This window comes from Nipponia nippon, unplaced genomic scaffold (genome assembly GCF_047370975.1).
Source record: "Nipponia nippon isolate SJK-2023a ecotype South Korea unplaced genomic scaffold, ASM4737097v1 scaffold_3, whole genome shotgun sequence".
Lineage (NCBI taxonomy): Eukaryota > Metazoa > Chordata > Aves > Pelecaniformes > Threskiornithidae > Nipponia > Nipponia nippon.
In genome coordinates, this window is record NW_028262347.1 from 66,172,708 (window position 1) to 66,316,886 (window position 144,179).

The window sequence follows — 144,179 nt, forward strand, 5'->3', positions numbered from 1 at the left end:
AGCTGCCTGTAAAAGTTAGTGAACCACATGTTTTAGAGACTCAGATGTACTAGCAAGAATGTTTGGCTCTGCTCCCACCCCTTCAACTTTGTGCCTCACCAGAATTTATTTATTTAAATACTGTTCATATATACACACAATGACTGAATGCCAAGTTAGAAATCCTGATATGAAATCTTGATAAGAATATTAATGATTCAGCCACATTTGAAACATGTCGGTTTACGTGCTTGAGTTGTTACTATGGGTATACTGTCTTATATCCTGATCCATTCCAACATCTGTGTATACATCACAGAACTCTGGTGGGCCTATGGTGGGCCAACATGACAGCATATTCAAGCAAGCTGAAAAAATCAATTTTTTCCATAAACACAAAAAAAAAATTATAGTGCACCTACAATAAAATAGCCCTGATATAGCCTTTACAATTATTAATAGCTGTGACCTCTACACAGGTTCTGCTGCTGTCAGTTTCCTCAATGCTCACACACTAGATCAAGAAATGTGTAAATATTGTACTTTATGATGTGATAATTAATTCAAGATTGGTAACCAGAGTTTGGGGTGGGATGGAGGAAATCAGCATTCCTGGCATTTACTTATGCCATTTGCAAACCCACAACTATTGTATAAGGAGTCCACCAGGCAACCTGACTCCCCTCAGGCCAAGTGAAAGGGAAAAGGCAACCCTTCAAAGAGGTGCAGCACACTTCTTCCAGTGCACCAGACTTGCTCATTTTGTCAGTCAGTGCTGGAAGAAAAACTGATGCCATGGCTCTATGTGCTCCTTTCCCATCACGTCTGAGAAGCCATGCATCCTGCCAGCCTCCATCCCTACCAAAGTTTTCAGCCAGTAGCAACTGCACTCTACTTGCTAATGAAAGACCCCATAAACAGGTCTCTGCATGGTGCTAACACACTGTCTTTGAGCATTGTTTCTGGCTTATTCCCATGACTGTAAACTAAAGGGAGAGCAGTGATTAAGGGCTAGGAAGAAATCCCTGAAATGACTGATTATGCAAAACTGAAGTTGTGTCAGTTAGAATTACCACAGATTAGTTCCTTTCTTTCTCTGAAAAAAATTAAATTACAAATTATCAGAGAATAGAAAACATCCTTCTAAGTCTAACAGAATTTATTTACCATGACCTAGGTGGGAAACAGTCTATTTCAGAATCAGCACATGATATATCACTTTATGATTGGGCACATTACTATGGTCCCATGGTCTAGCCAAAGTATTATGCAGCAGTTGCTAAAGTGCAAAAGACTTGAGCACAGCAGGGAGAACCTGATTAATTTTCAGTTGCCTAAGGGGAACGCTTTGGTTGAGGATGGCCACGGAGTACTGCATGCCTGCTGCCACCATCAGACCTTCAAAGAACATATCTCACTGTGCAAATAGCAAACCTGGCTTGTAGGACATGTCAGACACCCTGTTAGGACAGCTCTCCTTTTTCCCCAGCAGAATAAGGGCTGTTGGCAAGGAGAGGAGGAAAAGAGCAGGGTGAGACTGATCCACAGATGTGTATTGAATGGCATCTTCTCATTGTAAAAATTAGTTTTTGGAGTTCATTTTCCAGCATCTGCCGTGAACAAGGAAAGTGAATCATGCGCCACTGGTTAAGAGCTCAGAATTAAGCTCAGTCCTGACACAAATAGACATAATTTCTGTTGTGAGTAAATGGCATTGTACCCACTTAGGTCAAAGCTGAATTTGGCCAGTAACATATACCAAGCTCTAAACTAGTGATGATAGAGACAATTAAGAAATAATGACAGTGGAATAGAACAATGTCACAGGATAAAGGTCTCCTGCCGCTCAACAAATGCTGAAATGAGGCTCATTTATCATGAATGAATGTCGAGGCAGAGCTGGTGTCTTTTAAAAGCATGAAGCTCTACTCTTTTGACAATGCTGAGTAGTAATTATTTGTTTCTATTATGTGGAACTAAATGATTGATATAGATGTAATAATTTTGTTCAGTGGGTATTGATAGCATAGATGAACAGGTGTTCATTTCATAAATAGCTGATCTATTTTATTCTAATTAGCTTAGACAGGAGATGTCTTAATGTTTTGTAGCAAAAGAATGTAGTCCTTCAAAACAAATGTTTTTGCTGGATTTGAACTACCACAAATTATTTCAGTGAGTTTTGTACTGCTCCATTAGGACCTAATCATACATTCACCAAATAGTGTTGCTGTGAGAGGGAGATAAAACATAATGGGCTACAAAATCCTTAATTTATTAGGCTTTTTAATGAAATATTTGGAAGCAAAATTCAGAGCTGTTACAGGAGGCACTCTACCATGAAATGATCAAGTACAGAGGAACAAAACCAGAACAAAAATTATAATCACCAAACAAACTACTTGTGGCTGTGTTCAGGTTGATAATAGCTTTTGGAAATCAATAAGGAGCATGCTCATAGCCATCTCACTAGAAGGCACACAGAGACATAAATTCATTAGATGCAGATGAATAGGCCACATTCATCAGTAAAATCGGGCTGCACTGAACTATTCTAGTAGCAAAACATACCTTATTTCACCAAGGCTTATGGTTGGCTTGTATTACCAGAGACAGAGTATTTTGAGGAAGCTGACTTTGAGGAAAAACTTTGAAAAGTCTGCTGAGAAAGAAAAAAATCATTATTCTATTATTCTGAGTTTTTCAAACCCACCTACTTCGCAAATCATGAGATTATTTCAGCATGACTTCTTATCCACAGCTGAAGAAACCTCTCTAATGCTAGTCACAACCTCATTCTTCAATAAGTAAAACTAAGAGAAAGAAGGGAAGGCAATAGGAAGAAAAAAGGCAACAGAGATTGTTAACATGCTACCATTTGATAGAATATGTCCTTTTAAGGCACCACGTCACACACATATGCTCGAACATGTTGCTTCTCTGTGACCTTGCCTTTCTTCTGCTTCAAAAAGTAGGTGAAAAATGATAAAAATGAGAGGCTGTGTGACGCAGGTGATACAGCCAGCTGTCACAGAGAGGAGACAAGGAAGCCCTTCAACTGAGAAATGGCAGATATAAAAGGCTTATTAGCCTCAAAAATACTTTATCTGGTAAAAAAAAACTATCAGAGGAGGAAACTGTCTCCAAACCACCCTTCTCACCTCTTCCAGCATGTAATTAGCAATCACACAACAGGAGGCACTGCTACCTTGCTCCACTGTCTGTCACCAGCCTGAAGCCACCTCCTTACAGAACACATCTTCAACCACTGTCTCACCCCATTTAGGACTGAAGATTAGCCAGATGAGGTTTCTAAGCACCCTTTACTTCCATCTAATAATAATTATGACCTTTTATGTATCAACTGCCAGGGCCCTGAGGGCACTGCCAGGCCAGACCATCCCTGCCCATGCTCCGGAGCTCCCCTCACCCTGCCCATGGCCCAGGACTTGATTTCAGCCCCCTGGGGCCATCAGCCCCTGCCCCAGCGACACCGCAGCAGGGCCCATCTCTAGCTCCCCACAGCCCTGCCCTGCCTGGCTACAGGCCACATCAAGCTGCGCCCACCCGTGGGCCCAGGTCCTGGCCAGGCCTCAGCCCATCCCTGTCCGCAGGGAGGTGCCATACGCCTGGGGCTGGGGCTGCCCCCAGTGCCCCCCACCTGCCCTGCTCCTGGCTGGTGGGGGAGATGGGTCCTGGCTGCCCAGCCCTGCCCTGCTGCCACCCTCACAGGGAGCCACCATCACTGCCAGGTCCATGGCCCTCAGCAAGCTGCCAGCCCTTCCCACACCCTGGCAGCAGCACACTTGTTCATTTTGTGGTCATTAATCAATGAATGTTCACTGCTCCTTTGCACGTAACTGGTTAGGTAGGCCTTAAAATCTTCACAGGGGCCAAACAGTGTGCCAGGCCACACAGCCATTCCCCTGGACAGCCAGGATGAGCTCTTGGGATCTGTTGGCTTCCCGATCAATTCCTTCACTATTCCTTCGACTCAGATAGCCACAGAAAAGACCATACCACATGCTTATGACTTTGCAGTGAAAAAAAAAATGTATTTTATTTAATTGCCAGCTAGTCACTGAAAAACAAACAACAATTCACAGTGGATTCAGGACTCTCAGACACCAAAAACTTCCCCATCCTGTGTATCACTTACAAAGCATGATTTGAACTAAAATAGAACACTAATCACTTTGCCCTCTGTCCCTAACCAATTATTCTCAAGGAATTATAACATCTTAAATCTCCATAAATTATTCCATGCCACACATCTTTTAAAAAACATTTCCACAAAACTGCAAATGTTATTTATTGCTGACTCTCAGAAGTTACTTCAGCTGTCTATGCAGGTCCTATAGGACTCTCTTTGCTCAGATTTGTAGTCTTAAGTATCAACCACACCAAATTAGAGGGAAAAAAATAAAGTAATGGTTGCTCAGCATTTCTGAAAATGGAGGAAGCATCTGTTTGGACCAAAAGTGGGGGGCTCTATTTATGATCATGTTTTTTATTCATAGTGAATTAGAAGTTGGAAAAAGCAACCCAGATGAGGGCTCCATTGTACCAGGTACTACAAAACTATGGAAATGAGAAGAGCAAATTGAGAAGAATGGTAGCAAGAAGGAAATTTAAACTTTTTTGTATTACTTCTGAAACTAAGATAGGGTTCCTGTTCATAAGTATTCAGACCTTACGTAGGCAAGAAAAATAAAGGATACCAAAAAGAGTTACTGTCCTCATGTTATAGTTTGTAACTCAGAGAAACTAAGGGTCTCCCTCAAAGTCACAGGGACAGCCTGAAAGACTGTTGGAAAATGAGAACTCACACTGGGGCCCTTCACTGCTGTAGCCACAAGGCTTCAGTCCTCTTCTAAGGAGGCAATTCTGAATATTTAAAAAGCTGGAAGCTCTCTCCCAACCTATTCAGTATTTGCTCTGATGACAAAATGATGCCAAGCAGTTAGCTTTTCATGTCACAAGAAGGAAGGCTGTGATTTCATGTGTTGGATTCCTGTGCTAGCCTCATGAGCAGAGGCCCAATTCTGACCAAAACGATCTCATCTTCATTCAATTAGGATGCAAACAGCAGCATTCCCATATCCAGCTGACATAATGTTTCAGTCTGTTATTACAGGCACCTTTACATAGCTCATGGCACCCTTCCTCTCTAATTTGCAGGTTAGGAACGTTCCACTTTGACTGTCTCCTGGATTGCTGTATAACTGTAATAATGCCTGTCAGACAGCTCTCTTTTTTTTGTTGTTTTTTACATTAGGAGTGAAAGGCACTTCTTACTCAAAATTAGAGGGTTAAAAAACATGCCGCTAGCGTAAAGCAATCTTTAACGTTTCAGTGTTTATTTTGCTGTTTAAAAGAGATTTAGAAGTTAAGGAAATGCTATCAGGAAAAAATTGTATTTGTAACTACTAAAAAACCCCCCCTGTATTTGTAACCTGTGTTTTCACTTTCTTCTTCTTCTACTCATAGCTTCTTAAAAGTTGAATACTGAAATGTTTCTCTTCCCCCAACTCTGTTGCTTTTTTGGTATCCTTATTTAATTCTAAGTCAAGAGACCAAGGCCAAACTCCCAGCTGAGGTAAAAAGAAATACTTGAAGGTTCCAGCTAAGACCGGCGTGCCATCTTGTTAAAAATACAGAGTGAATCCTTATGCAAAAAAGTGAACAGGCATGATGTACAAGAAGCACAGAGGGGAGCTGTTGAAGACTGCACAAGTCAAGAGCAAATCATGGTTCTCCCTGGGTGTATCTACAAAGCCTCCATTTGGCCATGTCCAGCAGTACCCTCACAGCCAGCCTCTGCTTGCAAGCGTGGCTACAAATGCAGTCGGAGACTACTTTGTGTCGCAGATATCTTTGGCATTGTACACTGCCACTCTAGCTGAATTTCAAACAGAAATTCACTTCAGAAAGTGGTCAAAAGGTATGAACTGTGGAGTGTACCATTACTATGGCTATTCTTACACCTGCTTATTATCACCTGCAGCAGAGAGGGTACTTTTGACTCAATACTCACTAGACCAGCCCATTCTTCCTTTGCAAATTACTAGGCCTTCACTCATTTACACCAGATAATTTGTGGCCTTGCACTTAGTAGTGCAGCTTAACTCTGAAAGACATCTGAACCTTACCTGCCTTTAGGCTACCCATATTGACTAAAGTTTAAAAATCCTAACACAGTGTTTGTTAAAGGATACAGCTTACAAAACTGGGTATTTATCCCATGTTTTTCCAGTCCAAAGCATAGTACACTAACCACTGGCTGGATATTGCACAGACAATATGAGGATATGAATACATGTAATTAATATTAAAAAAGGAAATTTTATCCCTTAGTCAACATCAATCAACAGAAAGCAGTCAAGTCAGTATGAACTTGCTAACGACCAGCAGTCAGCGTAGCAAGAGTGGATATGTACTGGTGTGATCCCAGCAGCTGGAACCCACGCAGCATGAGTCCACTGTGTCCTAACAAATTACATGCGGTGAGACAGCCTGAGAGCACTTCCAAAGGGGAAGTGGTCTTTGTGGATACAAGGGCACACGATGCAACTGCATATTCATTTAAAAACTGCCAGGCTATTGAAAATCCAAGCAGTGGGAGTTGAAGCTAGAAAACAAGCTTTTATATCCTTTCATATGCAGAAAAAAAGTAGTTTTCCACTGAAAGAACACATTGGAGAAAAATGACGTGATTCCTAATCTAAATTCACATTTCGGACTAAACTTCTCAATACAAAAGTGAAGAATTTCCTTCATCAATAACTTGACCCCAACAACAAAAGATATGTCTGGAACTGGTTTAGGACCAGATTGTCAGCATATCTCACGAGCAGAATCATTCATCTCCTAGTGAAACTCATCTCATAGTACGTAGGCTGAGAGAAACTACTCTGTTGATGAATTAAAGTTTATATCCATGCTACTTACTGAAAAACAGGATTTAGATGGTGATGCATTTGGTAATGCAGGGCTTAGTATTGGGGCCAATTCTGTTTAACATCTTCATCAATGATTTGGACGAGGGGATCAAGTGTACCCTCAGTAAGTTTGCAGACGACACCAAGTTGGGTGGGAGTGTTGATCTGCTGGAGGGCTGGAAGACCCTACAGAGGGACCTGGACAGGCTGGATTGATGGGCCGGGGCCAACTGTGTGAGATTCAAGTGCTCAAGGTTCAGTGCTGGGTCCTGCACTTGGGTCACAACAACCCCATGCAATGCTACAAGCTTGGGGAAGAGTGGCTGGAGAGCTGCCTGGCGGAAAAGGACTCGGGGTGCTGGTCGACAGCCGGCTCAATATGAGCCAGCAGTGTGCCCAGGTGGCCAAGGCGGCCAATAGCATCCTGGCTCGTATCAGAAATAGTGTGGCCAGCAGGACTAGGGAAGGGATCGTCCCCCTGTAGTCAGCACTGCTGAGGCAGCACCTCCAAATACTGTGTTCAGTTTTGGGCACCTCACTACAAGAAGGACATTGAGGTGCTGGAGCATGTCTGAAGAAGGGCAACTGGTGAAGGGTCTAGAGCACAAGTCTTCTGAGGAGTGGCTGAGGGAACTGGGGTTGTTTAGTCTGGAGAAGAGAAGGCTGAGGGGAGACCTTCTTGCTCTCTACAACTACCTGAAAGGAGGTTGTAGTGAGGTGGGGGTCGGTCTCTCCTCCCCAATAAGAAGTGATAGGACAAGTGGAAATGGCCTCAAGTTGCACCAGGGGAGGTTTAGGATGGATATTAGGAAAAACTTCTTCACTGAAGGGGTAGTCAGGCACTGGAACAGGCTTCCCAGCGAAGTGGCTGAGTCCCCATCCCTGGAGGTATTTAAAAGATGTGTAGATGTGGTGCTTAGGTACATGGTTTAGTGGTGGACTTGGCAGTGCTAGGTTAATGGTTGGACTTGATCTTAAAGGTCTTTTCCAACCTAAACGATTCTATGATTCTATGATTCTATAAAGATACAGTGATACTACTTACTGTGGCTGGTATTTTCTGTATACCTAAAAACATTTTTTATAGTACTTAGGACAGCTAAGAGAGGTACCAGCTGGGTACCTGTCTCCAGACATCTACCTGAAAATCTCAATCTTCAAATTTGTTTTTTAAAATTTTTTAAGTTGCTAATGTAGAATATACCTGTTTGTGCTTTTCTGTATCTATGTACTTACCAATACCATCAACAGTAATAGTAATAAGGTGGTATGACCTTCACTGAAATGAAGTTCTTGTGTGAAAAGGCGACCAATATAAGAATGTACCAAAGTCTACATAAGTAAATGAGCAGGGTGGCAAACTGACCTATGTGTGAAACTTTGACTCATAATCAATGGCAAAACTGCCAGTAACTTCAGAGACAAAAAATTTCACTCATGGACTGTGTGAAATATCCACGGGCACAAAGATGGTCTGTAGAAAGGTTCAGAAGTAGAAAAGCTTAGGTCTCAGCCTTTAAATGCAGTCCTTACTCTCATTAAAACCCATTTCTGTAAGACCCTTCTTTCATCAGTCTGTATATGTATCTCCTCTTAGCTTCTGCTAGAGTTCTGAATATGTCTCAAAGATAAACAGACTGCTTAATTATTAGTTGGTGGTGCATGACAGAATTTTGGGAACAGGACTGTAAATGTCACGCTAACAGTAAATATGTTCATATTTTGAAGTTTGGAAGTAGGTGTCAGTTGCCTTCACTGTAATGAAAATATGTACACACCTTTTTATTGCTAGCAAGCCTATTTTTCATGAGATAAGTATACAGATTTAGGTCCCTATGAGGGTTAAACGAGTCTTCAAAAAGTACTACACAGTTCTGTGCCCTCACTAGTTACAGTCTAAACATTCTAGGACTTGTCAGAACATTTTGCAGAAATAACACAGTTTTGACAATGCTAATCTCAGGAAATGCATTGAACAGGGAATGATTTCTTTAGTAGCATCTGGTATTTCTGAAATACCTGCTATAGCTGTGAAAAAGTTTTATGGAACAGAATTTCTGTTGATGTTACAGTTTGTATACAACAGAAACTATTACTTTCCTAAGATTCTGAAAAATACATGTGTGTGAATTCATAAATGCATGAGCCTTCAAAATGCCAAGAGGCTGAATTTTAGAAGTATCATCTTGGGTTTCTTACAAGTATCTATACTATATCAAGTACAGAAATTCAGAATTAAAACTGGAATAAACATTTTTGTATTATTTCATAACTTATAGTTATTGATTGATGGTTATAGTTTTCAAAGGTTAAACTTGCAATTTGTTAGAGAGAGATTAATTTTTCAGGTAACAGATAAAAAATTCAAAATCTGGAGAAAAAAAGCACAGCAGTACACAAGTTAACTTCTGATGCTTATGAAACCAAGACACCCTAGCAGCAGACTACAGGCAGTGCTGTTAAGCAAACTGCTAGCAGACTTCCCTTCAACTATGCCTAATTAGAACTAAGTACTGCAAGACAGACATATGCCACCGAAGTAGAAGCATTTTTCTTCACAAATATAAAAACGTATCAGAATTTCAGGAAGTATATGAACAAATGAACAGCTTAAGTCTTGTTCGGGTATGCAGCCAGGAACTGAAACAACCACTGGCAGTATATGCTGTATCGATTTTAGGAGTATGTTCAAGCAGACGCAGTACGTGGAACTTCTACATCTATAAAAAAAACAACTTTACAGAACTTGTTGAGGAAAGAAACCGGGCAATGAGACGGTTATTCTAACTCCCTTACAAGTTAGAGAAACAGGCGAAGTCAACTATTCCATAACTCTGCTGCTGGAAAGGGTAGCGGAGATGGTGATTTGGTGAACGAAGTTATCTGACGTTGCTCGGTAGACCGTACTGAAGATGCACTGCCCAGCTCACCTAAGAAACAGCGTTCCTGGAAAAGCGGCCAGAGCGGGGGGGGACAAACCCCGCTTCCTCCTGCCGGCGCGACGAGCGACCGAGCCGCTCCGCTGCCGCCGGGGCTGGGGGGTCCCGCCGTGGGGAGGGGCCAGGGCTCGGCCCGCCGGCACCAGCGCAACCCCCGCGCCGCTCCGCGCCTCCCCGCGCAGCCCCTGCGCGAGGCCGCCGCCCGCCCGCCCGCCGCGCCCCCGCGGGGCCGTCGTCCCGGGCGCCGCCGCCCCTCGCCCGGCATCGCATCGGGGCGGGGGAAGGAAAAGTTTCCCCGGGGGAGGCGAGGAGCCCCCCCGCCGTCTGCGCCCCCCCGCGCTGGGCTGCCATTGGCCGAGCCGCCTACCGAAGCCCGCTAGGCACAAAAGGCGTTGCTAAGTGGATGCTTATTTTTTTCCCCTCTTTTTTTTTTTTCCTCCCCCCCCCCTTTTTTTTTGTCTCTCCCTCCCCCCCCTTCACTACTTCTTCGGATGAGAGCGCGGGTTCACTCGCGCCGCGCCCGCCGCTCCGCTCCGGCCGCCGCCGCCGCTCCGCCCCGCTCCGCTCCCGGCGGGAGGCTGCGCGGGTCGGCGCGGAGCCGTCCCGCACCGGCCATGGCCTAGCGGGCGGCCGGGGCAGAAGATGAGTTTCCCCGTGGAGGACGGCGTGGGCAGCCTCTGCCACAAGGCGCTGCAGATCATCTCGGAGCTCTGCCTGGGCGGGCAGGTGGAGCGGGAGAAGTGCGCCGGCATCTTCCCCCTGGAGACCGCCCGCCAGGGCATCGGCGGCACAGGTACCCACACCGGCCCCGCCGCCCCCGGCCGCCGCCCCGCCGCTCTGCCGCTCCGCGGGTCCCGTCCTGCCGCCGCCGCGGGGCGGGCAGCGCCGGCGTGGGCGGCCGGAGAGCGCAACTTTTTCCTTTGCCTTTCCCTGCGTGCGGAGGGGGCGGAGGGGGGGCAGGCACACAGCCCGCTTTAAAATCCTCTCCCTCTCGCAGCCCGCGGAGGCTGCCGCGCCCGGCGAGCAGCGAGGGAAGCGCCGGGACCGCCGAGCCGCCGCCGCGGGGTGCCCCCCGCGCCCGGGGTGGGGGCCAGCGCCTCGGGGGCGACGGGGCAAACCTGGGGCCGCGGGCGGGGGTGCAGGCGTGGGGACGGGGAGCGAGGAGAGGCGCCGAGGGGAGAGAAGTCGGCGCCGACGTGCGAGCCCCGCCGTCGGCTGGAGCCGCGCCGCCGGAGACGGCCCCTTTGCCCCGCAGCTCGCTCCTTTGCCCCCCGCAGCTCCGCTTCAGCAAGGTTTTCCCCGCGGCGGGAGTTTCTCTTCATGCAAAGCTCGGCCCCGGGCTGCTGCATGCGTTTGTGGGGCCGTGCGTGCGGGACCGGCGGAGAGGGCTGCGTGTGATGCTCCTGGCACGGGCGGGCAGCATTTCCGCGCGACGGGCGCGCCACGCGTGGGTTGCGCCCGGTCGCCCTCTCTCTTCCCCCCAGCCGTCCTGCTGTGCTCGGCGTGTGCCGCCGGCGGCCCCGAGCACAGGGCGGCAGCAGGCCGCCCGGGCGTGCGGCGGGGGGCGAGGCGGGCGGGCGGCGGGCGGGCAGGCGCCGGGGCGCACCGCGGGCTGGGGGCGCAGCTGGCCAGGCCGCGGGTCGGTATCCGTGCGAGGAAACTTGACAGAGGCCCCGGCGCTTTCTGAGCGCGGTGTGAGATACTTTACATCCCCTCCGTTAATCGCTGAGGACGGCAGGAGAGCTTTCGGACAAGCCGGGGGGAACCTGTGGAGTCAGGGCAGCCCGCCGGGCCGGGCCGGGCCGGGCCGGTCCAGGACTCGTCCAGGAAAATTGGGGAGGGGAGGGGGGGATTCGGGTTAATTTAAATATTCCAAAGCCAGAAAAATTGTCGGGGTCGAAACCAGGATTTTGACTCCTAACGGTGGTATCTTTGGTTACTGATTTCTGGATTGTCTGGATCTTTCGGGATCGGCTCTACGCTTTTGCGTTACTCTGTACAGTACACTCGGGACCCCTGGCTTTCCATGGTACTTGCTTTTAGGAAGGGGCTTGAAAATTAGTCCAAGTTCTGTGCTTAATTCCTGCCAGAAGGGATTGGTGACCTATTCTGTCTGTCGATAAATGCAAATAGACAGCTTGCATTATGGCCAACAAGCGTACAGTGCAAATTAAATAAATTAACACCAAGTCATGAAAAGCAGCAGGTCCTCAGCGTGTGCCCCAGCTGCGCTGTTGCTACCGCCTCAGCTGTTACTTTTTTTTTTTCTTCTAATGCCTACAGATTTTACTGCAAGTTCCGGAGTATTTGTAGTATCTCAGATGAAAAACTGTTGTCTGAGAGAGGAGCGATTCTTCTTTCAGACTCCGGTACCTGCGCGGTTCTCGCAGGGCTTTGTGCCGGAGGCGAGCGCCGAGTTTCCAGCCGGTGAAGGCGGGCGCGTCCCGCCGCGGCATTGCGGGCTGCGGGCGGGGGGGGCGATCCTGCCCGGCCCGACCCTGCCCCGCCCGACCCGGCCCGACCCGACCCGACCCGGCCCGGTGATGCTCGGTCCGCCGCGGGCGCCCCTTCCCCCGCCGGCCCCGCCGCCGGGGCAGGCAGGGCGCGGGGGTCGTAGCATGCTTCCACCAGCACGGATCGTGGCTTTGTTGTGCTTTGTAAATGCAAACTACCGAGTATATTCCAGTCACGCACTGTGTTCGTTGTCTTGGTCCGAATCGCAGAAGGTTGCATGAAAATAAAATTACCCTACAGAGCTTGAGAAATTGAGCTCTGATAAGATTAGTTTCTCTATATGATTTTTAGAGAGTACTGCCCAGGGAGTCAGTATTAGGTGTCATATAAAAACAAAGTGGATATATAAACCAGTGGGATATGAAGGATACAAAAATGTCCCACGAGGTAAACCAAGGTTTGCTGTTTAGAAAACTTGAGTCTTCAACACTTGCCTTGATATTGCATTGCATACAGTAACAGGATCTTCTTTTTAGACATTTCTTCAATGTCAATGATCTTGTTTTTTTCATTTGTAAACCCTAACTAACTTGCAATTGTTGGGTTAGAAAAAACCTGGTATTTAGCAGAGCAGGGGCTTCAGCCACTGAGTCCCACATCTCAGTTGAGTTCCTAAATCTCACTTTTTCCTCCTTAAAAGGAAACCATTATTAGATGATGGGTGTCAGCTTTATTGGTACACATATTACATTAAACATTAATAAGACTGCCAGTGAGCATATATTAATACTTTCTGGCTCCAGAGAAGGAACAGACGCACTGTCGTGGTTGATAATTGAGGCTATTTTAATATGTAAATACATGGATAGAGAAACGTAAATATCACTCACATGAATTTTATGAACGGAAAGGTTGTAAATACAGTGTCTAGGCTCAAAGAAATGTGATCATTGAAAGGTGAATCATGCCATGTCTTCTGCTCTTCAAATGCACATAGAGGTCCTTATCATCTCTATGGATAAAGTTAGTTTTGTCCACAGTGTTGAACATCCATAGTTCCTGTTCATTAAAGGTAGAAATGTTAAGTGTTCTCCATCATCATTCTGGGAATGAAGACATAAATGTCTGTGTTTTCCTGAAATATCTGTCTCATACATAGGCTGGTAGCATTTGGCGTGAGAGACTATATTATGTAGCCATATCCTTCTTTGGCTGAGTAAATTTCTGCACAATTCTGGTGTCATGCAGCTGTAGCTATGTGGCAGAGAGGAGGAATGGCTAATTTAGCCCTATCAGTTTTGCTGTATGTCCCAAATGATGATGCAAGAAGCACTTCCCCAAGTGTATGCCCACGCTGGGTGATACGCATCATGGAACCAGTTCAGTTATTTGCTGTCTGGGGCTCTAGCTATAGCAGTGTGTTGGGAATTAGCTCCTGCAACAACCACTGAAGTGTGTGGAGAAGAAACTACTGTAGTAAGAAGATACTTGAGTTGTAAGGAGGACTTCTGGAAGATGTGAAGAAGATAAAAGACTGTGAGAGGGTTATTATTGTATGTTGTTATGTTATAGAATCACAGATAAACTTTCAATGAAAATCCAAAAAGCAAATAGTTTGGGAGGTGGTATAAAGAGGAGAGAAAAGAAAATAATAGTTGGCTATATAGGGATAGCATATTGTCTCTTTAAATGGTGGGTTCATTCAATTTTCCTAATCTCAAAAAGAAGGCACCTAAAAGTGTCACACAGATAGCATAAGTAAAAATCACTAATGAGATTTCATTGAAGGAAAGAAGTCTAAAAGATGAGGAGACACATATTTGGAAAAGAAAGAATAGAGCAAGAAACATTTCAGAAAGTAGAAGAGTAGATGGCAAAAAGGAAAGCAGACCCTTTCTATTTAATATAAGAAAAAAAAAACATGCTCTGGAAGTCAAAAACATTAAAAAAGGCAAGCAGAACTGCTGTGATATGGTTATGTTGGTGGGTGTGATGATTGCTTTCTGTTCAGCTAGACCGTGAAAAGCAGCCAAGCTTCTCAGAGGAATCAGCTGCTTGAGTCAAAAGATGCACCACCCAGTCACAGGCTCAAAGCAAAACACGAGACAATATTAACCTTGTGACCCACGAAATTTCACTGGCAAGCAGAGAGGCTGGGTACTGATTTTTTTGATAGTGTAGGTGTCTAGGTATTATGAGAAAGAAGCGTAACAAGGATAACAGAATCAAACACAAAGAAGAGGGAGCAAGAGACACAGAAAAAAAATTTAGAGTATGGCTTTGGGAAGGCAGCATACAACAAAATGAAACAACAAAGCAGAAAGGAGAGCTGTTCAGGTTTGCTGCTAAACAAAAAAAATAACCTCCATGGCTTTGATTCCTCTTATTCTCAGAGAAACAGGAGTTTGGACGTTCTTTGTGGACAAACAGGATTACATCAAAGAAATGGCTGGTTCTTCAATAGTTTTTTCCTCTCAGTGACAACACCACCACCTTAGGACCCTCAATTACTGCTCACTGCTTGGGTCAAGAAGGGGTAATCATACTTAGTGTAGCGGATAATTAATCTATGGAACTCACAGCAAAGAATCTTAGTGAGATAAATCATTTTGTAAATTTCTAAGAGCTTTAGACAATTAGTGAAGACACGACATCTGCTGTTATATTTTCTGCCCGGGTAATTACAAGGACTATTAATTCTCTCATCTCAGGGGAATGCTCAAGAGAAAAGATTAGGAAGCTGTTTACATTTATGGTACCTTTATATAGTTAGATGGCTATGTGAGCTTTCTTCTGAAGGGTATAATATTTTTGAAAAAATGCTAAATTAGATGTGCAACAGCTTTGCTTTTTTTTCTTCTTACACCTTTATTTCCAGTAGATTTGGGCAAAATGATTAAGATGTTTGTCAAATAATAGGAAGAGTTCAGGTGGAAAATAAATGGGAGCTGGATGTGCAGGATTGCATCTAACAAAATCGATCTCTAATGCAAGTAAATAATTTTCTAGAAGTGTCCAAAATTCATATATGCAGCTTGGTTATACCTGTATTTTGACTCAGGTTATCTGATTAATAAAGGACTCTAATTCATTTTTTCAGTTAAGCATCCCTTCTCATTTTCAAAGGAACCAAGCACAGCAAAGTCCCAGTTGGGAGCATTTCTGAAGGTTAAGCCAATGGCACAGAGTGCAATAAGAGGAGCTTTGGCATCCTGCTCTAGGGACACATGTTTAAAAATCATTGCATGTCCTCTGCAAATGGTGGACACTTCTGCTGTCTTTGCTTTTTTTTAGGCCTGCTGGTCCTGCAGAACTTCACTATCTCATTACCAGTTCTCATGGGGAACCGATGTTTATAACAGAGCTGGGAACCTAGTTGCTTCCCTGCCAAGAGGGCATATTTTAGCCATCTAGAGTGGCTAGAGAGTTCTAGAGAGTGATGTTTGCTCTTGCTCTTTTGCTTGTCAGACAGTGATTTTTTTAAAGTTGACTGTGCAAAGAGCATCAGCTTCTACAGCATCATTTGTTACTCACCTAAATGTTCTACTCAATTATTTTATTACCATAAAAGTTTAATCTACCAGATTTCTAACCCCACCCCTGATCGACAGTTTATTATAGAAGTATAGAGGGAATAAGAAATCACTGGAGCATCCTGTGCATGCCCATTCTGTAACATAGTCTCAGTCTTCCCTGAAGAGCGATGTCATGGGTCCTCCTGCTGTAGTTGGCATGAGTCTCCCGTTGGCTGTCAGCTGCTTTCCTGACAACCTCTCAACCTGCTGATGGCAGCTGATGGTTTGCATTTAGTCTTGGTTCCTTTAAACATGCATGTGTGCGTGCATGCATTTGCATACGCGCACACACACAGAGTATAAGCTGTAGGTACACTTACACTGTCTGGATACATTTAGGGGCGAGAAAGAACAGATTTACTCAGTAGTGTGCTTGCAAGTTCTCAACTGTGCCAAAGCAAGCATGAAGGGGACCAGAAATGGCTTGAACTAATGTGAAGACTACTGTCATCAGTGTAGGGCTGTCAAACAAGAAAGGAACATTTTTCTTCATGAGCAAGTAACTGTTGTGTGAAACAATTGAGTATTCTGTTACAGAGAAATGTGATAAAATTAAATAATGAACATCTGAACAGCTAACAGACTGATCAAATTATTTATGATACAGCTCATCACCTGGTCAGAACGAAGTTATTACTGGAGAAAAATAAGGTTTTGGGGGAAAAAAGTACCAAGTTACTGAAAAATATGCTTTACAATATCAGTGTTAACAAGCTGTGAAAACCAGAAATGCATCTAATTCAACAGCGTAAAGGTAGAACAGAGGGTAAACATACCACAGAGACCAGATGTATTTACAGTAAATTTGAAGGCAGTCACAACAGTGCAGAAGTGCTCAACATGCAGACAGCAGCGATACACAGTAAAAGCAAGAGTTTTATGAAATCTTCCTCCATACAGGTTTTGCAAAGAAATACAGATGAAAAATACAGAAACAGTTATAACAGCTGGAGGACAAAGCTGTAATGATGAAGATAAAGAGATGCAGTGTTCTGCTGCGTCTCATCATATGTGTGAGATGTTTGTTAGATAATGCTGGGTAAGAATAAACATAACCATGACAATTCAAAAATTATACTTGAGCTGTGTGAACCTTGTTACAGCTATGGCATGCTTATGATTAATGACAGTCTAGTGGGTTTATGATGTGTTTTCATTTTGTTTTCTTGTCTGAAAGAGGATAATGAAGTTTTCTTGCAGATGCTTACAGAGACATCCTCGCAAGTATGAGAGCAGCATGGGACCAAGCCCAAAGCTGGGGTTTTGTTTAATGGAAGGCAAGGGGGCAGACGTGGATTGAGCAGAGATGGGAGTTACCTTCTATTGAGATTAAGTGAGAGTTAACAAGTAGGAAAGTAGGTAGGCCAGAAAAAGCCTTGGAAGTGGAGACAATATACGTTTGATGTGTTAGAGAGGAGAGGCCAATGTTCAGTGCAACATGTTTTGCTTCCTACCCTGTAGGCAAAACACGATGACCCAGACAGGCAAAAGTGAGAGCCATCTTCTCTAGTTACATACAGCACACAAATCATGTACTGAAGCTCATGAATACACAGCTGTTGTGGCAAATTCCTTCTGATTCCTGGAAAACAGAAGGTAATGTGGGCTAGGAGAAGACTAATAAGATTTTGGGAAATACCCTGTATCTGCTCTAGGTCACGTAATCTAAAGTCCCATACGTGGAGTTTGAAATGGCAAAAGAGGGCATTCCATTTGTGGTTGGACAGACAGATTATCAGATGCATTAACAAATAATATAACTTAGATAAAATTATTTTGACAAGAGATTAATAATATTATGTGCTGTAATCATGTAGTAAATCACAGCGATGCCTGACTTCATTTGATGCCCTTACTGTCGAGGAACATGCTACCATAGAGCTCTGTTAGCATTAAGAAGTGATATACCAGCCAGTAGATGGTGATGGCTGTTTTGAACAAATTCAGACATCAGACTGAATTAACAGCCTAGGAGGAAACACATTCACAATAGGGCTAGAGTCAAAAGATTTGAGGAAGATCTTCAAAGTATGTTTCTCCATGAGAACAGGAGAGGAGATCACACATAGACTTTTAAGTGAAAGGCTATTTTTGCCGTTTGAAATTTAAGTTGGGTGTTTTGACAGGTTCGGGTTATGAGAGAAAATACAAGACTCTGCACCTGTCACTTTCTGAGGCACGCTAAAGCATTATATCTCCATCTGCAGGGATTTGGATGGAACAGAGGTAATTGTGGAAGATCTGCTAATGCCAAGTAAAAATGAACACCAGCAACTTCTTATGTTCCTCAAATTTCCCCAAGGGAAACTGAACAGCAGAAATGATAGGTTGGACCAACTAGTTCATATACATGGGGATAAAGGAGATCTGTTGGACCCAGACCTTTTATAATTGACAAAGCTCCTGCTTCCCTCCAAATCTTAGAAAATCGGAAACATATTAATTTATCTGATTGAGCTGACTCCTGATATGCCAGACACAAGAGTTCCCCTTAGAGTGGTCACTATGGAAAGAGTCAAGTTCCTTATGGCTGGTGAACAAGAGAACAAATTAAAGAAAAATATGTTTGAAAAAAGTTATACAGACGTACTTTATATATTTCAGAGAACCAAGATCAGATACAGACCAAGAGGTGGGTCAAAAGAGAATGTAACCGCCTTTTTTTCCAGGTGTTCCTTTCCCCTTGTTCCTTTCCCGGCAAAAGTACATTCTCTTTAGCACGGTCCACATCAGACATGTGCCTGCCTCTTACACACATGGGCAGCTACATCACACCACTATCTGGTCTCTCTCTCTCCATTCAAGATCATGGGTTTGTGGAGTATGTTTTTCCAAAGTTAAGCATCAAGGGGCATGTGCTGTCAGGGCACTGACTAAAAAGTAAATGAACTTAATTTGGTTTGGAAATGGAAGTCTGCCAATGTGCATGTTTGTGAATGGATTCATGGGCAGAACTTTTCTGAGGCAAATTTCAAACAACAAATTGTTGGAAACCGTAGTACAGAAACTATTGCTCAAAACATTTCCTAGCATCCAGAAAAAAAGATGAGGATGTTTCTGAAGTACTTGCCTAGTATGAAAGACTGGCTATCAAGAAGCCTCTTATGGTGGAAATGTTTCTGAAGATATTTATCAAAAATGCAGAGAGTTTTTGGGGTAAATAGAATTCACACACTTCCCAAATAGACATGCCTTTCTCAAATGAGAAATGTAAAATTGTCCAAAATTCCATATTTTGAAAGAGCGGTTTTAAATAGAAAACCATGAGGAAACAGGGTATTTTCTTTCAGTTATGAAATTTTATCAAGACTATGAAAATGACATGAAGGACAGAGGTCAGTAAAGGAAGATCACCAGGACTGAAATGGTAACTCCATTGAAGTCGCTGGAAGATTTCCCGCTGATCAGAAGGGGGGGTGTGAGAGAGAGGATTTTTTTCACATTCCTGAGTTTACCCAGCATAAGAACAGAAAGGGCAAAAAGCACGATGCTGCATGTCCAGATGAATATTCAGAAAGATGTCCTGTTCTGTGCAAATGTGTAGCATTGAAGACAAGCTGCGATTACCAGTTCAGAAAAAGAGTTGTCAAACAACTACTTGTAGTTCAAGATGATTTTTCTCTTCCTACCAGAGACCAGTGAGAACATTGTTTACAATGTTGGCAATTAACGCTGTCCCAGCAGAGTATATCTCCTTCTGCCTCTAAAAACTTAGTCAGTCTTTGAATTTGTCACCAGTTCTACATCTTTAAATAATACTTACATATGTGAAGTGCAACCCTGGTCTGATGACACATCCATCCTTCAGTACCCATTTTCCTTCCCAACCAGGGTTCCTTGGCAGGGATGTGAAGACACTCCTAGTCTGCCGAACTGTCTCTTAATGTTTTGTATTAAACCAAACTTCCTATAAAAAGGTAATACAAGAGACATAGCCAGTCTAACATGCAAAGGGTCTGGGAAGCTCTGTTTGACTGCTTTTCTGCAGATTATTTCAGTCTTCACGTAACAGCAAATCTCTCATAATTGCTCAATTGAGTGACTGTCAGAAGTGAGGAAATGAAGCAATATGCTTTTTATGTCAATTTATATGGCATACTGATTGCTTTTTAGCAATTATGGCAGTAAATGTAATTAAATACTTTTTTTTGTAATGAACTATTTTTTGGTCAAGTTCCTGGCAATTAAAATATTTCATGTTTAAGTATTTGTTGTATTATGAAATACAATATGTGAGGTGGTTTAATTTATTAGTAAAATAGCAAAAATGGAGACTATAATTTGTACAACTGTTTGTAGAATTAGCTCCTTTGCTCTGCTCTTGAGACTTCAGATGTTTCATGTGATTATTTTAGGGCTGTAAAACATACATTTTCTGTAAAGATTTTGGGAGTGACTTCAAATTTGAAATAGTTTAATGGAAATACAGAAAAAAAAGCTTAGAGAATGTTGAAGTATGGGAGTAGGTGTTGAAAGGAGACACCAAGTTATTTGAAGGATTGAAAAGTGTCTTGCAGTGAAAAACCTAAAATGGAATTGGCTAGAAATGCTTTGATGGAATGTTTTTCAGCTGATAGTATCTATTCATCAAATTGAAACTCTGCTGGAAGGGATCAATTTTCATATTTCTGGTTTTGAAATGTTTCCAGCAGTTTCAAAGTTGTTAAAACATCCTGTTTCAACATTTTCTAAATGAAAAAAAGAATACAATTTTCAGTTCTAAAAGCCTTCCTCTCAAAATGTAACCTAATTATGCCAACCATCTCTAAACTGAGCTGGAAATATTGCAAATGACCCAAAACTGAATTGCTTTTTGATTCCTTTTTTTAAATTATTATTTCTGATAGATAATCAAAATTTTCAAGAGTTCTACTTTTTGTCGGGCTTTGAGAATGGAAAAATATTTTGTCCAGCTTGACTGAAAATTCAGCTGGTTCAATTTATCAAAAAAGTTCCTTCAGAGGGGTGTACCTCTGTATTAATATATTAAATTCACTTATGACCATTCTGTGACATTGAGGCCAACTCATATGTAAAAGCCTCTCTCCATGCTATTAAAGTCTTTCATCTGCTGAAACAGAAGGGCCACATCCAAACCACCTATTAAGAATGATCATTGGCCTACTCTAACTCCTGATCCATCCCCAGGAATTGGCTGGCAGGGTGTGAGCTGGCCCAGTTTAAAACCGTTCCAGGGACTGGTATAGGCAGTTGAGTTCCAGTCCTGGGTTTGTTTCCTGGCACAGTTCATTTTATTTGTATTTTGTATAGGTGTGTCTTATGAAGCATACCATATCTTTTAATGTCTCATACAAAGACATGAAAGAAGCAATGACTGTAAATTAGACCTACAAAAATACAAATCAGAAATACAAATTTGCAATGAGGTGATTAACCATTGAAACAAGCTGTAAACTCAGCATCTCTTAATGTCTTCTCTTGTCAAGATGGGACAGTCCACTGCCGGACACGCACAAGCCAAGTAAAAATTACTGGGCTCACGAAGCATATTGGGGTAAACAGTAGATTAAACCTAATAGCCTAATAATCCCTACTGGTGATAAATTATCTAGAAAAATCATATGCAAAAGTATCATTTGCTTCTTGTGTTACATTATTATTAGATATAATTATACATCCATTCATTTTATGGAAGCATCTTAAACCAGAATTTGCCATATGAATTTCTCATTAAGCTGACATGCATATTCCAAGGGCTGCATTTTGACATTTAACTACAGGCAGAAAAGGAGGACACCTTTCTCAGGACTGGCAGGAAATGTTCAAGGAGGCATACTTCTCTTCAAGGCAGGGCAGCAGCTTGTGCCAAACTCTTTAAATCAAGAAGCACATCCTCCGCCAGTTCCCCCATGACACTGGCCAGGACGTATATGAAGTAAGATTGAGCAGAACCGTATCTTTCAAATCTCCACATTACAAATATTTTGTATTTGCTTTTGCTAATTCTCACTCATTTTCATGCAGAATGGGCCTCAAGCTCAGTGTTCGTTACTGAGAGATGTATCTGGATATTATATATTAATAAAGAAAACGTTCCCAAATTTACTACTGGAATCTTCATCTCTCAAAGGGACCTGTGAGCTACCTACTGTTCCACAGAGCTAATACATACCTAGAGGACTATTTTTCTTCCTGTGATCCTCTAGAAAAAATATGCTCAAACTCTCGTTGCACTTTTCCACTGGTTCAGTTTAGTAGCCTGTAGCCTGGAGCTATGAATACGAAATATTAGCTGTTAAACTGTCAAAACTTGTTGTAACAAGCAGCAGCAGCCATTGCTTGAGGGACATTTAAGCAGGGTTTATTGAATACTTCTAAAGCATACAAAAGGCTCTTTTCAAAAGGAAAGGGATTTTTTTATTTCTATTTTATAATTTTAAATGATACTGGAAAAAACAAACTGAAACACATAAAATAGAACTCCTAATTAGGACTCAACTGGCATTTCTGGTGATCCACCATCTCCTAAACTACACGTCTGTTCATAGAATTTCATTGGTATGAAATCTGTTCTCATATCTTTGACTGTGCTATTGGATATGCTAACTAATTGTGGCAGAAGAAGTCAAATACAGGGCAGCAGAGGTAACTAACTGTACAGTATGGTGTCTGTACAACTTGGAGCATTGTATAGTGTACTTTGAAGCCAGCTGCATTTTCAGAAAAGAATTTTCGATACCGATGTAGATGTGCTGTCTTGGTCTAACACAGTCTTGGTCCAGAGCTTAAGATTTAACCCTAGAAATTTATTTATGACAGACTATATCCTATGCTTATTTATGCCACTTAAACATTAGGTTTTAACATGTTAGCACACAGAGTCAAAAGTTTGGCAAGTCCTGAAGTAATTGGTGCATCAGGCTGGCAGTTTAGTACTGATCTGTGTTCATGTGCACTTAGAGAAAATGTTGACTGTGGTTTAACTTTTTCAGCACGATGTGTTCCTGAGCAGACACCCTTTGACAGCAATGGCTAGGTGTATTTGGGACCATTTGGGTAGTCCTTTACTTCCTGAGAAGTCTGACTGAATGCATAGCTAGTGGTACAGATACTGGCCCCTGGCCTGAACAACAATTAATGGAGTATTTGTGAGATAGATACTAGAGAATGATAACATTTTAAAGGTACAGGCTTAGTTATCAAAAAGGAAAAAAATAAAAACCATTGAATAGGACTTTAAAGCTCTATGCAAGATAATGATCAAAATGTTTCTATCTCCTTACCTGTGTCAGTTTTAATTTTTTTTTCTCTCCATGTTTGTCTGTCATGATGATCTTTGTTTCTAATTCCTTGCAGACATCTCAGTCAGTCTGTTAGCAGTAGTCGTCAGCTTCTGCGGGCTCGCCTTGCTGGTAGTCTCACTTTTTGTCTTTTGGAAGTTGTGTTGGCCCTGTTGGAGAAGCAAACCTCTCACTCCCAATGCCAGTAATGTCCCTCAGAGCAACTCCAGTGCTCCTACAGAGGTTTTTGAGACCAGTGAGAAAAAGGAAGTTAAAGAAAATGGGAAACCTACAACAAAGGTACTTGAAGCTGCGTTGAAAATTAGCCACACTTCACCTGATATACCAGCAGAGGTCCAGAACGCACTGAAAGAGCATCTGATCAGACATGCACGCATGCAGAGGCAGATCACTGAGCCCACATCATCATCAAGGTAAGCCAGGGGCACTTGCGTTTGTGGCATGTTTCCTGGGAACAGGTAGAGCCAGAACACTCTGCTGAAAATTTCCAGGATCCTGGATTATTCACTGACTTCTTAGCAGTTATGGGTGAAACAGCAGTCACCTGAAGGTGAAGCCTCAGAGTCCTTTGAACAGAATATTCTGAAACATACAGTGTACCTTCAGTTACATCATTATTTTAACATATGGAGGTCTAATCTATGTCTTCTACTACTTTTTAAATACATGTGTTACTACTTTAAGCATTTCTATTTTAGGTTTTGTGTATAAGGAAATCTATTTCAGTGTTATTTTTTAAAGTACTGCAAGTCTGGCTTTTCACAGAAATATTTTTATAGATACAGCCGTTGCTTTTGCAGATGAAAGTTTCCCTCTCCACTAAATCAATGACAGATTTGTTGTTGATAGCACATTTCTTTAAGACATGGTTTGCCACTTGTAAAGGAATTAAAATCCGAGTCTAAGAATGTAGAACCTTATGGACTGATCTTAAAGCAGTACAGATTTTATATAGATCCTTAAATAAATGACAAGCATGCAGTATTGCTGAAGTGATTTCTTTTGTATTAAAGTGGAGGACACAAACTTTTATTTTGTCTCAGGTACTGCTTTATATTGAAGAGTAGTGAAGATGTGTGCAGTGACCTATAGTTTCAAACGAAGTTTTCTTCAAATACTGTCAGCAAATTTAATGCATCGAAAACAAACAGTGAACTGCAAAGATCACTTTCTACATCAGAAAAAAAAAAGGGGAGGGAATGTTTTATAAACAAAGAATAGGAAAGTGAAGGCTAAAGGAGGCACCTGAAGTGTTACATAATGCCATTAGTAAGAATACAAATACTGTATAGGAAGTAACTTTTCCCCAATAAAACATTTGCTAAATGAACACATGCTACCAAAGGGGGGGAAAAAAAAAAAAAAAAAGCTCACATTCGCAATAATCATTGGAGGCACAAGACTGGAGAAGACGTGCTTTACATGTAGTGGGCACATACTTTGCTGGCCTTCTGTGAGTCCCTAAAACAGCGTTGTGCCAGCTAAGTGCTCTCATTGTGGTGGTGAGTGCTGAAGTGCTTTTTCCCAGCTATTCCAACAGCATGAAACAGCCAACAGGCAACCACAGGAGGCTCCCAAAAATGAGAGTGCTCCAGTCAGGGGAGGTCTAACTGACTTTAGCAGCTGAACCATCTCCTGAATTACGAGACTGTACAGCTGGCTTTAATCCACATTGCCCAGGCTATGCCTGGCTACAGCTACTGTATCCATCTGCTGAGAGAAGGAGCACAGTATGCAAGCCACTCTGAGGCACATTTCCAAAATACTGGGAAGACAACTTTGAAATTGTAACTGTTATACTAAACACAGAGGGACCAAAACTGATACGGCTTGGATATTACACAACAAGGATATTAGACAACTCACTATTACCTAATAGGATATTAATTGGAAGAGTTTTATCCATCATGGTAAATCTATAGGTAGTCAGGCTGTCTGACTTCCTGAACAGACAAGAAATAGCTGGCTGGCAAATGGAATTGAATAGTCCCTGTGGTACTATAGGGGAAGAAAGGAGTTCCAGGGACATGATCCAGAGCTACTTCAGGCTGCGAAAATATTCCCACAGACCTCTAGAGTTATTTGGAGTGGAATCTAAATGCATACAAAACATCTGTGAAGCCAAGGACAGTTTTACAAAATTAAAACCTGCCATCGATCCTACTCTTTCTGCACATGTTGGTAACTTTTGTAAGGGAGATTTTTCATTTTATTCTCTCTAGATTATTGGGGTTAAATGTCTCCTGAGAGGGACAGTTCCTTTGCTTTGAGTAACCCTGGTTGTCCCACCTTAGCCAATTCATAGTAGGGTGTTTAGAGATATCACCTTCCTTTACAGTTTGCTGAAAAACTCTGCATCCTTGCTACAAAACATGTTTAGGATGAGATGTGTCTTAAAAATTACCCAGAAATGGTCCTTTTTGTGTTTGTAAACACACTTTTTCTATACCCCTGTCTGCCTTAAGTGAGTCTTAACCTTCCCACAGCCCATATTATTACTGCCAAGAATATCGTGTCTAAGATGAAGGCTGGACGTTTAGACCAGCTTTCTGGATTACTCCTTCTCCTTTGTGTCACAGAATATTGGATCACAAAATGACTAAAAACTGTTTCTGGTGTCCTTCATTGGGGACCTCTAAATAAAGGGGAGCCATTAGCAGACACGGAGGTAGCATAGCTTTCTCTTGCACCATCTTCGACGCGGCACTGCTTCATTGTACTCAGGAGTCCCAAATGACCCAAATGCACCATCTCCTAACGTATTGTCAACAGTCTTCAGTTGACAAAGGATCTAAGAGAAATGTTTGCTGTCTGGATTGTCTCTTCTACACTGATCTCACCCGAGCTGGGGCAAAGAAGAGTTGTGACCAGTTCTGTGATAGTTTCTTGTGGCCATCAGCTCTTAAGAAAAGAAAGAATCATATTAAGTAATGGGAATTGAAGCATAAGGATTTTAAGAAGCTATTCAGAGCAATAATAAAATGTGCCTGAGCACTTTATTTATAGACGGTACATTTAACATGAAGACATGTTAGTGTAGGGAAATGACGAATTTCTGCTTAATTAGAACTATATCATTTTCATAGTTTCCAATAATATGAAAAGACCTTCTTGTTGGGGGGGGGTGGGGGAAGGCTCTTTAATCCTTGATCCCAATTAACCAGAAAGCTACAATATAAGTCCTGCATCAATGGTGTTCATTTACAAACATTTTTGCTCTGCGTTATTGAGAACCGCTTTTCCCAATACTTTGTGAAAGTATTCTGTAATATAGCTTATTGCTTCTATGATATTCCTTCCTTCAGATGTTCAGCTGTATTTTCAAAGGACATGCTTTTTGTTCTTTAGCATTAGGTAGAAGAGGAGCTTGTCATTCAGCTCTGCAAAGAGTAAGTCGGTTCCCAAGAGGCACAAAGGCAAAAGTGAGGTGCTTGGGAATGTTAAGGTTAAAGAAAAACAAGCATATCTATTGACTTCAATGATTGCAAGGAGGAGACAGCAGCCTCTGTTCTGTCTAAATACCACAAGTGCTGGTGTCCATTCCTGGATTTGGTCCAAAAGATTGGTCTAATGTCATCTAAGAAAGCTAGACCGGAGCCACCCCTCATAAATCTCAAGTCATATCATAAATCATCATCCTATCCTTCTCGTTTATCTTACATATGGCAGTCTTACTGAGTTGCAGATCAGCTTCATAGTATCATTATTCCTATGCAAGCACAATTTTATATTAGACATTTACATACAGATTTACTGTCACTCAAAATGTATTTGTTCTACATTATGGAAGGCATGTCTATTATAGGGGTGCTACATCTAGGAGCCAGTAGGGGTTGAAGTACCTGGATTTGCACGTTAGTAGCTTCGCAGCATTTTTATAATGTGGTTGCCTGACATCCTTGTACTTCATTATCACAGTCATTAATTCCTTTGTTATTGCAGAACAAAGGAAGATAAATATGTTGCCATGACAACAATGAAGCATCTTAATAATTAACAGACCAATTAACTATCTTGGTGAAATTCTGTGACTCAGAACAGATACTAGGCACTATGTAATTAGGACTTTGGCTTACTAGAGCAAAAGCACTGCTGGTTCCCACAGGGAACAGCCACACAGCTGCACTGTTTTACTTAGTGACATCTTGCAGCAATGACTACATTCACTAGAGGATCTTATGTGCATAAAGTGTGAAAATTTGAAAGAAGATTGCTACCTTAGAAATCATAGATTTGGGGTTTTATATGTTACTTTTACAAGTATTAACTGGGATCTTCATAAATGCAAGAGAAGTCAAGGAAAAGAGAATTTGTCGTGTATCCATTTTCACAACTGGAAATGCCATACAGGCAGCTTCACTGTTTCCCCTGCATAGGCAGTTGTCTCACTGCTTGTCTATGGCAGCATTTGGACATGATTGTCTGGGCATCTCAGTACTACAGCTGCAGGTGTGAGGAGCACTCAGGAAGGCCTACCTGCACAGGTTTCATTAGCACAGACAGAAGTAGCAGTAGCTCAGGTCTTCCTGGACTTCATTATGAGTCAAAGATACTAGAGAGCTAGTGCCTTAAATTGGTGCATGCCCCAACATTTATTGCCACTACATTTCGGTTGGAGTTCAGTTCCTTCCCTGTGTTTAGCACACCTATGAGGCTGGACTTCTCGCAGGACAAAGGCACGAGGACAGCCCTGAAATTCCCTGAGGACAATATTGTCCTTTTCAGACTAGTTAGGGCCTTTCAACTCCTCACTCCATTCCCATGTAGACATCATATACTATGAATTTGGCGAGTTTAAACGTTTAAGAGAAAAGAAAATCTTCCAACTTGTCTGTCTGTAAAAACGGAAAGGTAGAATGTGTTATGAGAGGCGTGTATTATTCATATAAATTTGAGATGAAAACACCTGTATTTTTTGGAGCTACTTCAAATCTAGACTATGAAGTTCTCCCTCCCCTATTCTTGTGTTGCAATAGGACTGCTACCTGCACTTACCAGTACTGAGACAGCCAAAAGGGGAAACGTTCTTGTCTATTATTCAGTGGCTGCAGATTACCCTCTTGTATCTCTGCTCAGCTGAACTGCAGTAGTTTTGTGCTTCATGCCTTCTGCAACCACTTCACTTACAGCAAAAATACAAATAATATCTATGAAATGAGTCCTGGTTGCTTTCAAATGGACAATTTGCATTTCTGATTTAAAGAAAGAAACACACAGCTGTGACACCTCTTGTTTTCAGAACACAACACCACAGGGAAACCAAGCAATAAGGCAAGGCTGCATTTGGCATTAATAAGCAATTGATTGCAAAAAGCAGAGGAAATTCTAACAATTAAATTGTTTTTTAATGGCAACTAAGTATGCTCGCAGGAGGTGATAGTGAGCTTTTCCAGTACAGATTGTTGGGGTAGTGAAGTACCAAGGAAATGTGAAAATGTCCAAAAAATAAACTGGACAGTGTGGTCATAATGGCATCTGCTGCTGATTAATTCTATAAAGCATTTTGACCAGTGTTTTTATATGACTGTAAGGCTGTATGGCATACCAGGGCGTTGATTTCAGTCTTAGTAGGAAAGGCACCGATTTCCATTGATGTTCATGAGTCAAGATAAGCCCATAAATACATATGCTTATGCAATGCTGCAGTCAGAATTACAAGGATTTAAACATTGTTTCTTGCTAGGAGTACAGGAATCAGGTTTCTAATACACTGCACAGCAGAGTGTAAGAACAGAAGGAAAAAAACCTATCGCAGAAAAGTGTTGACCAAAACTTTGAAATGTGTTGCAGCCAGAACAAAATGTTCCCTGTATGATTGGAGAAGGCAGCCTGTACCTCAGTGTAGCAAATACCAAGCAGGTGCATATAAAATGTCGTAGGATGGCAAAGCACTATGTTGAAAACCTCCAGACATGGCTCTGCATGGCCTTTTCAGGCACCTTTCACAGTGATCAGTGTGAAGCTTGGTAAATATTTAATTGGGAAACCACCACAGAATGCCTCCAAAAACCAGGAAGTACTGATGACAATTCTGCAAGTGATTTTTTTTCTGCCTGACTACACTTTACTCAGGCCCTAGCACAGTGGAATCAAGCAATGTTGGAACTGTCAACTTGTTCTGTGAAAGAACCTGAATTCAGTTTCAGCTGCATAGCCTGAAAACAAGGTTATAAATATATGTATTGCCAGGACACTGGGTGTCTCTCAGGCCAAGAAATTCATTCTGAATGATCATTTCTTCTCAAGGATGTTTTAACACTTGCAAAACTTTTAGGGGAGATTATTTTAAAATTATTTTAAAGAATCCTTACTAATCCTTACTAATTTGGTCTTCTTGTATTTTCTATTTAGTAATAGCCGGGTCTTTTTCCAGAGATAACCATGGCTTGTTTTGTGTGTGTGTGTGTATGTGCAGGCACAATTCTTTCAGGAGGCACTTGCCAAGGCAGATGCAAGTGTCCAGTGTTGATTTTAACATGGGGACAGATCCGATTTTGCAAAGGGGAGAGACGACAACCAGCATTGGGAGAATAAAACCGGAACTCTACAAACAGAAGTCTGTGGATTCTGATGGGCAACAGGAAGATGTGAAAACATGTGGAAAACTTAACTTCACTCTCCGGTATGATTATGAGAATGAACTTCTGGCTGTCACAATTGTCAAAGCCTTAGATCTGCCTGCTAAAGACTTCACAGGAACATCTGACCCCTACGTTAAGATTTATCTGCTTCCAGATAGAAAAAAGAAGTTTCAGACACGAGTTCACAGAAAGACATTAAATCCTGTCTTTGATGAAACCTTTCAGTTTCCTGTAGCCTATGATCAACTCAGCAACAGGAAGTTGCATTTCAGTGTTTATGATTTTGACAGATTTTCTAGACATGACATGATGGGGGAAGTTATTCTTGATAACCTTTTTGAAGTCTCAGATCTCTCCAGGGAAGCCAATGTATGGAAAGACATCCACTGTGCCACCACAGTAAGTAATCTGTTCCAAAAGCATTAACGCGATATTTTCATTTCTCTTTTGTAGTTTGTGGCAGAGCATCCTGTTTATCAGCAGAGTCTGGAAGGAAAAAAAAAAAAGTTGTCAATATTTTCCTTTGAGCATGGAGAATAAGATACTTAGGAAGCTATAAAATTTGATTACTAAAAAAATCTTCTGAGAACATACCATCACCCTTATGGCTTACTGTGCAAATATAAATTAAGTTTATTAATTAAATAGTACATCATGAAAGTCACTGCTTAACAAGAACAATTCATGTTTTCCTGTTAGCAAAATACCCTGTCCTACAAAATGACCATCTGTTAAGGAACAGGGCCCATCCTGCTCTTGTTTTAGCAGATTTTCATGGGTTGGGAATCTTGTGAAGGAAGAGAGATTGGCTATAAATGCTTGAAGTCTAAAATGTTCTTTGCTGGCTGCCCTGTGCTTAGGATCCCCAGTAGATGTATCTGTGTTGCTGCTGGTTACTAGCAAAACTCAAGAGGCCCAAGCAGGTAGAGTTAGGAAATAGAAATTATTTGTTTATTGTTGAAAGCAAGAAAAGGAGGCCCGTGCATGGATGACAGCATGGATGACAGGCTACCAGTGGGAAAACCACCAGTCTCCAAACATTGTCTTTATTAACCTTGAAGTCCAAACTCATCTTCCCTGACTGGAATTTGAGGGGAAAAAAAAAAATGGTGGTGTGTGGGTTTTTGTTGTTGTTGTTTTGGTTTTGTTTTTTTTAACTACTATGCTATTTATATAGAAATTTTCCCATCCCTTGTTCTGTGGAGATATCTAAAAGAGTCTGAGTCATCCCCGGGTTTGAGCATGGGCTGGACTTCCACAGCAGGGATGAACAGAGGACAGAGCAGTACTAGACACTGCTTCAGTGACAGAAGCTTCATACCATCCCTTCAGTAGAGCCGGAGACTTCCCATGCCTCTTTTCCCAGTGTTTTCATGCTATTCATACCTGCTAGACAGGGAAGTCTAGGTCTGCATGACAGGACAAAGAGGACTGGTGCTTCCTCACCAGTTTGAGCATGAGCACTATGTTTCCTAAGAAAGGAGAAATATTAGGGAGCAGAGCACAGTGGAGACAGTTTTCGAATGAGAATTCACAAAAACAGCTATTTATTTAAACTGCTGGGTCTACCAAACTGGTCTGAACAGCCTCCGGCACACCTCCAGAAAACTGCATCTGTATATGCTTGGTTTGATTGAGCTCAGATTTCAGGTAAATTTAAGAACTGTGTTCTCAAGCTTAAAATTGAATCTGTGTTTAAGGTCTTGGAATAATAGCCCAGTAACAATTTTTAAAATTTCTTTTAGCTTTGATATTATCTTTAATACTTTAGTAATGATTTAAATGCTCACTGGTCCTTTGCAACAGGTGTGTGTCTGAGATTTTTAGCTGATAACTAGAATGGTTTCAGAAAATTAGAATCCCTGGACTGGTTTTGAGCAAATTGAAATGCCATACCAAATTATGCAGTTGGGAGAGATACTAAGATACATCTGGATGAAAATGGTTGCTAATCTTGCTGCTGAATTCTAATTCAAGTTTCTTCCTCACTAAGGGTTAGTACCTGCAGTTATAGTGCTTAATTCACTCTGCTGATGTTTTACTATGTACGAAGTTTAAGAGAAAGCGTGAAGTTTTTGGATTTCAGCCTTTCAGCCAGTATAGCTTACAGTATTCCGTGTGTATGAATAAGTTGTCTTCACTTACTTAAACCATTAACAATAAACACATAAAATTGAGATATGTTCTAGTATTGGGTGACCGCATCAGCTTTCACAAGCCTTGCACTATTCTCAAAAAATTATGTAAGAAACTGAATTGATTTTTCCTGGCAAAACGAAAACCTCCTATAAGATGTCCTGTTACTATATGTGCAGTGTGCTGCCTTGTGTTTTACTTCAGATATTTCATGTAAATTAAAATTGGTTAGTAATAAACGTTTCTAGTTCTGCCATTTCAGAGACTGTAAGATGAGGGAGCCAATCCTGCATGGGAATAAACAGTGCATAAGATGTTAATCAATGGGGAATTATAGTTTTAAGCATCAGATCTAAAGTTTACCAAAGTCACTAACTAGCAATTAAGCTAATGCTTGCCAGAGTCAATTGGACTTGGATTAAGCCTTGAAAAAAAAAGATCCAGCTGGTTCTACAATTAGTGAAAAAGAGCTGTACTCCAGGCAAGCATGCTTTGGTGTTCAGAAAGAATCTTTAAAAAACAAACTGGAAATCTCAGTGGGAAGGTCCTTACTTACACAGCAGAGCATAGGAACCAAGATGCTATTCTGCAAATATATTTCTCTCATGCTTTTTCCTTCTTCACCTCTGCCCTGTTTTGTTGTATGTTCTGTGAAATTTTTCAGCCTTTTCTTCAAACATGCTTCCTACACCCGGTGGTTTGCTCATGCTGGTGCTAAATGATAGATGGTAGAAAATGGTAGAAGTGATAGATCAAAGGATTGGTCCAAAACTTAAAAAACAGAACAGAAGTAGCTTGTCCTCAGCTTTGAGTCTTTAACATCTCTTCCATAGTCAAGAATTTTCTATTCAGAAGGTAGAGTGAGAGTAAAAATCATTGCTATTACCTGCTTGGGAAGAACCTATTTTTATGACACAAGGCTCTGCAGTCTTGGAGTTGAACACCTACTAGACAGATTTACCAAGGAAATGAACTGCAGCATTTTATCAGTGAAGGAAGTTACCACAGGAGATCAGGAGATTCTCTGCTATGCAAAGACTCCGTCAGTCATTAACACCATTTTTAAAAGATTTGCTTGCACGTACATAAAGAGTTTTTATTTGGTACAGGAAATACACAGTCTGGGGAAAATTAGACTGCATGGCTGCACTATGTCCCTTTGGCCATAAAACCAATGACTCTGTGGGAATGCACAGTTTTAACACTTTTTTTTTTGCTCATAATAGTAATTTGAAACTATTTTATAAAAGTGCAGGATTGGCCTCCCCACTTGCTCATTTTTATTCTTATGATTTTCAACTTGATATTTATTCATCTTTTGTAGTTTGTATTTTGTTCCTTTAATTTTTCATTCATATCATTGTTTCTCTGTTATATGTTATGTTGAAAACCTGCAGCTGTTGTACAATATGTAGCATGTACCTGTTGTAAATGCTAAAGCATTTTCATTTCTTAATGTTAAATTATCAAGGTAAATTTGGTGTAAAATCGGTTGTGGAAAAGAAGTATCCTAGATATCTGATGATATTAATATCCCCAAATTTTGCTGATACATGGGTGACTGAATTTTCAATAAATAATCCATCATTTACTTCTGTTTGTTTGATTAATTAAAGAAAAACTCAAGAGGCAGCTTTGGACCACCTGTGAAGGTTGTTCAGTATATTGGAATACTGTAATTCTTAATACACTTTAGGATATCAATTCATAACATCAGAGGCAAACAAGTAATATCAAAAGGATTGTTTACTCAACATATCTAGCTTCTGGTTTTGCGAAGTGCTTGTGAGTTTTGCATACATTTCTGAGGTTTTGTTACTATCTAAATATACCACATACTTTAAAGAAGAAAACTCATTTATTGGAATTGCTAACAAGTACTTAAGTCCAAATATTCAGCACTGTAAAATTGTTTAGGCAAAAAGACCACCTCTTGTGATCTGACACTTTCTGGATGTAAAGGTTTATTAACTTCCTATTATACTTTTCAAAATGATTGATTGCTTTGGAAATCTCTGCCTCTAACGTCATTACCTAAAAAAATTGGCAAGTGACTGTCAGAAACATTTTCTTTCCAAAGGTATTCTGTGAACTCTGTTAATGTAACCAATTATAGGAAACTATGCAACTGGAAAAAAAAAAAAAAAAAAAAAAAAAACAAACAGGGCTCAGAATTTAGATGAAAGCCATTTCCAGCACAGTGGTAATCTCTTGGGGATGTTAGTCATAGAGCTGTCATATATTTGTAGCCTCTTGAATTACCTCATGTAGACGGATGAAACTTTATTATTATTTAGTTTTCCAACACCAGGCATTTCAGTGCTGCAGTTTTCTCATTTGTGAAGTGGGATATAAAAGAAGGTTTTGTAAGGACACAGACTTCATGTGATGCACGTGATGTATGACTGCTGTTTCTCAAGCACTTGGAATAGCATTGCTGGAAAAGACAGAAGTGCTTACATACCTTTTTTTAATAAACAGGACAGTACCATTTGTCTCAGTAGATCTATCTCAAACACTTGCCAGAGTAGGATGTCACCCAGGTAATCCTGCTAGCTGTTGGCCTCTGTTGTGGAAAGAGATTCTTCTGACTTCCTGATCAAAAAAGAGTGAAGCCCACCTCTGCAGTTCACCCAGAGAAGTTGCAGGCATTGTCTTTACTTAGTTTTCTCCATAGTTCGCTATTTCGTAAGTGGACAAAAATTGGCACATTAGACCTTACTCTGAGTAAGGTAATAGTCGTAAAGAGCTGACAAAGATTTGTGTTATGGTTGTCAAACTTTGAGGCCACATTATAAGGAGTGTCCTATTTCTTAGTGTTCAAAGAACAGCACTATCAGGAAATGTTTTATCACCAGCAATGTAGGGGACTATGCTCTACAATTAGCCATCCTCATCAGAATGGACTTAGAATATTAGTGTTCCTGGAAATATACATAAAAGCTTTAACACAATGTTAAATGTGTGAAAGACTAAAGGCTTGTCAATATAGAAACATTTATCATCTCTATAACGGGAACAGCCCCTTTAAAGCCAAGGATAGTTGGCACTTGTAATTTCTAATCAGGGCCGGTGACATAAAGGATTCACGAGATCACCTGCTGCTGAGTACAGGAGCGAATACCCTGGCTCCGTCTTTACAGGAAACGTGTTGAGGTTTTTCATTTAGGTTTGGGATTGCTTTAGTTCTGTCCAGTTACTGAAAGCAGGGAAGGTTTCTATTATTGTTGAATGTATTGTTTCATTTGATTCATTTTCATTTGAAACAATACATTATTTGAATTGAATATTCTGTTTTTCTAGAGGCAAACCACTACTTTCAGTCTACCTTAAAAATAAGAAATATTAGATGAATGAAGAATATGGTTTCCTCAAGGGAAACTAATATCTCTGCATCCAGGTGGTACCATGGTAGCTATGCTAAGGTGCATGGCTTGACGGATCTGATGTGCCCTAAGTGCTCTCTGAGTTTCTCACTGCAAATAATCTCTTTGCAGTCAATGCATTGCTGCTTCGGAAGAGCATCTTTGTGTTGGAAGCCGCATACATTTTGTTTCATTCACTTGCCGGTAGATGCCACAGAAGTACCTCTGTTCTCAGCTGTTCTGAAGCAGGAATGGTCTTCCTTGCTGCCTGGCAAGATGAAACTACCCCCCTGGTGCACAAGACAGATGGTTATATACAGAGGGAGTGGCAAAAGAAGCACCCAGGAGGCTTCCTGGGGTGCTATTGAGAGCATTCAGCCTGCTGGACCCAGCGTGTTATCTCAGGGAGTCCTCTCTTTGCAATCAGGACTGCAATCAGCAGCTGCGCTTACCCAGAGCAATCAAGATGTCAGGCTAAAACAAGCATTAGGCCTCCACAAGCAGAAGACGCAGTCATTATAGAGCAACAGGCCTCGCTGCTTCCATACTGTCTTCCACAGAGGCAAGAACAAACACAAACCTCATTGATTCATTTCCCAGGACAACAGCTTGTTCAATAAGTGCTGCTGTGAGGAAGAAAAAGAGCTGCATTTGATATGCAAAGAATAACAGGAGAGGAAAATAAATATTAGCTGTGGGGACAAGATTTCCAAAGTAAAATCCCCTTGAGAGATGGCAGAATTAGCTCTCCAGTTCAAGCTTGATGTAACCTTTGACAATTTCTGTAATAGCATAAATGCCACCAAATTCTAAATGTATAGATGAGAAAACAGACAGACTGGTAGATTTCTGTACTGCTCTTTCCTATCATTCTTTTAATCTATACCTCAAAACCATAAATGTCTTCATACATTCTTAACTAACTGTCTGAGGGGCCAGGTTTCTCTCTTCTTTTCTTTCCATCCAACCCTCAACATTTATCATTATGTTTTATTTTATCCCTGATTCTTGAAGCTTGAGGTCAGTAGTTTTTATTGGAAAGCAGCAATATACATACATAATATGTTTCTAAACAGAACGAGAAAAAGAGAGAGAGAGAAATCTGTCCTTTGGGGGAATTACCTTCCCATATGTGCAAGTAAGCCAAAGGTCTTATTTTGCCAATGTTTTTTTTAATTTGCATACTATACAGAAAAGGAATTTTCAGTGTGACTAAAGGAAGCAGCTAAAAGTCTAGGAATGTAAATGCCTGAATGACTTCTTTGATATCTAGAAAAGGATTATTACTTGGTACAGATGCTTACTCAAAATACAGCAGGAAAATGAAGAGAAAAAAATTTGCAAATCACTTGTTTAGGAATCAAGCACAAAATAAATTCATGCCACCCTTCGTATTTTCACTGTGCTATTTCACATGCAATCTTCAAAACATCACTTAAATTACAATTAGTATGAAAGTACTTCTGGATATTAAAATTGAGATTAAGAATTAAAACAATTGCTGTGGATTATGATAATCTGAATGATAACGAAAGTAACAACAAAGATGTTTTTTTAGGGAATTCCATTTCTAATGAAGTATTAATTGTGCAAATACTTGTTGTTTTAACCATGGAAATTAATGGCACTCCAGTAACAATAGAAGTGTATAATTTTTTTAGCTCCAGTAACATTTACATAGCTTATTGTAAGAATCCATAGTGAGTTGTTCTTTTACAACTTCGTTTGAATTGCAAAGCTTCAAAAACCAAAAGAAAAGAAGAAGAAACAACCATCAGTAAAAAAATGGCCTAGAGTTCATTTGTGATCAAAACAATGACGCAAAAATGACCCCTTATTTCACATATCAACTCCCTATAAGCTTTTCACTCCTGCTGGCATATGAAACAGTGAAGACCTTGGAATATAGGAGAGAGATTACACAAGTTCTTACACTGTCAGTAAATAATTTTTCCCATTCAGTTTAGGATTATGAGTGATGATACGTGAGAAGAAACTACCCTGAACACGGAAAGATCTCTGCCTAACTTCCTCACTGAATTTGCAGAGGTTCCTAGCTAAAAGTTCAGTCTTCAAATTGAATTTAATGAAAACAGCTGGGAAAATTAAAAGGAGCAAGAAACAGCAAAGCTGTCTCCAGCAACATTGGTTCTATAAACTTGATCAGACTAATTGATGCTCCCCTACAAGAGCCTCAAACTTCTCCTCACATCCCTCCACTCTTTATCCATATTGTGAATAGGGAGCCTAGCCTCTGTAGAAATGCTGCTACTTCTTCTACAGGCCTCAGTGTGAAATGAGAGCACTGGTGTCCAGTGGGTCAGATAACAAAAATAATAGAATAAGGACCATTTTTTCGTCTGTCTTTGACAGCACCTGGACTGATTTCCCAGGAGCCCATAAAGCAGGGAAAGCAGACAGATCCTTGGTAACCTAATGGAAAAAATGATTAGCCCATCCATTCAGGTGTGGTTGCTTATGTGGGATGAGAATTACGCTATTTGAAGAACCTGTATTCTGTAGTGTAGCTAAAAAAACCCAAGTTCATCTGAATAGCTGACATACACATTTGTGGTTGGTGTTTTCTTTGTTTTATTTTGTTCTAGCATTGCCATACCAGAAAATGGATTGGATAGTGAGGTAAACTGGGAGCCATAAAAATAACTGAAGCTGGTATAGCGCTTACTACTGTTCCAGTTCCTTAGTTCTGTATGATAGCTTTTGTACACAAAAGGGAAATAAATGCAGAAGAGATATGCAGTGACAACAAATGCTTCCTTTTGTATTAGTGCAGCTGTGCTCAATGCTGGTTTTTCTGTACCTATTATTGAAAGTCAGTGGGGGGGAATCATCACAAGCATCTGTAAAGCTAGCTGTTAATTGAAATCTAAGTTTAATTTAAGAAAAAAAATGGTAGTTACCTAAGTAATGTGCAATTCCGGTTGAATATATGATACATGTAAGACAATCTGAAGCATAGTTAAAAATTTGCATGAATGGCAACCACTGGGTCCAGGGTTGTGTCTTCTGAGTCGTGTTTTGTTTGAAATGGACTATAATGCAGATGTGATTGTTGAGGACAGTGTGTCCTCAGATTTGCTTGTACTGAAGGGTTTCTGTCAGATAAGTTGTGTGAACTCAATTATCTAGTGTATTATAAAGTGAGAGAAATACAAATTTTCTAAAGCCTGGGATTCTGAAGTAATTTAAATCCTATTTTAAAATCTCAGTTAAAATCAATAATACTTAAGGATCCAGGGCATTTAAAAATATTACTCATTATCATCAATGTGGTAGACAAAGACTGCCACGAGAACTTTAAATGCTGAGCCTTACTTTGTTCATTATCTAGGTCTGAACCTGTGTTTTCAGCTCCAAATTCATGAACCTGTAGTGCTCAAGTTAACAAAAAAAAAAGGGGGGGGGGGGGGGAGGGATGGTGATATTCCAGACATTTTACCCAATACCCAGTCTCTGATGCTATCATATATATGCATAATTTTCATCTTAATCCTTCAAAAGAACATTTAAAATTTTGTAAGGCTTGGGCTTCACCCTGTGTGATTGAGTTCCAAAGAATTTTTATTTTAATGTTGCATTTTAATATCTTAATCCCCAGTTGCCCTATGACTTCTAGAGCACCTAATAAAATGTACTCAGTTCACCCGAGTATGAAGAAAGACCACCAATCTTGACAGATACTCAGAGTAGAAACTGAGCAAAAGTACTAGGACTTTCTATTCCTTACTAACCAGAAAGACACTGTCTACCAAACAGCAGATGCCACAACTAGTACTAAATTAAAAAGATAAAATCATCAGAGTTTCTTCAAAGGATTCTGAAAGGACTTGTATTTGAACTTAATCTGAGGACCATGGGAACTCCTAGTCTGTGGTGGCAATCTAGGACAGCTAGTTCTCTCCACCAGGAGGAGAGTTAAATGGTGTCTATGGACTAGCACAGGGTAACTGCTAATTTTATTTCTAGCCCTTTGATCTTACAATGTGTGACTCATAAATGTCTTTGATATAGACAAGAGTGTTTATTTGAAATAATATCTATTCTAGTCTACTGCAGAATTTATCTGTTGAAATAGTGCATAGAGCAACATGAGTGTTGTTCCACAAAATGAAAATCAGACATTTCAGGGCAGCACAAGCCAGATTTTTTCCAGTTATAGGCCATAGGTGTCAGAAAATGCCTGCATAAACAATGGAGTGGTAGAGAGCCTTTTTCTAATCCTAAAACCATCCCTTCCCACTTCAGACTGTGTAGTCAGCATACAGGTTACAAAGCTCCAGTAACTTCAGTACCTCTGCCCTTTGGACAGTCTGTGGTGCGGAGCGAAAAGATTCCCCTCATTTGCTGTCCAAGCATTTCTTTTTGCATTAAGGCATCTTGCTTATTCATTGCATGGTCAAATCACTGGGTTTGATTGCAGGGGATTTTCCAGGCTCTTTTTCAATATAACTTCAGTACGTGGTGTTCAGAAAGGAAAGAAAAAGGACTGAGTATAAGCCTGAAACTGTTGCCATTTTGTTAAGCATTAATGCTTTTCTCTGCTCTTCAGAAAAGTAGAGTAGAGTAACCACCATATGGAGTTATGCAAGCATTTTGAGCAATGTTTCTTTTAAAGTGTTTAAGTAAATAGTCCTGTCTGTCTGTATTCTTGTTTGTCATTTGAGCGCACCCAAACCTTTGAGTGTCTATCCAATTTATATTCAAAAAGAAATAATAGAGTACTCAAGTTCATACTCCCATCTTGCAAAATTGATTTTTTCTCTTCACCTACACAAGTCATCTCTCTGAAGAAGGAAGAATTAGTCCCTTTTATGAGCTGCCCACTGTGTTTTTTGATCCAACTCATCTTCATCACCTCCCTCAACATAGACCTTAAACTTAAAAGCACTGGATGTGGGGGAACTATATTTCCTTTTCAAACAAAAGAGTGAGATCTCTTTCACTTATGGATATGAGGAACAATGATCAGACTCTGAATTCAGAAAGTAATGCTAGCAACAGAAGCTGTGCTTAAAACAGATTTCAGTTATGACAAAACCTGTAAAACAGAGAGCACTTGCCACTTTAACAAATGAGTGAAAAGAATGACACTTCATTTATTCAAGTTTTATTTGTATTTTCTAAATAGAAAAGTGAGTTTCTTAATGTACTCTGTGGCACAAAATTCTGTGCTCTGTGTGGCAAAGTAAGGGGTTGGGCTAAGGAGATGTCAAATAGCTGTATTTGTCCTATGTGGACTGAATGAGCTAAATCATTTTGAAACCCTGAGAAATCTGAAATCCTGAAATCCTGGCAAGCATGAAGTTTGCCCACAGTGCATGTTCACATGCTTATCAATCTGTTCTTAGAACAGAATCCCAGCAAAATGACTGAACACATGAATTGACCAACCTACACAAAAGTCAATATTTTATTAACAGTGCAACAGAGAATTTAAAGCTATTCTAAAACTGCATTCTTCAATCTAGAGTCTTCAATGAAGGGGAAAAAAAAAAACAAAACAAAAACCTGAAACGTGATTAAATCCATCTTTACTCAAGAAAGATCTGAAGTTCCTATTTCAATTTAGACAGAGCATTAACCTGAAGGAAGTCAATAAAACTGTTCATATAACCAGATGAAAAATGTGAACAAGAAGCCCCAGTCTGTCTCATAACTATAAGCAATGTATTTGTCATCTACACAGCAATCATTATTTTAGTATGTATCATTTAAAAATATATCATGCTTGCCTTCTGATGCTAGAACAGCTGTACCATAAATCCAGCAGTTCTTGAACAAATTTGTACTCTTGGGGTAGCTGGAGGTTTGACAGATAAAATATTGAAGCTGGGATATTAAAAATAAGCTTTTTAGTAGTAATCAAAGAAAGTCCTTTGAGATCACATGAGCATGCTTGAGAATGGCTGCCTTACAGAAGTGACTTCCTGACATGCTCCTTACAAGCTCATATTTTAATATGCTGAGTTGTTCTTAATATGCAATTTTCTTTGTGCTTTTTTGGGGGCATTTTTAAAATCTCAGAAGAACAGGAATTAGCAATTTAGAACATAACTAACATCTCAACAACTAAACTTTTGTGGTATTAAGATAATTATATAACTGAGGAAAGAAAAACTAAGACTTGATGGAACCTCTCTTCCTTAGATTACATTTCTCAACTGTTGTAGGATCTGAACTGTATAGCAACATCATATTGCATGAATTCACAGCACATTGTCTCAACAGAGAAACTCTTTGTGAGGATTATTAAGATGGACCTTATCCATCTTTCCGAGTATAGTATCCTCCAAAAAGTTGCCCTTGAGCCAGGAAAGTTGTAGCTGCTTCTCCTTTACTTTGCTTTTCTCTAAAACAGAACAACCCCTCAAAGAACAGTAAGAGCAATAAAGGTAGCACCTTTTACAAGCACATTCATCTTTTCAAAGCACTTAGACAGTATAAACTTTTCATCTGCATACATGTGTGCAGAAATAAATCTCCTACATAAATTCCAGTGGCTAAAAGGCATGTAAATGCATGTGATCTAAATATTCCACTGTATTTCTTTCTATTGGGGAGTCTGAGTCTTTTCAACATCAGAACTTGACATTCAGCCCTTTTTCTTTTGTGTAAATTCAACAAAACATATCAGGAATCCAGAAAGTTTTGCCTCTGCTTTTGTTTTAATTTCTCAGTTTAGTAATTCTAGATCCTGTCACTAAAATATTATCCTGTTGGTACTCTTTTCATATTTTATAGAAATAATTTCTGAAAATTGTTTGTGACCTCTTCAAAAGCATCTGAAGCAGCAAAAGAACTCTCTCCATGTTAAAAAAAAACTCTAAATTTTTGCATGATCTGAACTGAATTGTTGGCAATATGGTCAGATTTCTAATCATTGCTTTTCTTTTTCAGGAAAGCATAGATTTGGGTGAGATCATGTTTTCCCTCTGTTATTTGCCTACTGCTGGGAGAATGACATTTACAGTCATCAAATGTAGGAATCTCAAAGCAATGGATATAACTGGCGCATCAGGTGAATCTACTTTTTTAAATAACAAGACAGAGGCTATTCAGGAAGGAGACAAATAGGAACTCCTTGGGTTTTGTGTGTTTAGCATGGTTGTGAAATGGAAGTAGCAGGAGAACAGGTATAGGCCCTGTTCAGATTTACTGGCTACCTTTGGTCTGGCAGTCAGTATGTCTGTTCAGAATGCCTATACCTTTCCTTTGTATTGACAGCATATTGAAAGCAGTGTCTGCCAGGGTCACTAAAATGTTTGTAATTTTTTTTCTTATGAATATGACATTCCTACAAAAAAATATTGGTCTTGTGCTACACATTGGAATGACATTGAGGCCAAATGCCCACAACTGATTATCTGTTACACAGATCCATATGTGAAAGTGTCACTGATGTGTGAGGGTCGAAGACTGAAAAAGCGGAAAACAACCACGAAGAAGAACACACTCAATCCTGTTTATAACGAGGCAATCATCTTCGATATCCCTCCAGAGAATGTGGACCAGGTCAGCCTCTCCATTGCAGTGATGGATTATGATCGGTAAGCACAGTTTGCTTTCTGAACATTAATCTTCAGTGAAAGATTACCTGGTTTGCCTCTGCTTTTGTTTTAATTTCTCAGTTTAGTAATTCTAGATCCTGTCACTAAAATATTATCCTGTTCTACCTCCTTGAACTTTCAAGTCAGTTCAGCGTCACAAAAGATAAAGCCTTGGGGTCTTTTCCTGAAGCAGTTTAAAGTTTCCATGCGTTTTAGAGCTCAGGCCATTTTATCTGCATCATAAATAACAGTGATGAGGAAGAAACATGGCTCAATCTTGTTATGGGCCACTAGCATTGGCATACATTTATGTCCCCATCTGGTGGCTGGACTATGTAAAAGCTTTATAAGTCATGTATGTCTCAGTTTAGAAAAGACCCTCAAACCTCTAATTTCTATTTAAATGCCAGATATTTGAAATCAAAGAAAATTTGGATAACTAAAAAGGAATTAGATGCTAATTACCTCATTGAATTAAGTCATACTTAATCCTTCAGTTGACTCAATGAAGAAACTTTGTAATCTTTGGGTTCAGCACTCACTGATAACACATCTGAGCCTCAATTATCTATGTCCTCACCAAGAACTGACAGGAAGATACTCCTGCTTAGAGTAGCTCAAGGACTGCAGGTTAAACTAGACAGTGACTCACAGAATCATGCCTGAGCCGAGTCTGCTTTGTTCAAGTGCAATTAGTAATGAGCTCTTGAGACTGCAGGGCAAATAAACAGTGAAAGTCCAGTTTCGTAACAAGAACCTTCAGATTATTTTTCCTCACCATCAGATTTCTGATCATCCTCCAACTTCTGGCAGAAAGACTTTCTCAGTCAGATGTGAAAGAGGCACTACGGTGCCATTAGGGGGAGGAGAGCACAGCAACTTGCACACTTTCAGTCCTCTTCAGCTGCTCCTTTCAAACCATTTGCTAACAGGAAGTTAGGAAACATTATTCTCAGTTACATATAGGCAAGGTACAGAAAATTACTTTCTGGAGTCCCTCAACAACTCTGTGGCACTGCCGGGAGTATGAAGTATTAAGGTATAGCCTGTTACAGCTATGCCCCTCTCTTTCACATTTTTGGCTGAAGTTCCAATAACCACAAGAGTTAGAGCTGGGAAATATAGTGTGAAATGACATCTGAAGCATTTGCAGCAGGAAATATACTCCCCACCATCTTCCTTCACCCTCTTCTCCCACAAAATTTAAGTATGTTTTCCTTCTAGATCATTTGGTGTATTATGGTCCTTTTCTGTCCTTGTGTCATTTGGGTTGCAACCTTTTAATGGCAAGGGTTATGTCTTCATTGCTATTTTTATAGCTGCTAGAAGCATTCTGGTAGTGGCTGGAGATTTTTGATGCTACCATTACAGAACTTAATATTACTTTACTACCACTAAAACTAATATCTGTAATAAATAATGTGAAAACTTTGGGCATGTATTCTGTGCTGCACTAAACCAGTAAACTGAATTATACATCAGATGTTATTAAAACTATTTTTATTAAAAAAAAATTCTGCCTCTCTGCAATTCTCAGAGTAGGGCACAATGAGGTCATTGGGGTATGTCGGACAGGAATTGATGCTGAAGGACTTGGAAGAGATCATTGGAATGAAATGTTGGCTTACCCACGTAAACCAATAACTCACTGGCATCCACTAGTAGAGGTAAGAAGTAGCGAAATTCTCTTCTTCTCAGTATATTGAATGTTTTTTTTCTCTCTCACACTTATGTGCTTCTGAGAGTCATGAAAATCAGTGCATCATCTATGGAGCAGCTATAAGATCCTTAGCACAACCTAAATCTAGTCACATGGGTTTATTGATTATTTAAATGCACCACTTCAAAAGTTTCCATGATATGCTGACAGCATTGTACCATTAAACAATTAAGACATTTGAAACTTCCAGAGATTATGATAAGGAGTTTACATCCACTCAGAAAAGATCATTTGCAAGTATTTCAAAAGCAATAATTTCCTATTAAAAAATCTTTAGCATGAATAGTTATGTTGCTAAAACATTAATCTGGAACTGGCCTGCTAATTAGGCTAAGTTGAGACAACATACCAGCAGCTACCTTCAAAGTTACTCAAACAGACACTTATTGGAGGTTTATTCAAATGCATGGGTGATTATATCTACACGTCCCTGAGCTTGGGCTCCCTCTTCAACCTTCTCTGGCCACATCTGACTAGTTTTCTGTATACAGAATGCTCACAGCTTTGGATTCGGAAAGATTCATATTGAAGCCTCAAGAAGCCTCAGGCCCTGCTTTGGGACACAGAAGACACACTGTTTAGCCCTCCCCAAACCCAATCTCTGTAGAAAAATAAGTTGCTGTTTGAGGCATCATGGGCCATTTGTTTTCCCCACTGTGTAGCACATGGCTGCGCAGCATCTCCAGTGACGGGTAGAAAAAGCCCAACAGCAAGGCTTCAGTAAAACACCTAAAGTGTGAGGGCAGTGCAGCAGAGAAGCCCCTCTTCAGAGGTTCGTGGCTTTCTCTGGATTATGTACCACCCCTGACTGGTGAAATAAACCCACTCACTCCTGTAGAACGAGTCAGAGGCATTTTTAGGAGCTCACTTTAGGAATTTTCTTTCCATTATTAGTTCTGCCAGAGACTTTGATCCAGAAAGGGTCTAGATGTGATTTGGGTTCTTCTTTGAGGGAGTCTCTCATCCTCTGAAATGAGTGTGATGTATGGCCAGATATGATGACATTTGTAAAACTAACACTTTTCTTGCAGTTACCTGGCCGAGCAACCAGTTTTGATAGCCAGGGATCTTGTTCATCACCAAAACCACCACTTACGCCCTAGGGAACAAGAGTGGATTCATCGTGTTCAGTGTCCAAAGCTCCCTTGTAGCTCACATCTACATAAATAGAAGGTTTGGCTTCTGCAGAGGAACTGTATCCATATTTTTTTATTAAAATACATTTTTCCTATTCTAAGTCTTATATTACAGTTTATAATAATTTCTTAATGTATGAATGAAGTTGACTTGAGCCAAATATAACCCTTCTTCATGTAAATTCATTCACCTGTTTTCTTGCTGGCATATATCCAGTGTTATATCCAAGCAGTGTTTTGATATGACCTATATCTTTGCATAGGCAAAGAAATCAGAAAAAAAAAAATCCCTTAAGCAATTCAAAACCACTGCATCTTGTAATACCTAATTCTTTTGAGGGAGAACAAATAGTCACATATAGCTCTTGTAGTAAATTTCTTCTAAATTGCACTAAATCATGTATCGTTTCTCAAGATAACACTTCAAACTGAATGTTGCATGCAAAAACAACTGTTGTCACATTTCGAGTGTTTGGAAAGTCAGCTCATTCCTTGGGCAGGGAGGAAGAGCTGATCAAAAGCCCACTGAAGCCAATGAGAAGGACCCTACTGGCTTCACTGGGTTTTAGTTCAGCCTTTATGGAACAGGATTCACAACTGGATCTATGCAGTTAGAATCTTCCGGCAATCAAGATGCCCGCTGCACCTACAGGAACTCCTTAGCCTGTCCAGAAAAACAACCAGGAACATGCACCCAGGTGACCATAATCAGCGGCTGTTTTGCTTCAGCTACCCACCGGCTGATGAAGAGCTAGCTCGGATGTCTCTGCATGGCACTGAAGAGCACACGTACGGGTATCATTGTGGAAAGCAAATAGGTCTGCAATGAGTTGTGTGGAAACTGATGTAGCTCCACAGAAATGTAGGTGTCTCCTGATGAGGTGCATCCAGGCCCTTCGAAATAGCCCATTTGCTGCTGGCATCATGCAGTCCTTATTTAGTCTTTATGCAGGTCAAACCATAAGCAAGAGAATGCTCTGAAGTAAAGGAATTTATTTAATGTATTTCAGCTGTTCAAAAAATTGACCAAAAACTGCAGTTACACAGCACGTTTCTCTGATTCTTGATTTAGTGTGACAGTATTAGATTTCTTTGAAGTTATTTTGACTGAGTGAACAGCTCACATGGAAGATTTTCTGGTCCCTGGCTGGATGCCTCTAGAATTATATGCCAAATATGAATTTGATATATGTTTTGTGTCAATATATGGAGAGAGACATTGAAATGTAACACTTTTATAAACTAGTAAACTCATTTATTAGAATACACAGTGACAGCAAATGCAAAAAAGTATTGGCTGAAGTGAGCTGTTTTAAAAGCTGGAAGAGGACTACATATTATTTTGTGGATTTAGCTCTTTTTAGCACTGCAGTTTACCTCAATCAGAGAGTTATTTTCTTTTTTCTGTTGTTTTTTTTTTTCTTTCTGCAAAGAGCATGACAAAGACTGCATGATTGGGCCTGAGATTTTGAAAGCTGAACTGTAACTAGAAAAAAGTTGGACTGTGGCTCTTTTTGTATCTTTGTAATATATAAAGAAAACTGAGAAGATAGTATTTTCCAAAACAGTGTTTTTACAGAAGAAAAGTGTCATACACAAGCAAAATGCCAATGGAAGATTGTTTTATGATAATGGAAGAATTTGTGAGATTTAATCTAGTTACGAAGGGAAAAGGCAGTTTAGACGGACTTCAGAGGAACTATTTTGGCTTGGTTAGTTTGGCCTGGTTGACACAGAATACATTTATGAACATCCAGTCCCTCCATTCCACTAACTAATCTCTAAGAAAGTCAAATATGCCTTGAAGTGTCTTAACTGCTCCGGGAAAGTTAGGAAGGCTGGTCTTAACATTAGAGGTGTTTCTAAGGGAAAAAATGAGGCAAGTTTTATATCTTGCCATCTGTGCCTACAAACACAGCAAGCAAACAAACAAACAAATAAAGCTTTCAGACATTCTTTACAAATTAAAGAAAAAGAGGAAAAAATATAGGCTCCAGCCCAAGTTTTTGAATGTCTGTTCCAGGTTGCTATTCATGAAATAGTTTTTTCCAGAGAGGGTTGGTAATGCTGAACACTGATCCTCCCTGCTCAAGATTGTATTTTCATTACCATAAATACAGAGCAGCCTTGTAGAATTTCATTCCTCTGTTTGCGCCGGCTGAGTAATTTTTTAAATAGGAGAACAAGTTCTCCTCTGTGGGTTGTTTTTTTTTTTTCTCCCATCATTGTTATCATCATGAGATTTTGTGGCCTATATCATTTCCATCATGTTTTTGCAAAGTTGATATAGAAACAGATATAGATATAGATATATATATGTGGAGATTGAAAAACTATTTTGTGTATGCATTTATCTTAATATAAATTATATCAGCAGAGGCCTTTGTGGCCTAGAAAATACTTTTTGTAATGTGGTACTGTAACAGTTAACTAAATATTCTTTGCACTTTTTTGCACCTAATATCCAAAAAGCGAACAATTTCACAATCAAATGTAGCATAAGCGTTCAGCAATGAGCAACATCTTTTTAACTATTTCATTGTTCTCTATGAGTATCCTGTATGTTTCATGATAAGTAATAAGGTATTTCAATATTCATTTTCTTAAATTTAAATTGTTGTCACACACCAAAGGAATAATAGCTCAGTTTGTGCCCTCTTGTTGTGTTATTTTTGGTATTGTTAATAACAATAGTGAGTTACTTCTGTGTCTAAACTTGATTTATGGGTGCTCTGCATCTAGGAAAAATCAGGCTGCAAAATTATCAGGACATCTAACTTCAGAAATGATCCCCTAATTAATTATTTTTAGTCCCTTATCAGTGATTAATGGAATTAATGGAAAAGATTATATTTTTTTATTTTTTTTTCCACTGCTTTCTTAGCTATCTCACAAGACAGGTTATATAATTAGTATAACCAACCCATTGTCTTTAGAGCCTGGTTCACAAGTTACTCTCTGAGAGTACTCACAGAAGCCCCGAGTAAAAACATAGCACAGTCTTAGTCAATTAATATGTTGCTTTACATATCTCTTTATTAAGAAATTTAGAAGATTTTAATTGGAGAAGTTGTAAATTCCCTGCTCCCATCCTGAATGTTTTTTTGTTATTTATCCACATTTCTGCCATATCAAAAACGTTAGCCTAATTTGAGCAACATCAAAACTGGAAAACAGTTGGTGTAAAATATATTGTTCAAACTCACATTCCTAAAAGCCTGAGTTATTTTTATTGAAATAATTTACTGGAAACAGTAACAGTACTTAATAAGAATTGTATTTTGCGCTGTAGAGTTTTTTTATACTTTCACAACAGTAAACCACAGAACTGTACAGAGAAAGTACATGATGGATTAAGTGGTTCCAGGGGAGCTGTTCCATTTTTATATTTATTTTCAATAATGCACTATAAAGTGAAAAAGCCCACATACAAATGTATCTAATGAGCCATTCTAGTCTTTTGGGTAAATATTGTTTTCAAGCAATTGTTTGCCTTCCCCACATTAAATAAGTTTTCAGGGACCATTAGATTTGCTCTAAGCAACCATAAAATTCTTATTAGGTCTATGCAAAATGTTAAGTAGGACCCTAAACCACAGGTAGACTTAGGATTCTAGTGGTACTGCAGACAGTAGCATAGGTGAGCAGATGCTCAATAAGATGTAAGTCACATATTGCACTCCACGATCTCAACTTTAGATCACTGTATTGTATACTTCTGCCGATAAGGCCCTTCCCCTCAGTCTCCCAGCAAGCACCCATTTCTTTCCCCACCATCTTTTGTCTATATTAGGCTTCTGTTCAAGCAGTAGAGACCTGGCCCTTACTTTTGTCTGCACTGCTGAAAGATGACTCCTGGCCTTAAAAAGTAGTAATATGAAACCTGTGGGGTCTTGACCAAAAGGTGTAGGATAGCTACATCTCTCATTTTGATTCTACAAAGAGCTGTCAAGGAAGTAACTTCCCTTCTCCGCAGTCCCTTATGGTCATCAGACATTCAGAAATCAGTAATACTGTCTGGTTTTTTGCTTCTAGCAAGCAGTAAAAGAGGATATGTATATTGGTCAGGGACAGGGAAAGTGGCCAGAACCAATAAGATAAAACAAAACTTAGTATCAGGACAAAAGTTCCCCTGCAAAATTTTTTCTTCAATATACAGAATTGTTTTGACTTCTTATGTTTAAATAACAAAACTATACATTTTTCTTAAAGAATCACAACAACATTCAATATTTTTGAAGAAGATTTTGAGCAAACATGAAATATTTTCATTTGGTTGATTTTTTTGCAAGGGAAAAAAGCAATTACTTCCTAATTTCTTTCTATGGATGCATTTTTGGAGCAATATTAAGAAAACTTTATGTTTCAAAAAAAGACTCATTTGATACATCCATTTCTCAGTTTTTTTAAAATTAATTAATTAATTTCTCAGTTTTTTTAATACAAATTTTTTAATTTGTAATCCTTTTGAAAGCTTTTAACATGATGATGCACAACAAATACATGATAGTCTAGTTCCAAGGTTATTTTGCTGTATCTTTTTAATCAATTAACTGCTTGTATCTTATAAACTTTTATATGTACTTTTTATTACACTCTATTAATTTAACAAGCCTTATACATCTGAAATCATTTGACTATATTTTTAAAGTATGTAAGCATTTGAAAGAAGGGTGAATAACTATTTTAGAACTCACTATTAGAGTTCTTCTCTTGCTGAAAATGTCAGCTTTTTCAGAGATCCATAAATGTGCCTGCAAAATTTGAAAACCACCTTATTAGAGCATGCAAAAACCTTGATTTGCACATGCAAGTATTTGCACTTGCAAAATGTATAACCATTATTATTTAGCACTTCTATTACAACAGAACACCCATGCCTAATCAGAAATATGTTTGTTTGTGATAAATACTGGACAAATCTGTACTGAGTGACAGTTCCTTGACCTGAAAAGTTCATATGACTTTATTTCTACAAATGAATATGCTTGAAAATTCTGTAGGTGTTAAAATACGACTTTTATGTTAATCAGACAGTGAGGTGACTTTTGGACAAAGCTCATATAATATCTGTTAAACCATCCAAAATATGGATAAAATATAGTATACGTGACAGGAATATTAATGCATGTTTTGACGGAAAATTTTCTCTTTCGTTCACACCACAGCTGAGTCTCAGTTTAACCCTTTGCTCAAGATTCACTTTCACTTAGCTTCTGAGGCTTGCCAGTCTAAACTGAGCTCTCTGGTGTCAGAAAATAGCTAAATCATGTCATAGACCAGACCACAGAGCTAAGAAAGACAAAGCAAAATGTGGCAGTAGACACACTGCTATTCAATGCAACTGCAAATACTCTGAAATGAAAAGCCTCCTTTCAAAACTGATAAGCATTACAATATTCATATCAGTTGTCCTTTCTTTCTGTACTGTAAAGCAGGAAGAAAAAGGGGCATTCCTGAAGAAGAGTCAGCATTAGGCATAGGAGTTAATTGAGGTGCTGATCACAGCCATTTGCCATTTTCAAGGCAAATAATACCTTAACTTCAAAAAGTGTCTTTTTTTTTTTGCTCATCCAAATGAATAAATATCTCCTACACAATTCCCCTTTTCCTTAGCCCCAACTAGAAACTGGCAGTTTTTTAACAGCACGCAGGAAACCAAGAGCTGGAACTCTAAGAGAAAGTGAAGCTGCAGGTGGGATTTAAATATCACAGGGAAATTTCTCCAGGAAAATGGAACTAACACCTTCAATCTTGTGCTGAGTGCTAGGGGATGCTTGATGATAGCAAGTGCTCAGGGCTGTGATTTTATGTTTTGTCTGATAGTACCTCTACAATGTTGCTGTTGCTGTTGCTGGGAAACCTCTTTTTACTGGCTCAGACAGGAGAATGCCTCTGGTATTGCTATGTAAAATTTTGTTACATGGGACTCAGTCCTCTGGAATGGCAAAAAGCATGCTAAATTTGCAGAACAGGAAAAATCAACTAAAGCTTTGCACTGTACCATCATGAGGACTATTCACTTTGTTGATACTAAGGACAAGCGTTGGTGCCTTACTGATCCAAGGGAGGGCATTTCATACAGTACTCTGCATTGCTAAGCTCATGTTGGTGAACCATGTTAGTACTATTGAAGACCCTCAGTATCAACATTGTCAAAATATAACTAATATAAATACAGGTTATATAGGTTATCAGAGTACCAAAGCTCTCTCCGGTGGGAAAGGCATAACGACTCCCTGATACATAATTCAAGACAGTGTGCTCTGAAAGTTGGATCTGCAGGAGGTCACATAGCTGCTGTGATGAAAGTGGAGCTTCTCTGTAATAATTTATGAATACAGTATGTTGACTTGGCTGTTGGTCTCAAATTAGGTGAGTTCAGTAATTAGGCTTTAGGAAAAAAAAAGAACAGGCAGAAAATGTTTGACAGGTGAGTGCCTCAGAAGAAAGTGAGATTTACAAAATGTTAATGTCCACACTGGTGGCCTCGGAGAGTCTACTGATGCTACAACCAGTCTGAAAAATGCATCCCATCTAAAATGGTGAAAACCCAAGCAGGCATAGGAAAAAAAGCATAGGAAAGATCAAAAGGTCTGTTTCAGGACAGACAAGATTTATGTCTGAGCAGGCTGGGATGCAAGCTGTTGCTATAGTTTACAGAGAAATTAGGTTGGATTAGTGTCCCATTAATGGATGGGAAAGCTTGAGGCAGGACAGATATGCATATAGGCTGTTATTTTCAAATCCATTTATTTGAAATATTTACGCTTACATATTTAAATAGCATTCTCTTTTTAATGGAGTATTCATAGAGTCCCTGAAAGAAAAGTTGCAAATCCATTCAGACTGTCTGGGCTAGCACAGTTATTACAGACATAGTGTCCCAGAGCCCTGCGTAATTATAGGAGAATTGTGAAATTCTGCCTGTTCCCTGGAGAGGTGAAGTCAGGAAGCCTGACAGGAAGGGAGAGCTGAAGACAGACCAAGGAAAGGATGGGTGTACTGCTATTTCATGACAACTTCAGAGCTCACAGAGAGATTTGCTGCTCATTTATTAAGCAGGGCATAGTAAAAGAGTGCCAGCAATATGTTTTCATGACAACAACCTACCCTCTATACACAGTTTTACTCTCCCTTAAAATACAAGCATAGAAATGTTTTGGAGAGATTGCTTTTTTAAATAGTTTGGGATCTTTTCATACCTTAGAAATTCGAACCCCTGAAGTAAAGCAAATCTACCCATGCATCTACCCATGAGCAAAAATAAAGGGGGGGGAATCAAAACCTTCAGTAAAAAAAAATAAAGCTCTAAAACATGCCCAAAGTTGCTTTCCTGTGTAGAACAATGGTATAGATTTAAGACCTGATATCTTGACATCTCTTAGAGTTAAAAGGAAAAGCTGTGTCTCCTGTTATAAAACAATATTTTTCTGCAGGTACAGAATTCCTACTTGCCTAGTCCCTGTATGATTCCTAATATCAGAGATGTTCTAACAAATGCTTGTCAACATAGCAGACAGGCATTTTAAGCACTTAAGATTAACATCACCAGAAAGGAACCTGTTTTGGGGACAATTTGTAGGTTAATTTCAGGGGAGGAGAGGTTGTGGGCTGTTGGCTGTTTTTGTGAAGCAGATATATTTCTATAAATACAGTCTGCAAGAGGAGAGAGATAAAGGGTGGGGTTGTTTGGGTTTTTTTTCAATATACTATGAGTTGAAGCTGATAATTGCGTCGGAAGTGAAGAGGACTGAACAAGAAGATATTTTAAATCTTTTGTGGCATCTCAGTTATGGACATGAGAGAGGAGGGAGAAAGCCTATTAAGCATGTAAAGAGCTTGCTAGAAAAAAAACTGTTAAAAAGGAAAATGGAAAATTGAAAAAGGGCATGAATTGAGAACACTTTCAATAGTCAAAAATGTATGTGTAGCAAACACTTCCAAAAGAAAGAGATTTTTGATGTAATTCCCCTACCTACTTGTACAGCCAGTTGCAAGCTTACAAGGGTAGTGGGAGCCATGTTGCAGAACTTCGGTCTGTTCTTAAAATAAAACCTGCCCTCCACCTCACAGATCCTGACTCCAGAGGATTCACAGTGCAAAGAGCACTGGTTGCTCATGGCATGTCCTCCCCCTCCAGTCTTTCTCTTGAAGCATAATTTAGGCAAAAAAAGCACATTGCTGGCATGTGCTCAGACACATTCCTCTGTAGATGCTGTAATGACCTCCTATTTATTTGCACCTGGCATAGATTGGAAAGTCTCCAGTAGGTGAAAAATCATTTTTTATAACGTCACCTCTTCACATTTTCAAAGCTTCTGACAATCAGTACATGAATTGCCAAGAGGAAACACCTCTGAAAATGCTGCTGTAATACACAAGGTACTGGTTTTGTTTTCAAGTCAAGCCTAAACTAATGTCACACAATGGTGGAAATGTCATTGGGCTGTTGCAGGTGCTAATTCTCCAATGACTCACAAAACTGAAGTCATAATTATGGTATATTTCTCACTTAATATCCCACAGGTCTTTATGTATGAATAGGGTCATGGAACTGATGTTCCAGTCAAATCCCATCTCCTCCTGTTCTTCCTATTCGTGGAGGTTCAGCTGAATAATAAATTCTTATTCCTTTGTCCTAAATTGTCACATAGTACTGGGTGTACTGTGATTGTTTCACCCTGGGAGTGGCTGCCTCTTACTGAAAATCAGAGTGATCAATAGAGGACCATTACTTCCCTCACCATGGTTTTCTGAGGCTTAATTGCATAATAATAGTTATGAGAGAAATGACTGCATAGCTGAACAATACATAAAATTGCCAGTTGTAATTCTTTTTGGCAAATGGGTATGTGTGGATGGGTGTGTCTTTCTTTTTTATGTAAATGGAGATTTGGCTACCACAGAAAATGAAAAAGGAGATTTTGGTAGACTCTCCAAAGAGCACTTTACACTCTTACTTTTATTCCTTTCAAGCTTTATGTAGTATAAGTATTTAATAATCTTAGTTATCCTTATAGCACAAGAACTTGATTCATTTATTTAAACCTACAACTTTTTCAGTTCTTAGTCCACCAATGTAACTTTGGGACAGAGAATCAAAATTACTAACGCAAAAGTATAGCTTTATCTTAGCCAGCAACTGAATCTGCACAGCTAGACCTTTTCTGTATTATTCTGAAAGGGAGCCTGGCACTATTGCACTTTAGCTACTTGCCAGTAGCAGACAAACAATTGTAGGTCATAGCCAGGTTTCAGAGAAGCTCTGAGGATTAACCTCTAAAATCTTGGGACTAATTCTGCATGCCCTCCAGAAACAAGGCAGCCTATGAAGTCAAAGAGCAGTCCTACCTAAAGAGGGCTTGATAATGAGAAATCCGTGCTGAGAAAAGAGATTTCATTCAAATTATTCCAAGGCATCTTTTAGAATTTTTTGCCTTGTTTTCTGTACTGTTGTTAAAAATTAACTTTTCTTAAGAAAAAAACTTTATAATTTAATCTCTAGCAGGGCAAAAAGTGGTACTAAAGTACCAATCTACTCATGCACTGAAAATAATATTGATGCAAAAAAAATTAAAAAGCCTTTTAGCAAAAATACCTGTGGCAGCAAAGTATAAAGATGCTGACAAAAAGACATTTTGCTTTTTCTGTGATTTTTTTTTCTTTTTTTCTTAAATAGAAGTAGAATACTTCACCTCCCTTTTTTGGGCTATCAAGAAAAACACAAAATGGTAAATGTGTCTACTGTAGCTTTAATATTTATTGAAATAATATAGCACAAAAAAGTCATTCAATTCAGCCTTTTAAGGTGTAGTTTTAACAATACATATTTATATATTTTGCATTACTACAAAAGCTTACCGAAATCTATTCGTTACCTTATTTCCGATATACAAGAATTATAACATGCTTTCAAAAGAAGCTTTCCTTTAGGTCTGTCACTTGCTACTTTATATGGCAATTGTTCTTGTGTTAATTAAAATGAAAATATTTTTTTAATATCATGGGAATAGACCATTAAATATATCCAGCAAAATTACTCTGTAGGTCTTTTTAATATGTAATTTCATTTCAAAGCACAGCATTACGTACTTGACCCGCCCACCACTGAAATCAAGCAGAAGCACTGCTCTTGATTTCCATTGGCTTTGCATCAGGTTGCATGTGATGATGTATCGTAGCATCTTATGAAATGAACCCAGTAAGGAGTCTCAAGGCAAGCAGAATGAATTCTCTTATATCCACCACGGATGTTTGTGGCTTGCTGACAATTTGGACTATATTAAAAGTCTTCAGTGCATCTCTAGGGTATGAACTATTATTGCAAATGCTTATTTTACTAATACCTTTAAGAAGTATGACCCTCAGCTGCCTGATTTGGTAAACAAAAATGTCTGGTCTCTGTAGTCAGGCATGGAGGTCAGATGTATTTTTACTGGATTTTTCCTTTGTAATAGTGGCCTACAGTTTTCCACATGATGCCATCTTGCTATTAAAGCTCAGAGGGTATCTGTATAGACTAAATCTTTAATATGTAACATTTAGATAGTCCTATTGCACATCAGATATAAAGCACTTCTTTTCACTCTATATTTCTATGGAAAAATATTGAACAAAATTTACTTTTGTTAAATAAATAGAAAACTATTTCTCAAGAAAAGGAAAGTTATATATTTCGTATTGTTTCTTGTTTCTTTTTCTTCCAAGTGTGAGTCTAAATTCTTTCTATTCTTCTCTATTTACATGAGTAGTCTCAGTAGGATACATTGGGCCTAAATGCACATGTCTAAGGACGGGATATGGCTAGTTCTCTACCCTACAAGTAGGCACTGTTGGTGTCCTGATTTGGAGACGCACTTCTGATTTGTGCTTTCTCCCCTTTCTGGTGGAGATCACGAGGGCCTTTGTTCAGCAAACCATGTGAAATACTTTTTAAATATGACCTGCTGATCGAGTCCCCGTGAAGTCACGATGGCTTGGGCACACAGCCTGAGCAGAGCAGCTGCTCAGGTGCTTTGCTGGCTAGGAATGGAGTAGTGTGGGGAGTCTCACAGCTAGCCTATGCTAAAAGCACATCTCGGCACCCTCCATGCCAGCGTAGCCGTACTAGCCGGGATAAGAGTGGGCAAAGCCAAATTGCATTTCTTCATTGACCTGCTCTGCCCGGTCCTCTCCACCTTAGGCAGCAGGACTGCAGTGCTGGCTCCTCTGCGCGCCAGCCAGACACTCCTCTAGCCGCTGCAAGGGGAGTCCCAGACAGCTGCTCATTTCTTCTCATGAGCTTGTCGTCTGCACTGCATTGAAGCCGACTGGCTGTAGTGCGCTCCTCACGAGAACTGAAGCAAGGGGGGTAGAATATAGAAATCAGCCACATCTTTTCTTCAGCACAGAACACTGTGTTTTTCTAGTATATGCTTGTTTGTGGGGAAAGCATTCTCCAGAGTGTATGCTTCAAAAGGTGGGAAGTTAAATTGGAGTTCCTGGCCATAGGAAACATTGACAGCTAAAAAAACCTCACTCAATATTTAAACGTTTAGTATTTTGAAATTTTAAAAGAAAGCACCCAATACAACGCCTGTCAGAATAAGCATCTTTGCTGTGACAATGTGGGGTTCTGGATTAGACCCTAACTGGCCCAAACTCTAACAGAACTCCCTACCTTTAAAATAATCTTTATGATTAGATCAGAAATGTTGCCAAGTCTGTGTAGCTTACAAAGAACTGCAGAGTTCTTCTTAGATTTTGTCTCTTCTTGCTATGTGGTGTTGGCTGACCAAGATCTAATATTAAATACCTGACTGTTTTAGTACCCTTTATTCAGTGTTCATGATGTGACTTTTTAAAAGTCTGTGATTTGATACCTAGCCATTGTTCAAGTCAATATCCTTGGCTTCTGCGTTATAGAGACAAAAAAACAAAACTTTTTGAACTTGTGTTACTGGCTTTTTGTATGCGCTACATGGCCATTTGTGAAACTTGACAGCATAAAATTGTACTACTGATAGTAAATGGTTTCTTTTGCACTAGCCTTTGAGAGCTGTAACACATTTCAGTATTTTTACAATGTATTCTCTAGAAAGTGTGAATCTATTTGTCAGTTCTGAAAAAAGTATGTAACAATGAAACCTCAAAAGATGTTATGAAGTGTACAGTTTGTGATAATTTTATATTAAAAAAGACAAGAGAAAGAAAAGAACACATTTGAAATAATTTTATTCTAATTGTTTCATATGTATTTTGAACAAGAAATAAAGTGATTAAAATTATTCATTTTTTTGTCCTTCTTACAAAAGCAAACTGTTCAAAAGTAAATAGAGGTCAGTGAGTTATAATTGCCATTTGCATTCTGTTTTACCAGAAAACAATACTGGAAAAAATTGCTATTGATCAGCTCCACTTTCAGAGCTACAACTAAGTAGATGCAGAGATCATCTTTTCCCATTTATTCACTCTCTTTTCCATGCCAGAATTCCTTGTGCACCTACAGCATACTCCCATTGACTTGATGCCTTAAGATCAACTCTAAAATGGAAAAGTCAGTTCACTTTCATTTCCATGGGTGGGAAGAGCAGCCTTCTTAACCTTTTGGCCCACGGTTGAGCACCCCCACCTATATCCAAGTATCATTACAAAATGTTTTCTTCTCATAAATCTGGTACTTTAAAATTCTACACCATGAAGAGGTGTAGGACATTTTTGCCACCAGCTGTGCAGGGTTGAAGACAGAATATCTTCGAACGAAAACAATTAAATCAAGCAGCTCCATTATTAACTAGTACTTTGTGTAATGCTTTTCACATTATCTTCCATTTCCTGCTATGATATTGTTTACTGTAATCTTCAAAGTCATTAGACCGTATTTTAAATAATGGGTTAATTATTCAATTTAAGATTATTAAAGTATTTAAGATTATTGAAGTATTTCACTTGAGAGACATAAGCCTAATTGCCAACTTCCTTGTTATCTAGTTGCCTAATCATTTAGATCAAACAGACAAGAACTTTAGCACCATGCAAATGAAAAGCCAGATTTGGACAGGGCTTAATTTATGTTTAAGTTGAATTGGTGCTAATGACAACATGTTATGAAGCAATGATGATCCAGAGTAGACAGGCTCAAGCATGTCACATACTTTGCTGGCACTTAGCAGGACAGTACTGTTTAAAGGGGAAGCCTAAGCTGCAAGTGTTCCATTTCAGCTGGATGTGATCTTCTTTCATTCTACCAGCTGCTTAATTCCATCTGATAAAAACTGGGAAAAAACACCACAGGAGTATATCTGCAGCACTGGAGAATATTGTCTGGGGAAAAATAGTATCAAAGTTCAACATACAAGCAATTGCCCCTTGGCAGGCTTTTGTAATTCTCCTGAAGTGAGATTAGATATATAGTATTGAGGTTCCAATCCTGTTTCTGATCTCTGCTGGCTGAACATTAATCTATCCTAAGTCAAATTTCTGCTAAGATATTAAATGCAATTCTGTTCCCCGCTTCAGTTCAGGGACTTGGTTTACATCTGTGACTGAAAGATTCAGTTTTCTTTGAAAAACTGCTTGTCTTTATCTAGCAAGCGTAATGTCATTCCTGTTTGCCATTGCCTTTAAACTTAGTATTTCCTCTTTAATATATAAAATACTCATTTTCATTAGAGGAATGGGTTCTGATGGTTATGAGTAGTGTAGTTTATTTTGGAAAAATCAGCTGTAATTCACATACATGCAATACCACCTTCTCTAAGAGTTCATTGCAGTCTGTGCAATATAATTTCCTCTTCAAGTCCTAATTCTTCTAGTTAAATCATTCCTGAATGTTTCTGCATTCCTTACAACAATCAAATTTACTGTCCCATGGGGGAGCTGGAGAATGTGCAGCTTAAAATGGTGCAAGAACCAGAAGGGAAGCCGGGAGAAGATTTGTCAGGAAAAGAGAAGGAAGGAGGGCAAACAAAGCTCTGGGAGATTTAGCCTTTCTATTAGTTCTGCTCCAATCATGAAGCAAGAAATGGGCACTCTCCAGGGCAGCGTGGTGGCTTCTCAGATCCCAACGCAGGCTGAATGGGGAAGGGTGTCAGGGTGGAGGTGCAGGTGTCTCCCTGGCTCTGCAGTGCCACATCCCCAGCCTGGCCCCAGCACAGGGCACAGGTCATGCTGCATGGTGGGAGGCTTTGCCTATCCCCCTCTCCTGCACCTGCTCCTGCAAGTGAAAGGGCTCATGATGCACCATGATATGATGTTTCCAGACTTACATGTGTTTTCAGACAGCCTCCTGATTTGGGGAAACTTTTGGTGGCTGTCGACTCCCTTTCCAGTTTGCCTCAAAAATATGCTAAAACAGTTACATCCTATTGACTTCAGGAGAGGAGAATGTCTCTTTTAAAAAGCCACACTGTTCTAGCCCTTTCACCCAGTGAAAAATAAATGGATAGAATTTCACAAATTATTAAATATTCTTACACGCAGAGAAGAGCACTCTGTCTCAGCCAATACACACTATTACCACAGCATTAAAAATGATGCAGAGAAAAATGGCGATCAGAACTGAATCCAGATCTCCCGTCTTCTAGGCCACAAAACTACCATTCCTCTAGATGGATTTGTACTTTGCATGGAATATATGAGTCTCTCCCAAAGGAAAAGTTGTTATGCATATGGAGGCAGAAAAATAATTTTTTTATATATATATATAGAGTACCTTCTTATCCTGCTAAAACACATTGGTTCAGATAAGAAAACAGAAATGTTATTTTCTCACAATATTGCCTACTATGTCATTCTGAAAGTTGAATAAAAGCCCTCCTGCTGCTACTGTTGTAGATAACAGACTCTGTTGTTTAACTCAAATGACAGATGCATGTATTTTTAGAACAAAAGGTCCTGCATGAACTCCATTCTCTGTGCTGCTTATATGCAGCTCAGTTGATCACAACACTGGTTATAGTCATACAAAACAGATTATTTTAAAAGCTTTAAGTCTATGGCAGTATAAAGACAGAAATCTTTATCACTTGTCACATTCTGAAGGTGGTATTCTGGGAGCAGTGCAAGTGCTCTGATTTGCACATGCACTGATTTTGCTTAACATGCCCACCATGCTTAAATTGCTCAATTACTCTCCCCTTTGGAATTTTAAAATGCAGCAATCACAGCTTTAGCTCTTGTATTGAAGTGGTGAGCATACTCACTCCCACTCAGGTGCTTTTTTGCCTTCTCCAGCATATATCTTTTATGTCCTCAGGCTTCACACTACACCTCTTCAAAAAACAGCAGTTCTCTTTGTGTCAGTGTCATACATCCCATGGAGTAGTGCATTTCCAGTTAAGATGACCAGCCACATTTTCCCATTTTGATTTCTTTCATAGCTTTTCAAAATAAATTCTTTTTGCTCTAATGCTGCTTCTCAAGGAAAATGGTGAAGAAAATTGTTTTGCTCCAAAGAGTGAGTGAGATTGACAAGTTTGTTGTCTGTCCCAAATCTAACAGAATTGCAAACATGGAGCCTTTAAGGATCAAAACTGGATCAAAATCAGAGTGACTGAAGAAGACTTTCTGTAAGGTTGGCTCTTATGAAGTACTCACTGAGATTCAAGAATCAAGTCAAGATCTGAGACTTTACATATTAAATACCTTATGTGATGTTATATAAAAACAAATTATTTGTAAAGTCTTTGCAATAGTGGGATTGGGTAGACATGTTTTATCCAAAGCTGACTGTGTTTTACTCATTGAATATCAATTTTGTCAATAGCACAAAACAATCCTAAAAATATTGAAATATAATAATTCTTTTGTACTTAAATATAGGTGAAACTAGCAAAGCAGAAGTATGGCACAGTTATACTCAGATTTTTTTTAACTTAGAATTTACATTTGGGAATTCTTGATGTTTGAGCTCTTCATATCTGAGCTCTGTGTCCATTAAGTCCACAAAGAAACCTGCCTAACAAGCTTCTCTGCCCTTTAGCCTTGTTCTTTAGGATAGGTTTGTTAAAGCCACCTTGTTAAAACCAAGTCATAACTATCAGTTTCGACATCCGTGAATTAAAAATCTTGAAATCATTTTTGTTAAGGAAACATCCTGCTAAAATCCCTCTTATACCAAGTCAATCTGAAATGAACTAGCTCACCATCTTAGATAGTCATCCACCACCTTCTACATCATTAACAAATTACAGCCAAACAGAAAAGTATCCATGCTCAGGTCCTTAAGGCCAGAGCCCTGACCAGCACAGCAGCCAAACTCCCAAACCTGGACGGTATCCGGAGAGACAGTATCAAACAATTCCTCACTGATTTTCCTTTGTGGATTGTGCTTCCGGCTTAAATGTGCTGGGATTTATGCAAATAATGTCAGGTCTTCTAACTGGTGAGGCGGGCATGGGAAACACCTGGCTGAAGAGCATCACCTCCACGCAGCTCTGTTGCAGCAAGGAATTGGCAGCTTAGATAGTTTTGCCCATGCGTACAATCAGGAGAGGTGTTTCACGGGAGGAAGTTGTAGCAAAACTTTGGTTTGGAGTTGTGGCTGCTGGCTAAAAAGTGGATGTAGATGTTCTGGGAAATATTTGTCTGTTCTGTAGTCCTAAAACTTTATTCCTAAACTGTTGATCAGTTCTTTATTCCTAAAACCTAATAAAATCAATCCACTAAGGTTAAAGGTTGGGAAGTGAACCTGTCACACAAGCATACCACAGAGGCAAGCATCAGAAAAAATATTCCCTCCTCTTCTTCCCAAGCTCCACGAAATTACTTATGTATTCACAAGGACCACCCACTGCAATAACACGGGATCATTCTCGTTGTCTCACAAATGTTTTCGTTGGCAGCAGAAACCGATTCACATGCTCTAACTGTGGCACAAATCCTCTTTAATGAGATCAGTATAGCCATAAATTCAACTGCCATTCAGGATGTTTCAGAGAAGCAGCCTTTGAGGTGAGGCAGAAAGAAGAAATCCAGGGTAGATAAGAAAAAGAAAACAAAATGTATTATCAAACTATGCAATGTTTGGTTGCTCTCAGCTGACTCTCATTAGTCGTCTTGGCCTGATTTTAAAGTGACTTTACATAAATATCTCTAGCAGAAAAACAAATGTCAGGCAAGCAGATAGAACCATTTATCTGAATAGCAGTAGAGCCTGGTTTCTAATTCTTTCAAATGAGAGAAGGAAAGCTGTCTGACGCTACCCATCCATGGTGCCACATGTGGTCTTAGCTAGCTGATTGTGATAACCAGCCTACAGTGTGGAAATACAAGCTAATTTTGGTATCCATTTTATTGCATAAAGAACTCACAAGCTCATATAAACTCTGATTGTCTTCCAAGTGCAGTGAATTACATGTAATTTTGACTGACATTGTTGTCTGGTAATATTTATATGTGTGCTTGCCTGCTAGTAGTAACTGGATTTAAATATTTACATTGAGTTCCAATTGAATTTGGATATTTAAGTTATATTATGCAGACAAATACAGGCTGCATACTCAAGTGAAATGATATCAAGCATAGCTTTCACAAATCTAATTGAAAACCTGCAAGTAATGTTTTAAAAGTGTATGCTGGATGAATGACTGTGTAAGCATATTATGAAATTAAATTCTTTTAAAGTGTTTATTTTTTTCTCCTAACTCAGGAATAGTACATATGGCTAGGAAGCTCACATCTAGATTCTTTCCTGTTTACCAATGAACATAAGTTTCTATTTTGTTTCAGCTAGAGATCCACCACAGCAAGCTGTGGGATTGTACCAAAAGGAACTATGTATTGTTCCCTTTCAGGCATGTCACTTATTCACTCAAAAACCTTCTGCACCATTCAGTCAGCTCCTTTCCTTCACCCTTTATGGTTGATATTTAGGTGACTGGACTGAGCCTCACTTCTCTCCCCAGGGGCAGAACTTCTACAAAATCCAGGATCAGCCTGGGGAAGTAAGTATAATCTGTGACATTTCACTGTCTTCATGGCTTCTCTTTTTGCTTCAGGAAGAAAGCACGTGTGACAGCTCTTCTCATAACAAGTTATTCTCTCCTCAATCCAGGTCATTTCCATTTGAAATGATACTTCAAGAAAAGCCAAAGCTTAGCCCTTTTCCTATCTTCTCTACATCCCTATCTGCATGAAGAGGAAGAATATGACATGAAACCCCCACTTTCCTCCAAATGACTGCTGCCCTGACATGCAGAAGTTGTAGAAGATAGTGTGAGATGCTGGTCTATCTTCCACCACTGTGTAAGCGAGACCATGTCCTGTCCTAAAAGCAACGGGCTACACCCAGCTCCTCTATTCCACACAAAAGTGGAGTCCCACCAGCACAGCTTGGAAACACGTTTCCCACCAACATAATTTTCAGCTGCAAGGGTGACTGCCTGCTTTGCCCATCAGTATCTGCTCCTGTTAAACACTTCCAAGCTAACTAAAATGATGAGGAGTTGGCAAACAAGGGGAAGGGAAAGGGAAGAAAATGGAACATACTCAATTCTAGTGAAAGTCACGCAGTTTTGATCCTGTAAGTGTACCACAGCTGGTGTTGCTTGGCTGTGTAATACAACTTCATGTATTCAATACTACAGGCTGGCAGATATTTCTAAAGAATTGGTTTGTCCAAAGAAGTTGAATTAAGAAATGGAGCTATCTTTAAAACCAATTGTGCAAGGTGAGATGCTAAAGGGTAAGAATATATTGTTTCATATCTTCAAAAGCTTTCAGCGTTACAGCTGATTGTCTGGTGAGTGATGACTCTTGCCAAGTGCTGGCTTCAGTCCTAGGCTCAGGAGAAATCCACTAAAAATATTTTTCTATGTTGAATTCAGGCTGCCTGCTGCTGTCAGTATTGGATTAGTCACCATAATATGTTATTCTTCTTTTGGTCCACTGGCACAGGGCTTGATGATGGCAATATTAATCAAAATGCCCTAGGGCAAGAATACAGGAACATAGGCACATTTCCTTCAGCTGTTTACCTAGGAAACAGAAAAACTCAATGAGTTTTATCATCCATCTTCAATAGCAATGCTTGGTGACAGCAGCTAGGCAAACTACTTTGAGTGTTTAGTGTCACTTTGTACTATTTAGATTTAATAAACCAATGAAGTTTCTTTCCCCTTCTTATTTTGGAACATGTGTTCAAATTGCAAGCATTTTGATTCAAATATAACTATGCTTTCCAGAGAAACAAATGAGATGATATACAAAAAGATGTAACATCTTTTTACATAGAAAGGTGAATTTTCCCCTGGAAGAGGGGTGTTCTTGTTCCCTGCATCCAAAACAGAGTTTCTGAATATGCAGGTGGATTCATTACAGTCCACAGTCCTGAATGTTTCCAAAACAGTCTGTTGCCCTCTGCGATGAGTAAGGCCAAGAGAATATTGTTCAGTTCTTTTTTCTGAGGAGCACTGGTACACTGGCATACACCACTGGCTGCTGTATACAATCTGTAAAGAGTTTTCAAACAGAGATAGATTTAATTATTGTCTATCAAGATTACTACAGCCTTTGTTTTAGCCATGGTATAGGACTTTTGTCTGTACAAGGTACAAATGAAAACACAGACCTGGTCCTTTTGAACTGGCAGTTGCCAGATATGTTCGGCTTCTTAGGAATCCTACAGTATTTGTTCTAAAGTTTTTTTTTGGTTTTGTTTCCCAAAATCCTAGACTTTGGACCCACAAGAATGTGCTAGGTTTTAAGCTTTTATTAAAGCAAATGTTATCATTATTATTGTGCCATAAATTTGAAAGTGCAACTGAAGTGTACCTGGAAGACTACAAATTCAGATACATGTAAATGTTGACATTCACCACCCACAAGTACCTACCACATACCTTTTGAAATAACCCTGTGAATTTGTGACTCTTTGGATTGGGAGTATTGCATTTACACTCCTAAGAAGTCTGGAGTTTCTCTCACTTTTGAAGTAATACGGCAACTAAAGCCAAGGATTTGTTGGGTGGATTACTAGTGAGATAATGTGAAAAAGTTTGCAGGATAGCTCCTTCTTTATGAAAGGCAGAATTAAGCTTCCTGAGCTGTAGAGGGTGTGAGTAGAGCCAAAGTTATCTTATTCGTTCTCTCTCCTACCCATCTGCATGGAGAAATAGTTTCTGTTCTCTTCATTGCTGAAAGTCTGAAACTATTTCTCATAGTGGTAGCCTCTGAAGCCCCTCAGTCCCCCTCTGCCTCCTTCAGCTGCATCAATTTCATATTCCTCAACCTGCTGAGCATTCATCTCACAAATATAAAAGTAGCATCTTCCCATTTTGTCACACAAAAGGGAAAATTTTCCCTTTTCCTTTGCTCTATCTTGCCTCGTATCCAAACCTCAGAACACTACAAGGACAAGGCTGGCTGTCCTGTACGTTTCCTCATGCATTACAGTCACCTGACCAGGCATGTGGAGATGAAGGTAACTCATGTCATGCTGTAATAAGGATGAAGAAATCATTGCTTCATTTTCTGAGAATATTTGTGCAAAATCAAACCATCACCATAACTAGTGACTGGGTTTTCCTCTATTTGTCCCAACGCTCTGATAACTTGAGCAATACATGTTGATTTATAAATGTGCAATACTTAACATCCCATATTCTTTGTGACCTCTCGCAGTTTAAAAGACTGTTTACTTTTTCAAATCTGAACAAATACCACAGCTGAACAAGCTCTGTCTCCTTTAACATAATGACAAACTGCTTATTACTAATAAATAACCATTTTTTCTTCATTTCACACATACATGCTTAGAACAATCTGTATGTTTCCATTAAAATGATTCTGAAGCTTCCTATACAGTAAATCTCGGAAGACTGGGCATGAAAATTGTAGACCTGACTAATAAAGACATGGCCTTTCGTCCACCTTTCTACTGGTTTCTTCCCCAGTGACTCCAGGCACTGAGTGTTACAGGACCGGATAGGGAATATCTCATTCTTAGTTGACTCATTCTTACACTTGGTACCTGACAACTAGCTACCACCATCAATGATGCTCATGATCTGCTTGTCTCAAAAGGTCTCGACACCTTTGCAGCATTCACAGTGAATAATGGATTGTTACTCCTCTATTTTATGACTAAGCTACTCCCTGATTCTAAGCAGCTAACTAAACCTTGTCTACTTATGCTGACACTGTTGTCAACTAGGCTTAACTTATGCTAACTCCTATACTCACGTACATACTTCAGTCATTCAGTACATTTTGAATACTTTTTCTTACTGCTTTTCTTACACTTTTTTACTTTTCACTAAATTTTTCACTGTAAATTATCCTGCAAAAAGGTTGAATTCAAGTTTAGCTTAAAAATAAGCTCCTGTGAACAACAGATAGTATGGAACTAGTTGCCAGCTAGTATACCTGGTGATGCCTCCACCAACTCAAACAGCAGTGACCAATTTCACCTGCTAAGTTGCACCAAAACAACTATATGTGGAAGCAGTGTAGATTACAAATTATAAGATGATCATTTTAGGCAGCTCAACCAGAAAAAACCCAAACGAGCAAACAAACAAAAAATCTCCACAACAAACCCAAAAACCTTAAAGAAGCACGATTTAATACTAGCCATGGGAAACATACAATTTGGTAATGTGGCGTCATAACAACAAATGATTGTTTGAGATTTGCCCATGTGTTACTTGAAAAAGTTCAAAAGTTATTGCGTAAGATCAAAAAAAATAGAGAAAGCAAAAAACCTCCTTTGGCTTGCTTCTCTCTTGTATTGCAGTTTGTACAGACATTTATGTATGTACAAAATGCTCACCCATCTCTGACTATAGTAGAAAGGATTTTGTGTCATCCCAGGGAGGATGTCCTAGACAAGACCTGGGACACAGCAGTGGGGCACATCAGCACATGAACAGACCCCAGTGACGGCACCCAAATCAATTATTTCAGGAGAGCACCCCTCATCTTTCAATCATGTCATTCTCTTCCAGGAGATACCCCAGACACGAGGACTATGTACAATTGAACACGTCCTAATATTCGGAGCAAAATCTTACTTTTGTACATGTCAGTAGTGAAAAGCTGAATAGTTCAGTTCACAGTGGCTACCTGGGCTAGGAATAGGAGTATAATTGTATTCCAGATGCAGGATTAATTCTTGAATGAACAATGAGAACATTTGCAGTAGTGAGAATTTGGAAGCATATGCTACTCATATTGCCAATTTATAAAGCATAGACTGTAGCAGAGAGCCAATCAAAATAAATGAATCAAAATAAAAACAGCAGGAGGAGAGAAGTTCTTGAGAAATAAAAAAGAATGCAATCCTTTCTGAAGAGAATTTTTCCCCTGAAGAGGATTAAATTTCCCCTGTGGTTCCTACTTACACAGAAGCTGTAATTCCACCTGCAAGTATCCAGTTCTGTGTCCATGTTTCTCCACAGAAGATACTACCATTTGTGCCAGCAAGTACTAGCTAATGATACAGAGAGATTCCCAATAGATGACTAGTCCAAGAACACTATATCTAAAACTACCAAAGTTCAATTTGATCTAGTCTGATTTGGTCAATAATATGAAAACGAGCGCTCTGACAAACAGCTAAACTGATTTGATTCCTTTTGAGAGACTCAGAAAAAGTAAACATGTCCCCCTTGGATGCTTTCTTCAGACCCCCATATATACCCAGAGTTTCTCCATTTAATCAATAACAGATGCAGGTAATATGCTGCTTTAGCCATTCTCTACAATTAGCCTTTGGATACCTGCCTAAGGTAGTAATCTTGATAATCACAGTTGACATTTTAGTGTGTGCCTAAAATCATATAGGCTGGTTTTTGTAGCTGAAAAAAATAATCTCTGCACCCCTGGATGTAGAAGTGTTTGATAGGTCTTTTCCATCACGTAGTCTATGGCAAGTTTTATCTAAGATTAGCATCTTGTAAAAGGTGACACGCATGTTTTACAGCCATGGACAAACATCAAGGCCTCTATATCAATAGTGCTCTTCTAGCAATGAGCTTTTGTTAGTATTCCCAATGCACAAGGGTCTGCTATCTAGTAGTGACCTTACTTTTAAGGAGACTCATCTAGTGAGTGTTCATGGATAATTTAATTCTGAACTTGCTGTCACATCTAAGCTGACACCTAATTAGTGCTCTGTATCAGATCTGCCATTCATATTGTGTTACTTGAGCATGTGCTATCCTTGAGTACACAAGGACACATAGTCTTTTTGAAGACTCAAATAATTACCCTCAGTGGAAATTTTATGGAAGGCAATACTTGGAAAGAAGAATGGACCCCAGGCAAGAATTTCTTTTTGACAGTTTGACTTTTATTGTGTTGTGTTGTGTTTTGTTTGTTTTGTTTTGTTTTGTTTTGTTTTGTTTTGTTTTGTTTTGTTTTGTTTTGTTTTGTTTTGTTTTGTTTTGTTTTGTTTTGTTTTGTTTTGTTTTGTTTTGTTTTGTTTTGTTTTGTTTTGTTTTGTTTCTACCAGACAAAAATAATATGGTTGTCCTTGATCTCAGGCTGTCCAGTGTGAGTACAGAGGCTGACTTGCCTCCTGGCTGACACTGAGATTTGGGACCTAAGTGTAGTTCCTTGCAACAATTTCTTCACCTTGGCATTACTCCGCACTGGGTCTCATATTACACCCGTATTTTCATGATTAACTGATTCAGATGAATTGTTTCTTAAGTCATCTGAGGAACATGGGGTCCTACACAAACAAAATGTTATCAGATATTACTGGATTTGTCTATATCATCACCGCAAAGCATGGACTCAGACACAGTAGTCTCCATCTCTGCTGCTCCTAGAGAGGATGGGTTAATGCACAAGCTAGGAGATCTGTGATTGCCCACAGTCCTTGGCCCTTTTGTTCTAAAAAACCCCACAAGACAATGTGAGGCAAGCATGTAAAAATTATTTCAATAAATTTAGTCCTGTTTTCAAAAGGAAGGGAGAAACGTAATTTTGCATTCTAATTTATTTAGATGTGTTTGTATGTTCTTTCCTCTCAGATAAATGGTGTTAAACAACCATCCGTGTAATGTACTTTAGTTCCATACTGCAGCTATTTGCAGTGACTAATATCTTGTTGCCCATCACCTAAGCTATTACAATGCCAGATATGCTAATTACTTCCTTGAATGTGCAGTACAAAATGTGCTTGGCTTGAAACCGTTCTTTAGACAAGTAAAGCATGTATTTTTTTCCCTGGCAGTTTAATTGCATGACTGTCAGCTGGATCACAGCAAACATCTTTTCCTTCCTCATCTTTCATGCCCTCGTCTGTCTTCTTGCAGTGTGCTTGCAATTGCTAAGCAGGGGGGAAAAAAAAAAAAGGAATAACATTTACAGCTTATGTGGTCTTCTAAATACATGTATAAATATATGTGAGTAACATAGTCTTCAGGAAAAGGAAAGAAATAAGAAGTCATTGAAAATAAGCCCAACTACCATGAGCATTGTTAGTATGTCCGTCCTATGGAGTTGTACAAAGGCCATTAACATAAAAGGGAATATTTACACTGACAGTGGTAGTGTTTGATCTGCCTACATAAAACCAAGATACATCCCATCCACCTGTATTAAGGCCTACCACAGCGTTTAAGAACTACTTTGCAAGTGGGTAGGGATGAAGGTCAACTGAATGGCTGGCTGTTCAAGTGCCATCAAGAAACATCACAGATGCTAGACCAGGAAGGTGGATCATGGAAGGGCAAGGGAAAATGTCAAATAGTGGCAGGGTGGAGTCATCCAAAAAGTTCCTATTTTTTATAAATATTATAAAATATAGACTCACTAGTTTGAAATATCTAGCTTTTGCAATTTTACATGCTCAGGATAACAGTTTTAGCTCCAAACAAAGGACTTCTGCTGTTTTAAAATTAGTTTTGGTTTAAGAGAAAGCCTACTTTACCTCTGAAAAACAGCCTTTCCTCTCTTCCCTACCTCCCTTACTCCTCCAGATAAAAATAGGAAGTCCTCAGAGTTCAACCTCAGCTTAAGGTAAGAGTCATTGCCTACTTCTACATCTCTGTGTTAGAAAACTACCAAGATCAAGGCCAAGTTCTTCATCCACTTTATCTACCTCCTCGAGAACCCTTGGTCCACATGAAAACATTCTCCATGTGCAAAATACCCAAACTGTTTTTTACAACAGCCTCCATCTAAACTCTCTGTCTGTGTGCTGCTGCCCTGTGACCAGCTCCAGGTGGACAAAACAGCCTGGCATGCCTTCCAGCTAGAAAAGACTGATGGTGAGGGCCGAAAAGATAGATGGGATCTGTAATCTTCCAAAATTCAAACCGAGCATCCGCTGCCAATAAGGTCAATATGGACGTGAGATGCCAGCTATCCAGAGTGTGGTAGGTGTTCAAATTGCTTTGGAGACCAGCTATTTCAGTTGTAATGTGAACATAGGCTTGACACCTTCTCTATCTTGTTCATGCACACAGAAGCTGAGAAAGCTCTTAATATTTATCCATAAGAAAAGTATTATTTTAAACCACATCATTTTCTTCATTTCACTCTGATTCTACGTTGAGATAGGAAGGATCTTCGGATCTTGTTTCTTAAGAGTATTAGCATCTCTGCAGCCAGACTCAATCCCTTCAGTTGTCACTCATATCCTCTGTAAGGTACAATGTGACCTTGTGTGGAATTTAAATATTCAATGTAAAACTCAAAGTAAGCTTTGATTGAATCACAGAATAGCTCAGATTTGAAGGGACCTCGAAAGATCATCTGGTCCAGCCTTTCATGGAAAAGGAAAAAAGATGAGATTAGCAGCCTATCCAAATGCATCTTGAAAACGCCCAGCAATGGGGACTCTACCACATCCCTGAGGAGATTGTTCCAGTGAATGAGTGTTCTTACTGTAAAAAAAATTCTCTCTTATGTTGAGATGAAACCTCTTCGACTGCAACTTGTACCCGTTGCCCCTTGTCTTCTCCATGTGGCTCCGTGTAAAAAAGAGCCTCCATCCTCTTTGTAGCCACTCTTTAGGTATTGGAATACTGTGATTGGTGTTTAGTTGTTATTAACACTGTTCTTTTTGAGAATTTGTTATATGTACCATATCTTTATGACATTTGAAAAAGTATCAGCCTTTCAATCTCACCAAAGATTTCCTGAGCATCTAGATAAAGTTTAAGAAAGATTACAAAATAGTTTATTATAACTCAATAGCAAGACAAAAATCACTCAAACCTTGAAACTGTGTATAGTGAGAAGTGTTACTATTTGGTGTGCATGGAAAACTTAAAAAACATTGTGTTGCTGAAATGCTTTACCCCCTGAGACAATTGATACCTGCAATTTCTTAAACTTTCTTCTCAAAACAGGTCAAGATCACTCTGTAGCTTTTGTTTAGTGATATTGCTATAACGATAAAATTCTAGTCTGCTCATAATACCAAAATGGAGACCTCAGCCTTGGATATTTAACATAGGAAAAAACAGACTGAAGTTAGGTCTTAATTGTAGCTAAATGAAAGGTCTTGGTAAAAGATTATAAAAATCATATATTATTATAGATACAGCCCCTTCGTGCCTGCAAAAGCGTCTTGGAATAACAGTAATGTAAAAAAAGCAACAAGAAATGGAGAGGATAAAAGACTATGACTTGCCACTGAGTCTGTAAACCCGTCAGTTGGCAGACATAACCATAAAGAGTGCATGGAGTTGTGTTCCAGCTGACTGCAGGAGATGAGCAACACTAATTTTTCTGCAATAACCTCTGAAAAACAATCTTTTGCCTTCAGCCAGGCCCAGCATAACCAAACCAGCTATTTAAAAATCGTGACAGCACCTTAAATATCTTGTTTTTTAAAGGAGATGGAGGGATTGCTAGAAGAGATAATATATTTTATTAGGCCAACACATGTAGATGAGGTTGTTGTCATTTGTTTTTGTGTTTTTTTTATTTGTCTATGATTTTGAAACATCAAAGCTTATATTCTATATTTTTTCTGCATTCAGGAATATTTGGGTTTTTTAAATTAAACAGAGATTCTTGTGTATTTTTCTTATGTATTTTACATAAAATTAGAATAACACTATCCTTCATATAGTTCACTGAAAGAGAATATAGGAAGACAATTAGCATGGCTGAAAACACACACAAAATAGAAACCCCAGTGTTTCCTATTAAAAACACATCTGTACCTGTAAACTGGTGCGCAGTGTGCAAGGACCTAGACAGATTTTTCACAGCAATCTGAAATAAAATATGACAATCTGAAGGTTTCCAGTTGTTGGGTTTTTTTAATATAATTCCAATGGTATTCTACAGCTCAAGGGTTACTTTTCAGTGCACCTTTTTACATATAGTGTCTAAATTCGTTAAACTGAAATATGAAAGCAGTGGTTTTCAATCCAATATTTTTTGTCTGAGGTCTATCTTGCCAGTCCAAGGATCTCTATGTCCTTCGTTTATCTATATGGAAAGGAAAAAGTGACTGCAGCCTTGCTGTACAAAAGCCTACCTATCCCCAGCTCATGTGCCGCCCCACACACACACACACACACAAGGTCATCACCAGGCTGACAGCCTCTGTACTCTGGATCATTGCAAATTCCATCTATAATTTTACTGAAGGGCTTGTGGATATCTTCTGAAGTATGTGTTTCTTTGAAGTCCATGTGTCTTTCTCATACGCTTCATGCTGATAGATGGATAGTGCACATCTTGTCTCAGGCACTTCTTGCGTTGCCTTCAGCTAGCCAACAGCTTAACAGTACGTTAGCAGTTCTCTCAACTGGCAACCTGGCAAAATCCACAAAAGCAAAGGAACTACATAGTGCCATGTAGAAGGGGGTGGAGGGAAGCAGGGTGAGAAATGGTTCTTGTTACCTCTTTCCCTTTCATTAGCCATCCCCTGCAAAACACATGAGCAGTGGCCAGTGAGGCTGGCACACTCATGTCATTCAAAACAGCTATGACTGCACAGCTGCACAGCAAAGCTAGATAGATTAAGCCTGCACCCAGCCCAGAAGCCTCAGATTTTAAACACTTCAGATTTCACCCAGAATCTTTCTTTTAATGTAAAATGGCAAAAGATCTAAAAATTTTAAAAAGCCTCAAAAAGGAGGTTATAGGATATGTTTCTTATTCACTTGTAATCAATTAGACTTTAGATTTCTGTTGAGTGTCTCTCGTGCTCCTGAATTCCAGAGATAAAATGCTAGGTTAATAGAGACCAAAAAAATGCCAAAGGCTAAAATCAAGGAATAACGAGAGAAAAGGTATCGCTATGTGGTTGCCCTGATGCATTTTGTGTTGTAAATTAGCACGTGTCAATCAGAATAAGAGAAGATTGTTATTTCTGCTTCTGCCATTGTTACATTGTGCTAAGAAAACGCAAAGCATGAGCCCCATGCGTTCAACATTGAAGGTATGACTCATTAGAGGAACTTCACATATGGCACTTTTGTTTGCAACATTGTCATCCTGGGAAGTTTCCCATTGTGTACTTTCAAAAAGATGATTGTCAGATGAAGAAGAACAAGGAATAAGCTTCAGCTAATGACTGTTCACACAGCCAAACAATAGGCTTGACTATAATCGAAGGGAAGAGGTAAGAAGAAATGAACTTGCATTAATATAATTTCTTTTAAGGTTCTGCAGAAGGCTGATCTATGTAGAACTGAAGTTTTCCGTTTACATGAAGACCCATGTCCCAGAAAAAGCCAGGCACTGCATCAGTGAGTTAGCGGTCAACTAAGCCAACCCTGTGCAGGTTTTGGAGCACTGTGTTGCCAGATGTGTCAAAGAAAATCCTTCATTGCATCCAAGTCCTGCTCACGTGTAAAGTTCTGGGAGTCAATTCTCTTCATCTTTCTTTGCTCCACAGTGATATTAAAGCAGCCAGAAGCACTGGAACAGATGAGACGTGTTTTTCTCACAACCTTTGGCCACTTCTTGAGCACCTTCCTCCCTGAAAAGTATTCATTGTGGAGGATGGAGAGTGACTGGCAAGCAGTTAAAACATCATATCTCAGTTAAGCTCCTCTCTTATTGAGGCACTTCTCTGCTAAACAAAGATGGGCATTTTGCAATATCTGAATGGTACAAAGGACATGTGTTAGTAATGAAATCCTGCCTATCTTCCCCATTTTCACTGGAAGCACTTACCTTAACATGCAGAAACTGTGCTAGATGTTGCCTGACCCTTCTCCAAGTGGAAAAGGTGTTTGATTTTTGCCCAGGTTTGTTTCTGTCATTATAATTAATAGGTCTACATCTAACTGCATCTCTTTTGTGTATCATGAAAAGATGGTATAGACTTGACTGAGTAAGAGTAACAACTATGATAATAAATGAAGAACGAAGAGATCAAGAAAACAGCAAGGAAAAAATTGTATGAATCAACACTGGGAATAGGTGGAAAGAAAGAGCCTAAAAGAATGGGTACACAAAATGCAACTACATTGTATAAGAAGGCTTTCATCATGTGAAAGTGCTTGAGTCAAATGAACCTAATTCTCTCATCAGAAGAGGTCCTTCATACCTCTCCTTAGTAGCTGTCTCCCTGTAGGACCTCAGGGAGCCGTGATACAGGAGAGTCCTCTCCACTCAAGACTCTACAACACAGGCCAAAGTTCACCAGTAATCTGGGCAGTTTAACAAACAAAATGGATAACTTCCCAAAACAAATTGTTAACAGCAGTGAGGAGAGGTGCTTATGAGCAACACAGGCTTAACATTGACAGTGGATCACCTTCAAGATGACCCTTTCTAAAATTATTATTTGACGTCAGTGTTATTCTACATGTAGCATGCCTAAGTTACTTCTATGTCTCCTCTTGTCTAGAGAAAAATTCCAGCACTAAAGTCTTCAGTAAAATTTTGAGTTTTAACAGTTCCAGTCTAGTCTTGCCCCTCTGGCAGATTGATGAGGAATATTTTAACATCCTTCCCTGCTGGTTTGCTCTAGATTGCTTTTGTGCAGTTTATTACCATTTTGCCTTAAAACCAAGTGGTAATGGTAATGCAAAAATAAAAACTCAGAATCAGTTTTATGATGTCAGTTTCTACTAGTTTCTGTGTTGTCAGTTTTACTGTTTGATTGTTGTGAGCCTAAAAGTAGTCCTGGGGTTTGGGGCTGGGCGTTTAATTTTCATTTTCTTTTTCAAATAGTATAATGAAACCAAGCTCTCTTCCATAGCCCACTCAAATCCACTGACTAGAGTGAACAATGGTCCACAAGTCATGGTAGAATTTAACGTGCAAAGATGAAGACCACATGCTATGCACCTTAACTAAAATGTTGTTATTTCACAGCTCCTGCAGAAACTTTCTTTGCTAGAGGTCAAACAATACAGTTGGTAAACAACAGATCTGAAAATTAACTGCATAATTAGCAGTTTGAGTGCATTATAAATAATGGTTAATTTCCAACAAAAATAGCTTTAATTGACATGAATTTCTATAATCCTTTGTAAGAAAATAGAGAACTGACAGGACTAGAAACTGATAAGTGACTGAGAAGGATGGGCAAAAAAGTCTAAGGAAAAGGTACTTACCCATCAACAGCCTTGGAGTGCTAATCATTACAATAGAATCATAGAATCATAGAATCGTTTAGGTTGGAAAGGACCTTTAAGATCATCAAGTCCAATCGTTAACCTAACACTGCCAAGTCCACCACTAAACCATGTCCCTAAGCACCACACCTACATGTCTTCTAAATACCTCCAGGGATAGAGACTCAACCGCTTCCCTGGGCAGCCTGTTCCAATGCTTGACAACACTTTTGGTGAAGAAATTTTTCCTAATATCCAATCTAAACCTCCTGTGGTGCGACTCGAGGCCGTTTCCTCTTGTCCAATCACTTGTTACTTAGGAGAAGAGACTGGAACCCACCTCACTACAACCTCCTTTCAGGTAGTTATACGGAGCAATATAGTCTTCCCTGAGCCTCCATCACACAGACCTTCACTTTGTCAATCTGGGAACTACCAGACATGGAGTTCACTAACTTTTTTTCCTTTTTCCCATTAGTCACCCCTAACTAAACGTCCTCTTAGTTACTAGTTCCAGGATGCAGACCCTAAAAGGCTTCCATTGGAGGTGCAAATCCCTGCATGGTAAGTTTAAGTCAGCAGGCTTTCCTTTCTTACGTCCTTTTTATGCTCCAGATGACCTTGAGGATCACCTGCCTTAACAACTAAAACCACAGCTCTAACCATATTGGGGAATTCTAGAATAATTAGTCCAGAAGGAAATCTTGGAGGTCTTCTGGTCCAAAACCCTTCACACAGGAGGGCCAACTTTGAAGTCAGATCAACTTTCAAGTTACATCCCAGTGCTCAGGGTCATATCCTGCTGGAGATCCTTCTCCCTGTTGACTTAAGGGTATAAGGATGAGATTTAGGGTCAGGTCAGCCTAAGAAAGTGGCTGCTCAAGGCTAAGTCACAGCCTTTCTTCTGCAGACCATCAGAAACACTGTTTTGCATTGCTGTAGCAAGTCAGGTTCAGCAGAAACACATAAAAGAGAATACTCCATCTCAAGTGTGCAACTTCCTGTGCAGCCTGCAAATTCAAAGAAGTTATAGTCATTATAATGGTAGGAAATAAAAAAGATTGGAAGGGACTTTTGGATGACTCTTGCTCAAAGCATGATTTCACCATGCCTGTGCTAGATGGCTTCAGCTCAGTAGCTGGGGCAAGGGGAAGGGAGATGGGGCAGAGCTAAGGTGTCACCCACTCTTTCCCTCCTGGGCACTTTACTCCCTTGTTTCTGTCTCTAAAGTCAATTTCTGGACTCGCTTAAATGTCAAAAATGAAAATTTATCCAATCTTTGTGTGAAGACAAATGAAGGCCCCAGCTTCATCCCAGAATGCCTACTGCTTTCCCTGCAAAGCCTAAGGAGAATCTGAACCTTAAAGGAATATATGTAAAAATCATAGTTCCATGATGTTTTACAGGATTTTACTAGGATGTCAATCACTAAACCAAAAAGCTTGCCTAGAGACTAGACACTTTTTGAAAAACATAGTGACATACGGTGGAGTTTACCTCGACAACCCGAAGCTGTAACCTTCAAAACATGGAGACATGGGTGTTGAAATTTAAATTGCCAAATGTTAATTTTCTTCCACTGCTTTGATTTCAGTTCTACCTTCTTTTCAAATGTTTATTTTAATGTGGCAGAAAATTCATGGAAAACAGCTGTTTTCTTAAAATGTTTTATATAGTTTATAACAAACACATCTTGCACTTTCCTAGCATTAGGGATAGAAATTTTGAAAAACAGTGGCCTTAACACCAAAGTCAGAATTTCATTATACAGTGATTTTAGATCTGGATTGTTGTTTTAGCTCTAATGCAATTGTGGATTCTAATATTGTTTTCTTGGCCCAACATTTGGGAACTATTTGACCAGATTCCCTGGCAGAACAAATAGGCAAACCTAGCTGAAGACAGCGATACTATGCAGGGTGACACCAAGTAAAAGTTGCCAGCAGCAATGAAGCTATTCTTGATTGCTTGTTTTTCAAAGAACTGAAAATCAAGGGAAAGTGGGTATTTGATTTCACAAGGCATCTATATTTTCCCTTGGAAAAAGCAGCAGCTTTTTAAAGAAAAGACAGAAGCAAAAAATTATGAAATATGAAAATGAAATCACACAAGCAAACACAATTAAAAATAAAAAATCTATGTGTTTGGAGGTTTACAAAGTATTTCCTTAAAAATAATACAGATATAAATATGTATTTTTTTTTATACATTTGTTTGTTTGTTTATTTATTATATATGGGGTTTTGGTGTTCCTTCAAGACTTGTCAGCACTATTTTCTGTTGTTTTCCATTTAAAGTTGCAGGCTTTCCCCAAGAGATCCGTAACTTTTTATTTTCAAAGTCAGACAGCAATATTACAGTAGGTTCCTTGGCTATTTGTATAATAAATTAAATAAATATTATATACATCTTATATAAAATAAAATAAACCTTTAAAACACAGGACCCAGAGGTATAAGCATAAGAGCAAGTCAGCTTTTAAAACAAAGAACTCTATCCTTAAGTCAACCACTTTCAAGTACAGCGGTTTAATTTACACACAGAAGGACCCTTTAGGGAAGAAAAACCTTGTAGAAGCTGACTGGATAGATACTTCCTTCTTTCTCTTTTACTTCCCCATGGTATTACAGTTTTATTTTCTGCAGAGTGAATATACTTTAATGAAGTTTACTTGTGTTAAATTGATTTCTTTAGCACTAATCAGCAGTTTTTAAAGAACAGACTTTGAAATACAACTTTCCCCCTCTCAGCTGGACATTTTATATTCATGTGGCCTGAAAAAAGAACGTTGATAAGGATTGATTCTTCACTTCAGTAAGCCAGTTAAGAGAAGTCTCAAGTCTATAAAGGTGGTCTGTAAGATGCAGTCAAAGAGAAACAACATGTGAGAACCCCACCCAGGGGTATCTGCCATCTTGGCACTGGAGGGAAATATATTTGCATTTATATGATAACCTACTCAGTGGGAACAATGCAAGCTGCACACCTCTGACATTGCATCTTGTTCTTTCTTAAACTGGGCCCTGCATATGATTGATGAAACCTCTCAACAGCTACATGGATTATACATGCCAATAAGTGTAGATCTGTAGATATGCAAATACATATGTATTTATATATAAACATACATGTATGTGCAGCAGAAAAGATAGAGCGTTTTCTGATGGTTATTGATTTATCATGCCAAAAGTCTCCTGATGATTGTAAGAAAGCTAATTAGTAGCACACCAGAGCTCTGACATAAGTATTTTTCTCCCACCTGCCTGGTCCCATCTGATAACCTTACTTGCTCTTCTGAAACAATTGTGCTTACATTTACCTGGAGATCAATGCTCTATTATGAATTTAGCACCACGTGTGACCTTTCCAAGAGACCATTGAAGTGATCAGTAGGAGCCTGGCATGGGTGGCAGAGATGGTAACCATTCACACTTTGTGTCATCTAGAAAGGCAGATATTAACACCTAGAGATGAGTGATGCCAGATGGCCCACCCTGTGCCTGCCAGACAACATGGCCACAGGCAGTAGCTCCTACTCATGTGCACTGGATGTTTGTGTTGCCCATTTTCTTACAGGATTCAGGGCTCTGAGTCCTGAGTCCATCGCTGCCCAGTGCATCAGTGGTCTGCACCGGTGCCTCAGGACAAATTCCTGAGTAACTATAAACATATCTTTGCAAGTCGCCACCTAACATTACACAGGCAGAACTAGCATATTCCACTGCTTTATTTTAAAGATTATTCTCATACCTGCTGAAAAAATGTTTTATTTTCCTGTCGTCTTGCTTAACAATAAAAATTTTTAAAGGCTTTTCATCATCTTTGTGTTCGCAATCCATATACACATACAGATGAGCAATTTTACTGCAGACACTAACTTTTCCTATAATGGGGCTACATATTCTTCCATTGTCTCTTGCTAAGTGCTAACAGTTTTAACAGTTTTAATACAACCCTGTAATAGCTACAGTTTCTATAATATTTGTAATTTACCTGTGTTTTCTTAATGGCACATATTTTTGCGTTTATTATCTAATTATTTCTGGAATAAATATATATAATTTTTGTTTTACTTGATCTGCATGTGAGCACTTTCTTATGTGTGTTTGTACAAGCAACTAAAATGTATGCTATCTTCTCTAATAGCGAACACCCCAAAGTGCACTGAGATCTATAGGAAACCAGGGAAAACTGCTATTCAGAAAAGAATCACTATAAAAAGAGGACAGCTGATCTGGTGCATAATTTTTCTAGTCAAACTGTTTTGTATTAATACTTACAAATCTTTTGGGATACAATTAAGATTATACATTTGCTGGATATCAAAGGACCATAAGTAAAGCTACATCACAAGCTCAAACCTGATCCAGTAGCCAGTAATCACAGTATCTAACTGCGAAACAAGCTCCTCCAGACATGCCAGACTAATTTTCTGCTGGCAGTCCCTCATAATTTCCCCACTGAGCTGTTCCATTGCTAGAAACTGGGGTCTTTGATGCCATTCTTCTGTCTTTACGGTTTGTCAGTTTGGATATCCAAACTGCCAGTTACCATTGGGAAAAAAATAGAAAAAAAAAAGTCTACATGGAAGTAATTGTGGTAATGAGTCTCAGCCACAGAAAGAGGAGAAACATATCACTGCACAGACAGAACACAACCACTGAGTACAGTTCACAGGACACATACAGAGAAAATATAGTTACTGAAAACACAGTGTACAACTCTTCTGCTACAATGCTCAGTACTCCTGTGATGACTGGCTATCTGGGATATTTTCAAAGATTCTCCAGACTGTTTTCCTTTCCTCTAGTTCCTTTTTAGGTCTTGCTGTATACATACTGTGAGAAAACTCCACAACATGTTAGCTCACTTCCTATTGCTGTGATTATCTTGGAGTGAACAGTATCTTCCTCAGTCTTTAGGTAAGCTAAAGCTGTGTGCGATGTCTTCTACAGAAAATAGTATAATGGTCTTCTGTAAGGACTGGAAGTAATCTGACTTTGGGCATATAACCTTGCTTCTCCAAGCTATAAAATAAATAAGCAACCAATAAATAATAGAATATATAAAGTTAAAGACCAGATAGACTAAAGAATGAAATAAGTAGATGACTAGGCATTTTGAGCAATGAGAAATATTGTGCAATTATGTGTTAGATATGATGGTTTGAAACACTATACAGTATGATAAGAAAAACAGATAAATTCATTTTCAGTATGTGTAATTCATAGAACTGTAATAATTCTTTTAAAAATATTTAATTTCAGGGGAAAAAAATTATTAGTCAGGCACATCATCTGTTTCTGATTTAAACTTAGACCAGAAATTATTGTTTCCTGAAAAATAATTGGTGGAGTTCTGAAAAACCATTTCATTCTGACATTATCACAATTAAACTTATTCCTTCATTTTAAGACAGCATACTACAATTAACCAATATTGTATTTAAAAAAAAAAAAAAAAGAAAAGAAAAATAATAGAACAGCTACAATAAAAAAAAATCTGTTTCAGGTTCAAAAAAAAAAAAGTTATTCACATTTTTGCAAAATGAAATTTTAGGCAAGGTTTCATCCTTCTAATAATAGTATAGGTTCCTTCTGTTTTTCTTGTTGAGTCACTGAGAGATCCATCATTTGCTCGGTTCCAGTTACACATCAGTTATGCAGTTATGCATTCTGCCTCTGATCCATGGAAATTACTTTTCCTTAGCCATTGATTTCAGGCTTTGTCTTCTTCTTAAGTTGCAGAAGTTCATGTTTTCAGCTGTGAAGATTCAGACTGTAGTCACAGCCAAGATGGCAACTATTACAGAGAGTTGTGAATAACACGATGAACTCAGGTTACATATTGAAGTAAATAATTTAGAATGCTTAATTCATTCATAAATGCAACCTGTTTTCCTGCTTCCACACACCTCCCCCTTGGCATATCCTCTCTTGTATGCACTAGGGTAGTTCCTGCCACTACAGGGGACTACCAACACCATAAATAAATAAATAGCCAGAGATGTTCATGTAGAGATTGTTTAAGAGTTATTAACTGCAGGTCTTGGATGCATAAAGTGCAGTTATATAATAGGAAGGCATCAGAAAAAATATAAACTGTGAAGTGGAAATGTGGCATAATCTGGCAGAATGAACACACCAAAAAAAAGCAGCCCATGTTCTTCCCATGTATTCCTTTGGGTCGTCAGGCACTTTGTCTTTAGCATCTCAGTTTCCCAGAATGCAATGTTGGCACTAATACTTGTACTTCTGCCTCTTCAATCACTTCTTTTAGGACTCACCAGCTTCAGCAGTTTTTGAGTATTCGCACATATAAACTCTTATTGAATTAAAGAGCCCTTCTTGCCCTCATTAACAGGTAAGTCTCCTATTGACTTCACCATAAGAAAAGGCTGTTCCTAAAGATTAAAAATAATGGCAGCACTTTATCCATTCAATATCCCTTTTCTAATTTTACATGACCTTAGAAATCTCAGTGGGTGTCAAGTTACTCACACTTATAAAAACGAAGCTCTTCTGAACTTGGACTTAAGTCAGATAGGATGACAGCAACTTCAAAGGTTGTCTTGTCCATCACCTTTCCCCACAACATGACTAACCATACCTGTCAGATATTTGTCTAGCCTGTTTTTAAAAGACTCCGAGGTAGGATTTCATGACATCGTCAAGCAATTTTCTCCAAAACTTCACTTTTTTTACAATTATAAAGTCATTCTAATGTTTATCCTAAATCTCCCTTTCCCGAAATTGGCACATTCTTTCTGTCTAATTCAAATGGACACAGAGAACAGGTTATTGCATTCTTCTCAGCAGTCTCCTTTTCAGGTATTTAAGACTTCCAGAATTTCCCTGATTATCTTTTCTTTGCTCTAGGCTCAGCGACACACTTCTTCAGAGGTCATATTATAGTCTGACCTTTCCTCACTGTCACTGTCTTCTCCGGATTGCCTCCGATTAGTTCAGTTTGCCAAGAAAGAAAGGTGGTGCCGAAACTGGTCTCCTACACTGGACCCCATACCAGCACTAATGAGCAGACATAGAGCTTTCGGGTGTCCAAGGAGGGATCATGGTGTGATTACGGACTTCTGCGGAAGCAAGGTGGCAACTGAGCAAGAGTCCCCCAGTGGCCAAGTGTGTGTTAATAACTAGCATGGTGCAACAGGAGAGAATCTGAAGCTGAGGACTCAGTGTCTACAATCTATGTTTTCAGGGGCATTACTTCACGTTAGCTCTAGTCTGCTCTCAGTTACTGAATGCCCATTATTGATGCATTATTGCAAAAAATGCAATCTTGGAGCACATGTCCTCATTCAGTGTCATCCCAAAGTGATCCAGTTCTCCCGCTCTATAACTGCTCCACGATGCGAGCAGAGACACAGTAACTGGAGGCATCTGGGATAGGTACTTTAAAACATCTGAACAAAAATTTAATGTGAAATGCATCCAGTGATCTTTTTTGGATGTGTATTAGGGTTCTTATTATAAGTGTGCACTATGGCTTTCAAAAGCCTCATTCCAGTCCTCAATGTATAGGCTGATTGCCCCAGCCTGAGAAGCTTGAAGCAGGTGAATCAAACCAGAAATGCAGCATACTCAGAAAGATACATGCAGAAGGTTCGTTTTCCACTACTTTTCCTCAGTGAAGGGGAAATGCTGGAAGGGGAAATTGGGCTCATTTGTAGCTTTGTTACACTTTATAGTGGTTTCTGCATTTTTTGCTAGATTTCTTTTAAGCATCAGACTGCCAAATATTAACTACAATGAAATTAAAATGTGTTGTAGATATTTTTCATAAGATTTGTTTTGATATTCTAGTGTAGCTTTAGAAGAAAGACTTTTCAGGCTTTTAAAGGCAAAGTCTCATACCTGTACAAGACTAATCTCTTGTGTTGGAGGTGCAAAGTCAGTAATTTAATTTGAAGTGAGATTAAATCAACAAATTCTGGAAATATGAAGGAGGCCTTTCTTTGAGATATCACTTGCAGCTCCAAGAAGGAGCACAACACATTTGATTTTATTGCTTGGCAATGGGGAGTAATACTTTCTCAGCTTTCTCTTGAGATTCTTCTCAGGACTTTATTGTCTTAATTCCTAAAGAATAGCTCTCTCTCAAATCCAGGCTACTTCTCAGGCTGAATGTTAATTAGTCACCTAGGAAACAAACTCAGCGTGCTACTAGTTTTCTGCTCTGATTTCTCCAAAACCTTAAAGACAACTGAGTTTGAGAGGTAGTTGTTTAGTTTGTTTACACAAAAACCAAACTGCCTTATTTTCCGGTCTTTCAGTTATGTTCTTCAAAATGTGAATATCCTATAGCTGTAAATTTGGCTGCTGAGATTTCTATAAATTGGCCTTTATAGAAATGTCAGTTTCAAGGATTAAAAACTATCAAAACATTTTTCCTTAACTTACAGGAGAAGGTAAATAGAATGAATTCCCTGCATGTGTCTCATTCTCCCAACCTCCCAGAGGTATAATCACCTAGAAAAGAGGGTAGAAGATGAGACTTTAAAAAACAAGCACTGGACCCAAGACTATTCATCCTGATAGTCCAAATTAATGGATTTGATAAAGGACACTTTACATTACTACATTTCTCTATTTCATTGATAGGGTTTATTAAATAGAAATGAAATAGCATGAATTTGGTTGCAGAGGGAGAATGAACTTGGACTAAACCACTGCAAAACCTGCAATTGTAATAGCAATAAATACTAAGAAAAAGCAGAGGTAACAAATAAAATGCTCTTTCCTTTCCCTCCCCCTTACTCCTGCTCTGTAGCTGTAATGTGTATATCCCACTCTTTATTTGTAGCTGTTACATATCATACTGCAATGTGTTACACCTGTTTGTTTGCAGGTTTATTTTTTAAGTATATGGGACTTCCCCATCACAGAAGGAGTTATGCAGAAATAGCCATATTTTAGAAATCTGAGCTTGTGAATATTCAGGCTTTGAAATAACATAGTTATAGTTTTCAACACACTTCCCATAGAAACCTTAATTTTTCAGACTCCACTTAGCAACACTTTAACTTCTTAGACCATCCAAGGGGAGAGGAGAGGAGTAAAAGGAAGAGGAGGAAATGTCACTTTTTACACAGTATTATTAGAACAGTTTGGCGTTTTGAAGACACATTAGATAGGTCTCTACCACGAGTCAATGCTCTGCATGACCATGCACAGACAGCAAAATAGGTTGCGAGATGTGCTACAATAATTTTGGTTTTGTTTCTTCTCAATCTGTTTTAATCTGCCAGGAGTTCTGACATAACCATGTCGCTGTTCATGTTTTCCTTTCTCCATCATTTCAGACGTTCATCCCACAATACTTTTGCTTATCATGGAAAGGCTTGGTATGGTACTGTTGCTCCTATTTATTGGGGTTTCCAGAACATAGTTTCAGATATACAGCTGATTAAATCTTGGGTAAAGTTATCATGAAAGATCAGAACTAAATCTGAATTAAATGCAGAATCACTTATGTGATAGAAGGGGCCAAGCTGAATCATAGCTGATGGATCAATGGCAAAACCCCTAAGCATTACTAACTTTTAGTGTTATCATTCAATATTCATCTATACAGATTTGGTAACATTCCTCTAAAGTCAGACTTAATGGGGGATGTGAATCAGGTCAAAAGGTGAATGCTCTACAACGTTCATTATCCTGTACAAGCATTTCTATTTTGCCAACTTGCTAACTTCATTAACCTTCTTAATCTTAACCTTCATTTTTCTAAATTTGGATAGTGAACTGGTGCTTTCATTTTAGCTAAACTGAGTGCAGTTTATGACAGTTTGTAATACAAAATAAGCCAAGTTTCTATTCAAGCATGTACAAATATTCATACATTAGCCAGAGTTATTTTCAGGGACCATTCACTGTGGTTACTACTGAGTTAATAATAGAGAATGTATCTGTGGAAGCCATTTGAAGTTGCATTTATGGAATCAGCCAACACAAGTGTTAACAGAACTTGTGGGTATTGGAAATGGGTGCTTTCATTTCTCTTATGTTCTTTCTATTTTAAAAATAGGTTTACATTGTGCATGTCACTGTCATCTGAGAAGTGGCATTTAGATGAATCCTACCTCTAATAACAAAAAGTTAGAGCACATCTCCGAATCATAGTCATGTAGCTTGTAAGAGACTTCCAGAGGTCATTATTGTCCCGCCACTTCCTTGCCATATTTGGATAATTATTCCTTTAATAAGACAGGAGTCGTTTCACCCACCACTGGAGTGCAGCAGCCCTTACAGAACAGTTATATTTCCAAGACTGACCTAAAGACTGTCAGGTATTTGATTTCTTCCACACACAATAATCAATCACAGAAACAGTCTCACTGGAAATGGTATTTCTCAAAATGACACTAATACAAACCAGGAGATATGAGAAGAAGCAGGATGACTGGAATAAAAATGTAGTTTCTCATAGAGAAGTGCTCCCTAATCACATAGGCAGTATCTCTTATTGCTAGTTTCTGACCATGTATTACTAATCTCAGGCAATGAAAAAGCTATTTATTGAGCTAAGCTGCCTTTGGTTTGTGAGCCTTTAGGACATTTTTGTTCCACAATTTTGAGCTTTACTCCACAAACATGATGCCTAGAGACCTTCCACTGAAAACCAAGATTCCCACTCAATGTCCTCATTTGAGAGGTTGGTAAGATGTGACTTGCAAAAAGGTTAGTCCACTTTAAAACTGAGGTAAATCTAGTCTGTTTCATGCCCAAGTGGCACCTTATATTTCTTAATTAAACTCCAGTAATTAGAGATTTCTTAGCCTGACTTCCTCTATATTTGACTATTATTCACTCGCAGCTGGCTTAGTAATAAAATTCCATGTATGCATATGCAAATTGTCTGAACTCGCACTTCCTCCTCTTCGTCTGTGTTGGTCATGGGTCATTTTTTGTTCTTGCTGTACACCTATTGCTGAAGCCTTTTGCCAGATTTCAGGTTTTGAGGTTTTAACTTGATTAAACTATGATTTTTAGTGCATACTAGTAAGAAGCAACCAACACTGTGAGTTCACTGTGAATTTTGAAGAAGGCTTGAAGACAGGCCTATCGGCAACACAGTTCTGGATAAATACTCTTGTACTGGCACATACTAGGGCCAAAAATGTCACAGAAGGGAGCTTACCTATTTCTGCAATTAGCTGCCCTCCATTGACTGCAGTGCCAATACTGACTTTTAGATATTTTGTGTGCCTAAGACCTCTCTGAGCTCATTTGGTCAGCATGGAGGAAAGGTAATACTAGCACTACCTGTTCCTGTTTCCTGACTGACACGCACCCTAGCCCTTTCTGCTCCTGGAGTTCAAGGCCATCATTGTCTGTCTGGTATTTAGGCAGGAGTTGCAAGAGCGGAAGTTCTTAATTGCGTTCCCTCCTCTCCCCTTCCTCAAATTGGAGGAGCTGGACACAGCTGGTACCTCATCTCCCACTGACCTCTCATGCAGGTGGGAAGTTGCTGCCTCTAAGTTAAAGAGCTCCAAAAGCATATAATGACTTGCAAATGTAAGCAGCACTTAGATGATTCTTTATTTATGAGATACATTTGGAACATTGTGTTTCATAGACACTGATGGAAGAGGTGAGTGCCTTTTGAAGAGCTCAGTACAAGTGTCAAAATAATACATCAGAATATGCAGGAGCTGTTAATGCATCAGTCTTGAAAATCCGAATTGCAAGTCAAATATTCATACTTGCATCCAAAATCTTCCTCAAATACTGACAGGTGTGTATTTCTCAAAATTACTATTCCATGACTCATTCACCTTCATCTTCTGTCAGGAATGTTACTTCTAATGGAAAGCATCTAATGTGAAGTGATCAGGTGATATTAAAGCTGATACATGTTAACTGCAAGATATTCCATACATAACAGCAGACATATTCCTAGTACGAATGCCTGCAACTAGTATTTGAGGATAATTATGAGGATGGTTAGCATCATTGAGTTAACTGCCTGGGGACAACATATGTAAGGATATGTTCTAAGGAATGAAGACCAATTTGTTACACTGGTGTTTCGCTTCATTTGTCCATGGAAGTGTGTCCACATATATATGGATATGATGCATCCACACTTGAATGTGCAGCTGCATTGAACATCTTCCAAAGGCAAAGCAAAATCTTTGCAGAATTCAAATCCTGGACATGCAAATAATTCAAGACAGAAGTCCCACCAGTTCCCAATGTACTGGAAATTCCAAATCCGCATTAGCTAGTGACCAGGACTTTGATTCAGTCTCCGTCCAGTGGCTAACACTGCAGCATAATAATTTCTAAAACAAGCTGAAATAAATTATGTAAATTAACCATATGGTTGGGAATTCAGGAATAGGCACAAATACATCCATATCTTAATTGTGTTTGTTTGACACCTTTGTTTAATGAGGTAGTAAAAATGCAGTAGCAATCTTTCTGAGGCAAGAATTAATCTCACAATTTAATACCAAAATGACTGTGTTCCTCCAACTAATAATCAGTCCAAACTATACAAACCAATTCACAGAGAGCAGAAGTCTAGAACCACAGTGACACTGGCATAAAGGAACTCATGTCAGAGATTTTAATATTTACTTTTCCACCTAGACATGCAGTGTTGACAAGCTTTCTGTCTGAGTTTGTATGGAAAAATATGCCTTTGGGGATAAACACAAACCCAGTATGAAATATGAATAGAAGAACAGAAAGAAAAGCTAAAACACCACCCTATTATGTTCCAAACAATCGGCTAGATCACATCATGCTGGGCTGGACCTTGTGAAATGATCAAAACAGACTAAACATTTGGGACAATCATTTTTTTCCCTCTGACTGGAAAATTCTATTCCTGTTGAATAAATATACAAGGTACCTAATGGCTTTTCCTTATTTAAGACACTTTCTATTATATTTTGTTAAAGACCATGTCAAAAGATGGTTCATCAGATCAGATACAGTGCCAATCTTCTGTGCATGCAGATTCTTTACAAACTTTCAGTCTCTTGAGAACAACTCCCAGAAAGGTCCTTTTACACTCAAGAGGGGAGTTCTTCTGAACTGACTACAGCCATCTCAATCTCTCTCTGTGTTTGTTTTTCGTGTTATGAAATCAGTATCCTTTTAGTATTGAGATACACTCATGTCTTATGCCACCTTCTCCTTTTGACAGACAAAAAATATACTGTGCAAATACCTACTTTCAGTACATCAGTTGATTCTCAACCTTTTCAGCCTTTATATCCATCATCTCTGTTGAGAGAGAAATAGTTGCCATCTTGAACTACACTGAAGGTCTTTTTTTTTTTCTTTTTTTAATCAAGGTCTGCAGTGGCCTAGGCCTTGGGAGTGACAGCTAGCTCCATCTCAAAAACTGGTCTCAGAGAAGTAGAATTCATAACAAGTGTGTTTTGTGTAGCGTTGTGTATGCTATCTTCTCACAGAGATCTAGGTGATAATGTTGAGTGTGTTAACTTTGACATTTGTTGCAATGTGCATTTGGCTCATCTGAAAATGTCACTTGTCTTAGAAGAATAATTTGCTGCAGACTCCAGAGAGAATATGTGCATTGTTCAAGCTAAGAGTACAGTACATCACCACAAACAAAACAACCTTTTCTTGTACATAGACAGATAATGAATTTGAGGATGTTTCATACTACATCAAGGTTCAAGGTAGGTCTGAAAGATAACACAAGCATTCTGACATTTGTAGTATATCAAAGACAACTTTGTTGTCATCATTAGCTCATGAAAAAGCTTTGTTTGGTATGATGGGATTTCATTAATGAAAGCTTTATTTGACAGTACACAAGCATGTGGCATGGAGCCATGCAGTATGGAATTGCAACCATAAAGAACATCCCAAAGGTATCTTCTGTTGGGCCATGAAATCTAGGAGATGTCAGAGTCCAGATCAGACATGTATCTCTGTGAGTCTTTCAGGAAGTGGCTGCCCTGAAATCAGGCACTGGCATTTCTCAGTTTTTAATGACTGTGGTGCTCCTCTGGGGACTGTACACTTAGGAATTTAGCAAGACTGCCTCAGATGTGCTGTGCTGTGAAATATTACCTCCAGCCATTTAAACCTGAATGCTAGCAAGTATTTGATTCCAAAGCTACCCTATCTTATTTTCCTTATGCCAAAATATGCTTGTCTCACTGCTATTAAACATATGGCTTAGGTAGCATACACTTCAATAAAAAATACGTGGGTTTTGTTTGTTGGGGGGGAGGGGTAGGGCTGGGCTTTGTTTTTTTTTAAACACTCCTCTGATTCTACCCTACTTTTGAAATATATATTTTCAAATCAAATAAATCATCATTTATGAACTGAGAGTATTGGAATTCTGGAATTCCTTTTACAAAAATCTTTGATCCTGATATCAGGAGGAAATAGTGTCAGATTGTGGATGTGAGGAGATGATACCTTCCGATATTAACATCATTCAAACAGTGGAGAGATCCTTTCTTAGAAAACAGTGAAGCTTTTGTGTTGAGCAGACATTATCCCTTTATACCAACACCAAGTTTTTCTACTTGGGAACTGGAGATCCTAAACAAATAATCTGTTTTAAAAGTTTGGGGTCATAATTACAAATTATAAAGCAAATGGTCACATGTCAAAAGTTTACAAAGAGATGACACCACATTTATACACTGCTAAGCTGTGTAGAATGCCATAATAAGGGATAATGCTGCTCATTTCAGAGCACTTATTCTCTGTTTACTCCAAAAGACCTTTTAGGTATCTCTTATGGGATCAGGGGAAGAAGGAGAGGCAACAGAAGGCTGTTTAGAAATCAGTATTTTCAGCATTCTTGTTCTGAATGTTCTGAATTTACTTTAACAGGTGACAGAGGGTTCTTGTAAATTGTTTAAAATGCAGGTTTTTATTCCCGTTATCCAGGATTTGCTGTTGGTTTCAGGTGTTGTAGGTTTTATGTTTTACAGAATAAATCTTAAGCTTAACTACAGTGATTACACTTTTAATTATGATATAGATTTTGAGTACCCTTGAAATAATTGGCTCAAGGAGACTGTAGTATTTCATTTTGCTTAGAAAAATATTCACCACAGCTTGGAAGATGAATGTTATTGTAAAACTTTTCCTTCAACCGTAATTTTTAGTGGTTCAAGTGTGCCAGTAATCTTGATTTACATTATATGCCAGCCTAGCTGACATTGTGGTTGATAGAGCTTGAGAAGACACATATATTGTCCATAAGGGAGGAAGATTCCTATGCTGAGCACATTTAAGAAAGTTAAGTTTGGTAGCATAAAATCATGATAACTTATCTTTCTCTTTGTGCAATTACATTATGCAATTTTCCTTTTTTCCCTAGGAGAATAATTGCCTTAAAATTGTGATGGTGTGACAGGTTTAGAGTTATACATGTTCTCTATAGTGCACTTTTCCTGATGAATTTATCAGAAAATTACTTTGTTACTGCAGCAACTGTGTAGAGATGCTGAAGCAATGAAAGAGAAAAATAGTTTGGCCAAGATACAAGAGAGTAGGAATATTACTGTAATCAGTTAAATTCCTATTAGTGTTCAATATTTTGTGTGTATATATATAAAAAGGGGATGCCCTCTGTTTTAATAAATATAATAACAAGGATATTAAAGGGGACTGTAAAATACCATTTATCTTGGAATTAAGCTTTTCTTCGTTCCACAAAAATTGTGTATTTTTAACACTGTAAAATTCAATTTCTAAAGAAATTCTAAGGAATATATCTTTCTTTTTTTAAATTTACTTAAACTTAACCTCAACCTCATGATTTATCCTTTTCTTCTTCTGCCTTTCTCTCTGCATTTTATACTTCTGCCTGGTAGCTGGAATTTGTGTAGCTGGTGACTTAAAAGATTGAATTTCATAGCCCCATGGCCAGCTCAAAGGGAGCATATGAAATGCATATGGAGTGCACAATCTACCACACACAGAACTGAAACCAAGAGTGCCTTTGGGGAAGGGTGGTGTGTGCGGTCATGGTATGATGTCACTATTAGGCATGTACAGCTTTTAGCAGGGAGACGCCTTAAGAGCCTTGTTGAATCTCATACAACTGGCCTCAGCCCATTGATCATGTGATTTCTTGCTAAGAATCTGAATACTTCTGGTCCCACAGAGTTAATTTCTACAGGGAGCTCAACAGGTAATTAATATATATTCTCTGTAGAAGAGAACATACTCAAGGTGTAAATTTTAAAATATTAATGCAAAATTTACTTTCTCTTAAAATATGCCATCTCCTAAGCCTCTCTGTTATTACTGTGAAAAGCAGGAAGCCGCATAAGTTAATGACTTTTTCTTTCTTATCTTCAATTAAAAAAAAAAAGAAAAAAGAAAACCAGAATGTCACTTCTCAGCAGTTGTTTTCTTCACTATTTCAGACATGCTTCCAAATATTGTTTATCTACTATCCTCTGTCAGTATTGCATACAAATATTATAGATAAGATGTGCAGGTAAGACATGTTGGAAGGAGGAGGTAGCTGTTTTGTTTTGTTTTTTTATCAAGCCAAGCAAATCATCCGTATAGATTGATATAGCTCAGAGGCTGTTAATGGCAGTGCAGCCCAAGGAGTGCTGCAGAGAGAGGAAATGAAGCTCAGAAATAACTTTGTGCAACTCAAATTAAAGCTGAACACTTTCTGAGATCTCAGCCCTAATGCTTCCTTCCTCCAAGTAAGACTTTCACATTTTTTTAACTTTGAAAAGACTTTTTAAGCAGGTGGCATCTGTGACCACAGCAATTACAGAGTACTTCCTAGAAGGACTTTATACTTTACAAGACAAACTGTTAGAAAACATGGAGCAAATTCCACTGGCAAGATAACTTGTCTCCTGACTCAGTAACTGGGTGCCCATTTCAGCCCTTTTTTCCTGTTAGTCTGTGACGCTGAATGTTGGAGATTTTCTTCTCACCAGGTTTTCAGTTCGTGAACAGGAGGCATCTTTAAATTCTTTCTTCACACCGATCTCTGAATTTCCAGCAACAGTATTAAAATTTTCCAAGAAAGAACTGTTTTCACTCTCCTGACTATAATGACTATTTTAAGAGTAATCATCAAGAAGCCAAAAAACCACAGCATTTGTTTAGTTTCAACTTCCGTTCATGTGTAAAAGAAAGCAAACATGGGTCTCATTTATTCCTGCTCAGTCTACCCAACTTATTAAACACTCTGCGACTGTTCTAACAGGAGGTCTGCCTACATTAATATCAGACCTAAGCACCATTTCAGTGAATACCCAGAGCCATCAATTCTGAATAATTATAAACTAAAATTGTAATTCAGAAGAATTGTATTCTGGAATGTAGAAACTGGTTCCCAAACATTACCAATGACTGAGGCTTCTGGCTCTCGTGACCTCATATCTAAATACCTTTTGGGCTTGTTGAGATTAGTTTAGTAAAGCAGAAAGGACATTTTCTGCAACAAAAGCTGGAGATGAAATTTGAAGTGCCCCTGAGGTATAAGATATGCACAATTTTTATCATTCCTTTGCACAGAAGTTTCAGAGTGTTTCCTTGACTTAAACAAGATTTGTTTTCAATGAACTTTCATGCAGGACAATGTACGTAGTCTGAATCTTGGACATTTTAGAAAATAAGTATATGGCCCTGTAAGAAGGAGTCATGCCATTCAGCATGGTTTTTTATTCTGTGTTATTTTATTTGGAGAGCAGTTCCATGGTAATATTAATCCTTTTTTTTCCACCATATGTTTTGTAGCATCTTCTGATTTAGCTTGTGCTGTTGCATAGCAGGTATTGCCTGAGTTTACCATGATGGAAAATTTCTTGATTGTTGAGGCGCCTACTTCATCCTTTGGAAACCCTGGAATGAAAAGGATAAATGGAGAAACTAAATAATTTCACTTTGGACATCATTAGTTTATACAAAATCAAAACAACATGCAACTATATAAATTTAGCAGCACCAGCCCACTACTACCATGAAGGGTCAGGCTATTATGCTGACAGGGCTCCATAGTTATACTAGCAATAACTCTGAATGAAACACAAGCAAGAGCAGGAGTGCTTGTTGTACAGCCTGTAACTACTCTGGCATGCTTGAGGATTGCTCAAAAGTTAGACCAATTTGGTTTGGTGTATGCACATTTCTTCTAATAGAGGTGAAGCAGAATTAATGGCCAAACACCTACCTTGCTCCACTTTGTTCACTTTCTTATACACTTCATCAGTGAAAGATCCTAATTTATATAGCTTGCTTTTTCCAACACATAATTTATGTGTCCACCAGCAGCTGTGGCTTCCAGAAACTTGAAAAAACATGTGAATACAGTGTCCCTTTTACCCATACTCTGGAAAGCATCTGTGCTGAAGACAGGAGTATATGAGGCATAGAAATGCCTTTTCTACAACCACGTAACATCACCATTCTGGTGCCTTAGTTATAAACATTTTATGTTGCTCCCTTTTTAAAATGCAATCACTGGAACCACTGCAGAAAAGAGCAGAAACAGGATTATAAAGTTATTTCTATGTTCCTCAAGAGCTAGTGAGGTGCACATTTACTGTTCTAACAATTCTAAAGAAATACCTAAGAAGATGTACTCTGTCTTCCATCAATGTGATAGCAAACTTAATTTGTCAGCTTATTTACTTCTTTGCCCAATCAGTCTGGTTTGGTCTGGCAAATCAACACTAAGACCTTCTTGACAATTTCTCTTGTCAGGACTAGATAATCTCACCAGACCATTTTTTTAGGCTAATTGTCAGGTGGCCCCCTATTTCTTCTCCTATCTGCTGCTCACATAAAAGAGAAGCAGTCAAACCCTAAAGTAGATGATATCCCAGACAAGCCCCCAGATGGAGGGTAGCCTCACTTTTCTCAAGCCTTTCTATTTTGTTCCATTTATACCTAAAATATCTATGGTCCAGATATCTGTAAATTAAAACTGAGTACCTGAATCTGGGAACCCAGAGGCCATTGTGCTGGGACAAAAAACAAGTTATTTGTTCGGCAATTGGTGCAACTTTCCAGCAGAAACCAAAGCCAGCTGAGGTCAGGCCCTACAGAGGGTGGACTCCAGCCTCAGGGAACAGTCCTTGGTAAACCCTCGTCTGAAAACTGCGAAGAAATACCTTTCTGTGCTTCTGGAAAAGTGGAGTTATTCCACCAGCTTGAGTACAGTTGGGACCCAAAACCCCGAGGCAACACTGTGGACTGGGGAAGGTTGTACCTTACAGTCTGTGGTAATTTGGGATGTGTCCAACATGCAGCTAACTTTAGATGTTATAGATGAGTGCAGGCCAGCTCTAGGTTTAGGGGGTGAATGGCAGCTTGTCTTAGTACTTCAGGAAGGGAAGGAAAATACAATTTATCTTTGTAGGTACTGCATGGTGCTAACAGGAAAACTGATGCCAAACAAAAGAGATTTGGAAAAATCAGCTACAATGTATATTTCTGCTGGTAGCTTCATGTGAGTGCACATGTATGAATGTGAAACAGCTCCTAAAACTTGTATGAAAGAAAAGGATATTTTTCCAGGATAAATTAGAGTTTTTTTCATTATCTAAAGCAGAAAATCATAACTTATGAAAGATCCATCCTCATATACTTGATTCATTTCACATTTTAAATTCATTGGAACAGCTGAGATGTCTTGGAAAACAGCCAAGGACAAGTGTACTTGCTAATTCTCCCTTATTTCATTTAAAATACTAGGGTTTCTGTACATGGACTGCAACACTTGAAATTCACAGTCTTTCCATTAAAAAAAGGATTGTTTAGTTCTCTTTTTAAAGCTGATCATTTGATCCTTCAATCTCTACAAGTTACCTCTTCCCTTTGAAAGTACAGAACCATTGCTGATAGTTCAGGCTGTGCAGTCATAGAGGTAGGAGGTGCTGTCCTAGTTTCTGTTTTCTTTCTCCTATTCTTGTACCTTGGGCTTGTCCCACTTTGTGGCAACAGAAGCTGACAGATGGCACTTGAATTCCTATGGGAGGGGGAGTATGGTCATACCACAGAAATGCAGTTTTAGTGTTAGTTCCTTATATGGCCAAGATGACAGCACTTACAGGGAGTTTTACGTGAGGTGGGATTTTGGCCAAACAAGAAATAGAATAACTTCATTTACCTGCACCTACCTTTTGCTCTGTGTCGTGGTTTAACCGCAGCTAGCAACTAAGCACCACACAGCCACTCGCTCACTCCCCCCTCACTCCAGTGGAATGGGGGAGAGAATCAGAAGAGCAAAAGTGAGAAAACTCATGGGCTGAGGTAAAGACAGTTTAATAGGTAAAGCAAAAGCCACACACACAAGCAAAGCAAAACAAGGAATTCATTCACTGCTTCCCATTGGCAGGCAGGTGTTCAGCCATCTCCAGGAAAGCAGGGCTCCATCACGCCTAACAGTTACTTGGGAAGACAAATGCCAAAACTCTGAATGTCCCCCTATTCCTTCTTCTTCCCCCAGCTTTATAGGCTGACCATGACGTCATATGGTATGGAATAGCCCTTTGGTCAGTTGGGGTCAGTTGTCCTAGCTGTGTCCCCTCCCAACTCCTTGTGCACCTCCACCCTACTGGCTAGTGGGGTGGGGTGAGAAGAAGAAAAGATCTTGACTCTGTGTAAGCACTGCTCAGCAATAATGAAAACATCTTTGTTTTATCAACACTGTTTTCAGCACAAATCCAAAACATAGCCCCGTACTAGCTATTATGAATAAAATTAACTTTATCCCAGACAAAACCAGCACACTTCAGATAAGATGGAAAGTATCTGTGTGTCTTTTCCCCTCAACTTTGCAGTTATGTGCCAAGGCTACTAAATTACACTCCTTGTCCCACATCCTGCTAAGCTGAGTAGATGTGCTGCCTCAGAAGGAGTAGCCACTGGGTCACAGGGCCCTGCAGGATTCCTTGTCAGGACCTTCACTGACAAGGAGCAGCATCCTGGGTGACGTTCCCAGTGAGGGAAGAAGCCACTTTCCCTCTCCTTATCACCACAGATAGCTGCTATACAGTCTGACTGGGATTTTTTTTAAAGATTATTCTTCAGCAGATATTAATTTTCCCCAGCGATTTTGTGCCATCATTCATTCTGGGGTTTTTGGCAATGTAACACTTCACTTACTTTTGAAAGGAAGAGTACACACAGGGAGTGTTCTTAACCAGACCAGATCTTTGAAATTAAAGTTGAAGACAGTATAACTTCTCTTACTTCATTTTTGAGTAAGTCCCTGTAAATATTTATCAGCTTGAAGCGTCTTTCCCTGGCTTACTGTAGATTTTCTAGATTTAATATCAGCACCTGGTGCACCATGCTAGTAAGATTCTGCTGAAAATATAGTAGCATAAAATGAAATTAATCCCCCTGGTATAAGGTCTGAAACTAAAAATATTCTCCGTTGATACTGAAAGGCTTTTAAAATTTGTCTTCTTTCCAAACCTCTCCTAAAACCCAGAGCCAGGGTTTGCCCTAACCTATGAAAGGTTAATTCAGTGAATTCTTCTTCATCCAGGTATTCATGAGAGACAAAGAGGGAGGAGGAGGAATGCAAACTAGAATGCAAACACATTTAAAGCTGGACAGGATGGTCTGTCATTCTGAATATTTGAAATCACAGCGAAAAATAAAGCTTATGCTTTTATTTGAGTGTACTATGTAAAAGATCTTCTTGTTTTCAAATCTGCCAGGGCAAAATTAAATGGAAAACTGCAATTTACTAACAAAGCTGCAGAAATATAATTAAACTCAACTCCTCTGTTTTTACAGTTATAACTTGGGACAGGGTGAAAGGCAGGTTCTTGAAATTACTAATCGACAGTAGAGGCTTTGGCATCATGAGAAACCATTTGCCACTTGACAGTTGAGTTTCATCTAAGCCTTTCTTCATCGTGACCTCTGGGTGTGATGCTAGCACAAAGTGTCAGGGGAAAGAGTAGAGGTACCACAAAAGCACCCGAGAGGAGAAACATGACTGCTCTTTGCTGTGCTTCCTACAGCAGTATGTTCAAGTTCAAAGTAATTTCTAGGCACTCTGCAGGGGGAAAAGAGGCGCATAAGAGCTTTCATAATTAGTAAGTTTAAGTAAAAGGATGAGGTACTTCACAACCAATTGGGATCTGAAGTCAACGGGGAAGCTGCCTTTAGATCACAGGACCAAGAACTTCCTGATGGTGATTAAACACAAAAAGGCAATTTAGTTTACTCTGTCTTCATTAATCAAGCCTGTGTTTGTCGAGGTTTAAGGTTTGCTATAATTGTTAGATCATATGTTTCAGCAAATGAGATTCAATTAACATGTAATGAGGCAAACCCTGCAATGGAGATGCAAAGCTGTTCTAAGCTGATTGCATTAAAAGGTGTAACTCCAAACTGGGCTGTTGCTGCGTTGAACTGATAAGATCAGACAGGTGTAAGTTCCAGGCATGGTGGGTATCCGAGCAAGAACAATGCAAGTGACAGACAGGCAGCACCGCCAAGCTCAGCTTTTCAAGGCCAATAGAAATTCTCATTAACACAGTAGATAACACTCATAGCAATGCTGTAGCTGAAACCCAGAGGGAATGAACCAAAAAGTAAAAATAATTAAAAAAAAAAAATCTTTTCTGTTTGGACAACAGAAGTCTATATGAAAATCTTTGACTGCCTCAAGTGTCCATGGAAAATATGTAATTTTTTATGTGTGCACATAAACAGCAGATCACATTCTCCATTTGCATGGCTATCGCTCTGCATAGCTGTCCTTGGGCCAATGTAATTTATGCCCTTTCTTGTTTAACTTGTGGTCTGTATTTACATCCTCTTACTGTGATGGGAGTGACAGCAAGTGATTCAGTGTTTGGTAAGTGGCACTAGTGCAGATTTGAAATAGGTGATTAAACTAAAATGTGCTAGAATATTAGTTAGGTAGATCAAAATTTCTGCTGGCAGATGCAATAGCATCATTGACTACAGCAGGTTGGTTTTTTAAAAAAAAAAACAAAACAGCTATCTCTAGGCCGCAGGAATAACTGTCTGCACCCTCTTTTTAATTTAATTATCATCTTGTTGCATGAAATCAACACTACAGGCTTTCATCCTTACTTTGCTGAGCTATATGCTGAGTCAGTCCATAAAAATTCAGAATGAACTATCCCATGAGCTTCAGAAGAAAAATATTCTGAAATTCAATTGATCTGTGTTCAGGGTAATACATTACAGGAATGGAAATAGAAATATGAGTGGAGGATGGTTGCTTTACTAAGCACAATAATCTTATTTTATGGTTAGCTGGTCACCTTACCTACTTTTGCCACGACTTCTTATACTCAAGACTAATAATTCCTTCCTTCCTTCCTAAACACAAGGAGGGGAAAAAAAAGAGGGATAGGAAGGCAAGGATAGATCTGTATAAGACAGGGAAAAGTGGTATAAGACCGACAGGGAGGAGATAAACATTTCAATGAACAGAATTGGAAGATATGGAAAACTGAACAGAGCAAGCAAAAGCATCTTGTAACTCTTTCATTTTAGAAAAGCAATAAATGAAGTCAGGACTGGGATTTCAGCAAAATATTATATGAATATAATACTGCTTTTGAACACAGCCTGGTCTTTGACTGTCATCCTTTGGTCACTCAGTAGCACTCTTTTCCTTGTTGCCATTTCTCTCTGAAGTAAAAAAAAAAAAAAAAAATTAACATGTCTTGGTGCCTCGGTGTACTAATGTATTTCAAAGTCAGAAGTCCTAGGACTTGGTGGATCAGGGTTCAATGCAGGGGCAGTGCAGCAGGCCAGTATTTCCTGAGCCAGCATAGCTATTAGGTACACATCATGTCACACATTTGTAACTCATTTTTATGAGTCAGATTTTTATTATTTTTCTTATTCAGCATGTAGAGGGAACAAATGCATGTAGAGTAGCAGCCGCTCATGACAGTGATGCCTTTTCCAGGGTTTCTTGCTTTTCCTTTTATGGTATGGTAGCTGAGGGTCTATAGCTGTTTCCAGCCAGCAGGCTGCAATAACCAGTAGCAAATGGAAATTTTGGACAAGCCTGTTCCTGGAGAAGCTTGAGGGCATTAGCTGAAATACGTATTTTAAAACATTAAGACAATTCATACCAAATTCTCTCAGAGTCTGGAGTTTCCCCTGAGTGCCTTCTGGTTACTGCTGACTGCTGTCCATCCTGTGGTATCTAAGCCAGTCGTCTCAGGCTCTGACTTGGTGCCATAGGTGACAATTATGACACAAAACATTTTGTAATAATATTGGAAAATATCAAGATTAGTAGCTGCATCTAAGTGTGCCGAGGGCATGCCTGGGTTGCAGTAGTTGTTAACCAAGTTGTTGCGATGGTTCCACAGAGGAAGCTGTGCTCCTCTCAAGAAGCCCACAAAGGTTTCAGTAATGTGTCCATCCATGCTGAGCTTTCAGTTCTTGTGGCTCATCTAGTAACATGAAAGGCTTTAACTAATGGGTCTCCTCACACGCTAGGTTACCTGTGCCCTGTCGTGAGTGGGATCACCTGGCCAGGGAGCTGTGCTCTGCCAGATATGAGCTGTCTGCTTCTGATGCAGCACATGGGCACTTCAGTTTGTTGACTGTGTACCAGCAACTTTTACTCTTCCCATGTCCCTCCATATGTACAGCACACTTGAGATGGCAACTTCTGAGAAAAGGGTCATGAGCTGTTGAGAGACATCTGGTGCTGAAATGGATCAATCAGATTCTGCCCAGCTGAGAATGATGCTTGAGTCATGATGCAAGATAACCCTTGGGTTAGGTGGTACCCTGGAGGCCATGGGGATTTATCCAAAGGATATGGTGAGGTTTTATGACCCAAAGAAGACTGCACAAAAAAAGCTCAAGGAAAGGCTTGTTCCCTTTCATGTTCTTAAACTATACCAGTACTTATTACCACTCAGATGTCACTGGAATAATGTAGGTTATGGCAAAAGTCCTCATCCAGTGGCTCAACTCAGTACAGTATGAGAGCAAGTCTACAGTACAGTCATTTCTATTTTCTTACTGTAGACAATTGCTTTCCAAACATTTGTATAAATTGAAATCAGTCCACTTTATTAGCCAGATCCTTATTCAAACATTATTTGGTCATTTTATTTGTCAAGCTGTTCCAGCAGATTGAGTCCTCATTCCAGTATTATGTAATTATTTTAGAAGCCAAGTTACATTACATGCAGTGTATTTCTTCCACAGCTCAAAGTTATTTATAGGGAAATTAATAAAACACTTCAAGCCAGCTGTCATTGTGATAAGAATGAAAAAATACTAGCCTTCATTTGCTGGTGCAATATTTAAGTATTTTCCAAATTAATTATTCCTCTGATGATCTAGATAATCCAGCTTTAAATTAAACGACTGAAAGATTTGATTTTTTTTAGTAATATACGCAATTGTTAGAAGAAGCCCATGAGTATGTTTAAGGATCCATTTTTGTGTTGCACTGCCCAACCAGATATATATTAGGTATATACCTTGTATATACCTGGTATATACCTTGTATACACCTTGTATATACCTGGTATATACCTTGTATACCAACATATCAAATACCTCTGAAATTAGAAAATATATTCTGTTGTCCTTTTAAATTTTTAAGACAGATTAACTGTATGCAGTATTTCCAGAAAAAAGAAGACTTTATTTTTAGCTTTCCAATACATTCTTTTGCCAATGAACCTCATATCTGCTTTGTAATGCATGGAGTAAGTAACAAAACTGAGATCCTGCCCTGCCTCAGCAAGGACTTGAATCCCGCATTAGCAGTCTGACTGTTTTCCAAATGAATTATACCTGTCATGTTTCTGGAGCTGAGGTCCTCTCAGCAGTTAATGAATTTTTCACAGGGTTCTGCTTGCAGACATACTGCTGGTGGTGAAGGTCCACAGAATTAGGTGGGCAGGCAGGAGCAGAGACCTCCTGGGAGATCCCTGAGTGCTATGGGAACAGAGACCTGCTCCAAGTTACTCCTAATACAGTGTCACAATGTGGTTTTGAATTACATCAAGTACACAGGTTTTGCCTCCTTTATTCAGTGTATATTCCAATTGTGGTTTTTTCTTTCTCACCACAACCAATGTAAATTTAACTGATTGCCTTCTTGATTCCATTTGCTTTCTTATGAGTGCATTATTCCTATTTCTTCTCTGTTGCACACATTCAGTCTGCTTTGAATGCTTCCAAAGAGGGAAAGAAGCACATGTAAATGTTGTGTGGTAGGAAAAAATCAGAGTCTTCATTGTGGTGTTTTTTTCTTTTTTTTCAAATGTAGAAATTTCTTGGATCACAAATGAGGGTGAAAGGAGTGAGGAACCAACAACACCTGGAGGATTTTAGTGAAGGATAACAAATGTGATGCAAGACTCTCAGATGTACTAGAAGCAGTGAAAAAAAAAATTTAATATATGTGGGAAAAAGTCAGATGAGAAACAGTTGAAATAGTTTGAGAAGAAAAAGAGATGGAATTATGTTCTCAAGGAAACTATAAAAACCTCCCTGCTTATGTCTTTTTGAACTAAAGAGGAAAAAAAAAAAGCCACATTAAAAACCATAGATTCTATAGAAAATGATCCTACAGTGTCAGGGAGCTGAAATAAATGAGACATTGTAAATCAACAATTTTTCCTGACTTTTATGACTCTAACTTTTTTAATGGCTGATAGGCTTTTATTTCCTTATTTTTGTTTTCTGTATGATGCTTCTACATACTCAGTTGAGCCTGCTTTTATGGTATGCTTAATTTCCTCATCTCGTACTGAATAATTTAAAGAGAAATGCAAACTAAAACATTTGCTACAACTTCATCCCATTCTGCTGTAAACACTAGAAAGAGAGAACTCCAGGAAAGAAGTGCTGGACTGATATCAAATATTATGACTGACTTGACTTCTCAAAACTGTTTCTCTGAAAATATGATAATGTATGACAGAGAAGATTACTGTAAGTGCCTTATCTGTGCCTGAAGAAAAATATCAAAACAAAAGTATTAAAAATTTAGACAAAACTATTTTTTTTTGCCAGGCAAATTCATCACAACTCAAAGATAATGTCTGAAGATGGGCAAGGAATTGAAAAAAGGTAACTAAAAGCCTGCTGAGAGTTCTAGCTGTAAATAACAAGTAGTTCTATAAAAGAGTTCTACTTGATCACTCGAGTTTATCAGACTTCAAGGGTAAAGTGTAAAAACAGGGAGTATGACCTTCAGAGAAAGCCAGGTTGGGAATTATTCATATGATAAGACCTTCAGAATGTGATTAGTCAAATAGCAAAAGAAATACATAGGTACGTAAAGTACAACCTTCTCCAGAGCAGCTCGGTAGTGATAAAGGAGGACGTATTTTATTGGGCTCCTTTGGCCTGCTCCCTCATGACTCTTCATCTCCTTTGCCTCACTTGACTTCCCCCCATTATGCTGATCCATAGCCTGGCCTTTCTGGTGGTAGCAGCTCTTCTGCTTCGGTGTCCATCAGTCAATCATTATGTAAACTGACTGATCTCATTCAGTATCTCCAGAGAAAAATCATCCTTGTCATTCCAGGGACACTTGTCCCATCCAGTGCTGGCTGGATGCTTTCCTGCCCCAAGTCTGGTAACATTTTTATTCAGCCAGGCACAGGAGCATGATATTGCAGATCTATAATTTGGGACAAGAAGACTCTGTTGGTCTCCGGTCCTGTGGACTTTACTGCCCACTATCTGGAATGATTAGCGTTTGCCATGTCCCGTGGAGCTCCAGTATTTCCTCACAGGGAACATGCTTTCCTCCATGTCTCTGGCCTTCCTTCCTCCTCCTTTCCCCAGCAAATCTGTCACCCACCAATAAAAGCTTTTGTGGCCATGTGACTTCTGAAAGTTTCTGCCTTGTGAGAGTTTAGAGTGCTCTGCGTTTATGACATAAGCGATGTTTATTTCATTGATCCTATATAGTCTAGGGAGTTTTCAAGCATGCTGGATTTTGCACAGTGGTGCTGTTGATCTGCTTGTCAGATCAGACTGAAGCCACAGGCTATGGACATAACCTTCACATGCAAGAGCAGTAGGTTGTCAAGATGTACAAGCCATTGCCATAAACATCCTGGGTCAAAGATCTGGGCGTTAACTGCAGGTTGTTAAGCTGTCAGTTGTTTCTTTATTATTGTTAATATAAAAACCATCCAAATAATATCTGTGGATTTTTCTTCCTTTTCTAAAAACTTACCTCTGAAATCTCTCAAAAACAGTGAAATAAATATGTGCAGCGCAGTCCCTCAAAAACAATTTTCAGAAAATATTACTGTGAAAATAAGTTGGATCCTTTTGGAGAACTGAGAGTTTAGGGCAATAAATCTCACTGTTAAAAGCAACAAGAGAAGCCACCATCACTCACTGATTCCCAATGCTCTAGTCAAGCCTCCTGATTTTAGCTACTTTCTACATTACTCCTGATTAAATGCTTAAATCTTTGTAGCTGAGAACAGAAAGATAATCCGCATGATATCTCTGTAGCTAAGGCCTCTCTCTTGGGGATCTCACTGGGTCAGTGTCTTGAAGGAGGGTTCACATGAACTTTGTGAAGAGAGAGATCAATTTTCAGCTGAAGAGCAGAAGGCAAATACAGATTTATCTTCCTTGGTAAATAAAAAAATCTATTCCTTTCATAGCTAGAAGACTTGACTATAAATCAACTACATAAATCACTAGCTTTAAACCTCAGTTGTACTCTAAATCAAAGGAACACTTGACATGTTTATTTTCTTAATAGATACTGAGAGCCTTTAGTTTTAAAACGGTTATATTCATTTTTTCCAGACTACATCTAGAGTGGCAAATCCAATGGAAACCAAGCTCCAGTTCTGTTGGAAGTGGAAGAGGCAACTTCTCTATCCATGCTCAAAATACTTTCAGTTAATGTATTGGTTTTGCACTTTCCTTTGGCAGCTGCCATAAAATAGTTATTACATTTTGATCTCTGAGGAGCTTTCACTACCTGGAAATTTTCAAACATAGAAAGGGGGTAAAAAAGACTTCATAAAGCTGATTATATACTGTCTTGGCTTTATTGTTTGTATTTTATTATCACAGAAGAGTGCCTTCTCCTATAGAATAGGTTACAGGCTTCCAGATGTATGAATAAAAAAAGTTTGCTGTATTTTGGGGGTTGTTTGCTGTTTTAGAGGTTAATAATCTTATAGATCTCACCTAGTGCATGTTTTTTATTAAAAGCAATGTTTTTTTCCCCATATTTTACTGCATATTAAACCTACATCCTTATTTGTACTTTTTCTAAAAAAACTCCTTATTGCTTTGGCTTTTTCCATTTGTTTTGCTAAGAAATACCAGAGCTTGTAGGTTGCTTGCAGCTTCTGCTGAGATGTCATGTACCCTGCTGCACTGAGGCAAAAATTTCTGGAGTGTTTTGTTTTCTTCTGATGTAAATGGAAAGAAGGAAAGCTTGGAAAGCAGTGCTGCACTCAAGATGGGTCAGTTCAGTTTGGTAGGACCAGCCGCTAAAGTAACAACCAATTACTCTTGAACTGCTTCTTTTAAAAAGAAGTTCTGCTTCTTCATTTCCTCAGAGCTCTTGTTAGGGACTGCATTGGCTATGCTTATTGTAGCGCATGGCTCTTCCTCCTCTTTCTTGCAAACTTAGGCTGCTATGCAGAAATACCTGCCTTTCATGAGGGATGGGAATGGACCATCGCTGCTGTTCCCTGCCAGCCCAAACCTCCTTTGGTCACTGGCCCTGGGAGCAGGATAAACACCCTTTTGGCATCACACTCCTGGTTACTAGAAAGGCCATACAAATATTTGGCTGTTGGGTGGATATAGAGCTACATGGAGTCTGGAGAGAGGAAGAGGAGGAGGAGGAATAACAGTGCCCTGAAGCACAGCATCTGTGGGAGAGTGAAGAGAGGGGAGCAGCCCCAAAGCAGAACACAGCATAGAATGAAAGTGCAGCTGCAGGACAGCTGTGTATGACAATGAATCATCAGTCACACACATCAAGCAACGGTGCTCCTGGCTGGGCTTTTTGAAAGGTCCTCAGTGATTTAAGAGCACAACTGCCATTTACCTCCAGTGGGGCTTTAAGCACTTTCCAAAATTTACCCCTTAGCACATCAAGCTGTGTTGATGTTCTTTGTACTTCATTCTTTTTTAGCCTTGTTCTTTTTTTTTATTTGGCTGCCTTGGAAACCTACTGTCAGTTTCCATGGAGCAGTGTGCTACAGTGTATAGATATATATTATTATGGCTTTACCTTTATATTTACTGCTCATACAGCATGGAAATGGTCATTCTCAAATCTCTGAGCACCTGAAAGGCAGCCCTATCCTGGGAAAGGGATGTGAACTATGGAAACATTTGTGTGTCAATGAAAGTACTCTGCTCTCACTATTGTCTTGTGTCATTCAGCTCCACACTGATGTTATAGCTGAGTCCCTGAGTTTCTGAGCAGTGCTAGGAACCACACTGATGCCAGCAAATGACCATGGTTCATGCCAGTCATGGCACTTGCACTAATACAGTGTCAGGGCTCAGCCTGGCTGAGGCTCAGAGACATCAGCAGTCACAAAGCTGAGCATTGTGTGCCTGGAATTAGGAACTGAAAGCATGCGCATGGCAATAAAAAGACAGTCTCGGCTCAGGGTAGATCACACCTACTAATTGTACCAGCTCTAAAACTGACTCCCCTTTGACTAATCACAGAAATAAAATGAAAAATTTTGCATAGGTTGGCATCAGTATTACTGACAAAATTACAGGGCCTCAGCGCTGCTCACTGGTCCAAAACGAAAGCTGTTTCCACTTTAAGTAATATCAGGGAACTGGATTTGGTCTGGGTGAACACAGAGACAAAGGCAGCTGCAGGGTCCAAGCATATTGGATGGGGGAAGAGAGTGCCACTGTTGCCTGGTGGAAGTAGGGCCAGGATTAGCTTTTTCTAGCACATAGAGGCATAAAACATTACTTAAATTTCTTCTGTTTGCAGGCTGAAAATTACCAGGCTGATGATTTTAGTGGATGAATTTAACTGTTAGTTCTAATCGGCCACTCTCCAGAAGAGCTGTCACCACAGTTCAAAAGTAATCACCATGAACTATGAAAGGTAAAAGATCATTCAGTATTTTAATCCAGTTAGTAGAGCAGTGTTGTACTTGAGACAATGTCACCCCTCAAACACCTATGGTTACAGTGCTTTGGAGGGAACTAATTGCCTTCAACAGTCTCCTGCCATTTTGAGACATATGGCCATGATGGACCATAGCATAATAGGATTTTATTTGCATGCTGGTGACTTTGAGTATGACAGGGAAGCTTGAGAGCAGCCTCTGAGTGGTCAGAGTGGAGAGCTCTTTATAGCTATAAAAACAAACTGCTGATGCTTCCAGGAAATATTAGCAAGTTTTGGCAACTGAGGGTTATATTCAGCACTACCACACTACTGCACAGTAGACTGGTGTCAAACCAGCTGGAGGAAGCATGACCCTGGGCAACGCATCTCTTCCTGTTTCCCCTTGAGGAGGTGAAGGCAATACTCTTAGCTTTTTACTTCGTCACATCTAGGAGTTTCACAAATAAAAGGAAAATTCAGTTGAAACACTCCTTCCCATAGGGCAGGGGAACACATCTGGAGTAATTTCAGAATTTGGGGTGTCTTGGGTTTTGTTTGGGGGTTTGGAGTTTTTTTCATAACTTTCTGTTCTTCTCATCTCCTCCCTTCTCACTGTGATTCACAGAAATTTCACTATATTTTAAACAAACAAAAAATCCTAGAATCTGTGGTCTGAGATAAATCCATTTATTTGTATGTAATTCCCTTTTGGAATTCCCTGTTTATAATGGGTTCTATATGCATCTAGCCCCTGTTTATATAGGGAGGAAACACAGCCTGTCCAGTAACCCATACAACTGTAATTCAGAATCTGAACATCTTCTGATCTACAGTTTTGATGGGTAGTGCAGTTCCCGCCCCTCATCAATATATTTTTGATTTTCCTGAATTCAGCATAACAGTGAATGCTTACCCTTTGAAAGGGAGATATCCTACTTTTAGTGAACTGAGGCTCAAGTCATGTCTGAGTTGCTTGTATTGCTGCAGAATTGCTGGGGTTGCCAGGGATCTCTTGGGATTGTCTAGTCCAACCCCCTTGCTCAAAGCAAGGTCAGCTACACCACATTGTTCAAGGCCATGTACAGTCAGGTTTTGAACAGCTTCAAGGATGGACACTCCACAATCTTTTTGGAAAACCTGCTCCAGTGTTTGGCCAATCTCATAGTAAAAATATTTTTTCTTATGTTTAAAGGGAGTTTTCTGTATTTCAGATTTTGCCCATCTCCCTGGGCACCACTGAGAAGAGTCTGGCTCTGTCTTCCTTACTCCCCCATGATCAGGTATTTATGGACACGGATAAGATTCCCCTGAGACTTCTCCGAGCTGAACAGTCGCAGGTCTCTCAGCCTCTCCTTGTATGAGAGATACTCCAATCCCTAAACCACCTTCATGACCTTTGGCAGGACTTGCTCTGGAGGTAGTCACGGCACCAAGCCTGACAATATTCAAGAAGCATTTGGACAACGCCCTCAGACATATGGTGTGAATTTTGGGCTTGTCCTATGCAGGGACAGGAGTTGGACTCGATGATCCTTGTGAGTCCCTTCCAACTCAGGACATTCTATGATTCTATGATTCTATGCTCTAATATGCCCACATCCCTCTTGTACTGAGGAACACAGCACTGGACCCAAGTCTCCAGATGTGGTCACACCAACACTAAGCAGAGAGGAAGGACCACCTCCCTTGATCTGCCAGCAATGTTCTTGTTATTGCTGTCGCTCATCAGAAGCCTGTATGAGGAGAATGAGGTTTTTTTCCTATCAAAATATTTTATGGCCCTTGAGCAGCTATTGTAATCAGATAAAATAGGGCTGTGAACTCCAATACAAAATTGGCCTCAGTGAGTTTCCGTCTTGTCTGACAGCAAGAGAAAAATGCATATACAATATTCATGCTTCATTTGCAGTAGTTATACACTATTGCTTCTATTTAGTGTTCTTAAATTCTCATTTATTCCCACATAAATTTGACAGTGTATTTAGCATCAGCTCCATAAAGAAAGAAGTTTATATATGCATTTGAAGAACATTTGAAGTGCTTTTTATTTAGCCTATAAAGTTCATGTGTTATTTCTTTGAGAAATGAGAAAATGTTTTTGCACAAGAAAAAATCCACACGGTGAAAATTTTTAAGCACTGAAAATGCAAAATTACACAATTTAAACTGTGTAGTGACTTTAAATGTTCTAATGACATTGATTAAAAGGAAACGGTTGGAGTTTTTTCTTTAAAAGAAGCGACTACAGGTTTGAGAACTCTAGTAACTGGAAGATTTGTACACTGAGAGTCATAAGACCAAAAGATTGTGATGCCATGAATTATCTTAATTTTTCAATATGTTTTTTAAAATGTGAGAGAGGTAGATTTAGGTATTGTAGTTGGGTGTTGCAAGGAATGAACACAAAGTTGCTATTAGTGTTCAATAAGGAATAATCAGGCTGGAAACAGGTATAACACTTCAAAGCCAAGTTCTATCACATTTTTCAATGTGTTCCCATCCTGATAAATTTCTTGCAGGGAGAGGTGCAGTGTCCAATAGGACTTGCATGGTTTCCACATTTGTTAGCTCTGATGAGCAACTCATAGTGGTGTTGGTGATGTCTGATATGCCAGAACTGATTCATGGGAAGCAGTCTAGGGTAGAAGGGCAACTCTAATGAGAATTTACTGAAAGGCCAGGTCTGAATAGAGTCAATGTCTCTCCCAGTAGGCATGTTTTATTTTCACAGAAAAAGTTTTCTTTGGAAAATTTTGATAGCACAGTGATTTGCTAGCAACAAAAGCTTTGGCAAAGCAGCAATTAAGGACAGAAAGGTGAGGACTGAGTTCAAATATGTAAAAAGTATTATATCTTTATTATTAAAAATGCTTGGAAAATATATTTCACATAAACTTAAAAGACCCACGTGACATCTGAAAGGTATCTATATTTTCTTTGCCCAAAATTGAAGAACAGAACTCAAAAAGCTTGTTATTTTATTACCATCTGCTGGATCTCCCCCAAAACCACACATCTCTTGCCCTTCAAGGGAATGTTTTAGAATCATAGACTCATAGACTCATAGAATCACAGAACGGGTTGTGTTGGAAGGGACCCTTGAAGATCATCTAGTCCAACCCACCTGCCATGGGCAGGGACATCTTTCACTAGATCAAGTTGCTCAGAGCCCCATCCAACCTGGCCTTGAACACTTCCAGGAATAGGGCATCCACAACTTCTCTGGCAACCTGTTCCAGTGTCTTACCACCCTCATAGTAAAGAATTTCCTCCTTATAGCTAATCTAAATCTACTCTCTTTTTGTTTAAACCATTATCCCTTTTCCGATCACTACAGGCCCTGGTAAAAACTCTCTCTTCATCTTTCTTATAAGCCCCCTTCAAGTACTGAAAGGCTACAATAAGGTCTCCCCAAAGCCTTCCCCAGGCTGAACGACCCCAACTCTCTCAGTCTTTCTTCACAGGAGAGGTGTTCCAGCCCTCTGATCATTTTTGTGGCCCTCCTATGGACCTGCTATAAAAGGTCCATGTCTTTCTTGTGCTGGGGGCCCTAGAGCTGGATGCAGCAGCCATAAGTTTTTCCCTAGCCATAATTCATAACCTTCAGCAGACTGTGTTATTCAAATAGTGGTTTTCAAATACCTGCAACTTAAACAACAGAATACGATTCTGTCTCTTCTGATTCCTCTGCAAATTCTGACAATAAAAATTAAAGTGTGGCAAAAACTATTGTAAAATACTGCTGTTAGGATGCAGCAGTCTTACAGTCTGACAACAGAACTTTGTGATTCACAATCAGAAGAAACCTTTGGCATGTAATAGCCCGCAGCTTGAACACGTGTTTCGATAGACCTAAATGCTCTGACTGCGGTATGGTTGCTGCATGTGTTGCTTGGCTTTGATATGGTCAGGCTGTCACAGGCTATCAATAGTTTGTATGTATGCTTTCTCTTCTGCCCAAGGGTAAAGGCAAGACATCACATTTCTATTAAACTTCGGAGTGGATAGCCTGGTTTAGCTTCTAGCTTATTCCGAGTGGTATTTGGACTGATGCTTTTTGGCTTGCCTGTTTACTGCTGATTTATGGTAAGCAAAACTTAATAAATGATGATGCATTTAATAATTTAGGTACCTATCTGTGTCTGTAGCTACTTGTGCCTATAAGTGCTTGAGGCCAACATTCAGCTGCCTCTGCCTTTTTCAGAAATATTGGTCAACTCCAGCAAAAGACAGTTTTTCAACATTTCTTAATATCCCTTGCCCATCTAGCTAATGGACAGCTTCAAAACCTGGCTCAGGTGAAGGCTGCAATATGGGATCCACCTGGCGGAGGCAAGGGAAGCAGGCAGCAAGGCAGTGCTGCCTGTGGGGTTTTGTGGCTAGTCACAAGAAAGGCAATGGAGAAGTTGCATAGAAAGCTCACTGGCTGCATGAATGAATCCTACTCAGATGTTATTTTGGTGTCTATCTCCAGTTGATTCCCTGAATGCTGAGAATAGTTCAGTATCTCCCCAAAAAATGTAGTAGAGGAGTACCTGCTTTTTTTTTCACTGCTGCAGGCTCCTTTGCCAAAATGATACCTGCACTAGAATGTAACCAAGCAGTCAGATCACCCTCTAACCCATCCTGCTATAGATTGGCCTTACTGGATGTATATGCAGCTCTGCCCCCAGTAAAGCCATGGTATGTACCACCTGTTATCAAGAGCTTACTGATCTGTTGGCCAGATGTGCTGGGAGTCTTGGGAACATGGAGATGGCACTTGCCATCTCCAGCTCTTTCAATTCAAAGTTTTCACAGATTCATGGGCTCTTTGTTCTGATCACATTTCATGGTTTGAGGCTGGTACGACTCAACTTATTTCAGCTTTTCCTCCTTTTACTGTTACCTTCCTTTCGGCATCTTTGCAAAGATATTTTCTTAAGCTTTCCCTAACTACCTCTGTTTTTCTTAGAGTTTTAAATCACACATGTCTTCTAATTTCCTTTTTTTGGAGGAGGAAAGGAGTTTCAGTTAGGTTACTTGTTGCTCACTTGTTTGCGACAACTGCAAGCTGTCTGCAGTCTCAGCTGAACGGGAGTAACTCCTGTGTTGCCGAATCAACAGCTCACTTTCAAGTGGCAAATGACAACCAGGGAGCCCCAGATTTAGCCTTAGACTGTTTTGCTCAGTCAGGGAGACAGTATGTGTGCTAATGAGAAACTGAGAATATTGCTCTGATGGTCTTGATTCAATCACAGTGAGGCAGACAGCCTTAGAAATGTGGCCAGACTCCCAGAGAAGTGCCCAAGCACTAATACACCCTTGCACATGACATATGGGTCACACTTTCTGTGTGATTTCTTGGGCTTTCCCCAGTCCCCTCCCCACTCTGCCTGAGCATCCTGTGAACATGGTTTGCTCAGTTTTTCTGCTTGAATGAAAGTTCCCATAATGCTGCTGCTATTCCATGTCTCTACATCTACCCAATACTGTAGCTGAGTTCATGTTCTACAGTCTTTCTCAACCGTAATAACAATAATACCTACATTGCCTACACTGTGAAAAATAAATCACACTGAGTCTTATCAGTTATCTCCAAGAAGGTATTGATACTGAACTCTATCTGCCCAGCAAGTGTCTCGCAATGACAAATCATAGAATCATAGAATCATAGAATCATAGAATGGTTTGGGTTGGAAGGGACCTTAAAGATCATCTCATTTCAAGCTTATCATCATCTGTTTGTGTATAAAGTTAAGACTGTGTTTTCCCCATGTGCATGACTTCGCATTTATTGAATTGAAATTTCATCAGCTGCTTTATGTTCCAGTCACTCAATATCACAAGAGCCTTCTGTAACTCTTTGCAGTCAATTTAGTTTTGACAAGTTTGAATAATTTTATATCATTAGCAATCCTTGTTATCTTATGCATCTCCCCACTTTCCAGATTTTTCATGAGGATGCTGAAAAACAGCAATTCTCCCTATGGTAATTCCTCTCTATTGTGGGAACTGAGCAATTATTCCTAGCTTTGCTTCCTACCTTTAACTGTTGATAATTCATACTATCTGTGAGAAAAAGCTCCCTCTCATATCTCTGTAGTTTAGGTTGTTTAAAATACTTTCATGGATGTCCTCCAAATTGTTTCAGAGTTTTTACTGCCTTCTTTCCCCTTGGCCACCTTTATAGTGTGTGCTTTCAGACTTCTTCAAAGAACCCTAACAGACTTATGAGACAAAACTTTCCTCCACAACTCTCACACTAACACATGATCAACATATCACATTTATTTTTATGTTTACTACTACGTCAACCACTATGTTTACCTTCCTTTTATTTTTGTAACACAACTAATTTTTTGGTTGTAGGCACCAATCTTATGATGATACAAACAATAAAGGGCAATAAGGTCTTTAGTCATTTGCAACTTTCTAAGCATAAAGCAGACAGTGGTGCACCTATACCAGCAGACAGGTGTAGTCCACTGCGGTAACCGTAGCTGAGCATTGGCCTGATATGATTTTACCTTAGCTTATGATATCTATAAATAGAAAGCAGGATTAATTTGGACTTAAATTTTATCTAGGTTGAAACAACATGTTTCTGTTGTACTTTTCATTAAAGCTGTCCTACAAGCTTGTGCTCACACAGCTGATGAGAAGCAACACATGACACTTAGCTCTCTAGAGCAAGATTTGAGGATGTCACAGGAGCTCTTGGGGTTCTTATAACCTTATGTGTTAGATGTGTGCCAGGTGCCAGCTAAAAGACTTCATGGTGTGGGTCACAAGAAAGGTATGCATCAAGCCACACAGTGCTGAGCTATAATGCTGGTGTAACCATGAAGTATCTGCCCCACAAGCATAGCTGCTGATGAACAGATAGGGAAATAAGCATGTGCTGAAACAGATATATTTGACATAACAGAAATATTGAAGTCAGAATAGAAGATTCCGTTTTAAAGCTTGTGACAATGTTATTGGTACTAATTTTAGTAAGCTCAATTATTTGTATTTGATTTTACTTCTTTTCATGACTATATTTTCACAACCTTCTCTGTGAGATCTGTGAAGATTCCTTTTAATACTTTTACTGTTTTTAACTCTTCTACTGTTTTTAGGGTATCTTCTCTGAAGTTTCATTTTGCTTCTAAATTTTACCTACCATGATTTCACTAAGAAAAAATAAATTGTTTTTGAAAAGGATTTCCATCTGTGTCCTAGCCTGAGAGCCTGCTCTGGGGGTTAGATTCACTGACCAATACATTATTCATCTCTCCTTGAAATAGCCTATAAATCAGCCTGCAATATGGATCACATACAATCAAAGTAAGTGGTGTAATGACATTATCTGTAGTCTTAAAAACTAACATAAAACAACTCAAACAGTAAAATTTCTAGATGTGATCCAGAGTTTGACAGATCTGACTCAGTGCTGAAAAACTGTGATTGGCAGATACTTCTGCTAATGCTTTTCTTCTTTAACTGGAGGATTGCAGAAGCATTTTTCGTCTGGATAGCCAGGCAAATGTAAATCCAATGCCTGTTATTGCTTCATCTGTTCTGCTTTGAAATTAGGAGCCTTCAAATATTTGCTGTAGTGGAATTCAGCTTCTCAAATGCCCACAGAATAAGATGAGTCTGACCAAGGTGTGTTGGGAGCATGAAGAAAGGAGTCCTACAAATCTAAGCAGTGCCATTATTTTTGAAGTGTTGCATGAATTAAAATGTAGAAAGTTGGCCACTTCCAAGCTGCTGTTTTCAGGGTTAGATTTCCCAAACTGCAAAAGAACTCAATATATTGGATTTGTCCACCTGAGAAGAAATTTTTTTAGTCATCTGTATAACCAAAGTTTCCATCTGTTCCTACTGTACTATAGATATGTCTGTCATACATCAGTCATATACATTGATTGTGTATGTACTCTGAAAAGCCCAAGGATAAATTACCAACAGAGCCAAGGTAGCTCCCAGTTGTACCATGCTCTCCCAGTTACACAATAGGGAATTAGTTATGCTCCTTTTCACCACCACCCCTTGAACCAGCCCACACAATATGGTTGTATAATCTTCTAAAAACTGCTAGACTGGTAGAAAACCTGTGGTTACCCTCCCATATGTGACCTTACTTCCTTACCCATCCCAAGGCCAAGGATTTCCCACCCACAGGAGTAGGCACACTGGTTCAAACCAAGGAGCCACTGAGCCCAGTAACCTGCCTCTAATACAGGTACACACAGGGCAGTGGCATGTGTATTTGCACAGCATGCTTCACAGTGCTTGTGACTTTTTTGTGGTGAGAAGGAGACTTTTGCATGCTCAGACACTGGGGGTACCAGGCTGCTTCTCCTTTAGCCCCCCCCAGATCCTCTTCCCGAGGTTCTGGCTGCACTCTTCTCATCTTTTCATTTTCACTTACACCATTCCCATCCAAGGTCTCACTGGGTCATGGTACCTCTTTTGTCAAACTCCTCTTCACCCGCCCAAGGTAGTCTTTAATACAGCCAGCAAGAGAAAGCTTGGCTGGTGAATATTGGGGAAAGTCCTGGCAGCCATGGGTCATATTTCTGTTCCTTTGTCATGTTACCAGGCAGGGCTGTCCCCTTCCAGTTCACAGTCCATAGTTTCTTCTTCTTCTTCTTCTTCTTCTTCTTCTTCTTCTTCTTCTTCTTCTTCTTCTTCTTCTTCTTCTTCTTCTTCTTCTTTCTTATTCTTATTCTTATTCTTATTCTTATTCTTATTCTTATTCTTATTCTTATTCTTATTCTTATGCATTTAACCTCTTACACTCCTCCCTTTTTTCATCAGTTATCTCCTAACTGACCTGTTTTTTTCTTTGTCCCTTTTCTTTTCTTTTTGGAGAAGGAAGTGAGGCAGAATGAGAGTAATTTTTTTTGTTTGTAACAGACAGCAGGGACAGAACCAGTGGGAACAGCAGCCATTAGCCAATACCTGAAGAGCAAGGCAAGCATATTTGATACTGGCCCTAATACTTTCCCAGCTACTAAGTAACAGCTCCAGAGACTTCTTGACCCTAATGCAGTTTTTCTATTTAGTCTACCCTGCAATGGATCTTCGAAGTCCTTATCCAGTCTCTCCTCTAATGGATCTCCACTTGTAATGTTCCTCATAAAACCAGTTATTTTAAACTTAGTTATGTTGTAGTGTATCACTTAAATCACTTAAAAATGGAGAGATGTCTATTTTAAATCACAGAATTAAAGGCAACACAGTTATATTAGGGAAAAAAGACTACAAATATGCAATTTGAGTTCATGGCAAATTTAAGTCATTCTAAAGGATATGCATAGTTAGTTTTTCTTCAGTTTTTAGTGGAGAAATGACATAAAGTGTGTCTACTTATGAATATGTATCAACCATAATACAAGCTCTTCTGCATAGGGAATTTGACTTAATTCTGTGTTAGGAGACAGCTTGCATCTGTAATTATATTACCATTTACTATTGTATAAAACTCCACTCCATACTAATTACACTTAGCAAATAGTGTGCTTAACATTAATTACACTGGGAGATCTACAAAGCAAAACCCTTCTTTATACTTTCTTGGTAGACTGTATTCTAATAGTGGTGAAAAATCATTTAGTATCTGAATCGTACTGTAAATCAAATTGTTTAATGCTGATTAGATGTCATATGTACATCTTCTAGTTTTCAGATTCAGTCAAACATAAAGTGTATTTTCTGACATTTGTTTTCTTCCTTATTTTTATGGTAATGTTGTTTTCCTTGCCATTTTAGTTCTGTTTTACAAAAGCACATTATGACCTAAATACTGCAAAAGAGCACCATAGCTAGTTTTTGATTTATGACATATATAATTAAGTTATGAATAAGCATCTTATTTTTTCTCTGGTCTTGTTCATGATAATATTGATAGAATCGAGTACTCAAGAATAACATTATGTAGTTTATTGAGAAGTTTATTCAAAAGTATGTTGCTTCACCTTTCATTTCGTAGAACAACTATCTGAATTTAAGAGCAATATGTACAAATTTTCTCAATGTGTCAACAAGTCCAGATTTTTGAGAGATCAAATATCAGCCATAACATGAATAATCTGAAGACATTGAGTATTTTTATAAAACTGCTATGTTTATGTTTCTTTCCTGTTTCCCTAATTTTTTAAAAGCATTACCTGAAATAATAATTTCTTCTCACCTCCCATGGTCTGCTTAACCCTACAAAGCCTGTAATTTTTTTGCAAATGCTGAAGTCATGAGGGTATGTCATAGTTTAACCCCAGCCAGCAACTAAGCACCACTGTGCTGCTCGCTCACTCCCCCCTCACTCCAGTGGAATGGGGGAGAGAATCAGAAGAGCAAAAGTGAGAAAACTCATGGGCTGAGGTAAAGACAGTTTAATAGGTAAAGCAAAAGCCACACACACAACCAAAGCAAAACAAGGAATTCATTCACTGCTTCCCATTGGCAGGCAGGTGTTCAGCCATCTCCAGGAAAGCAGTGCTCCATCACGCCTAACAGTTACTTGGGAAGACAAATGCCAAAACTCTGAATGTCTGCCTGTTCCTTCTTCCCCCAGCTGAGCATGATGTCATATGGTATGGAGTATGCCTTTGGTCAGTTGGGGTCAGCTGTACCAGCTGTGTCTCCTCCCAACTTCTTGTGCACCTCCACCCTACTGGCTAGTGGGGTGGGGTGAGAAGAAGAAAAGATCTTGACTCTGTGTAAGCACTGCTCAGCAATAATGAAAACATCTCTGTATTATCAACACTGTTTTCAGCACAAATCCAAAACATAGCCCCATACTAGCTACTATGAAGAAAATTACCCCAGCCAAAGCCAGCACAGGGTAATTCTCATTTTGATTTCTGCTACGGATTTGTCACCTGCTCTGGTGGTTATTCTGAGATATCTGAATGAGATCACTCATTCAACTGTGGTTGATTATGTACATTATCATTATCTTTCTTTTTCCTGCACTGACAATTCTTATTGCTGGATCCTTGTTTTAGCATGAGACCATATTTTTTTCTGTTATCATCTCAGAAGTTGTTACCTTGGCAACATCAAAATCAATGCAAGACCATCTCTAAGAAAAGTGTTTTGCCTAGGGTAAGGCTAGATGCTCCAATAAATTACTGCCTCCTCTCTCATTCCTTCCTCCACCCCACTTCATTCTTCTTCCTGCATAACTGATTATTCAAAGCCATGTAGTTACCATGAGTCCAACAAGTTCTGCCCCTGGATTGTGACTGGTTGTGATTAAATCCCATTGACTTTCTTTTGGCAGAATCTGATGCAAATACTACAAGTTTATATACCGATTGACTTGGTCTCCTGCTCTGGTATAGAGAAAGGCTGAGTGATTTCAGCAAAGCTAGAATAAAAAGTTTGATTGAAACATTTTAAAAGACTCTGAGCTCCATTTCACTAGCAGGTGCAGAAGAAACTGATTTCTTCAAAATTCATTCCCATACTTAGGGCAGGTCGATGCTTTTAGTCTATCACAGGGCTTTAAACCTGCTTCACTCTGTGAGGACTTCACATTTCCAATGTTTCATTGTGTTCTTCTCCATCTCAGGAGAATTCAGCGTCTCTTCTGCTTAATATAAACCGTTAAGCTAGGGGTGAGTGGGGATGAGGAATGTGCTAAAAAGGATGGAAGTCTTGTGGAGCTGAATGACAATAGGTGAGAGGAACATCGATCATTGGATCAATAGGTCCCTTCTAATTCTGCAGGGCCATAAGTCAGAAAGCATTTATGAATTTTTTTCCCCTTTGTTATTTCATATTTAGGGAAAGCATCCCTACTCTTAATTCTTGCAATAGTCCAGTAACAGCATATATCTTAAAAAGCATATGGTCATAGCTACCTCCCGAGAAAGTTAATTGATAATATTCCCACAGTCACACTTCATGAGGGCTGCATGAGGTCTTTCCTTCTCACTTTAAACTTTAGCTTAAACTTGCTAACTTACGTTTTTCTTCTCCAGTTATGGTTTTGGCTAAACACAGTCCTGCTTAGGATTTCAAGACAGACTGAAGTTCAGACAACTCACTGGCTCCAGCAAACAACACTGTGGTCCAGCAGTTTACACAGACTTTCCCTGCCTATTGAATAAGCTCTTTCTTTAAAGGAGATCAAAGGATTGAACAGATGCTCACCTTTGTTTATGAAGTTGTTTATAGTTTTCTCCAGGGGCCATATGCCATTGCCTCCTCTTGGCTCTGACTTTTGTGGACATGTTACTGTACCTACTGGAGGTGGCAGGAGGAGGGGGACACAAGCATTTCCCATTGTTGGATCTACATGGAGAATGTCATCTTCAGAGCAGTGCTGCAGGGAATAAAAGTCTCTCTCAACTTTGCTGTAACACTCCTTAGGAGATGATGCTGATGAGTAATGTAGTTCTTCTGTTTTCTATAGTGAACTGTGGTGAACACATCCTCTGCACTCACTTTACTACAGAATGCAATGTACTTTCACTTGCACTAACCTCAGAGTTATTTGATTTAAAACTATAAATGGTATTTAAGCTGAGCATCTGAGGGCACCTGAGAACCTGATGCTTCTGTTAACGTCTTTCTTTACTTTTCTGCTGACAATCTGACAGATTCTAAGCAGGCAGCACCCTCTAGCCAGTGTTCAGGTAGCTCTTCCCCTGGAAAATTATAACCTCTCAAAGAGAAAACCCATAAAATCTTACAAGTAAAGAGCTTACTATGGGGCCATATTGCCATTTCTATTGCCTGGTTCAAAGCTTTTGTACACAGGTCTAAACATGCTGTAGTGTACAAGGTGTAGGTGGATGACTCTGTCCCCGGCATGTTCCTCTTGGTTCTTCCCTCCTTTGCCATGAAACTGGATATCTTCTTCAGAAAGCTGGTATCTGGAGCAGAGTCTGGCAGATAGACTTTCTGACCCTGCCTGTTTCCACACATACTACCTCCTACTGTCACCTCACAAGGTACTTGCAAAAGTTTGACATCTCCCTGTATCTCTCATGCTACTGTAATAGGCATCAGCCTTTCCCTTAAATATGAATTCAAGAGTCAGCACTCATCTTGACATTTTAGAGTAGATTGTAAGGTGGTTTCCATAGAGTTCTTTGGCCTTCATTTGTTCCTGTTATCAAGAAACATTCTTGGGACGTATAAACATTGTCTTATACCTGTTCATTAACAGAAAATACATCATGTATTATGAACCAAATTTTGCCAATTCAATTCCACTTAATGTACCCAAGTGTTTGTTACTAACCCAGCAGCCATCTCAGGCAAGCCCCCAAACCAGAAACCTTCTGCAACTTAGCTGCAACAAAGTCTGGATATGCAGGCTGGCTGGTTCACATCTTCTTCAGTATCACCTTGTTCACATTTGGGAATATCAAGTCTCAGCGTCACCTGAGCTGCTGGTTATCAATGCACATTGCAAATTGCCCTATCTGAGCTGGCTCCTCTTCACTCCAATAGCTTCCCTAACAAACCCCTTTCAGCTTTGCTGTTCCTGTTGTTTCAGTTCCCTGATAAGAAACTCAGAGTAAGAAATATGAAATGGGGTATCAGGAATGGGACTGGGATTTTTGCTAGGAACCTCTGGCATTGGCTGGTGCTGAGGGATTGGCCAGGCAAGAGGGAGAGTGGAGCCCCAAGCAGTGCAGACTACCACAGGAGCAGTGGTGAGGCCACTTCTGTGAAGAAGAGAAAAGATTCTTCACAGGTTGATTTTCTAGAAAAGGGACCAAACTCATGAATAAGGTGTCATTATCCTTTCCACTGTCATTGCTATATGAGATGATAGCATCTTGGCTGTGCAGTCGTAAGAAAACACACAGAAGTTAAAACCTGTTTTTTGCAAAGCTGTGCACGAGAGTCTCAGCATAGCTCCTCTTTTAAAATCATGACTCGTAAGGTTGCTGGCTGGAGTGGCCGAGAAGTCTGTAGAGAGGATTGCCTGGAGACATTCTCTGGAAAGATGTGACTGCAATCAGTGGGAAAAGAGCAAAAGGCAAGCTGCAAACAGTGTCAGCTCCTGCTAGAAAAGAAACTAGAAGAGATGAAAACCTAGCCAGGTTCTGTTTTGTTTATCACAAAACATGCCCAGACTCATAAATAGGTATCTTTTGTCTATGGCAGAACTTCAAGTAGGTGAAATTGTTGATAAGGCTTCAGTTCAATTTGAGTTAGGTAAGATGATGCCTTGGCCATGTATATTAGTCACTGCGTAAACCCAAAGTCTTTAATAAAGACTTTTCACTTACTACTTCAGTTTTCAGCTCTACCACTTCTGCTTCATCCAGTCCTGAAACCTGCTTGCTCTTCTGCAAGTAATGACTCTGAGACTTCAGCTCATTTAGCAGTGTGTGATTAATTAGGTTATTAATTAGTTTGATGGTGTGAGCTTTTGCAATAGAAAACATGTATTTTTTAGGCATTGAGATTTTTATATTTATCACAAAGACTTGGTGACCTTCCCAATTGCTGTTAGAAAAGCCTGGAAAGTGTGTTTTTATGAAGTGCTTTTATGAAGTATGTAGATAGCTACCTTTTCTTTTTTTTTTTTTTTTCAGTCTTCCAGTGTGTTATTTCTTCTTGCCAGTTTTACCAATTTCAGTTTTTCAGTAAGTTTTCAACTGCTTCTTAGTGTGAGCTAATTTTCCTCTGTTGTTCACTCACTGTTCTACTGATGTTTTTAAGAACCAGTATACAGACAGTGGTTGTACAAATCCTTGCAGTAATCCGTCAGTTGCCTGCAAATGTTTGACCTCAGGAACAGATGACTTCTCTGTCTTCATGTTGGCTTTTTCCATTTCTTTAATGAGGATTTTGTGTAGTGACAAGCACAAGTCTCCTAATTCTCTGCTTCACCTTCTCTGCTGTGACATATAGACTATGATTTTCTTTTCTGGTTACTTAAAACAAAGCTGACTTTGTTTTCCCAGTGCTTGGGAGCAACTTTTGTTCAAATGTGGTATGAAACATCCTCCACCATCAAGAAACTGTCAAATCTTCCCTATAGTTTTGATATGGCATCACTTGTTTTCCAGGCATTTCTGGATGTAGGTTTCTGTTTAATTTTGGTTTGATTACACTCATGAATAGTCCTAGGGCTGCATTCAGTTGACTAAACATAGTGCCACTGGAGTCATCCTTGAGTATCCAAGTTATCTGTACACGGTTGGCAAGCCTGCAGATGTGACAGCCCAGATAGAATGTTACCACCAGAATAAAGAAAGTAGCATAGTTTATATTCTTCTTGTAAGTAGATTGAAAGGTTCAAGGAAAAGGAGATAAAACTTGGAATTCTTACAGTATTTAAAACTTTACATAACCTTTCTCTATGAAAGCCATTTAAATAATAACACAAAAATGTAGACAAGAGGGAATCAGAGTTGGAAAAATAAATTCTAATTACAACATGGAAGCTTTGATCTCTTTGTAAGTTTGACTTTCATAAATTATGTCATCACTGATAAGAACAAACATTTTTAAACCAAAAAAGTCTTTTTCAGAGATGTTATTACTTCACCTGATAACCATCTTTTTTAACTGCTATATGTATATCCTAGGAAATTTAGATCTGTTCCATGCTAATACTTATTAACATCTAGCAGAGCATCTGGTGTTGCCAGTCTTAATAGTTTTGTTCTACGCAAACCAACTCACTGAAAAAGGAATTTGGCTTGAGCCAGACCTGGAATAACAAAATAACATACAATTGATTAAAGGTTACTTTTTTTGTCCAACATGTCCTTCTTTGAAAAGGACTATCAGTGCTTTTCATTTTTAGGATCTGTCCAGGTGCTCATTAGAGACAATACTCTTTTGATTGGAAGCTTTGTGCCATACTAGGGGACAGCAGCCCAAAGTATGCAGCTGAAAGGGGAAAAACCCTACTTTATGTAAAATTGCTGTTCTGACTCCAGAGGAGCTTATCCTCTCCTGATAGCAGTGGAAATGTTGAAGTATGCATCAGGACAAAGAAAGACTGGAGCCTGCAGACTTCTTATGAACCCAAAATGGCACATGGGATTGTATGAAGGCCAGTGAACAGAGGTGTGTGTTTGCAGGTCAAAGCTCCCCTGCTGCAGACAGCAAGGATGTTGATGTGTCTTGCAGCTGTTTTTACTGCTCATCATGCCCCTTCTTCCCCCTCACTCAGCCGTGTACTTTGACCTCAGTCCAGCCAAATATAAAACTAGAGCTATGTAGGGGATTATTTATTATGACAAGATGCATGACTTCACACCATGTTTTGCTTTGACAGTAGTTATGTGCCAGCAATTTTGCTACAGAGAAAATGAACTTTTTTTAATCTTTCCTTTTTTTCCAAAGGGACTGAAGAAGCTTTTACTAACACTTTAGATAATCATATTATTTGCAAAGAGAACATTTTATAATCAAATTCTGCTCTGACAAAGACAACTCTGGGCAGCAGACACCCTAGATGCTTGCTAAGTGCATAACAGGACTTTGCATTCAGGTTCTATTCTTGTACATGGGGTTACACCTTGCAGATGGAGCCCTCCATCTGGATCCTCAGAAGTCCATGCTTCTGCAGTCCCTAACAAAATGAAGCAGAAGTCAGCACAAACTCCCAGAAAAACTCTCTTTCATAGGCAAGTCTTGCAGGTAAGTCAGAGGGTAAGGTTATTCCTAGACACAAAACACTATGCAAAAATCAGAGTAGTTCCATGAGGTGGTATGCGATGCCTGTCTTCTGCAGAGACTGAGCACTGGAACACGGTCTGCCACCAACTAGTCTTTGCTTTTCCCTTTTAAGGACTTCCATTATAAATCTAAGTACTATATGTAGGAGAAAGGTTTGAGCCACAACAGCTTAATAACTCTGCATCTGCCAGAATGGGTTTGACAAAGTTCAACACCCTAGCTAGGGATAGAGCTAATGGATATTTCATTCAGACTTCCAGAACTAAATTGTTGAATTCTGAAGACTGAAAATCAGACATCACATCTAATTTTCCTACTGAAACCAATGGAGAAAAGTACTCTCCACTAGAGGGAATGGAGGAAATGCAAGCTTTTTGAGCATCTTCTTTCTGATTTAAGGTTTTGAAGCAGGTGTTTTTTGCAAGTAGAAAAGTTAGCTGTTTTCACAACAAAACAGCTAGATCTTCAGGGTTATGCCGGTTTACTCATGTTTTATCTGGTACAAAATTATCTTATCAAAGAGGACTTCTATCAAATTCACTCTTTCTTTTAAATTAAAGATTTCGGGAAAGCATGTTTCTGTAAAGGCTTGTGCTAAAAATATTCACACACCCATCTTGAAATCTCTTTTTTCCTTCCTCTCTACTTTAACTTTCAGTCAATTAGGGAGGGAGAATAATAGCACCTTATTGTTGTAGGACATTTGTCTTCAGAAATAGTAAATAATGGTAGAAGTTATATAAGGTTGACAGTTATCATCTCCTCAATCTTACTTGGGCTATTTAAGATGTCTTATCCTCCAGTTATGTCTCCTGCTCTTTGCTAGAAGTTAATGAACTGGTATCAGTTGTGACAAACCAGGCTGTCCACGACTGTGTTTGTACTAGTGCACCAGGTTGTGAACCAAGGTACCTGAGGAACAGACACATATTCCTTTGTCAAAATGCAAACTGTTGGACAAACTGATAGCAATTTTAATCCACTAAGAAATAGAGTAAAATTAGGAAAAAGGCCCAGAATTTTAAGGTCTGTCATTGTTGCTAATATTTCACTTGGATCTACCCAAGTCATGGTAATCCCTGTATCACTGTCCACCACTGCTTTTGAAGTGTTAACAGCCTTTTCAATAGAAACAAGTGAATGGACAAAAACTCATTAATATATTCATTCCCCATAATTACACAGTAAAACTGAGATTTGGATTAGATAGCTTGGTAAATGTATCATATCAAAATGTGATTAACGTGACCAGATGATGAATACAAGCTGCTTAAGTGGATTATATTGAGCATTACGTTTTCCCATCTGATAGGCCAGCTGGTACAAATTAAACCCATGTTACAGTTTTTAAATATTATGTTAACATTTGTAAATATATGCATATATTTCTATTTCTATAATTTTATTATATCATATTATATAAAAATAGGATTTAACAGACATATATTTATACTTACATTTATACTTATATTTATATTATTCATATTTATATTTATACTTATGTTTATATTTACTTTTATATATTTGTATACATTATATATTTCTATATATTTCTATAAATATATTCATATATTTACAATAACAAATAAGCATTATCAAAAGAAGACCCTCTGTATGCAAATAAATGTGGTACAACTGGAGTTGATCAAATTAACTTTAAACCAGCTTCTGGGGAGTCTCAGCATTATTTCTTATGTCTTGAATACTATTTTTCAACTTCACTTTACCCTTAAGTGTATCCAGTGCCTGGATATCCTACAGAGGCAGCACTTTTTGAAAACATAATTGCTCATTTCTGTGCTTGGAATCATCCCCGGAGTTCAGCTATGCTCCATGCAGCAGAGAAGAAAATAATCAAATAAATGTACTGAACATGCCACCTCATTACAAAGTTCTGCCAGGTAGCAGGTTTTTTGAGGTAAATTTAAAAAGATGTATTCTATTTTGGGAAACCTCCAGGAAATAATTTTCTCCCACTTCTCCTTCTCCCTAAGTCTATTGCTTTTTCTACTTCTGTGTGTTTTCTGTCCTGTGTCCATTTGCTCTGAGTGCCTCCAAGAATTGCAAAAACGATGTCATGGTTTTGTAAATAGGTTATAAACCTAATGAGAATCTGACTTCAAGAGACCATGGTTAATCCAAAAGACATCTCTGTGTGCGCAGTATACACACAATGCACTGGCAATGTCAACAGTTAGAAGATCATTTCTTCTGTCTATCTGTGAGTTCATATAATTTGGTAATAGACCTAGTTCCTAGAAAAGTTAACCCCTTTGTGGCAGATTGCCACCTTTCCTAAGCAGACTAATTTACCATGCTGTCATTCACGTGCATGGGTTGTCTTTCTATAATATATGTATGCACATACATACAGGCTTTTAGTGTTGAAGGCTGCATAGGAACATAATGCAAATTAAATGTGATCAACCAGTATTCTCAATGGTTATGTGCACCTACAAACATGTATAATTAAATCACGTATGTCAAGCCCCATTCTCTATGCTAGACATATTTGCTGTTAGTGAGCCTTCAACCATAAAACAAAATAGACCTCTTCTCATTCTAAGCTTGCAGTTTACACTTTAATAATGCAAATTTTTCAGCTGTCTAGGAAAAGTTGGACAGAAACATTAGAACTGGCCCGACTGGATTTTATACAGATAAACAGATTACTCTTATTCCCCAAGATCTTATCACATTGCTTCAGTATTTAATTCCTTGCTTCGGACAGCATTGCATTGCGGGTTTAAAGAGGTTACTGTGTTTTCAGTTGCATAGACTAATTTGCATTTATCTCTTATTTCATATGACTTCTGTGCTATTTTAATGCTGTGCCTGTAATATGTTTACCTCAAACTATTTTCAATATAGTCAGTGCAAAATTCCTAGCTGTTGTCACTCCCATCAATAGTGAAGGTTGGACTGGGTTTTCTTACTGAACAAAAAATAATAATTAAAAAAATATGCTCATTCTGATTACATTACCTTAATTTAAATAATGGTTAAGAAGTAAAGGATATCAGCAGAAGTTACATCAAGCCTGAAAAGAAAAAGGAAGGAAGGAAGGAAGGAAGGAAGGAAGGAAGGAAGGAAGGAAGGAAGGAAGGAAGGAAGGAAGGAAGGAAGGAAGGAAGGAAGGAAGGAAGGAAGGAAGGAAGGAAGGAAGGAAGGAAGGAGGAGAAGGGGAGGAGAAAAAGAGAGGGAGAGAGAGAATCTTTGTAGTCTCTTTTGTTGGTTCAAATGGCTTCTGTTTAAAGGTTTTCTTTGCTGATAGAAATTACCCAATTCCCCTTCCATTTAAAAAATTAATCATGCTGGTATTTTGGTGGTGAAGATAAAAATGAAGCCTCATTACAACCAAGTGCATGCAGGGTCAGTAAATTCTTTCTGTTGGAAAACTAGTAAGATGAAAATGAGACTGTTAATAGAATATCCATCACATTGATGAAACTGTTGATTGAAATTCACCCTCACACATAACCTATTTGTAATTTCTCTGTAACAATGTATATTAATGGGGTCTTGCTACTTCCTTATTAGTGTTAAAATGATAGCAGGAAATGTTTCCAATTCAAAACCTTTTTGCCACCAGGTTTCACAAGAGCAAACGTTAGTTCTTGTATAAAAATCAATTATTTATATGGTCTGAATATAACCCAGAATATATGATTAGAAAAAAAGGAGGTTTATTTACATTACTCCACGTTATGCTTAATATAATATGCAGATTTTTCCAGACCTAACCAAAGCTGAATTAAAATTTTGTTATCAAGCAGGAATTTAGAGTACTTAAAGGTATATCTGAGAAGGAATTTCAATAATGTTATTTGAATTCTAATCTAAGACTGAATTCAGTATGATTTTCCACTTTGTTCCACTTTCTGGATGACAATTTCACAATATTCATTTTACAAAGACCATATATAGAAAGAATGAATCTATGCTGCATTCCTCCTTCAAAAATCTATACAAAATGAAGTATACTGTTTTTTTCCTCTAACTAAAAAACAAAAAAATTAAGCATGGAAAAGCTAAATTGTCCAAGATGACAGAACATATACATGGTGGTCATGATGCCTGATTGAGCCAAAGTTACGATCAGATGGCTTTTGACTTAGGCCATATAGCATCTCATTAGTTAGGTCTTATTTCTGCAAAATTATAAATTTATGCAAGTTTGAATCCAAATCTCATTTTTCTCCCACACTGTATCTCAAGGGTTTGAAAATATGCTCCTCATTTTTGCCATCTCAAAACCCACCTCTTTGTTTTAATTTGCTACAGCATGAAAAAATATCCCCAGTTATTTGAAGTGAAACCTAAGTTCTTCCAAAAGCCTTCTTTATTCATTATCTACTCCCATTTTGATATGGCTTCCAGTATTTTCTTCTTTCAGCAGTGTTTCAGAAAGTAAACTGTGAAGACAATATCTTGATATATGACAGTATCCAAATGAATAAGGAAGCTATATTAGTTCCTAAGGCAGTAACATTGAAGCTCATGCTGACTTTTCAGCAACAAGAAAATGAATATGGATGTTTTTTCACCAAGTCTCACCGGAAGGACTAAGTCAAGTGTTCTTTGCCATCTAGATCCAGATATTTCCTTTGTGGAATTCACATGCTTATAGTCACTGCAGCGTTGCATTCCTTGTCTTTGTGAAGGCAAAAATTCACTTAGAAGTCTAACATCCTGGTCTATAAGATTTCATTAATGTAATCAGAGATAACTTTTATGGTCAACAGATATGCTACACAAAAGAACTACAGTGTAGACCCTATGGTTGGTGCCTCCATGTTACATGGAACATATTCGTATGTATGAGCAAGTGAGACTACTTCTTGAACCTTTTGTCCAGTGCAGAGCTCAAACTCTCTCCCTTCAGTGCACTAGACAACAGAAACACGTGGATGCAGAGCACAGCTTCTTCTTTTCTCATTTTCTTGCCCTGCCAATTGGTCTTGTGGCCAACTGGCCCAGAATGGCCAGTAGAGCAGGCATCCAAACTTTCCCTGAGTCCTGTTGTATTCATTCCACAGGTAACAACAGGAAAGAAATATCTCATGTGGCACTGAATTTCTCAGTCTAGCGCAGGAGAGTACACATAAAGTTAAAACAAGGGCAGACAGCAAATCTTCTGAAAGATCAATGTTCATATCTCTAGCCCAAACTCTGTTATGGCTGTGTCTGGCATTACAAGTATCTTTGGATTTTTCTAGCAACAGTTTATACTAAGGAATTAAACCTGGCTTTCTGTACTGCCATAGTAGGGCAGTTAGGGAGTGATCTTCTATCATCTTCACATTCAAAGGAGCTGTATTTGTTTATAAATCACCAACGTCTTGGCATGCAGAGCATCCAAAAGGAAGGTAAGATCTGAGATTCAAGGCATTAGAGAAATGTTATGAAGATTGATTGGAAGCAATGATTAACTACTTAGTGCATCACAAGGCAGCATTTTCCTCATTCTACAAAGAGGCAATATATGGTTATAGCTTACAAAGCAAAGATAGTTCTTCTTTTGTGAAATTTCACAGTCTCAATAATTTAAAATATTTCACTTTGTATGCTTATGGTAAGAGCAACTGCATGTACTTTCCATATCCTGAACAAGCAATAGCTTAATTTTATCTGTTGGCAGATTTTGTTATGGTAGATGTTTAGCAGGGTGTACAGACTCTAACAGGAACTATTACATAAACATGTCTGTTGTGATTCTGAGTTTGTAGATTTGTCAGCAGCCCATGACATATTGAACTACTGTGGGCTCCTTGCCAAAACTGTACTGTATAATAAAATATCAACAAATGGAACGTCTGACAAAATCTCTGTCATAATGCTGAGCATTTTGCACCTGGCTATGGAATGATCTGCAATAATGGCAAAGCCAACAAAATGGCTTACTGAATTTGTACCCATGCTGCTAACAACCTACGTGAATAACTGGCCAATCTACCTGGCATGATGAGCTTATCTGAGTGGACAGCTTCTGTTTCACTTTTTGAGTTGAAAATAAATTTATTTTATCAAAAAAAAAAAAAATAATAATATAGAGTTTCTTTCATCTCCAGAATCAGTCCTATAGGAGAGTTAATCTAGTCTGGCACCAGATAGTATTCAGTCTCTCAGAATCCAGCCAATGAAGCAGAAGCAGGACCAGTATGGAGAGAATAAAGTGTAGATCTAGTGTCTGGAAGACACTGTAGGAGCTCATGAATTCTAAAAGTAGGGCCGACCTGAAAACATTGTTATCAAACATATTTGCATTCAGACAATTGGCAACTTCTGTTTGAGAATAGTAAATCTACAGAAGATTTAAGCTTGAGTAACTGTGCATCACCAGATGCCTTAGATAACTGGAGAGAGTTTGTTGGGATTGCCCAATCAAGGATTAAAAAAGTAATCACAAATATGACAGAAAACTGACCACCAACTGAAGATGTACAAAATCACAGTACAACTGGCTGACTGAAATTGCAGAAAGCTTTCTTGCCACAAAACAACTGTTGCCAAACATCTACTGGTAGATGCAGGAGTGTGTTGAACAAACTGGAAACACTTGAATTGGTTTTAAACATGTGACAGGACAAGAAATAACACGAAGAAGCAGGATGTTATACATGAAGTACAGATGATGCTAATGTATGTAAAAACAGATTATGAAACATTAGCTGATGTGTGCGTTCTTGGGAAAGCTTTGAAATAGCAAGAATCTGGCTGGAAATACAGATCAGTCTGTCACTGGTGTGAAGGAAAGAAGGAGAACATATTAAGATATAATGTAGGCTGGTATTTATTAGGATTTTCCTTTCCTGAAACTCTGTGCATAATAAAAATGAAGCCAGAAGAGACATAAAAATTAAGTACCCCCCTGTAAAAGCAGAATCTGTTCCATTAGGTCTATTTGCAATTTTATTTTTTTTTTATTTCCTCTGCTCTGAGAATCCGTTGCTTGGCCTAATATCTATCAGCGGGAAACTCAGTCTAAACATGCCCTATAATTTTTCCATTACTTTCTTTTACATCACTGGTACCATCCTCTGCAATTCCTCCTTTTCTTTTAGGGTTTCAGCCTTCACTATATCTTTGAACAAATATAATGTTATAGGCATCATGATGGTCACTTAGCCAAACAAGGTTGCAGTTACCTGGTTATCCATCCTGCCATCATGTTAATAGCTTCTGGTCTTTTCGTCAGACTTCATATATCTTTGTTATTTGAAGTACTAAGAATAATACTATTCCAGCTCAAATTCTCAACAAACCTGCAAAGACAGGCAATACGTTTTCTTCTACATGATGTGCTCCTGCATAAACAGACCTTGTCTTCTTGTCCTAGTACATTTATAAAAAGTCTCAAAGTGACTACCACAATCACCTTCATGAACTTTTTCTGCAGACTACTTTTCTATATTTCTTCCTTTTGTTCTCTTGCTTACTGTTCCCATGCCATCTCACTTAGGATAGTTCTTCCAAGATTTTAATTCTTCATATTCTAAAATCCAAGTTTGTTTCATGTTGTTCTGTCTTCCCTTTTGAGCACAGTTCATAACAAGCTGATATCTGCTCCAAATTTAATTCTTTTTTCTCTCCTCTTTCCCTGTTGCCATTGGAAGGTCAAAACCCACTGCATTTAAGACTTCTGCATTTAGGCCCTTTCATCACAATAAATGTATTTGCATTTATCATTACTTTTGCACTTTTCTGCACTCAAATACCCATGTATTCAATATTTCTTCCCAGGCAGATGGTCTGGGACTACCCTGCACCAGCTCTGAATGTTCCCCTGTGAAAGCCCACTGTGGTTAATCACTGCATTCGATCAAGGGCTGATGTTGGGGTTGCGCTAAAAAGAAAACGTAAACACATTTTCTATCCAATGCTTTATTATGCTTATGAATTCTCTTTTTCCACACCAAGTTGCTCTCCCACACAGGGCAGCTGTGTTTGCCTGAAGTTTCTTTACAAACTCACTCTATTGATACTCAGAGAAGAAAAACAATCTGTGGTAAAGCTCTGCCACAGACTGCCTATTAATTGTGGACTAGCCAGTTGATCCCATATGTTGAAGAAGGATAATAGTCTTGTAATTGTCTCATTCACAAATCTATTTAGATTATAAATTCAATAAATAGGACTTCCCCTTACCATCTTGTTCTTAATGTTTAGCAAAAAGAAGCCATCCAGGCCTACTACAAACCCAAAATACACTGCTGGCTTAATCCCTACAGACAAAATGTCCTTTCTTTTTGAAGAGAATAGTGTTGCTATAACGTATTAATGCAAGTATAATTATGAGAATTCTCTAATTCCTAACCTACCCCTTTAGAAAGGGTGCAGACTCCTTGCATTTAACCTCTGAATTTAGGATTGGGTCCTTTCCTCTTGTTCTGATGTATGGCAGCTGATAACTGAGATCATAACACTAGCATTCTGCATCCAAGCCCAGAGTATCCAAAAGAGCTTCCAATACTGTTTCTGAAGAGGTGCTTTAATTCTTGATTACACTGACTCCTGCACACCTTTAATTTCTGTGATCAAAGATGCAACAGCCCATCTGCCAACATGATGCCCCTATTCATCTAGCAACCTTCAGCCCTTACTGGTTGTGTTGATTATCCTCTGTACCTTTTCCATAGTATCTAATTTCTGCTTTTTAGTAGACACTGCTTTTTACTCTGTTAAAATACAGGATGGACTCCTTTTGTTTCATATTGCTTCCTCATCTTATCTACAGCTCCTTGAACTATTCCAAATGTAATTCTGGACAAACTAACAAGAACTGTGATCTTGCCTTTGCCCCAAGACTCTATTTGTAGTTTAGATACATTATAATTCTTTAACTCATACCACCTTCTTTTATGTTTTCATACCCTAGCTTAATGCAAGGTTTTTTGTCAGACTGTTTTTGTGTAGTTACACTGAAGGAGAGCTGGACATCTTCTGGTTTTTGTTGTAATAACTGAACGTCAAAAGTGACAAAATTATTTTTTCTTACTGTTTTCTTCCTACAGGTCACAACACATTGAAACAAACTTTTGGAAATTGAGGCATTCTCTGTTAAAATATCTAAAATTTCTTTACAAAGATTCATATTCTTTACAAAGATCATATTCTATCTAACTTTCCTTTCAGCATTAGCATCTGTTATATGACATCTAATTTTTCACCCCAGAAGCATCCACCATACCAAATTGCCTATAAAGAATATTCCAATATTGTTGCCTTGGTGCTCATCGACAGTTAATCTGAAAATAGGCTTTAAAGTTTTTGTTAAAGTCTTGAGGGTTTTTTGTGTCTCTTTAAAATACGAAAGTAAGCAAATCTGGACAGGAGTTATACCTGGCAAAGATGTCTGAACTGGTCAACTTGCAGTTTCCAATACGAAGAGATAGACTACCACTAATATGAGACTAATATAAGGCTAAAATACTCCTCTAAATGGCCTTTGAGATGTCATGATGCTTGTAACTAATCCAATACAAGTTGTTTTAGGGAGAAGAGAGTCCTTGTATGTAACAAAATGTTCCCCCTTAATAATATTGCTTTGTCTCACTCTGAAGCCCTTTGAGAAAGGAGCTCATTTATCCTTTGGACTCCTGTCCTCCCAGGAGAAATTGGATACACCTCCAGGGCAAGATTGGGTCCATTTTGGAGGATTTAGGGTTACAGAGACAATAGCACATCTTCTCACTCAGCTTCACTTTGAGCCTCACTCACTATACCACAGCAAGAAAGACACTGTTTTCTATAAGATATGAAGCTAAGGTAGTCTCTGAATACTATTTTAAAAAACAAACAGAGAAAAAGTAGGAACTCCAAAACATAGTCCAGTTTCTGAGTTTATTCTTGGAACAGACAGGCCACATGCTGCTCCCTGTTCACAGCTTGAAGAAAACACACAATTTAGTCCTTAACATGAAACAAGGAAACTGTAGTTTCTACTAGGAATCTAAGGACTGCATGCTGACCATGTTTTCTCCTTATAAATAACAGATCATGGACTAGAAATACTGTCTCTCCCAGACTATATCGTTACCTCCTTTGTGAATTCTTGATCAAATTTCTCATCCTTTGAGTGATTTTTATATTAGCTTACAATACATTAACTTTAAAGTTTAGTGCTTGCTCCCAAGTTGTTATTTTCCCCTCCAGCTTCCCAGTTTAACCTCTGGTAATCCTTTTGAAATTCCAGATACTTAGTTTCTTTTTAACTAAGCAAAGTAGAAGCCCTCCAAACTGAGTATTTTTATCATAGAATCATAGAATGGTTTGGGTGGGAAGGGATCTTTAAAGATCATCTAGTCCAACCTCCCTGCCATAAGCAGGGACAGCTTTCACTAGACCAGGTTGCTCAAAGCCTCGTCCAACCTGTCCTTGAACACTTCTAGGGATGGGGCATCTACAACTTGTCTGAGCAACCACCCTCCTCGTAAAAAACTTCTTCCTTATGTCCAATATAAACCTACCCTCTTTCAGTTTAAAACCATTGCCCCTTGTCCTATCACTACAGGCCTTGTCAAAAAGCCTCTCTCCACCTTTCTTATAAGCCCCCTTTATATATTGAAAGGCCACAATAAGTTCTCCCTGGAGCCTTTTCTTTTATACATATATAATTGAAACCAGGTTTATAAACAATCTCCAAAATTCACAGCAACTACCTTTTTGTATGAAAACTTGCAAAGCATAAGCAAGTAGTTTGAAATACTGTTCTGTTGAAAAACAGAATCCTCTGTTTCAAAATCTTTTCTTAGCATAAAAATACTGGGACACATAAACTAGGTCTGAAATTATCAATGGCAAAGACACATAAACAACTGAATTAAGAAACTCGGATGAATAAAAACAGTACTAGCAAACTAAGTGAGTTATTTTTGTTCTGTCCTTTTCCAAGTACTCGTATAAACACCCATCAACTAGGGGAAGAAATGTAGCGTGTTGCTGTGCCACTGGATCAGCCTGAATTACGAATAAAACCAAATAAATGTGCTCCAAAATCCAAATGCAAATGGACTCTCCACTGGTACAAATTCTGAAAGGGGGGCTTTGTAATTATTTAATAGCCTTTAGCAAAAGGAATTAAAATTTGTAACTCCTCCCTAGAACTTGCCTTGTACATAGCCAGAAGAGATTCTTGGTAGAAATAGCTCCTTATGTAATGCTTAGTTCTTCAAAATACTGAGACACAGGCTATATTTTAATTGCTACACTTAATGAGAAATGCACTAGAATCAGAGCAGGTAAATAATTACTCTTACCCCTTGCTACTGTTGGTCTGATATTCTGAAATGAGGAAAAGCAATAGAAAGGCTTTGCATCTTGCTAGTAACCTCCAAACCATGAGGGACATGTAACAAGACAGCATGCCAACAGATGTTCAGCTGTTAGAAAATACTTATCTTGAAGTTAAACAAATCAAATATATGGATGATATTATCTGAATGTAGTACTGTATTGATTCAAGTGAGATTTTGCTGTTGCTTTAGTAGATAAGGGTGTAAGATTGCCAGAAGAAAAACTTATACATCAGACAGGTTTCAAATTATTGCATGATACCCAGCTGTCTCAGGTAACTATTCACTTCTAACAGACTGTGCCTCATAGCAGCCTCAATGCAGCTGCACAGCCCACCTGAAGCCTATCTTATGTATCCCACACAATAAATTTAGAAAAAAATTGATACCCCATCAGTTTCTGGTACCTAAAGATGGTGTTACAGAGTTCTTGCTCTCAACAGGTCACATACGAGTAATCCCACTAATGCCATTGAAAAAGTAACCAACCAACTGTGTGTGTTTTCAGTATATTAAGTTCAGCCTGAAATAGAGTACTGAGATATTACTCTTTTAGAAACAGCTGAAAATGAGATCACTGCCATTCCAGCTTTCTCTTTTCTGTTACATAACTTCCCAAGAATCATTTGCTAGTTGGCATGGCTCAGCTGAATATTGGCTAAGAATTTTTGTTAAAGGTATTTTGTAAAACTTTGGAAATTTTAGAAGAATACAGATAGTGAAGAGCACATCATCCATGTTAAGAAGTATCCTGCTCCAACATAATTCCAATAAGTAAATAAAAGTGTTTGGGTTATTGAAAATAGCTTAAAGGCAACAGGTATTGTCTAACACTGAACAGAGATTGCTAGAATTAGGTTATTCATGAGAAAGTTACTAGATATTAACAAAACTACAAAAATTTCTTTTTGTTAAACTGTTTTTGCCAAATCAAATGGTAAATTTGGGAAGCACTCTGACAAAGACTAAAAATTCTATTATGAAGCAAATATTTTAGCCAAACTTATTATTCCGCATTAATATAACCCTATGTAGACTGTTAATATATTAACAACACATCACTTAGTATTGTCCAGCACTTTTAAAGGGTACTTTTTAAGTTTTTTTACTAAATGTTTAGTAAAATGTAATAAATTTAGCCAAATTGTGGAAAACCTGAATAGACTTAAAAATCTATTGACAGAAGCGTGATGAAGCATGGGAAAGTGGACATTATGGTCTTAGAAAAAGTGTATACAGAAATTGTTTCTACTACATGCTTTTATTATGGAAGAACTACACAAAGTTGAGAAAAATGCACAAAACTAAAAGGCCTATATTCAAGACAAAAATGAAAAACTGAAAAATGTTGAACCAGTAATCTTTAATAGTTCAGCTAACCTGGTACATGGCTTGCTCTTCTTTGAGATATGAAGACAATTTTTCAAGTGTTGCAAACAAAATCTCTAGCAAATGAAGTTGTTTTCACTCCATTTATTTTTCACAGCTACTGCAATTAAATTGTTTATTCTAACATCCCTTGCCCACATTTTTTATGATCAGTAATGTATCATTAATAGAGAAACAGAAAACAAAATTTGATGCTCAAAGAGTGACATTAAATGGTTGTGTTACAACTATTTGGGGAAACAGAAAGTTTGAGCATTTTTTATGTTTCTTCTTGTAATTTATAGATTTCCCAGCAAAAAGGGTCTTCTTTATGTATACAGTACACATTCAAAGCTAACTGTAAAGGATTCATTTGTGACAGGTATTTAATTAAATAAGTAGATGTCATTTTTAGTAACCTACAGAAACTCCTCTAGCTAAGATTTAGAATTGATAAATCTGTTAGATCTTTAAGCCTCATTTACCTTGCACTCATCATCTATCCTCTAATTTATTTAATAAATAGATAACGCAAATTTGGAATGCTCATTTGCATTACATTTTTAGCAGACATACATTAAACTATGTGTGACCTTTATCAACACATGACTTGCAGTTTGTTATCATTCATCATATCTCTTCAAAGTAACTTAAATTCATTTAGCAGAGCCATAAATGTTATGGGGAAGGTGACTCTAGATTTTTCACAAATATATATGTCATTTACATACAAAGCAATCAGTCTTTGCAGACATAAAATATGTTTTTAATATTCTCCTGGAGTAAGGCTAGCCAAAGACAAATGACCTTAATGGAAGACTTTCAGAGGACAAAGCAACGTCCATCCTTTTGGCTGACTGGGGTAATGTTTCACATTCAACTGTCTGGCATTTCTTTGTACCATGATAAATGCTGAATGCTGCAGCTGACCCATTCTGAAATTTCATAGTGTTTTCATGGCATCACCAAGTAGAACTCTGTGATTTTTTTGTGACAATTGCAAACATTATAGAGAGAAATAGGGGAAGCAAAGCAATGAAAAACCAGCTAGTTTCACCCTCCTCTCTAATTTCTGACCAAAGTAGTAGTGGAGTGCAGTTAAAAGGTAAAGGTAAAACAAAACTACTGTGCCAGCTCAGTCCATCTTCACTTCCTATTAAAATTTAAAACTACAGACATCCCAAATCACTTCAATTAACCACAGAGAATGGAAAAGGAATACTTTATGATGGGACTGGGAGAGTGAAGACAGACAGGGAGGTCTGGACACAGAGAGTAAGGGCATTGCACAAATGAAAACATGAGTGAACCAGTCTTCTCAGAGTTATATTGAATTTAGAGGCCAGTCTGCCATGAGGAAAATGAGTGTCCCAGAAGGGAATGGGAGGAACAGCTCAATGAGAGGGGGGAGAACATTAAACACACAAAACTTCTGGCATCGGAGGAGGAGATGAAGGCAAGTAGAGGGAGACTGATGCACAGCAGACCAGGAATTTATGGAGTGATGTAGAGGAATGTAGTCCAAGTGTATGCAACAATGTGGTTACTCATCACTTTTAAAATGGACAAGAATGATAAGGAGGAAGAAGGAGAAATGGGATAGTTGGATTAGTAGAGAAGTTAAATTTCCATATTCCCTGACAGTGGTCTCTTCTGTAATGAACTGCTGTATTTTCAAGGCATGATAATGTTACAAGCCAATCTCTTTTTCAGAGTTTGAGTGTACCTGATTAAACAACAAATAAATGAAGATCCGAGGCTTCAAGAAATGCAAGTGCTTCTGCGCTCCATCCAATGTTTTGCACGATCATGTATTGTAAGTTCAGTCTCAATAATCAGTAGTATGAGAAAAAGAAATTACAAATAGTTCTGCAGTTCTGTGTTGATAGTACCAACAAAACTGAAGCATACAGTTTCAGCATCTGATCATCTCAAGCTGTCCACTTAAGTGCATTATTATTTTAAAGTGTGTCTCATCACTGTTAGAAAGAATGCATCTGTAAAATTAACATTTGGGCATGCAAATGCTTAGTTTGCAAGCTAAAGTGAGGGTACCTGAAAAACCATAGCACTGCTCTCCTTCAGGCTTGGCTTGAGTTCTAAGTCTTGGTGTCATCTTCAAAATAACCAGAGGCTTACATTCTTAGGGTCTGTCAATTTTTAGTTAGTTGAGCAGCAATCTTTTTAAGGGAAAGTTGTTACTTTTTTTTTTTCTACACTCAAATAACTATTCTCATTAAAGTGTTCTTGCTTAAATTTTCTGCCACTGGGAAATGTCTGAGAAGAAGCTCAAGAAAGGATGGAGGCACCTTCTCACAATTCTGCAAAATGGGAAAATTATAAAACTTAGCCCTGGAGAACTGGAGCTCCAAAGAAGCCAAACCAAGCAGTTCACAGCAATTCATGGGGTTTTACCTGTCTTGTAGTCTGACAGTGCTGTGGCACCCTGGATGGCTTGTCATCTTGTTGATGGACATCTCATATTACTGTGGTGATAATGCAACAGACAACACGAAGGTTAATCCACCATTGTAACAGTTATTTTGACTGCATGGGACTTATCAGGCTTATGTAGTAAATCTGGAAAAGATCCAGGCCTGGAGGGATGGAGATGATCATTGGAGTCTAGTTTGCACCATTATGGTAGATCAAGATAATTTACAAAACATCTAAAAATTTTTAATAAAAAGTTTCACATATGTGGTAATGCTCTTGATATTCCAAGAAACTTAATATCACAACTTAGCTAAACAGCTCACAAATGGCATATAAACTAAAAAATATTATAGAACCTTTCTAAAGGGAGATTAGTGTTTTAAAAATTGTCAGGGAAGCTCCATATAATTAACAAAACATAAACATTTCTGGCTCTCTGCTTGGTAATAAGAGCATATTATGGCTACTTAAATGTCAACAGCTATTTTTTGTATCATTAACTCACACAACAGCCAGATGCTAAATATCCATTCCAGTAACATAAATGAAGGAGTAAACTTTTGAGAACCAAATACAAATTTTAATACACAAGCAGATTTTTACATCCCTACTAGCAAGCAGCCTTTCAGAGTTGACAGATCACCTATGTGCTTTGAAACCGTTGTGACAGCACAACTTACAAAACAAAATGCACAGATAAAATTCATCACACAACATGTCGCATACTAAGAGTTTTGCAGATGTTTGCTAGCAGATAAATTATTCCAGTAAATTCTAGAACACCTTCAACATACTCAACTTTTATTTTGTCAGATAGGAAAATAGAGGTCAATGGCTCTTGCTTACAGATGAGATTTACTTGTCACTGTGTTTGGATGAACTAATCATTGCAGATTTAACAATTCATGGTTGCATTGTCTCTATAGACTCGCTGTTTCCTACTGCAATCCAAATTACTATTTTAACACAGCGGTATCTTTCTCCCCGTTTTGGAAAGTTATACCGCTTGACTTGATACTCCAGTGGAACCTGCTGGACTGTGCACTTTCCTGTGGTGCATGATGGTATGGGCATTATCAGCCCATCAGACACACTTCAGATTCTGGGAAACAAGCTGAATTCACAAATTCCCTTTGCTTGCCTCTTCCCACCCTATGATTCTTCTCCTTTTGACATGTACATATCACTCCCAGCCAGTACACCACTCCATACCTGTTGTATGCCCGTTGTTAGCACAGGCTTGTGGAGAAGTTTCCTTAGTCCAGAGGGCTTTTGCTTTGCCAGTCAGCTGTGGAGCTACAGAGCAGCTGTTTCAGCAGCTTCAGCATCTGTTCTCGTGCCAGATATAGCAGGAGAAAGAGGTGAGCAAAGCAGCGGAGTGTGGTGACCCCTGATCGTTGCTCTGTAATCTGCTCTGTATCTGCTACATTTCATGTAGCATGAATCCCTGTCCCACAAAAGAGGTGCAAGCAGATATGCACCCGACACATGGGCCGATTACCTATGGCAATACAAGTTTTGAATACAAAAAACTAATTTGTATGGATACCTGCACAGAGCTCATCTGAGCTGTAGGGGCAGCATACTATTTAAAAGCTATTTTAATTAATAACTTATTTAATTTATTTTTAAGTCCATTTTCATTAATCAAAAGTAAGTTACAAGCAAGAGTTTATCACATACAGTTGTTATCGGCAAACAGCTAACTAACTGTGATGTGAGCAATCTGGGGATCTTGTAAAGGCTAACTAGTAAGCTATTGTTGGTGTGGAGTACGAGGCTTGTCAATATGGCTTTGCATCTATCACTTTTCCAGTGTTGCCAAGGGAAATTGTGGATTGTACAGCCTTATTCATAGCTGTTTCTACCAAGGCTCTTAGTTCTTAAGTAGAAGGTAGTTTGTAGTCCAAGACGGGGCTGTTTATTATGGAGCAGATCTGGTGAGTTTCACAACTCTCTTATTTAATAGGAAAAGATAGCTTGCTTCCATGGCCATTACCGCAGACTTTAGAGATGTTTTATATTTCCTGTGAGTCTGCAATTCCAGATTTATCTTCTATTTCCTTTGCTAATTAAGTCTTCTAGTGGATATTTACACGTTCATGCTGTACAAATGTCCAAAAAGGGGGTACTTTTCAGTGAAATGCTGAGCTTTTTATCAGGTAGAGATGCTTCAGCAAATTTTTTTTAATGTATTTCCTATAACGCTATGATAAAATGCTGCAGAAAATAAAAATGTCATGAAATTTACAATTCCAAATTATATGAAATTGATCAAACTGTGAAGCACACTGATTTCAACTTAGCTGATTTTCCGCATCATTCAAAGAACACAGCTACAACAGAATTGCCCATGCTGAAGTGCAATGGGAAGGGCAGCAAGAGAAGTGAGATCCGAAGAATGTCTGGAAAAAGAAGGGTACTGTAGAAACTTGCCAAGAAAGATTTTATCAAGAACATCTTTTTTTTTCCCATAACACAGAAGGAAGAGCCAATAATTTCAAGAAGCCCTTTAGCAGACCTCAGTAAATCAGTCAGGTAGTTTGGTCTAATCCAACCACAGTTCATAAGTTTCATTTCTAAATTGTATATATATGCTTTTTATCCATTTGTTTTTATAAGGGCAATTAATAAACTATCAAATTATATTTCCTCGTCAGTTATGTGTTTCTAGCCCTTGCTCTGTGTAATCACTTACTCTTTCAATTGTCTCCACATTTTTTTGGATGGCTCAGGTTCTCTCACTTATTTTCTTATTCTGCTTGCACTGTGGTTAGAAAGAGGACACTTGTGTTTACAAACAGCAACTGTCCACATTAAATTCAACCTTGAAAGTATTTTTGCACTTTAGTGCACAAGTTTTACTGTGTCAGTTTACTTTTGCTGAGTAACTTTTTAATCTACCTACCACTATCTACCTATTTACCACTACCTTTTTTAATATCTGACTTAATATTGCTTGCTGCCAAATCTGCCACCTCAAGCCACATTCATGTGCTAAATGACCTCATAATGCAGAAGGTTAATTGTTCAAGTTCACTTAAAAAAATTTCCCTAGTCAACTTAAGTAAGATTAATATCCAAATCTCTCTAGTGAAAACAAGATTTCCCATTCTACTATGAGTTTGGGTTGTTTACAGTTGGGTCTTCAGATATAAATATTTTCATTAATCAAGTCAGAATAACAACAGAAGAAAATTGATGTGTAAATTAATCAGTTTAATGGAGGAAAAAAATCTTTTTTTAATCAAGGCTATAAAATATTAATTTCACATATTTACTTGTATGACCTGTCCAGAATATCATTACTTTCCTGTCCTGTACTATTGCTGTTAAAATGCAGTTACAAGTTTAGTAGTTTATGTTGACAAATTCAGACCATTTCAGTGAACATTTTGACTTCAAAACTGTTGGCCTAGATATTGTCACATAAATGCTGTACCGCAAATGCTACTAGTTTACCTAACTCTCCTTGTTTGACTAGACTGCTCACCAACCAAAAAGAAATCAAATCAGTTTAGAGGGAATCATGCTTTTTACTGATTTCATTCTGTTTATCAGGGAAAAAAAAACAATCATTCCTGGATAAAAAGCAGAAGATTTTTGTACAAATTCTTCAAAATTAGAAACTAGTTCTTTACAAGAGGCTGTAAAAGAAAAAAAAAAACCAAACCAAAACAAAACCAAAAAAAAGACAACCAAAAAACCAACCCACGCAAACTGGTTATTAACTAGAAACTGTCAAAAAAGTATCTTTAAAAAGATTTCATAACAGAATTCTCACACAATGTAGAAGGCTTGATCTTGTTGAACTAAACTGACAATAAAAAAATACACTTTGCCTTTACAATGGATTTTTTTAATTTTCTGGGTTTTCATTAAAATGTTGGGTTTTTTTTTTTTGAAGTCTTAAACTGAAAAATTGAATGACAAAGACCTTTTCAATGAAATTGTGTCTACCTCATTAAAAGGGATATGAACATGTTTATGTAGTTATGTGAAGACAAATGTGCATGTTTAGACATATTCTCTCTTTCCTGTTGAAAGAAAATTGAGCAAACTAGCTTTTATTTAGGAAGCAACATTTGATTCTCAGCTTGGAGCTGGCAGTTGCAGAAAAAAAAAAAAAGATCTGCTCCTTAAACTTTGTGTCTATTTGTTTCAATACAGTGTAGTCAAAGTTTTCACTTTTTTACTGGAAGAAAAAAGATCTATTCTAAAATCATCGAAGTTAATATGGCAAATGATTTTTTTAATCAGAAAAAGTTAGAAAGACGTAAATACAGTCAATGATGTCCTCATAACAGTTATTAGCAAAAAAATCTGACTATATTTGTCATGACACTTAGGCATAGTTAGTCCAGTATGGATGAGTCCTAGACTGTGATCTAGACTGTAATTTGTATTAACAGATCTAAAGAAATCAGGGGAAGACCTGTTTAACTACCAATTGCTGTTCCAACCTGGTTGTTTCCTGCTATTTCCTGCTATTCCTAGCTAGAGCTAGGAATTTCCAGAAAAAAACATGCCTTATAATAGATCAGAGTTTTCACCATTCCATGTCCAGCAAGCTAAAACTATTCATGAAGCTCGTGAACAAGGTCTATCTCAAGACAAAATGCCTGCCATCTAGCCCAAGAGACACCAATTCCTCATCAAAAAGAACTCATCAAAAAGAGTTATGTAATTAGCTTTATTTCACAACATCTTTGACTCCCAAGCTTCGGCTGTGTACAGCAACAAATCTATGTGATTCTGAACAAGACTTGAAATTGTTTTGGGAGAGAAGAGGGTTCAATTAAAAGCAGATTGTCTTATCTGCTCCATCATTACATCTCATGAATCCTTAAAAGAAATACACAAAAGTTATCACTGTTTTTCCTAACAGCCTTATAGTAATACCCTGATAACCTGGTTATATATACCCTCTGCTTACCTAGGTACAGCTTGATTAGGAAAAACACATTTTTATTTGCTTTATTAATACACACATCCTGTTTAACATCATTAACGATATGGATGATGGTGCAGAACATACCCTCAGCAAGTTTGCTGATGACAAAAAACTGGGAGGAGTGGCTGATACACCAGAGGGTCGTGTTGCTATCCAGAGGGACCTCAACAGACTGGAGAAATGGGCTGACAGGAGCCTTGTGAAGTTGAACAAGGGGAAGGGCAAAGTCCTGCACCTGGGGAGGAACAATGCCATGTACCAATATATGCTGGGGGCT

The 144,179-nt window shown here is 38.8% G+C and overlaps 1 protein-coding gene across 1 annotated transcript; it reads left to right on the forward strand.

Moving 5' to 3' along the window:
- The first annotated feature begins 10,501 nt into the window (after positions 1–10,501).
- SYT10 (synaptotagmin 10) lies at positions 10,502–49,820 on the forward strand. Its single transcript, XM_087765346.1, has 7 exons — positions 10,502–10,652; positions 23,206–23,563; positions 29,566–30,130; positions 42,151–42,271; positions 42,629–42,800; positions 44,338–44,467; positions 45,552–49,820. The coding sequence occupies exons 1-7, from the start codon at positions 10,502–10,504 to the stop codon at positions 45,621–45,623; spliced, it is 1,569 nt and encodes a 522-aa protein (XP_087621472.1). The 3' UTR covers positions 45,624–49,820.
- Positions 49,821–144,179: the final 94,359 nt, after the last annotated feature.

Excerpts from the sequence above, each read along its gene's own strand:
- SYT10 (XM_087765346.1), top strand. The coding sequence starts at position 10,502 with ATGAGTTTCCCCGTGGAGGACGGCGTGGGCAGCCTCTGCCACAAGGCG. Across the intron at positions 10,653-23,205 it reads CCAGGGCATCGGCGGCACAG|ACATCTCAGTCAGTCTGTTA; the intron begins GTACCCACACCG and ends AATTCCTTGCAG. Across the intron at positions 42,801-44,337 it reads GCAGTGATGGATTATGATCG|AGTAGGGCACAATGAGGTCA; the intron begins GTAAGCACAGTT and ends TGCAATTCTCAG.